The sequence below is a fragment of the Schistocerca piceifrons genome, chromosome 7, assembly GCF_021461385.2.
Source record: "Schistocerca piceifrons isolate TAMUIC-IGC-003096 chromosome 7, iqSchPice1.1, whole genome shotgun sequence".
Classification (NCBI taxonomy): Eukaryota; Metazoa; Arthropoda; class Insecta; order Orthoptera; family Acrididae; genus Schistocerca; species Schistocerca piceifrons.
Window position 1 is genome coordinate 368,294,589 of NC_060144.1, and position 144,179 is coordinate 368,438,767.

The window sequence follows — 144,179 nt, forward strand, 5'->3', positions numbered from 1 at the left end:
GGGTTTCGTACTGTGCTACCCAAACAAAGAGGAAATAGCCCAAATAACATTACTATCTACACGTTCAGTACAATCTCACATTATCAAGACTCGAAGAAGAAGGGAGGACTCATAGTTCTGTTATTTTAATGAAAAAAGACAGCAAAGGTATCTTTTTCTGATATTTAAGATACAAGGATGTACTTGAGATTAAAATAAAATGTTTTGCTGCAGACTGGTGTATGAATCTGGAAAGAACTTCATCAACCTTCAGTTTTATTATGAATATACAATATTCATTCATTCTCTTTCTTCATTAACTCAGTACTGTACACATGTTCTCATCTTCAGCAACTTAGACGTTCCAAGTTTTCAATCCACCATGACTTCTCTTTTGTGCATTACAAAAATGTTTGAAGATGGTGTGTAACTCATCTGGTATTTGTATATTTTTTTACCATGATTTTCTTTTTCACAAAAAAACCTGTTTTGTTCTTGGCAGCAAAGAATTAACGGTACTACCAGAAAGCAGAAAATCAGACTAATTTTCACAAACAAAATATTTTATTTTACACCAACAACTTAAATATCCATTGTGAAAAATATAGAACAATACCGTATAAAACATCACACAAATAACAATATAAAAATGTCAACAAATAATTTTAGAAAGAAATGCAGTTATAACTGCAGAAACCAAACATGTTACAACTTACAAATGATGGATACTATTTACAAACAATTCTTTTAAAAGCATTTATCCTGCATAGCACATTTTTTTCACACAATACTTTTCTTTCAAAGTAATATATATGAGTAGAAAAATTAGTGTTAATACCCACATTTTATAATGAAGGAAGATGAGTATGTATGGCCTTCAGATATGGAAAACTAGTCTACAGAGTTACCAGCAACAGCTATTTCATAACTGCCTTGCAAACATAGTTTCTCAAGGTTAAATATCTTAATTGGGTGATTAACACCAAGACATATGAAGTCATTCATGCCACTCAAAACTGTATGCAAGATCAAATGCAATTCACTGACACAGACAAAAGAACATCAACATTAAAAAGAATGTGTTGAAAGGTTATAAAACTGAACAGGAAATACAGCGTTTGCAGCAGTAACATGCCCAGTCTTTACAGTTGAAAGAATGTGTATAACTTAAATAAGTACAGGGCACAGTGGTAAACATAAGTTATAGAAAGCCCCTTTTGACCAAAACTCAACACTTTTCCATCCACACCAGCCTTTACTTTGAACTATACTTAGGTCATCAACTCCTGTATAATGTGGATCTAGAATCAGAAACTTCAAATTCCCAGTTTCATTGCAATAGTGGACTCCTATGATTGTATGAGCCAAGACACCACCACCTGAAAGAGAAATTAATGTAAGGCATATAACCTCAAAAGAATTTTAAATTTTATAAAACAGAATGATCCTGCCTCTCTCCTGCAAACCTGAACCACCAACGTAGCTCAGTAGTTTATGAATTATTGTTTTTAATGCTCTGCATAAGAATGCTTTCTGCATGAAGGCTGCAGGAACATTTCCAATCAGAAATGGGCTTCAAGTGCTGTGCTTACATCTACACTTTCTGCTCTCTATATGTTAGGCATGTTCCATGGTATGTTGTCTGCAAACACCATTAGCGCGGGAAATGGAAACCAGGATGATGGTGGCCTTTTTAATAACGGCAAATTTCACTAAAAAAGTCTGAGCGAGTTCACCCACGAACTAGAGATTAAATAAACAGATTACAATGTTTCTCTAGCTCATATTCCTGAAGAACTGCATTTATTAATCAACTGCTTCAGTGTGTAATATAAATGATTTTTCACAAAACTGAACATTCAGAAAAACAGTGCTTGCACAACTTGTCCTTGGAACTGATCAATTTCTGATAACATATTCTGATATAAATTACATTTCATAGTTTGAAAGTTCTTCTCTAAACACTGATTACTCAGAAGTATACAAAAAGTTGGAAGCTCTATTGGTTAATCACTTCTGCTGGAATCAGTCTGTTTAAATAAAGGAAGATGAAGCTTAAGAAAGTTGAAAATTGGCAAATTCAAATATGTCCTCTAACTACACTTAAGGACAACAAGTTTTAAGAGTTGATCAATCTCTTATGCCCCCAACAACATCTCTTTCCTCAGTAAGTGTGATCTGACGGCGATTCCTTTTCCCTGCCACGCAGCAGCATTCATACGGAGCCCGAGATATCACGATTGCCATGTAGACACAGTTCCTCATGGTTCTGTTAATAGCACAAGACAAGAGTACAATGGGTGTGCCCTTTAGCAGAATTTTGCACTTAAATATGTGTGCACCTTCGCTTATCATCATTTACCTAGGTTTGCAGCAGTTTCATCAGATACAGTGTTCAACTGCTTGCGTTATGGTTCTCTCTCATTTGTATTTGCTCTGGATTGATCTTACAACAAGAACTTAGTTGTTACTGACTACTTGTAACTGCCATTTTTCCATTTGTCACCTCAACACTTAGTGCTGAGTGATACTGAACAAGATTACCTACACCGAGTACGAATAGGTAACAGGATTTAATGTTATGTCGACTACGAGGTCATTAGGCAGGAAGTACAAGCAAGAATTGGTGCAGTATGGGGAAGAAAATCAACAAAGTCCTTTTCAAAGGAACGATTTTTGACAAACAACTTTGGAGAACCTTGGAAAATTTAAATTTATATTGCCAAATAGTGATTTAAATCAATGAATCCAAAATGCATGTTCAGTATCCTCACTCCATATATATAGCCAACCACCTTAAGAAGTTACACGAGAAAAGTGTGCACTCAGAAATGACCGGTGGTTGCTGACAGCTGAAAGGCACAATAGCAAAATCACAGATTTTGAACAGTCCATTCAACATTGCAGTTTCTTACAAGCATCAACAGCTGACAAATATAAATAATTACACAAAATAATCTATAATGTCACTTTTGAAACTCAATATGACTGTCTTCATTGAGTACCAAACAATAGTGTCAACAAAATCTGAAGACAATGAAAATAAATGTTCCAAAACTTGTTGCAATAATGTAATATATTCAATATTTTACACAACAGACCTGTTTCAGTTTAATTGCCATTACTGAGTGATGTGTGAAAGTAACATCAATAAGATTATCTACACAAAAATCATGGCGGTTTTATGTTTACATTTGGATTGGTACTTATGTTGAGTAGAAAATGACAACCATACTGAATCTATAGTAATGTTTTTTCCTCACAAGTTTAGGTAAGTATGATATTTTGTAGTTAAAAAATGTAAAAAATATATTTTTGACAAATATTTTGACAGTTATTTACTATGATGCTATATGTTTACAAAGTATGTACAGCTTTAGTTTGGGAATGTTCATAATTATTCGTTTTGGTATTCTGTTTAATTTCTAACACAGTTTCAGTTTCCTCAGCTTTGTAGTGTTGAGTTCTCAGATGTACATAGAAGCTTGATGGATTGCTATCACTGTTTCTACGGTGTCTTTAAACATCCATCATTTATGTATAAATAATCTTACCAATGCTATTTTTGCGGGTCACTTGATAATGGCAATTAAACTGAAACAGGTCTGTCTTGTAAAATATTGAATATATTACCTTATTGCAGCTAGTTTTAGTGCTTTCATTTTCATTACGTCAAAGTACACTATGCTGCGGGCCCAACGGAATGTAAGAGCTGAAGAAGTGGCCACAATCAACAAATCATCAATAACTCACGAAAAGTGGCTCTATTAATCAATATCTTCCCTCTATTCATCTTTTGAATCATTTGACTATCATTCTGATGCTGTTAGTTGCTCTTTTCTTTCAACTGACTTTGGCTCTTCCTTTCACTTAAGTTATAGTCTAGAAAACTGATCTCTATCTGTCTTATTACAGTCTTCTTTCTCTGCCCTTTCCCAACATCCCTTTTCCTCTTTTCTACTTCTCAAGTGCTTACACTCTGTAACTGAATCACTTCTCCCCCCTTTCCTGATAAAGCTTGCTCATTATCAGCATTCCTTTTCCTGCAGGATAACTCTGGAGGACAACTCTTAAGAATGCGGTATTCTTGTGACATGACTACAGAAATTTGCACAGACTGAAGGAATACAAGGAGCTAAGCATCCTACTGAAGGCTGTCCTGTTTTCTATGTTACCATCACTTTTACACAGATTTAATCTCTAATGAGTAAAGTCTTTTCACCCATGAAATGTATCCTGTATCATGATATTTTCAGAAGCAATCATACTTTTAAAGTTATGTAGGATTTGGACATATGGTCCTGAATGAAAATCAGACATCTGGGATTTCATGTTTCTCTGTTAGGTTCTTAGACACGGACTTGGCTTTCTTAGCTGAATATGTCATCTTAGAGGCTACTGAGCTTGTGCAAAGTGACTTTTCATCTTTCATCTCCATGGGCTAATAAATGAATTCTTATGAGAATAAGGGCAGAGGTGAACTTACAGCTATACACCTAACACGTTAATATTTACCATTTAAAAATGTGAATCAATTAATTAGATGCATCTAGTAGTTTTGTACTGAGCAGAGGTGAACTTAAGGCTATAAGCCAAACACATTAATATTTACCATGTAAAAATGTGAATCAATTAAATAGATGCATCTAGTTGTTTTGTACTGAGCTAACTAAATTCATACCTATCATTACTGGAGTCCCATGAGTTCTAAAGTGTTCCAGTAACTCCCCTCCTTGATACGCAAGCTCCTCACCAGAGCTCACTGATAAAATTCTTGAAGTCACACCCAGTACTGTTTCCAAGTAAAAGCTGACTTCAGTGGAGCCAATCCACTGCTTTGATCCAATAAATGATGATGGTTTATCACCTATTGAAACAAGGCATTCTTGAATTTCCTTGTGTGTTGGCACTGGTTTGTCAGTATAGCCTTGCCACCTGCAATCAGAAATTTATTTTTTTATTTCATCTCTGCCTCGTAACAGCTAATGTCTTCATGCTCTATAGTTGTGATCACTTTTGCGAAAGAAAGTTTAACTACATAAAATGTGTAATTTACAGTCACAATACTGAATCACAGAATGTTACATAACATACCTGAACCATGACACCACTGTTTGAAGTGATCTATAGGCACATCCCCATCCATCATCATCCATTCGGTCTTGCATGTAGTGATGATAACTGTAAAGCCCCCGAACAACAGCCACTTCTCCACCTTTAACTATAAATTTGTACTGCATTAGACTTCATATAAGAAAAGTGTCAAACAAATCATTGTATGAACTACTGTCAAATAACTACCTATTACCAATATTTGCTAAATGATGTTAAATGGCACACAATATTTTGTCTATATTTACCTCCTGAAGGACTGAGGCCTTCATGTGGATTAATCAGTGGAAATGGTTTTGGTAAATCATCACGGAAAACAAATGCATTTGCCCGCCGGAAGAAAGGCTTATCATCTGGGAGATGAAATTGTTGATGCAAAACCGATCGAATCTGTGCTGAACAGAGACACAGAGTTATTACTGTCATATTACAGCATTCAGAATGCATATAAAGGAACAAAAAGACATACTTTAAGTAATGCACAACTGTCAAAATGCCATGAAATGATGAGTCCCAATCTGGCACAAACCTTTTTTTCCTCCAGGAAGTTTTGTTATAAAGGACACACTGCTGTGATCTGAAAGCTTCATTCTCCATTAATTATGCATTTCAATTTCACACATTATTTGCTCAACAGCTCTGAGTGAATGAGTTAACAACTGAATTCTCAACAGATGTACTAATATTTTATTCTCTCTATAGAAGTCAATTACAGCAGTGCTCTTTCCACAACATCATAACCATTGTTATCATGATGTCTCAATCTTCTGTATCAAAATACTGTACTGTTAGGCAGCAGGGTTCTCTTTGAGGTAGAGAGGAAAGCACGTGGACTTTTAATGTGGGAACCATTCAAAAGCTGAAAGCTGCTCAGTGAAGAATGGAGAGGTGTATGTTCAAAATTATCTTAAGAGACATGGAAAACAAACACATGGACCAGGAGGTGGACAGGAGTCAAAGACTTACACATGACCGTAAATGGCCCCACACACAAGCGATGGATTACTCCCAATTTTGGCAGCAAGATTACCTGCAATACAGCCTTGTTTTCTTTGTAAAATGTTTTGATGGCTTTGATGATTCTGACAAGAGGTTTAGGATACAATATATAGGGTGATTTAACACTGTCATCACCCATTGAAATTCCTAAGTTGCAGCATACAGATAAGCTGTCAGAAAGGGTATTATATATTTGATATATGTAGTGTTACTGATTTGATATTTAAATTAATGAGGGAGAGCATATGAAGATCAGAAGATGTCCTCATAAGCATTCACAGTGTTGTTCGAAAATATTATGCCTTGGAGTAGCATCACAGGAATTGTTGGAGCACTTAAAGAATAATAACTAAAAATAATTTATAACTTTTTCGTGGTATCCTTTGTAGGAGAGCAAACTACACTTACAAAAATCTAAAACTAGTTTGGACATTCGATTGGGTGAAAAATTTAATGTTGCCTTCATTTATTTCACTTAAGTGTCCCAGCTTAATATCAAAACAAGGAAGCAAAAATATTCTGCCTCTATTTAGAAAAATATTGAAGACTTATTGAAACTTGTTTTGGTTCTGCACCTGCCATTTTCTCTGCACTTCAACTTATTAGTTAAGCACTGTTTATGAGACTATTCTAATATGCATTCTAATGAATGCTATTAGTGCTTCGCAGTGATAACTGAGTTTGTCCTCACGTAGCAGAAAGCATAAAACATTTATTGTGTACTACAAAATGCAGTATTTTGGTATCAATACACAATATCTATGGTAATGGAAAGTCATGATAGAATGTAAATATAGGAGAACTTTTGAATTGTCAATAGGCGCATAAGCAAGACAAACTTTGCTAGCTTTCAGAGGAAGTCTTTTATAAGCTACGACATCCCCCCCCCCCCCCCCACCTTGCCTTCAACACCCACACATAGTAGCAGATGGAGTCATTGAGAGCCATGTAAATCAAACTGAAAATTTGCTTTTTTGAGCTAAAGTGCATGCTCCCCCCCCAGGCTGGTGTTTTTTTATACTTTGGTCGCTAGATTGCCTTTTTTGTTGGTTTTATTTAAGGTTTATGATTTTTCTAACACTTTATATTTCCCTTTATTGGTTGATTTTGGTTCTTATTATTTTATATTTTATCTATTTATAATTTTGCCCCCCCCCCCCCCCCCCCCACTCACTGTGCTGGTTGAATATACTGTGCGTGTGTGTGTGTGTGTGTGTGTGTGTGTGTGTGTGGGGGGGGGGGGGGGGGGGGGGGGGGGAGGGGGGATGTGTGCACTTCAGCTTGGAAAAAAAAAAGAGAAGGGGTTTTCAGTTTGATTTATGTGCCTGTCAATGCCTCAACACCTCTAGTATTTCCTTTAATCCTAAATATATACACAATTTTTATACCAAAATGAAGTATTTACTATTGGCTCAGAGTACTCAATGATAAAATATTGAATTTAAATGGCTTTAAGATAAAGAAGTCCTCAAAAATCAACGAAATTTAATTTTAAGAATATTAAAAACTTCAAAGGAAAATGAAAAGTTATGAAAAACTTGATACTTACAAAGGTCATCATCTTTTGAGTTTTTGGGGTACACCAAAGTCACAAAATGGCTAAAGTTTTTGGGCATAAAGTGAAACGGTAATGGCAATGAAAATCTTGAGCTGTCTCCAGAATCATGGGATAGCTGCTTAATTAAAGATTCTTCTGATAACTGGAGACTGGCCTTCACACTCTTCTGCAAGCATTTGTACAGGTCCTGAAGGGAACTCTTGCGGTTTACCATAGACAGACCATCTATGTGGATCCATATCTTCAAACACTCATAATGTTCTGAAAATTAACAAATGTTACAGTGGCGAATAAACAAATTCTATGCAAAACAAAGAAGATATAGGTATTCTTGAGTTGATTGCTGCCTAAAAAGCAACTAAAGTAAAACGAATAATTTTTTTAAACCATTCATCTTTTGTCTTAGGTAAGACACAACAAAATAAAACCAGTGTAATAATTGGTATTAATTTTCATTTGTTCCTTTGTCAAGCTTTGCCTTATTGTCACTGGCAAGCAATCTGCCTCCTGGTGAAGAAAATGTGGCAGCTGCTAATTATAAATCATAGTGCAGAAATTAACGGTTATTAAGTAATTTTTTCCACAAGGAATGGATTTGTATTACTTTCGTAATGACATGACTAAAAAAAACCTGTAGTATTTCTAAGAAAGGACTTGCAGCCACCAGTCACTATTTACGTTCTCATTTTTTTAATTCATTAACCTGTGTTGGTTTCAGCTGCTTTTGCACCTAACCTACGTACAGCAGGTACACATTTAGATTTAGACAATTCAAGGCAAATAAGAGCCCTATGTCTGCTTCCTTTTTATAAGTTTGGCTAAAGAAATCCTGGCAGAATGCAATGCACAGTCTGTACCTCTGAGTCACACGTGACATTATAGCATAAAAATGTACAGAATTAAGCAGGAATCAAAAGTTGGAATCGATTTCGACATTATCAACTGCTGCAAAATTTTTAGCAGTAGATGGTGTTGGTTTTCATACAATATAATATCTCTGGAAATTAATAATGCTACAGATGTTCTTTGCATTAAAAAACATATCTAAAAATAGACATTTCCATATGATTTCTAGTAAAATGTAAGAACTGAGCTTCTTATTTTATCATCGAAGTATAAGATTGTTCCAGAATCAGCGATCTGGTCACAGTTCCAGAAAATGTGGACACCACTCACAAAATGGTTTCTGGTATGCGGAAAAATGCTTAGAAGTAAAACCAGTTACAAAGCCCTAGTTGTCATAGTAATGTCTTGTTTTGTTGTCAAAGAGGTACTTAGGATGTGTAATATAACAACTGTTTTACATACACACATACAAGTGACAAGTGTGCGCGCGTGCCTGCACGCATGCGTGTGCACACACACACACACACACACACACACACACACACACACACACACAGAGAGAGAGAGAGAGAGAGAGAGAGAGAGAGAGAGAGAGAGAGAGAGAGAAGCGGGGAGGGGGGGGAGGGGGAGGAGGAGGAGAAGGAGAAATCATTTACTTAAAGCTAGTTTGAACTCCAAAATGCGTTCTTAGGTATGGTTCTATAAGAGCATTTGTGAACTGGTGCTCACTGCAAAAGTCAGATGTTTGTGCTTCTACAGCCACATGTAGAGCAGTGCCTGGAGTGGAGTGCTGACCTTGGGATGTTCCACTGTTCTCGTATGCAGTACCAGAGTGAGAGAGAGATTACTTCTTTTGTTTAATGCATCATAAAAAATTTTCTGTTTAATACAAATGTTAATGCTGTTGAAATTCATCAGGCCCTCCCTTTGTGACAGGAGGTTGAGAAAGGATGAAAGTGTTGAAAAAAATGGTCCACTTAGATGTCCCCATACCATCATGACAATGCAGGTGACTGGTGATTAACTGTCCTTGAAATCTCTCTGACACTTTAAATCAGTTATAGAAATGTTCAGTCTGTCATTTAGCACAAGTCGGGATTTCAGAAATTGTCATCTCACTGGTTGCAAACTTTTCAAAATAACAAAGAAAGAAAGAGAGCTACTTGAGCTCCTGTTTCTCACACACTTCTCATGAGAAATGAGGGCAACGGTGATGCTTTTTGGCAAAAAATGTCACATGTGACATGTGGTACCACCACTACAACACCCCCAAACTGAAGAATGCCAATACAGAGCAGAAAAGGAGTGTTGAGGGGGCACTGGTGATAGTCAATTCATGGTTGAAGGCTGGCATAGTCATTCCCTTGAACAACAATGTAAGAAAAGATAGACTGCTACTTACCATAAAGAAGACACGTCAAGTTACAGACAGGTATGATTAAAAGGCACTTAGACACAACTTTTGGCCACAGCCTTCGTCAGGACACACACACACACACACACACACACACACACACACACACACACACACACACACACACACACACACAAGAAAAAGCAAGCAAGCACGTAAACCTCTCTCTCTCTCTCTCTCTCTCACACACACACACACACACACACACACACACACACACACACACACACACACGTGAACTCCACCTTCTTGGGCCAGAATGCAACATCACTTGGGATGCAAGCAGCAATCTGGAGGGGGTGGGGAAGGGGAAAAAGGGAGTGTAATGTATGGTGAGGAGAGAGACGAATGCTGTCTGGTGGTGTGTGCAGGAACTAGACTGCCAAAAGGCGCGGCGTCAGGAGGTTGTGGTCAGGGATGCGGGGAAAAAAGGAACAAAAAAGGAGACAAGTGGGGAAAGACGGGAGGATGCATTAACAAAGGCTGCCACTCTCAATCCCAATCCCTTGCTACAAGGATCATATCCCTGTGGAAGACCCACGTGCAAAACCTGCCCACAATACACACCCACCCAGCACTTTCTATTCCAGTCCTGTCACAGGTTTATCCTACCCCATCAGGGGCGGCCATCTGTGAAAGCAGCCATGTCATTTATCTGCTCTGCTGTAATCATTGCACAGCTTTTTCTATTGGTATGACTACCACCCAGTTGTTGATGAGAATGAAAGGCCACCATTCTTGAGAGCAAAGTAGACCACCCTATGGCACAACATGCAGCTGAACGTAACACATTTGATTTGAATGGCTGCTTCACTACCTGAGTCATCTGTATCCTTCCCTCCACCATCACATTTTCGGAACCGTGCAGATGGGAGTTATCCTTACAACACATTCTCCACTCCTGTGATTATACCACCCTCAACCTACAGTAGCATACTGTCCCCACACCCTCCACACAAGTTTCCACCCCCACTGTCCTATCATCACCTCCCATTCTTATGTCCTACCCTGTTTATTTGCAGCCCTCTGCCAATGTGTCCTCCCATCTTTCCCTGCTCCTCTCCTTTTTTGTTACTTTTTCCCCACCTCTCAGACCCATAACCTCCTGACGCTGCATCTGTTGACAGTCTAGTCCCTGCACACTCCACCAGACAGCATTTGTCTCTCTCCCAATCCATACACCGCAATTCGTTCCCCTTCCCCTTCCTCACCCCCTCCAGATAGCTGCTTGCATCCCATGTGATGTTGCATTCTGGCCCGAGATGGGGGAGTTGGCAGTCGTGTGTGCATGAGGTTGCTTGCTTGTGTGTGTGTGTGTGTGTGTGTGTGTGTGTGTGTGTGTGTGTGTGTGTGTGTGTGTGTGTGTGGGCGTGCGCGCATGTGTGCGTGCACCTCTTTATTGATGAAGGCTGTGGGTGAAAGCACTATGTGAGTGCCTTTTAATTGCACCTCTCTGCAACTTGATGTGTCTTCTTTACAGTAAGTAGCAATCTAACTTTTCCTTCATTGTCCTACCTGAAGTTTCCATTGTTTGATCATTCGCTTGAACATCTAGTCTACAGGTCACACTTGTCACTATGTAACTTTCACACAGTTTGCGGCAATGAAGGAAGTTTGTGGTCGACAGAACTTCATGACCAATGCATATGTATAAAAACTTCTGCCCAACTGGCTTAAGTCTAGTTCTAATACTTGATCTGAAAATGGGATTAAAACATTGGTTTGCAGAAAAAAGTGTACCAAAAAGGAGACTATTTATGTAGAAAAATTAAAAAGTGGTACATAAGAATTAATTTTGAAAAATAAAAGTATTAAAAAGATTAATTTATAATTGTTAAATCCTTGCAATTAGCCTTCAACTGTCCTCTGAATGAGTTTCCAGGAAGTAATGGGGGATCTGCAGTTTAACATGGAATCATGATCATCAAGCAAGTTGGCATTTTCCATGTATGATCCAGATAACATAATAACTACAAAAATGAAATTATCTATATGATATAACACTATGGAGTTGTACAACACATGAATCATTAAAATGTGCTTTTTGAAAAGAAGAATCTTTGTTTCATGAGTCACACATAACAATAGAAGATATAAAGCAAATCTGTCTAGAGGCTACAGCACCATCATAAATGTACGGACTGCCTAAAATTCATAAAGAAGGTTTGTTTATCACTGTGGCTAATACGCAACATCATTTATGCACCGACATATGAAGTGGCCAAATATCTGGCCTCACTTTTGATAGTCATGGTGGGACACTGCAGTCACCATGTGCAGAACTGAGCTTCGATGTAATATCTCTTTTTCACATGAGTACCACATCAAGATGCCTTGGTACTCTTAGTAGATCATTTTACGCCCCAAACAGTGAAGCTATTTGAAGATGTGCTCATAACAATGTACTTTAAATGTGATAGGAGTTCTACGAGCAAATTAATGGACTAGCCGTGGGCTTGCCACTTGTGCCTGGGATTGCCAGTCTCTATAAGGAGCACTTTGCAGAGAATGGACTAAAAATGCACAGCTCAAACCTAAATACTTCTTTCATTACCTGGATGACACCTTCATAGGCCATGTGTTCCTGGACCATCTGAAGGGTGTCCATCAAAACATACAGTTCACACCAGACCTAAAACACAATGGATGCCTGCCATTTTTAGACATTCTAATAATAAGAAATGCAGACACTACTCTAGGAAACACAATCTAACAAAGAAGACCAATGCAGATCGTCATGCAAAGAGCTGTCATCATCTAGTGCAGTGGCATACTGTTGTAATGACTCTAGTTCAAAGGGCATGTACCATTAATGGCAAAGGCAGCCTACCAGCTGAGCTGCAACACCTTGAAGTTGTGTTTTGCCAAAAAGGCAGATCAGATTTGCATTAAAGAAAATGAGTGATATAACCACTTACAAAGAAGAGGTAAAGAAAGTGGAAGATACACTTACTTTTATCCCCTGCATTGGACCTCCTTCAGCCAAAACTGCGAGAATCCTTGGAAAACAAAAACATCAAGGAAATCTTCAGACCACCACAAAAAAACAAAAGATATGCTTGGTTCTGGCAACTGGAAATACCCAGTATACATAACATCCGTCAAGAGTGTAGCCTTCAGTACATCAGGCAAACACAGCGCTGCATCCTGCAACACTGCATGGAACAGTTTAGAATCATATGTCTGGGACATGAAGGTGTCAGCAGTGGTAGGAAAGAGCCTCACTGAGGGACTTATGTTTGACTTTGAGAAAACAAAACTGTTGTGCCGTGCTAATGACTGTTGGGAGAGCATTATTAAATAATCTATTTGTCATAACTTTATACAAACACAACATCAGAATTCCCACCAACCAACCTTTATTTCACTTCCATATGAAGGGTAACATAAAGACACTGAATGAAGTACAAATCAGTACAATAACTCTTATCCATAGAATACAATAAAGCACAGTCTAACAGGTGAGTATACAACCATCATGGCTGAGAATCCAGAGCACCGACTTATAAAACGCTGCACTGTCCATGCCAATGTGAGGCGACTTCTTTTGCCTGCCCTTGGAGGCACACACTGTTTGATTATGTGCACTCACTCCGTAGCGTTACAACACTCCTCTTCTCTTGGGGAAAAGTGTTCACTGTGGAGATGTCCATGTCTTCATCAGAAGGGTATGACTGCTGGAGCATGTGTCATGCCATCACAGGGGAATATGGCCTGAAGTGGCATGGGCATGGACAGGTGTGGTGCCCACTCCTCTGCAAGAGGTAATAAGGAGCACTGATGGTGGAAGCACTGTATCCACGTCCACATCCAGGCACGCAATCTGTAATGGAGGAGGCAGAGAAGATGGTGGTGACAGTAGCGGTGGCAGCAACAGGGGCTGCTCTACCCAGTGGTGGCGGCACCCAGAATGACGATGGCACAGAGGCCAGAGGGGGGCATGGACTGCACCGTAGGGGTCAGGGCGGTGCGGAGGGCTCTCTGGCTGTGGGCAGTCAAATGTGGGCAGAACTGGTCATAGTGTCAGGACACCAAGCCACTGGAGGTGCGGCGGTTGTCTCAATAGTGATGAATGACTGCTGGTATCCACTTAGAGCACAGGCCAAACCCTTGGGCCCAGACGGAATCGCTGTGATGTGGGTGCTGGTGGGTGGCCAGGCACCAGCCGGAGTAGATAGAACAGTGTACAGGGCTGGCAGCCGTGAAGCCGCTCTGCTGAGCTATGGTTGACAACAGTAGTGAACCTATTTGAACTCAAGAAAGTGCCCAGGGCTTCCTCAGGAGAAGACTGAGTGACATATTTTTTCATCTGGGTTTTGAATCCACGGACCAGCCGCTCCACCTAATCATTGGACTAGAGGTTACTTAGGTTCTGTGACAAGTATCAACGGAATAGGCCATTAACTCGAGGAGGCAGGTATGATAACACCCCAAGACATAAGGTGACCTTGTTCCAATCTGTTTTGCACTCGTGAAGCTGTTGGGATTGGGTGGACACGAAAAGAACAGGAGTGCATCATCAGTTTCATTGCGATGTGAGCCTTGAAACTCACAGCACACCCTAAACCTTCCAAAAAGAGGGAGGAATATTCCAAGCAGAGCACATCCAGTTGTTGGTACGGAACTTGATCTGATACCAGATGCAGTGTCAGAAATAGAGAATCCAAAAATTTTAATGCATCTAACCCAGACAAATTTTCAGTGTTGGCCTCAGCCACTATTAGGAAGGTCAAAAGCCGAACAACTTCTTTATGCGCTACGGAAGAAGAAAACTGTCTCAGTATGGGTATCTGTTGCTTGTTGTAATTCACCAACTGATGAGAGACAGGAGACAATGCCGGTGATCCAAGATCCATGTAGAGAAGGGAGTAAGTCACCGTTGCATGTCCATTTGCATTTTTAATTTCTTGCCTTGTCTGTAACATGTATTTTAATGTACAGTTAGTTTGGGGCTATCATCACTTGGGAAGCACTGTTCACATCCTTGTTCATGTCTGGTGAAGAAAGCTGACAGTTGCACAAAGATGCGAAATGACCCCTCCCCCCAAAGGTTGTATGCCTCCCAATGCTTTGGGCATATGGCCCACTCACGTTGAATGAAACAATAAGGGCATGACAGGAAAAGAGCACCTGGCTGCTGTTGTGATGCTGGCTGCTGCTGCTTAGCAAGCTGCTGCCTCATGTGACATGGAAACTGCAGTTGCATGGCTGCAAAGTTGTCTTTCCCCCTGGGAGCTAACTGGCAGCAACCCAGGAGGAGAAGAAGAAACAGCAGATACTTTATGCCAAGCTTCCATCTGATTTCCTCAGCCCTAGATACTTAAAAGGACTGGGCAATGTTCAAAATATCTGTGAGAGGGATTTTCACATTGATAAACATGCTCACGAACTTCCTTCTCTGATGCCAGGCATATTATAGCATCATGAATCATTGAATCAGAAATTGAGTTCCGGTCAGCTTCGGTAAAAAAACTGCCAATGGTGGCTAAGCCCGTGAAGTTCTGTTGCACAAGCTCTGTACGATTGTTGCAGCCACTTTTGACAATGGATAATTCAATGCGAGCAGCAATAACATGAGTATGTTTGCAATGATAATTAGACAGCAACTGACACATTTCATCAACAGAAAGACAGGCAGGTTTCTGAAGAGGAGCTGACACAAAACATGATAAACATTAGGAGAAATCCATGACTGAAAGAAAGCTGTACACATGTTGTGGTAGGTGACCTCAAAAGCTAGAAAATATTGACAAATGTATTTTTCACACGATTCCCAAAGTTGCGCAGAATCATTATAGGGTGAAATGGTGGGGGCTTTTCAATGGTGGTCAACCCTGGCACATCAACGATGCTGCTGAATTGTTTAGTGGCTTGGAGAGACCGCTGCTCATTGTGAGAGCTCACTGCTGTTCTACGAGAGACTGAAGAATTTCTTCTACTGACACACTGACCATAGTGGACCAAGAAATGAGACAAGTGTAATAGAATACCTTCTCATTATAAAAAATGTTGTAACATTGTAGAAAAACAATATCAGAATTACACCAACTAAAGTTTACTCCACTTTTGCATGAAGGGATACACCAAGAAAATGGATGAAGTACGAATCGGTACAATAACTCTTAACATGGACTACATTAAAGTACAGTCTTAACAGGTCAGCATACAACCATTACGTAAATTTTAGTCTGGCCAATGACCCGGCGTGCTGGCATAAATAAGGCTGTTTTGTACACGGCACAGCACTTTCTGCGCCATCTGTGCCAATGTGAGGTGACCCCTTTAGGCCGGCCATGCAGGCACATGCTGTTTGATTATGTGCGCTCACTCTAGAGGGTTACAACACTACTGAAATAAGGCTCCACGACAATACTGTCAACAAAGACGAAGGCTACCAGCTAAGTTCGGCATGGTACCCACCACATGGGTTGCCAACCCCTACACAAGGGGAAAGAGTTAGGGAGAGACAGCTGCTGGCAATATACACATACATTTATGTCTGAAAATTTAATGGACCCAGTTTTACTACATTTTGTTTTACTTGTTTCTTTATGTTATATGAAGAAGCTTTAAGTGTATACAGGCAAATGCATGACAGAGGTGCAGCTCTCAAGGAAGTTCTTTTGAAGGTATTACAACAATTCTATCCCTGGAATTGAAGTAACCTCTGCAAGTCTGTCGAATATAACAAGTGGCTAACTGTAAAACCAGTGCATCACAATGCTGCTGACAACGTTTGGGTTGCAGTGGTATCATTGTCCTTAAAGAAATTTCATAACATTCTTTACAATCAACAGTGCTACGATTTCTGCGTTCTTCTACTTGATTTAGGACTGGCACATTCCAACTACATCTCCTGGGACACTGCCTTAGTGAAGCACTGTCCATGAGGGCAGGGAAATTTATGCATTCCAAATGAGGCTGGGTGCTATGTTGGTGGTAGCTGAGATACTGGTAAGGCCAATCCCTGCCAAATAATCCCTGGCTGACGGGCCAGGTAAAGTGTGTCCTGCAATGACCTGTCATTCTCTTTCCTTTCTTTATCTGAAAGTGCCAATGAGTGAACTAAGTAACTTAGAATATCTTGCTATCCTTAGTTACTTCTTTCTTATCTTTATCTTTGCAGTGTAGGAAGATCTCTGAGGCATGAGGAAGCCAGTCTTTCCAAGAGAAGACAATCCTGATGACAAATCCTGGTCTTCCTGCGGCTGTGCGAAGGGCCAGCTCCCCATCCATAGCCAAAGACGTTCAGCTAAAATACCCAGTAATAACCTCAGTTTTCAGATGGTTTTAATGGAATGTGACAATGGAACCAAAATGATTCCAATTGTAATTCAAACATTTTCCAGGCGGAGCAATGCACATAAGAATTTTCTTCCCATTACATCTAAGGCAGAGGTGATTTGTTTTGGCCTCAATGCACAAACAAACAATTTAGGAACACAATCACACAATTTAGGAATCAGATAAACAACACACAAATAACAAGTACATTCAATATTTAAATTAATGTTGTGTTGTCTTAAGGGGTGTTCCGATTTGTAACAATCTGTTGCTGAGTCAAGAATGCTTTATTATCAAGAAAATCATGTATTCTGTGAAGTGATATCTTGGTTAAAAGAATAATGAAAAGTTCAAATAAGTAATCTTATAACGGTCACCGATATTATTCATTACAAATCACTAACTAATATACACTTTTACCATTAATGAAAATAAGTACACTATGTTATCAAAAGTATCCGGACACCCTCAAAAACATGTGTTTTTCATATTAGGCGCATTATGCTGCCACCTACTGCCAGTTACTCCATATCAGTGACCTCAGTAGTCATTAGACATCATAAGAGAGCAGAATGGAGCACTCCGTGGAATAGGGAGCTCCGTGGAACTCATGGACTTTGAACATGGTCTGGTGTTTGGGTGTCGCTTGTGTCACGTGTATGTACGCGAGACTTACACACTCCTAAACATCCCTAGGTCCACTGTTTCTGATGTGATACTGAAGTAGAAATGTGAAGGGACATGTACAGCACAAAAGCGTAAAGGCCGACCTTGTCTTTTGACTGACAGAGACCGCCGACAGTTGAAGAGGGCCGTAATGTGTAACAGGCAGATATCTATCCAGATCATCACACAGGAGTTCCAAACTGCATCAGTATCCACTGCAAGTACTATGAAAGTTAGGCAGGAGGTGAGAAAACTTGGATTTCATGGTCGAGCGGCTGCTCATGAGCCACACGTCATGTCAGTAAATGCCAAATGACCCCTTGCTCGGTCTAAGGAGTGTAAACATTGGACAACTGAACAGTGGAAAAATGTTGTGTGGAGTGCTGAATCATGGTACACAATGTGGCGATCCAATGCCCGGTGAACGTCATCGGCCAGCGTGTAAATTCGGAGGTGGTGGTGTTATGGTGTGGTTGTGTTTTTCATGGAGGGGGCTTGCACTCCTTGTTGTACTGCATGATACTATCACAGCACAGGCCTACATTGATGTTTTAAGCACCTTCTTGCTTCCCACTGTTGAAGAGCAATTTGGGGATGGTGATTGCATCTTTCAACACGATCGAGCACCTGTTCATAAAGCACAGCCTATAATGGAGTGGTTACACGATAACATTCCTGTAATGGACTGGCTTGCACAGAGTCCTGACCTGAATCCTATAGAACACCTTTGGGATGTTTTTGAATGCCGACTTCATGCCAGGCCTCACCAACCGACATCAATACCTCTCCTCAGTGCAGCACTCCGTGAAAAATGGGCTGCCATTCTCCAAGAAACCTTCCAGCACCTGATTGGACGTATGCCTGCAAGAGTGGAAGCTGTCATCAAGGCTAAGGGCAGGCCAACACCATATTGAATTCCAGCATTACCGAGAGAGGGCGCCATGAACTTGTAAGTTATTTTCAGTCAGATGTCTGGATACTTTTGATCACATAGTGTATGTTCCTACTGTTTCCAATAAAAGAAGTGACTTCTTGCTGAAGGAAGATTAAGCCCATCGAGCCACGTAATAAAATCTCACAATCGCTACTACTCCGTGTTGTATACTTGGTGCAGATAACTTGCTTCATTGTTTTTACAATACTGTAATTTATTATTTGATAAATAAGTAGTCTGTGGGAGAAACTGGTGTAAGAAAACTGTTTTACGATGTTAAGTATTTTGATAATATGTCTCTCAAACTTACTTTTTACATACTGTATAATGGGAGCAGTACGGACTTGGGTCTCTGGTTTTACCTCTGCCATGGGGCGCTTCAACATTTCCAGCGTTACTGTTTCCTGAAAAGTTTTAAATAACAATGTATCATCTCTTACAGACACCAAATGGACAGAGCAAAAACTGAACTTACAGGCCATTTCTTGATGTTACTGTGCTTTGCTCCTTTAGCAGTTATTGTTTCACTATTTGCTGAATATATATGCTGAAGATCCCCAACTGTTGAACTGCTTGTCAACTCAGTTGTACCAGTAATAACCTGATCTCCTGACAGATAAAATCTTGCCTTTGAGTGGCTGAAAGCCAACATATCCGATGAGACCTGAAAGACAAAACGTAACGTGAGACCTGAAAGACAAAATGTAATGTAATAATGATCTATTTGCAGAAAAAGCACTGCAATGAACAGTAAGACATGTGAAGACACTTTTCATTTGAAGGTGAGGAGGCACAGCCATATGAACTCATATGGATTCCTCTTTAGCACACATCTGTGTACAATATACATGATTGCCTTTCAGTTCAGTAAAAGTCTAAAACTATTTGCCTAGTTTGGATTCACTGATACCTTCATAATCTGCAATCAGGATATATATATATATATATATATATCCTCCACCAAGTTAAAAATTTCATCCAAATGCATTTCACTTTCTCCTCCTTTGTTCTGCATGTCACTTTCCTCAAAACTGACCTGTGCCTTTCTGGTGATCAACATTAAACAACCAACAACAGACATATCTTCCTTATCAATAAGTGGCACACCAAAATGTTGTTCTTCTGCATGTGTGTGCTAACTGATGCAATTGTGTAGTGACAGGCACACCAGTCCGCTGAAGGTCTCACGAATGCTTTCATGTGTAGCATTAATTATGGCTCTGCCACGAACCTAGGCATAAAACCTGCCTCATGCATCATTTCATCATTAATACTCTATACATCTATGGCTACCAAGTTGTTTTTAACAAAATTCAGAACATTTTCAAAATAACACATAAAAATCCAGGACAAATGAGTAAAATTCAAGTTGCAATATAATAACTGTCAATGCACGCTAAATAATATATTTTCACAATCTACCATTCCACTGACGAGTGTTAACAACAGTACCACATATGCAATTTGGATGTGAATATAAATGCAAATTTCACCGGTACTTGAGTAACAGTTTTTAATGATGTGTATTTGCTGTGGAAGTTTATTTTCATTCAGTTTTAAATTGGAGAAGCCCATACAAGAGAGTATAACAAATGTGGTTTTTATCACTGGTAGAACTTTCACGGTTTCCAACTTGAGTCAGTTGTTTTCATCTGTTCCACAAATCTTTAATTACTAAAAACATTCTTTCGATACATGCATTAGAACCTGGAGTAGCTAGTGAAAATTCAACCAAGCTTCTAACATGTTTTACACACTCGCTGACTGTGAAAATAAGTAAAAATTTCCTGCCATTTATCACTGCCACAAACATTTGATTTCATATTCCAGTCCACAAACTTACATTCACTGTATTTATTTACTTACACAACAGAACTTGCTGGATAGTTCTCTCTCAGCCATAGCATAGTCATGACACTAGATTTTTTGAACTACACATTACATGAACACCGATGTTTTATTCTGAGCAATCTTCCAGAAATAGTTAACATCATTCACTCATGTATCCAATTTTGGTGTCATAGAAATCTATTATGATATCATTAAACTGATAAAGTATCTTTAGCCTCTAACTTTCCAACTCATAACTACTGTTTTACTGGAGATGGCAAAAATCTTTTGGATTTTCTGATTTCTAATTTGTTGAGCAACATATTTACTTTGTCTGCAATGTCAATTGTTGTTACATTTTTTCCTTCAATGCACAGAACACTGTTGGAGAAAATACTTAACTAGTTTGAAAGGAACTTTGAGGGTGATGATGGAGAGCAGATTTTTGAAAAACATTCTTCAGAGTGATAACTTGTCAAGGGACAGATAGTATGATTTTAATGCTTGAAAAATGTCAATGACTCTTTAACAGCTAATAGGGGAGATAATCATCTAGTTTTACTGTAAGCTTACATTTTTTTTGTATTCTGTTTCAGCAACTCACAGAATACTTTTAGTTTTTTAGTATGTGCAGCATAAACATGGAAATGTTGATAGATTTTGCCTTATGCCAGTGTGTAAGATGCCTGCACCAGTTTGGACAGCAATGTACAAAATGAGCAGGACATCCTACATCTATTAAATTATTTTCACTCTTTTCTTGTTACTTAAAATGATAAGGTGTTTACCTTTCCTTTCAGCTGAAATCACTATAACCTCTTTTTTTTTTAAGTTTAACTTTTCTAACTTCTCTAAGACACATGAAATCAAGTTCTCTGCACTGTGAACTCCAAAGTTCAGCAATTCCAAAACCTTCACTACAATGTCTTTATCTGGATGGTAAAACTTAAATAATAAAGAACTTGAAATCTATGTGGCTGGAAGAATCTTTCATCACTGAAATAAACTGCACTTCTTTCACTTCCATCATCGTTTGTTCCACAAAAAACAGTGCAATCACATTTGTGACAGTTAATTTGGCTTTTGTCAGTGAGCACAAGAACTTCTTGTTGAACAGTTTTTTAATTATGTCAGTGGTGCAATCCATGACCTTGTAACTCTGGCTGTACATCACTGTGTGGTTTGTAAATGTGGGTTTTTGTGCCAAAAGTCGCCTACCCACGTCTGAAACTACCTTGAGCGATAAGCAGTTATCAATTTTTCATCTTGAAGAGTTAACATGAGGCATAGTGTTCTGTTTGTTGTGCTTTATATAGGTTATCATGTTGGTGCATCCTCCACGTTCCAATGCCAAATTTAGCATTACAAACTGTACACTCAGCATTCCCACCATGTCCTTTAATAATAATTCTTGGAGTATCTTCCTTTTTAAGAATTTATGTAGTTAACTGGCTACAGCTATGTCATATATTTATAGAAAAGCATTTTTATCTGCCAATCAACCATATAAATAATAAGTATTCGAGTGGATTCAGTTGTTTCAACCATCAACTGGAAGGAAAAAACATTATAACATTCGTTAATTTAAAAATGCATATTTCTTATAGGAGACACTTTCATACACCAAATTTAGCAATGGCAAAATGTAAAATGTAACATAAGCAGATTTTGAGGAACTTCTATAAAAATCTTACTTTTTAGCCTGCACTTATTTTTTCCCACAATCAACATGTGCAATATTAAGATGTTTATCAGAGACACTGCCACAAGCACTAGACATGTCACACTGCCAGATAAACATTGAAATCAGAACACATGAAACTGTTTACAAGATAGTGGTACCATTGAACTTCCAAAAGAATTGCTATATTCTATCAAACTTGATAATTAATACAGTTTGGTTTTTTCATGCGAATGAAGCTTAATGCCAATGTTCCAAAACTTCAGGTGAACAAAGGATTATTTCAGGCATGTGATTAGTTCACTAAGAAAACAAAAGTTGCACTATATGAGACAAAGATCCAAGACATTTCAGCTGTCCCCAAAGAGGTTCACTGGGACATTGTTAAAAATCAGGACTTCCCAAGAAGAATCAGGATGAATGAGCACCCCTTCTATACCTCTCTCATGACATGTATTACACCTTCAAGGACAAATTACTTATGAAAAGGAGCCGTTTTGTCTACCAACTTGTTTTTCTGTCACTTCAGTGACATAAATGCAAATATTTGATATCTGGGCCAAATCTTCAGAATTTAGAACCTGTTGTTGGAAATTCTGCAGCATTTATTGTGCAGCATTCTATGAGGGGATGGCCACCACCAGTTGTTCACTCATACAAAAAGGAACCATCAAACTGCCCCCAATGATGGAATAATGACTGAGGATTTAAGGCACTCTATGTCAAAGCTTAACTAGTGTTCTTGTTAAAACAGGTAAAAAACACAAAATACTAATCAGTACAACAAAAACCCAGTCCAAACTTGTGAATTTTCCTTACTTTTATTCACTCGATCACTAGTTTTGGGCCGAGGCCCATTTTCAAATCATCATAACGTATTCAAAAATAATGGAATTTCTGAAGAAATGGAAACTTTGTTAAAAATTGGCAACAATCAATTACAGTGCATGCATCTTCAAAAATACTGTTTCTGAGTATGTTAGGATGATTTGAAAATGGGTCCTGCAATCTTGTTGAATGAGTAAAAAAAGTGAAATTTTCAACTTTGGCCTGGTTTTTCCTTGTACTGATTAACAGAAGTTGCCCGAAGTTTGTTACAAAATCACAAGTCCATCAAAATCACACTCACTTTTCCCCATTCTCTCCCCCATTGATTCATAGATTTAAATTATCACTCAATCAGTAACCACAGTTATAGTCCTAAAATATTCTCAAAATAGCTGAGTAAATCATGAAAAAGCTAAATAAAAATTCAGCAAACTGTGACTGGGTGAACTATAAGGTGTGATTGGAAAGTTTTAAGACTGGATCCGCTACTGCTTACTGGTTTGGCGGGCAGGTACACAGAGGGTGGGGAGTGAGTCATTGCCTTGTCTTTGAACATCCTCTGACAGGAAACTGCATTTTCTTTATTCAGTTCATTGTGGCAGCTGGTTGAGTGCGAGTCTGTTAGGGCTTGTTGCCGGATTGTCTGTTAGGGCTTGTTGCCGGATTCTGTCTGCATCAAAATGGACGTAAAAACGGAGCAACGAGTTTGTGTGAAATTTTGTTTTAAAACCGGGAAATCAGCTTCTGAGACTTACGAACTATTAAAAACAGCTTTTGGAGGTAATTGTATGAGCCAGTCAAAATGTTTTTGTCTGGTTCAACAGATTTAAAAATGGCTGCGAATCATTTGAATATGAACCACGGTCCGGCCATTCTTCCACCTTAAAAACGAACGAAAATAATGTGAAAGTTCGCAACTTAGTGTGCTCTGATCACAGACTTACAATTAGGGAGATTGCTGATGAACTCAGTTTAAGTTTCTATGCAGTTCAGTCAATTTTAATTGAAGATCTGAACATGTGTCAGTGTCTGCAAAATTCATTCCAAAAGTGTTGTCAAGTGACCAGAGACAAGGCCGACTTGAAGTGTGCCAAGAACTGATTAATTGGACTAAAAATGACTCAGATTTGTTAAATAGGGTAATTACAGATGATGAATCATAGGTACATGGATATGATCCTGAAACCAAAGTGCAGTCTTCGCAGTGGAAGACTCCAGGTTCACCACGACAGAGAAAAGCATGGCAAAGTCGGTTGAAGGTGAAGACAATGTTGGTGACTTTTTTGATTCTAACGGTACTGTGCATCATGAATTACCCCTAAGGAACAGACTATTAACCAGGAATACTACAAATGTGTCCTTGAGCGTCTGTGTGAAAAGGTGCAGAAGAAAAGGCCTGCACTGTAGAAAGACAGGAGTTGGGTGCTACACCATGACAATGCTCCAGCTCATCATGCCTTTTCCATCGTTGAATTTTTGACCAAATTCAAAATTCCTGTGCTTCCACAATCACCATATTCCCCTGATTTGGCCCCTGTGGACCTATACCTGTTTCCTAAACAGAAATTTTCACTGAAAGGGAAGTGATTTGACTCGATTGAAGACATCCAAGAAAATATGGAGAGTGCCCTTAACACACTCCAGGAAAAAAAAATTCCAGTTATGTTTCCAAAAGTGGAAACACTGTTGGAGTTGGTGTGTTCAGTCAGAAGGGGACTATTTTGAAGGAGAGGCATCACAGTAACATGCAAGTTCCACCATTGCATAATTACAAGCCCATTCTTAAAAATTCCAATCACACCTCGTTTATCCATATTCATACCCAAAAGCTGTTAACTAAATAAAGGTAAATCCAGATGGACATGTACCTTACCTGGACAAGACTGATACAACAGGAACACAGCAGGTGTCACAAAGATTGCCCACTAATTATTGACTCATCTCATTAACCATCTTTTCTTTTTTTCCAATCTAGGTGGTTAAGCCAAGAATCTGTGCCTGTGACACACAATATTTAACCACTGCACCTCAGAGAGAGAACTAGTCAGTTTGTGTGTGTGTGTGTGTGTGTGTGTGTGTGTGTGTGTGTGTGTGTGTGTGGGCGCGCGCGAGATACATGTCTGCCTTAGATTTTACATGGTTTATTTACTGTTGACTAAGCCTTATGGCTATGCCATAGCATTTATATGGCTCATTTTACTGTTGATTAAGCTTTATGACTTCATTTCTCTTTTTACACAATATGTGACATTTATTTTATATTTCCATTACATGCAATTTTGATGTTTCTTTTTGCTGCCACATATGATGTCCATTTACTGGTTGTAATGTATCCTACATTTAGGTGTTATTACTTCTTCTGATGAAGACAGATTTATACCTATTGAAACCTACGTAAAAGTTTGAATAAATTTTTGATGTGAAACTGGTTGGCTGTATGACTTCCACTGTACACTCTAGATATTCCTTCCACCTTTCAGCTTTCCCTCTTTTGCTTGGGACTGGTTTTTCATCTAAGCTCTTGATATTCATACAGCTGTTTCTCTTTTCTCCAAAGGCCTCTTTAATTTTCCTGTAGGCAGTGTCTGTCTTTCTCCTAGTGATGTATGCTTCTAAATCCTTTCATTTTTCCTCTTGCCATTCCAGCTTAGCCTTTTTGTACTTCCTGTCACTCATTTTTAAAAACATTTGTAGACCCTTTTGCCAGCTTAGTTTTTATATTTTCTCCTTTCATCAATTAAATTCAATATCTCCTGTGTCATCCAAGGATTTCTGATAGTCCTTGTCTTTTTACCTGTTTGATCCTCTGCTGCCTTCACTATTTCATCTTTCAAAGCTACCCATTTGTCTTTCACTGCATTCATTTCCATGTTCTCATCAATCATTGCCTAATGCCCCCTCTGAAGCTATCAACAACTTTCGGTTCTTTGAACTTATCCTGGTGCCATCATCTTGTTTTCCCACTTTTTTGTGGTTTCTTCAGCTTTACAAGAGTTCATTATCAATACATTGTGATCAAAGTTCGTGTCTGCCCCTGGAAATGGCTTACTATTTGAAGTCTGGTTCCAAAATCTCTTTCTTACCATTACACAATCAATCACAAACCTTTCACGGTCTCTCCCATGAGTTCAACCTCCTTTCATGATTCCTAAACCAAGTGTTAGCAATGATTAAATTATGCTCTGTGCAAAATTCTACCAGATTGCTTCCCCTTTCATTCCTTTCCCCCAATCCAGAATCACCTAATATTTTTCCTTGTCTTGCTTCTCCTACTATTAAATCCAGTCCCTCATCACTATTAAATTTTCGCCTTCCTTAACTACCTGAATAATTTTTTACCTCTTCACATATTTCTTCAATCTCTTCCTCTGTGGAGCTAGTTGGCATACAAACTTGTACTACTGCGGTGGGTGTGGGATTCATATCTATCTTGGCTATAACAACACATTCACTATGCCTCTCATAGAAGCTTACCTGCATTCCTATTTTTTATTCATTACTAAACCTACTCCTCCTGTATTACCCTTCTTTGATTTTGTATTTATAACCCTGTACTCATCTGACCAAAAGTCCTCTTCCTCCTCCCACCAAACTTTACTAATTACCAAGATATCTAACTTTAACCTATCAATTTCCTTTTTAAATTTTCTAACCTACCTACCTGATTAAGGGATCTAACATTCCATGCTCCAATCCACAGAATGCCAGTTTTGTTTCTCCTGATGATAACATCCTCCTGAGTAGTCTCCATGCAGAGATCCAAATAGAGGATTGTTTTAACTCTGGAATATTTTACCCACGAGGATGCCATCACCATTTAACTATACAGTAGAGCTGTTTGCCCTTGGCAAAAGTTATGGCTGTAGTTTCCCTTTGCTTTCAGCCATTCACAGTGCCAAGCACAGCACAGCAAGGCCATTTTGGTTGATGTTACAAGCCAGATCAGTCAATCATCCAGAACATTGCCCCTACAACTACTGAAAACGCTGCTGCCCCTCTTCAGGAACCACACGTTTGCACCATCTCTCAACAAATATCATTCCACTGTGGTTGCACCTATGGTATGGCTATCTATATTGCTGAGGCATGCACACCTCTTCAGCAATGGCAAGGTTCATGGTTCACGGGGGAAAAAGGGGGGGGGGGGGGTTGTACCAGGTGTCTGTCAGTTCTGCACTCATGACTGATATTGCTGATTACTGCCATCACTGTACTATGGACTCCTTTTACTATGGAAAACCCAGGAGAGCTGGCCCAATTTAATCCCTGCACCACTGCAAAGATGAGTTAAATAAGCGTTTATGTCCAAGGCGCAGAGATAAACAGCTGAGGTTATTAAAATTGAACAAAGCTACAAGGTCTGATGGAATCCCTATCAGATTCTACACTGGATCTGTGGCTCATTTAGCCTCTTTGTTAATTATAATCTAGCGCAGATCCCAAGATGGGAAGTAGAAATGATTCACAAAACTACCTTTTCACATGACACACTGAAAGCTTTATTTGATTTCTGAAAAGCATGTGGCTCTGTACCACACTTATTATCAAAAGTATGATCATATGGGATATCAAGTGAATGTGTGATTGGATTCAGAATTTTTTTTTGGTAGGGAGGAGGCAGCAAGTTATCATGGATGGAGTCATCCACAGACACAGAAGTAAATTTGGGTGTCCCCCATGGTAATGTACTGGGACCCTTGCTGTTCACATTGTTTATTAATAACTTTGGGGACAATATTCAAAGTAATGTCAGACTTTTTGAGATGATGCAATTACATATACTGAATTATTGCCTGAAAGAAGCTGCATAAGTAGTCAGTCAAAACTTGATAAAGTTCCAAACTGATGCAAAGATTGGCAACTTGCTTCAAAATTTTCAGAAATATTAAACTGTTAACAACACAAAACAAGAAAACTAATATTATATGACTATGATATCAATGAGTCACAGTTGAAATTGGTTAACTCATCCAAATACGGGGGCTTAACACTTTTAAGGATATGAAATTGAATGAACACATAGCTTCAGTCATGGGTAAAGCAGGCAGTAGACTTCGGTTTATTTGTAGACTATTGGGAAAATGCAATCAGTCTACAAAGGAGGTTGCTTACAAATCACTTGTGCAATCCATTCTAGAATATTGTTCAAGTGAGTGAACCAATACCAAATAGCACAAACAAGGGATACTGAATGGATACAGAGAAGGGCAGCATAAATGGCATGAATGGTCACAGGTTTGTTTGGTTCTTGGGAGAGTGTCACAGAGATCCTGAAGAAACTGAAAGTCAAACTCTTGAATATAGATGACTTATTTTGAGAAAGCCTACTTACAAAGTTTCAAGAACGGGCTTTAACTGATGATTCTAGGAATATACTACTAACCCCTACATATTACTCCTGTAGGAATCATGAGGACAAAATTAGATTAATTACAGCACACATGGAGGCATTTAAATAACCATTCTTCCTGTGCTCCATATGTGAATGGAATGGAAAAAAACCCCTAAAAACTGGTACAATGGGACATAACCTCTGGCATGCAGTTTTCACAGTGATTTGCAGAGTACAGATATAGATGTATATTATTTGATAACAACCTCAATCGGCACTTGTTCTGTCTCTCTGCTTACGATTCAAACTGAATCCTCTTTGCTCTTGGCCTGTTGTGGTGAAGGTTTAAACTTTGTATCTCACTGCTTAGATTGCTTTGGGCTTATCCTTGCTATGTCTGGTCCACCGCCAGTCAGCCTTATTTAGCTCAGCTACCACTTGGTGTAGTGTTCCACCTTGCAGCTTCACCCATTTGTCTCCTGGGTTCTGCCATACGTGCCGATATCCAGTTACTTGAGAATATAGCAGAAATGATCCAATTTATTATACCACAGATTCCATATTATCAGGGCACGGCAAGAATGACTAGTAATATGTCAGACCTGAGTAGTTATTAGATTTCCATCTTCACTGTTCCTTGAGCAATGAAGAATAGTCATACCTCAGGCAATCTTGCACTGTCTCTCTTTCTCCTTTTTCAACTGAGACCATGACTTGCATGTTACACTATGGCACTAGAACATACTTACATACGTACGTACATGTGTGTGTGTGTGTGTGTGTGTGTGTGTGTGTGTGTGTTTTATTTATCTCTGCACATGGTCCGAAGTTAAATGAAATAATGAAACCAATACAATATATATTTAATTTTTATGTGACCGACCATTGGACACTTATCACTAAGTCATCAAAGTATGTGGCGATACATCTCTTTATTCATTATAGTTTCATCCACTACAAGATTTTATAACGTCATCACAGAAAATAGAAACACGTATTGCATGCAAGGATAAGGCAGTACTGATGCAGTGACAAAAACAATTGGGAAACAGTAGCAGCAAAAGCACAAAGTGAATGGCTGTCCTCATCATCTTGTGTGTGTATTTGCTGCTTTCTCTAAAACTCTGTTCTGAAAGTTTTGCCTTCACACTCGTGCTTTCTCTTGAATTTTTTCTTCCTCTTCTTTTATTCTCTTATCACTTTGTTATTTCCTTATTTTTATGTAACTGAGAACAGAGCTAAAACATACTGCCAATATATCATGCAGATCCAATGACTTAACCAGCAGTACAACCAAGAAGAAAATAAACTACAGATTTATGTGGGGAATGCTTTTAATTGCAATCATCAATATCAACTTGCTGCAGTCAGAGAATGATCCACCTGGTGAAATTTTGTGCTTCATTGTGACTTTTCTATTTAAAAAAGTCCAGTCAATTTCATTTATGATGAAATAAATCTCGGATTTTTCAAGGAAGAAGCCTTGGAGTCGGCACATCTAAAACCTACTTGTTTCTCCAGATACCTGGACAACACATTTGTCATTTGGCCACATGTAAGAGACAAGCTGACGGAATATCTTGCACATCTCAACTCAAGGCATGAGAATATCAAGTTCACCATAGAGGTAGAATCGGATGGGATGCTCGCCTTCTTGGATGTTTTCGTCAAAAGATGAGATGATGGCAGATTGGGGCACAGCATGTATAGAAAGAAAACTCACACCAACATATACCTAAATGCGGATAGCTGCCACCACCCAGCTCAGAAGAACGACACGCTAAAAACTCGTTTACACAGAGCTCACGCCCTCTCTAACGAGGACAGTCTCCAACAAGAATTGCCCGTGTTTCTCAGGAAGAACGGTTATAAGGAAAGGGAAATCTGGAATGCTCTACATCCGACACTCTCAACACAACTGGCGAAAACTAATGAAGAACCTGAGGAAAACATGGCCATGGCATTCATTCCGTTTTGTGGGGCCTTATCAGGAAAAGTTGGATACATTTTACGCAAATATCAAGTAAGAACCGTCTTCTGCCCTCCAACTAAAACGAGAGCACTTTTTGGCAGTGTTAAGGACGACCTTGATTTATGTAAATCAGGGATTTACAAAATACCACGCCAATGTGGTAAGGAATGCATAGGTCAGACAATTCGCACCATTGAAGACCGATGTCATGAACACCAACAGCCTAATAAGTATGCAATCACCGAGCATTGCCTGTCAGAATGTCACGGCATGGATCATGACAAAACCGAGGTCCTAACACAGACTTCGAAATATCGGGACTGTATCATCAAACAAGCTATAGAGATCAGAGTAAGAAAACCTGAACTAAATCATGACAGCGGCTATTCCCTTAAGCAAGCCTGGGAACCAGCCATTACCCTGATTAAGGAGAAGACAGAAATATCCCAGAATGTACTGACTTCGAGGGCATGGGAAGGAACCTCTGAATGGCCACCGGCAGGGCGCAGACCTACAAGGGAACACCCAGACGCTGGGCCATAAGCCTGTCGTCGAACTATGGCCAGACGGCCAAGAGAGCACCCGCGGCACGGACGGCGGTGGGACCGGGGGGAGGGGGAGCTGATATATACCTCATGCCTGCCATCCCTTGGTGGTACATCAGCACACCTAATGATGGCAACAAGGTCGATTGCCGAAATATTGTTTCCTTTGTACACTCGCACCGGCGGCGATTCAGAGGTTCCTCCCCCCTTGCGCTCAGAAGTCAGTACATTCTGGGATATTTCTGTCTTCTCCTTAATCTGGGTAATGGCTGGTTCCCAGGCTTGGTTAAGGGAATAGCCGCTGTCACGATTTAGTTCAGGTTTTCTTACTCTGATCTCTATAGTTTTGGTAAGCCGTACAGCCTCAGAGGAAGAGGGGCCCTGGGTCGTATCTTCTTTGTGACCTCTTCAGGGAAGCCAGAATCTATGAGAAGTGCCGCAGTTTTCCTTTTGACCCTCTTGGTAGGATCAGTGTCAATCTTGTGGCATGTAGTGTCATCTAGCAAGTGTAATGCCAGTGGGACAAGATTATCATAGCGTTACCCTTGTCTGCCGGTAAGACCACTATGTCTGGATCTTCTCTTAGCTTCTGGATGTGCGCCCTCCCTTTTTTGGAAATATTCGGTTTCATAGGTCTAGTTCTAGTTATGGGCCTGCAGGTTTCGCGATGCACCTCTTCCACTGCTTCAGGTAGGAGTTGAGCCGCTGTCTGTTCAACTACACTAATGATGTCGGCAATGCTTGCATCTTTAGGTGTCAGAGCAAAGTTCAGTCCTTTCTTGAGAACTGACATCATGTCATTATCCAGTTCTATGTTTGTGAGATTGATAATGGTCTTGCCCCTACCTGCAGAGGGCCTTTTCTCTGATATACATTTGAACTTGGATGTCTGTTGTTGGGTGGACTTCTTTTGAGTACAGTCCACTGTGGCCCATGTGACACCATCAACCCAATCCCAGATGCAGGAATTGAACTGGTTGGCGAGTTGTAGATGTAGCTGGAGGAGTTCTTTATTGGTGGTGTCCAGACACCACCGAGTGTAGCGAACTATCCCTCGTACCAAAGCTAGGCTGGCACATTTCTTGATTTTTTGGACTGTTCATGAGTCAGTGTGGTGCTTTACCTTAGCAAAATTTGGTACCACATGCTCTTCTTGCCACCTTATAAGGAAAGCAAACGAGCTCAGTAGTCGACTTCTTCGTTGACACAATCTTTTCATACTTGATACAATTTCTCATATCTTTTCATACTTGACACAATTTCTCATATCTTTTCATACTGTGGTGCATCTCCTCACTGTAGAGGTATGTGATGTGATTCTTCAATTTCTCCAGGTGTATTTCATGACGAAATAAATCTTGCGTTAACAGCCTGGTGTGAATTGACCTTGCTGCCATCATCAGGTGTGCTGATGTACCACCAAGGGATGGCAGGCTTGAGGTATATATCAGATTCCCCCTCCCGCTCCCTCCACAGTCTGTGCCGCGAGTGCTCTCTTGGCCGTCCGTGCTGGGGTTTGACGTCCGGCTTGTGGTCCAGCGTCTGGATGTTCCCTCGTAGGTCCATGCACAGGGAGGTTTACCGGTGGCATTTTGGAGGTTCCTCCCCCTGCCCTCGAAGTCAGTACCTTCTGGGATATTTCTGTCTTCTCGTTAACCCAGGTAATGGCTGGTTCCCAGACTTGGTTAAGGGAATAACTGCTGTCATGATTTAGTTCAGGTTTTCTTACTCTGATTTCTATAGCTTCTTTGATGATACAGTCCCAATATCTCGAAGTCTGTGTTAGGATCTTGGTCTTGTCATGATCCATGCCATGAAGTTCTGATAGGCAATGCTCGGCGATTGCAGACTTATTAGGCTGTTGCAATCTCGTGTGCTGTTGGTGTTCGCAGCATCGATCTTCAATGATGCGAATTGTCTGACCTATGTACTCCTTACCGCATTGACACGGTATTTTGTAAACCCCTCAATTAGGTAAACCAAGGAACTGCGAAGAAGTGCTCTGGTTTCAGTTGGAGGGCAGAAGACGGTACTTACTTGACACTTGCGTAAAATGCGTCCAACACATCCCGATAAGGCTCCACAAAATGGAATGAATGGCATGGCCATGTTTTCCTCAGGTTCTTCATTAGTTTTCACCATTTGTGTTGCAAGTGTCAGATGTAGAGCATTCCGGATTTGCCTTTCCTTATAACTGTTCCTCAGAAACACAGACTTCAGATGGGCCAATTCTTGTTGGAGACTGCCCTCGTTAGAAAGGGCGTGAGCTCTGTGTAGAAGAGTTTTTAGCACATCGATATTCTAAGCAGGGTGGTGGCAGCTATCCGCGTGCAAGTTAGGGCACCAATATTGCTGACGAGTCGGTGCGAGCTTTCTTCCTATACACGCTGTGCCCCAACCTGCCATCATCTCATCTTCTGAGGAGATCATCCAAGAAGGGAAGCAATTCCATCCGATTCTACCTCTATGGTGAACTTGATATTCTCATGTCTTGAGTTGAGATGTGCGAGAAATTCCATCATCTTGTCTCTTCCATGTGGCCAAATAACAAACGTGTCATCCACACAACTGAAGAAACAGGTAGGTTTTAGATGCTCTGACTCTAAGGCTTCATCCTTGACATGTTCCATGTCCATGTTAGCGACGACGGGAGAGAGAGGACTACCCATAGCAACACTTCGGTTTGCTTGTAGTACTCACTGTCAAATAGAAAATATGTTGAAGTTAGAACATGTCTGAAAAGAGTGGTGGTATTCTCATCAAATTTCTGGCCGATGAGTTCCAGAGATTCAGGTAATGGAACACTAGTAAGCAGGGAAACCGTGTCGAAGCTCACAAGTATGTCAAATTCCTTAATTGTGAGGTGGTTGATGTGTCCCAAGAAATCCGAAGAGTTACGAATATGGTGTGGGCATGTCCCCACGTGGGGGCTGAGCAGCTCATAGCTCAGTCACAGCTCAAGTCACGTGATCTCGCCAGCCAATGACAGTGAATATTCAGAGCATCAGAACACGTGATGTAGTCAGCCAATAGCAACATCACTGTTAAGCAGTGAGAACACACAAACAGGGAAAGTTAATGGTTTAAATTAACATACATAGTGCTGCTACAAGGAAAAAAAAAAGCTTTGACATTTAATATTGGTCTCTATGATCAATAAGCTGCAATAGAAGGTAAGCTTTCACATATAATGTTGATTTTCGGTAAGCTGTACAGCCTCGGAGGAACAGGGGTCCTGGGTTGTAACTTCTTTGTGACCTCTTCAGGGAAGCCGGAATCTTTGAGAAGCGCCCAAGTTTTCCTTTTGACCCTCTTGTTAGGATTGGTGTCAATCTTGTGGTATGCGGTGTCATCTAGACCTGCTAGATGACACTGCACACCACAATCTGTGACTTGGCGTATTCGCTAAATGGTGAGCAGAAACTATCTTTTTCATAATATTGTTACATTCCATCCAGGATTTTCCATTTTAGGACCACCTTCTGTCGATAGAAACTTTTCATGGATGTTACTCTTTGGCCATACATTAGACATTTATTTTCTGTTTGACAGAGACAGTGACAAACAAGCCATTTATCTGCATTATTAATCTTCTATAGAGATGACTGAGTGATAGTGAAGTAGATGTACATGAACTTAAAAGTGAGAAGAATGGCTGGGATCGTGTGAAGATTTTATTAATTCGGATTATTCACAAATTATACATTCGAATTCTAGCTGATGCTAGATTAGTTTTAACTTAAGTTGAAATGTAAGTTAATACGTCATGTATTGGTGTTGTGTGTATCTGAAGTTTATCAGGCTGTATACGCGGACGGACAAGGAAAAAAAATTCCTGGATTTCCCAGTTAAAAATACACCTTCTCCTGGGTGAAAGCACACTTTTTCCATGTTAATTGACAGTATATTTTCCCTCAGAACTGTAAAACTTATCAAAATCCGTGAATGGTTTATGGTTTTATACATGGGTGTAGAATTTCCTGGCACTTTAAAAAAAGAAACTCAGGGGAAAAAACACGTTTTGAAAAGATCTTTAATATGCAGCAACATGTACACTGCATACTTTTGTATACGAAAATATAAATTCGAATTCCACCAAATCGAGACTGCGATGAGCTTTTGTAAGCCAGTCATAGCTCATGTCACGTGATCTCGCCAGCCGATGACAGTGGATATCAGATCATCAGAACACGTGATGTAGTCAGCCAATAGCAATATCACCGTTAAGTAATGAGAACACACAAACAGGAAAAGTTAATGGTTGAAATTAACATACATAGTGCTGCTACAAGAAAAGCAATGCTTTCACATTTAATATTGGTCTCTAAGGTTAATAAATTGCAAGAGAAGCTAAGCTTTCACATATAATGTTTATCTTTTTTGAGCATGTTACACTTTAAGATATATCACACAAATGTGCCAGTACAATTTTTAAAAATTACATAAATGTGTGATCTTCTGGGCTCGAAATTCTTCTAAGTGGTCGTCATCAAAGAGTTGATTTTTTAAAGAGAGTCAAATGCTCTGTGATTTAAGAAATTCATCGTACATTCTCGCGCACAGTTCAACTTGCGTAAAACGAAATTTACTTTGAAAGTAACGCTTTTCAAATCACAATTCGCAATATTTTCCTGTGACCTGTTAGAAATAGGTTCATTTCAGCAACTGCCAGAGCGTGTCAGATAACAGGCGCCACCCTGCTTGCGCAGCTAGGATAAGGTAGGAAGTCCATATGATCGTATATGTAAAACATTAAAAGATCTTACATTATGTCATAAAAGAAACAAGACATCAGAGGATATATTTGAAGTGCATACTTGAAGTGCACATTCGTTATGTCCAGATTCCCACTGAAGTACGCCTTGACCTGATATTAAGCTTTTCAGTGTGGTTTTCGCGATGTAAATTTTCTTGGAGTACCAGTACTGTATGATCTCTTTATAATGGCATAATGCCATATGTGCTAGAAGATGAAAACGTGCACTTGAAACGCAGAGAACAGTTGAAACTAGCCAATAGTGTGGAATTAAACACTTCCTTTCAAATACCTTGACTGCCTCAGAGGACAAGATTAATAAAAGCCAAATTTCTGTAGCAAACCGAGAAAAATAACTTCATTATTCTGCAAGGCAATTAATGCTTGATTGTCAGAAAGGTGGAAATAAAATAAAAACTGAAACTAATAACATGTTTTAGCCTTCTGTAATTATGTGAATGCATTTTAATTCACTTGATAGCTCCCAGCCATAGGACTCCCTTTTGTTTTCTCTACGATATTTACGAACTGGGGCAATACAAGATAGTGGCGACCCCCCCCCCCCAGCATTTTTGACAAGACATCAAAAATGTTAAAGAATCAATTTTCAAAAATATGTTCATTTTGTAGCGCACATCTTCCTGAAGATGTCTGATACATAAAACATATGTGTTTGAGGAAATGTAAGATATGTTATTTGGCCTTAAGTGTGCCAAAATGCAGTGCCACGCCTCTTCACACAGCATTCTTCTACCACAAGTCACTGTATTTCGCTCTGTAGAATTGAAAAGTGTATATTTTGTAATGGATGCCATCAAACTATATTCAGGACAGTGGAAATTAAAATGTCCTGTGGTGCCTTTCCTGCTCCCAGTCGATCGGTTTGACATCCTGCACTTTTTTTTTAACCAAAAAAAGAACTCACAGTTAATACTAGATGTGATTGTTCGTAATCGGGAGAACAAGAACTCTTCAGAAAATTTTGCCTACTGACTAATAACTTGCTCTTTGTGTGACATAAAATTAAATATAGGATACATAATACCAGTAAAGACAAGAGACAAGATTTCTTCAATCCTTAGCTCCTAGCATTTTTTTCTCTCTAAACTTGCTACAGCTTTACATGGCGTGTTCCCTTCTGCAAAAGAATCTATTAGCTCGTCAAAAATTTTGCTATATGAAAAATTGAAATATTGTTGTCCGATGCTGGAAAAGCTGTTAATACAAATAGTACCCAAGACTGGTGTGGTTTCACGATCTGATTACGTCTATTTTATAACAGTCTGCTAGATAAAACAAAATAGGCATTCCAATATCGCAGTAATTGTAACACACACCAAATGAACAAGACTATTTTGGCACAAATGGTCATTTTTATAACACAACAGAATATAATTCACGAAGTACCAACATCAAATGCCTATTAGGCCCACTATAATCAAAATGCTTTATGTTTGGAAAAACTTTCACATTTCATTCATAGGCTCCAGTTTCTCACGCATGAGACTGAAAAGTAGTAGTACGAAATTTTTATACAAATTTTGAATCGTCATATTATTCCATAATTTGTGTGATGTCCCTGTTTCTTCCCCTTCCTTGTTCTAACAAAAAATCTTGTCATCAATAATTCTGTAACTATTCCTGCCATTGTTAAAACTTATTCACTGGTTAACTTCACTAACCCTGCCAGAATCACTGGTTTAGCTGTCCCGCAGTGATTCTCCAGTCTGGCATTGTTACATGTTCATACAACGCATTTTCCGCGCAACTTCAAGAATAGAACATAAGCGGCTGCTAGCTGGGGACTGCACAACTGGCCCTTACTAGTGTAGCGATCTGGCCAAAAATTTTCTGTTAAAATTTCATTTTCTTGGATACATCGAGAAGATAATAGACTACGTAATCTTTCTTACCTGTTATTCCTGTTTTTCGTTTATTTCCACAGACAGCGATTAGCATTCATCCCTTTGGCATTACTCCAGTCAGCTCGTATAGCCCTGTCCCCTTTTACCTGCAGGGAAGTTTATTTCTAGATGCGACGAGGATTCCCCTGACAGAGACATCACGTAAACTATGCACACATTCAAAAATGAACTTATGATTCATTAGGAAATCAACTTACAATGTGTTCAAAAGCCAACAGGGATGCGTTTCAAAATCGTATGAATAATTGATAGACTAATGTGCGCTGGCTGCTAGGCACTTCCTGAAACAAGGTTTTTTTTTCCCTCAATAATATGAATTTGGCGTCCCCATGCCGAAATTGCCACCCGGACCAGAAACTTCAGTTTGCCGCCCCCCCCCCCCCCCCCTCCCGCCCTTCCTGGACACGGGCCTGCTGCACATGCGTGAATGTGGCAGCTTGGGCGCGCCAGTAAAATTTTTTCCTAGTAGCATCTGGCTGCTCGCTGCTACTGCTTACACAGCCAACAGCCACATATATGTCGCCAGAAGCGGGAGAAGGTACTACTCATACATGACTACTGTGCATGCGCATGATCCCGCTCGTAACTGCTAAAAAGAATCTGATGTAAACAGCTGTGGCGTCAAGTGCATCAGAGGCAATTTGTTGTTATGAACATTGCATAGTCTTCCTAAATCCTTTGACACATTTTGCTGTTGGCAGGCACTTGTATGACCACTGAGTTTTGTTGTTGTATATGGCGCACTTCCTTTGCAATTTAAGTTTTATCTTCGTTTTTTCCTCTCATTCATGTTTTATTGCTGCAGCATTATTCTGCAGATTTATACGAAAACTAAAACAATGAAATTTCCCAGAATTCTAAAAAATTCCCACGTTTTTCCCAGTTTTGTCCCAGATGAAAAAATTCCCATGTTTTTCCTGGATCTCCCAGTTGTTTACCCCTGTTTATGGGCACTCAAGAGCTAGGTTATCAGTGCCATTACAGATGATAAAAAAAATTAATGTGGAGAAAATGCCTAAAAATATTGTCACACAGCGAGGAGTAAACCCACAAAATGACACTCACTCACACGCGTTGACCCACACAATCACTATCTCACATACCGTAATTCAACAAAGAAAGGAACTATGCCTGGGATTAAAGCTGGTAAAATGAAAGAGTTAAAAAAATAACTGCACAGGGAAATATGACCGGCCAGTCTGTAAAATACATTAAAGGTGCTAAAACTGAAACTAAAACAAGAAATACAAGAAAAGAGCTAAAATAGCAGCACAGGGAAAGTGATTGTGCTGAACACTTACAAAACAAATGGATGAGCAAGACACCCTGTTAACACATTAAAACCTCTCCATAAAATTTTAGGAAACAAGTTGGACATAACACACCTTACAACTCTAATCACATTCAAACTAATGTCACTTATAATAGAGAGCAGATCTGTTGGCAAATCTGTCGGTGTCCTCTGGTCCAAAAATAAAACAGTCTAGAAAAATGTGGCAGATAGCAGTTCAAAAAATTTTGGAACTTTGTCCACAAAATTTATCTATGCTTATCATTTACTTATTGTGCATGGACTCCTATGAAATATTTCCCTCCATAACTTATACATCACTCCCAATGCCACTTCCACTTCCAGAAGCAGTCTTGGTATGCCTCTTGCTGGATTATGCAAAGCGCCATCTGCGGATTTTCTTTTATCTCATCTATCTCTGCAAATCTTCGTTCTTTCAAGGGGAAACATTGCAAATGAAAAAAGTCCGCAGGGGCCAGGTCTGGAGAGTACAGAGGGAGAGGCAACACAGTGATTTCGTTTTTTGTGCAATAGTCATGCAGTAACAAGGATGAATGTGTGGGTGTGTTATTGTCATGCAAGAGCTATGAATTGTCCCACCACATTTCAGGCAATTTCCTTCTGAAATGTTACATACTTCTGCGATCACTTGGACAGTCAGTCTTCGATTGGCATGCACAATTTTGCTGACGTCCCTGACATGAGCGTCACAAGTAGACATCGAACGGCATCCTGATAGAGGGTCTTCTTTAATTTTCATCAGGCCATTTTTAAACCGTGTAAACCATTCATAATATTGAATGTGGCTTAAGCACTCATCACTGTAGCCTCCCTGCATCATTTGGCGTGTCTCTGTAAAGGTTTTCTTGAGTTTCACGCAAAATTTAATGCAGGCGTGTTCCTCCTCTAACTCTGTCGTCTCGAAATTCGCAAACTGTGCAACACAACATTCTACTCAATGTAACACTGTAACTAACAGATGTACAACAATGAAACTTATGGTAGTTAAACATTTAATGCAGGCATGTGCAAGGATGCCAACCACACTTTGCTCTGACACACAACTGGCAAGACATTACTTATGTTCAGGAATTTTTTGAAAAGGTCTCGAATGCCACATGCACCACACATTTAAGGGTCCTCTTGCCAGAGGAAGAAGCCATGCACCAAAGGGGGGCTGAGCGCTATACAAAGATGAGTGGAAAGAACCTCATCCCGCCTGCATAGCTGGAAGGAAGTATGCTATGGTCAGATTCTGCACTTCACCAGATACAGTTATTGTCTGTCACTCCCAGCCACAGTTCTTCCCTTCTAGGCACCACTCTGTACATCAACAGTGAGGTGCTAGCTTGCAGGGGAATGGCACACTGAACTACTTGAGGATAGTGACATGCTTCCTTGGCTGCTACATGCACCCTTTGATTCCTCGCAATATCCACGTGCCCTGGCATCCAGCAGAAAGAAATCTTCTTCCCTTCCCCATCCTCTATAGTTGTAAAGAGGGTGTCACGGATATTCTGGACTGCTTTATCTGCTGGGTACAAGTGTTGCAGAAACTGAAGGACACTCAAGGAATCCGAATGGACAAGGAATTTAGCACTTGAAACGCGTCTCATCTGCTCCAGTGCAGGCAAAAAAATAACAGAATAACCTCCTGTTAAGACCCATCCTAAATATAGCTACAATGTTGTGATTTTCAGTTAAAATGTTATAAAAGAATTTATTAAAACATATGCAGGTATGCAACCTCTCCTGTACTGCACTAAAACTAATATTATTTTGGCCCTGTGTGGCACGTGGTTAAAACCCTGGATTTGGGGTTCCATGTGATCCACATCAAGGGACTGCAGCAAACACTTTGTGTAGATCCCAAATGATCTCGTTATCCTTCGAAGAATGGTAAAGAGACATTCCACAGTGGACAGAGCAACGATAGAGTAAGCTGGTGAATTGGGAATGGTGAGGAACTTACATGCCTGACACACAATGAGGAGTTGGTACTGGATGGTAAGTGGCAGTTCACTAGTCTCAGCAAAGGGACTAGGTATGGGACTGGTCCTTTAAGTGCCCCTAGGCAACATAACACCCTCATGGTGTACAATGTCAGTGATCTTCAGGTAAGAAGGTCTCACTGACCCGTACATTGTGCAGCCATAATCTAGCTGTGATGGCACGGAGGCCGTATAAACCTGGAGCAAATGTGCCCTGACTACACACACACACACACACACACACACACACACACACACACACACACACACACATTTTCTGCAGAAAATGTAAAACCAGTCTTTTCACCCAACACCTCTTATCTATTCACTGTACGTTGCAACTGGGGGAGAAGCAGAAGAACACAAAATCGCCCACAAATAAGGAGCACTTGACAGGACTCTGTGCTGTGAATCTTGTACTGTCAAAGAGGATGATACTTGAAACACTACCCTACACAACACAATTCTCCTGCACAAAACCATCTGACAGCACATCATCTAAAAAGGCATCTTGAGAGGAAGGACTAAATGAATATGGTGAGGTGACCATGAAAGCCAGATTGGTATACCTGACAGAGAATATTGTGCCTCCACATAGAGTCATACATCTTACTAATGTCAAAAAATACCTCCACAATGCTGTTCGCTTAAGAAAGCCTGCTGGATTTCCACCTCTAGCAGAGTTAGGTTGTCGACATTTGATTGACATGTCCTGAATCTGCACTGAGAGCAGCTAACAAGCTGTCTGATCTCTAATATCCAAACCAGATGATGCTAACCATGCGCTCTGGGGTCTTTCCTACAAGGTTCATTAAGGCGATGCTTCAGTAACTAATGGGACATGTTCAGTGCTTCCTCGTTTGAGGAGGCGTATCAAAATTGCCCCTCACCCCAAGTCGAGAAAGTGGCTTGACAGCCATATCAAATTAAAACATTGCAAGAGGACTTCCTCTGACATTGTTTGCAAGTGCTGCAGCTTGCTGCACTGGATTCTGTTGTGACCGGGCACCATATCATGAGTGTCAAACAGTACAAAATACAGCTCCCACATGGAGAACGGGCAGTTGTAGGACTCCAAATGGGTGGACTGGAAGTCCAACTCGGGCCTCTCCACGGTAGCCTGGTAGTCTGTACAGAATGCTTTGTAGTGGCAGTAGTCTGTGCAGAATACACTGCCATTGCCTGTACAAAGTCTCCAGGTGTCATTTGGAGACATCACTGTTTCAATGACTCTGCCGCACATATCCAACTGCCTTTACCTGTCATTCTCCTTGTGGCTTTGGAGAATTAGTGGAGCAGTTCAGAGCGTCCACGAATGCCTGTCACGACATTCTCTTGCACTCTTTGATGATGTATTGAGCCCTTGCCCTCACTAATCGATAGGCTGCAAGGCTTTCTGCTATTGAGCAGCACTTAAACCGTGGCAGAGCAGCACTCCTGACCCAGATTACTGAACGACACTAAATCAGTCCACCAAGGTACAGAAGATGACCTAAGGAGTTCGGGATGGAGAAGTCAGCGGCAAGGTGGATCACTCAGCTGATGTGGTCCACCAATTCCTGGGCACTGTCATAGCATTCAAACATAGTCAGCTGGCTGAACAGTGTCCAGTTGGTTCTGCTGATCATACATCGTGACTGTCCAACTAGGGACAGCTCCAGCCAGTAAGTGAATGCGATATGGAACACAATCACTCAATGAACGTCATCAATGCCTTCCCACTAAACAGAGACCGCAAGGGCTGGAAAGAAGAAAGAGAGGTTGATGGCTGAGGATGACTCAGTAGCAGCACAGAAATGAGTGGGAGTGTCTGTGTTGAGGATGCACAGCTCTTGAGAGGTCATGTGGTTCTCAAAACCCAACCCCGAGGACAAGTAGAGACACACACCACAAAACATGATGGGCATTGAAGTCAAAGGAAGTTCTAGGAGTTTCAATTCCTTCACCTGTGTCCTGAACCCATTAATGTTTCACTGAAGTATGGGAGCCATTTATCAAGGGGTTTACACTTTCATCCAGTTTCTCTGGCAGGGAGGGGAGCCCACAATTCTCTTGAAGCATGATGAGTATCCCAGGCCAACATCAAGGTCCACTGGTTCAGCAGATAAATATGAGAGATGCCACACAGAAGGACATTGACATCATCTGACTGTTGACTTCCAATCTCTGTCAGCCGTGAATCTTTGGCTTTTGATTTTTCGGCCTGCTGGGCTTTAGAGCTGCAACTGTGGAAGTGGTAGTATCAGAACTGGAGGGTGGACCAGACTGAACCTCTGGAGGGGCAGAGAGCTCTGAAGCGTTGGCAACCAGTCTTTTCTGATGCTCTGGGAAGGGGGGTTCAAAATAACTGCAATAGCACAAATGCACTGACAAATACAGGTACTAGTGTTGATACTAGCAATCTCTGTTTGTGTAGCAGCACTGATTTTCTGAATAGGTTTTTTAAGAGCTGAAGCAAAGAAAGTAGTGAAGTGGGGGGCAGCATGGCCATACATCTTTTTGGCCTTACCACATGGGATGTGTTCCATAGTTTTAAGGTCTTGTACTTTCCATTCTTCAAGATATATGCTGCAGTCTGTACTCCAGACAGAATAATCCGCAGAGCAATTCACACACTTCAAAGGAGATGAATGAATGACTTTTTCGTGGGTGGCCTTATCATATTTGCCACAAGTGGTTTCTCCCTTACATTCAAGAGTAATGTGCCCAAAGCACTGGTATTTAAAACAGCGGACTGGGTTGAAGACATGAGGCCACACATTTAAGCAAGGATAACCTGCCTTGACACACTGGCAGTTTCAAGCTATTGAAAGTGAGGATTAATGAGTCACATTTGAACAGATTGCCATTCACCCTTTTCATGACATACTGCACATCAACAATGCCTTCTTGGGTCCACTCAGCTTTGGGAATGACCATAAGATCCCTGCACGACACACCGTCTTTGCTGTAGCTCAAGGTGGTGTGTAGCTCAATTTCAGAGGCACATGCCAAGAGGCTTTTTGCATTCTGCAAGTTTGTTGCTTGTTAAGAAATAGAGGTTTCAACCAATAGTACCCCATTGCACAAATGCTTGACAGATTTTAATGTACCTGCTGTGTCCTGTAAACCATTTTGAATATAGAAAGAGGAAACTTTCTCAAAGCTTCCCTCTCGTCATTTAACTACTAAAAACACGTTCTGATGCTCAGAATGCATTCTGTTACTAAAGAATGAACCACCCAGAATAAATCTACAATGTGGAGGACTCGTCACACAATGCATCTTGAGAGATGGGTTGTTGATACCTACCAACAGTATATCTATTCACAAGACAAGTGGGATACTGTGCAATGAATGTAAGTGGTGCACAAGGACAAAGGAAAAAGTTCTCAGCTAAATGCACTTAATTTACAATGAAATGCTCTTTTAAGTCAATTATAAATAGCTATCTATACCTACAGGGGCTGTAGCCTCTTCATCATACTTAATGTGCTTTCTAACCATTAATTTCTTCACATGTGGGAATAGGTAGCACCACAGAATGTCGAATCTGATGAATTATCTCAGCACTGAAACATATTTGAGGGCACCTGAATTATCCTAATTAAATATGATTTTTCTTTACATTTTGCAATCCAGGTGTCTGCCTGTAAATTTTTTCAGTCTGTTAATCCAGGAAGCTTGCATAATATATACAGGTTTTTCTTACTGTTTGAAAAGCAGTCAATAAGATAACTGCCTTTTTCATTCTAGGAAACACTGATCATAGCCATTTTGGCAGAAGAAACTGATTTTGCTTATTCTGGTGTAGAGCCACTAGGCTCCAACCACAGCCTTGATTCCTTTATCATTTCAGGCATGAAATTGCAGGCCATTGTCTTATCCACATAATAAACTGCAACATGCAATCAACTGGACTCCTTATCAATGGTTGAAAAATTACTGAAACACTAAGTATCTCATTTTCTTTCAGACACCATTTTACAAGTGCAGTACTCATCTTGCAGAGCTCCTTTCAGATAATTTTTCCACATATGAAGTACTGTGTTCTTTCTTCTGATATGTATATTGCATCAGCTATTTTATATAAATATAATCTCAGATCATCCAATACTATACTGTGGACTCTCTCTTTTCACATTTGGTTGGTACAGGAATGTCCTTCATGTGAAATAACTTTAAAAAAAGAATGGGCACAACAGAAAATGAACGGACATTGGTTGGGACCATACACATATGTATCTACTTTATTTACTGCTATTTTGGATGGGCATTTTACTTGGCAGGCATTTGTTGGTTGGAGATTGGGCATAGTCCGAAACTAGTCACCAACTAAATAAACATCAATTTTAGTTCTACCTCTGGCTGCCTCCTTTTGCATCAAAATACAGCTGTTCATTTCCTAACTTCTGAAAAATGAAGGAACAGATTCCTTACAAAATGTCAACAATTCTGGAAGGGTACGTCTTTACAATAAACTCTTCAAATAAAAAGAATTTTATGATGCCTTGGAATTTTATCTCCTTCCCACAAACGTCAAGGCTACCTTTCAAAAAACAATATTAAAAAACCTAATAATCAACTCCGTCTGATCAGGCCTTGGAAAGTCTCAATGGTTCCGACAAACTCAGTGTCATCCTCAGCCAATAAGGGTCATCGGATGTGGATATAGAGAGGCTTGGGGTCAACACAACAGTCTCCTGGCATTTTTTAGTTGTTGTGACCTGGAGGGGCTGTTACTCAGTCAAGTAGCTCCTCAATTGACATCATGAGGCTGAGTGCATCCCGGTAGGTCAACAGCGCATGGCGGCCTAGATGGTCACCCATCCAAGTGACAACCATGTCTGACGACACTTAAAATGTGCTTCATTTAGACTGTGTATTTACACAAGCTATATGGAGGGAAAAAAGAGGTTTTAGTCATCATTTGACTGTTGTTATTGCTGTTGTAGTGTCTAGTCCAAAGACTGGTATGATGCAGCAGCTTTGCATGTTAGTTTTTCCTGTGTAAGATTCTTCATCTTTGTTTAACTACTGCAAACTTACTATATTTGAGCCTTGACCTCCCTCTACAATTACCCCCTGCCTCACCCCTCCTGCCAGTACCAAACTAACATGTCTTTCATGCATCAAGATGTGCGCTATCAACCAATTCCTTCTTCTAATCAGGCTGTGCATTAAGTGTCTTTCGTCCTTAATACAATTCAGTAAAATCTCATTAGCTTTTGGATCTACCCACCCAATCTTCACCATATCTAATTTTTGAGCAGTTAGCAGCAAACATTACAGTTCTTAAACAGGCTTTTAATACCTTCGTTACATTATTATGATGACTGGAAAATGAGAAAAAGTAATAAATGTTGTGGAAACATTTGTGACAAGCCTCCATTTTCAATTTATTTTAGTACTGTGGTGCACTCCCTTAATGAGACCATTCATGTGGTGTTGGGGGTAACACTCCATCCATGCAATAAATAGATGTAATGGGGCTACAAACTTGGTGCAACCTTTCTATCTGATATTGCTTCAGTAGCCCTGCATGTTTTATCTAGGAGTTTCTTGTGTTTCACGAATGCACACTTTTTCTTATTTTGCAGACTTCATATAACACAAAAGTACACTTACCTTCTTCTGTAATGATCCTATAGCTTCCACAACACTTTCTGCTGACATTTCACAAGTAATTGGTAGTCTGCCCTTAACCCTTATATGTAAATATTCTTTCCAGACTTCACAATCATCCACAACTTGATATGTCTTGCTTACATATTTGTTATTAATGTTCATGTATGCCTTCAGCTCATTTGTTTCATCTCTTACACACACTATTAAAACATGGTGATCCAACTGACTGGTGTTCTGAAAATAAATTTATCAACCATAATTAGACATTCTTTCTTCAGGAATACCTCTGACATATTCTGAAAACACATTTTAACCACTTTTTCAGTGTAGTACAAAACAAATAAATATTTACTTACATTAACTCTTATATATGCTTTAAGTAAAGAACAAACTGGACACCAACAGAAGTTTTGAAAAAAGTGGATTCTGATCCAAAGAAAATTGTGACATAGTATCATCCAATTAAGATTATTAGATGGGATGTGACATTCTCATTGCCCTCTGTAATGTATTCAGTTACTTGTGTTTGTAGCACAGAATATCACTTTGGAACAGTAATGTGTTACCAAACTGAACATCTACCTAGCCGATAAATGATGATTGTGACACATTTTTATTAGATAAATATTTTAGAATTCAAAATGTTTGGACGTTTTTGTGATAGATGAAGATATTTGATTTATGAAGCGCTCAACTGCATGGTTATCAGTACCCGTACAAATTCCCAATCTTTGCACAGTCCAGTCTCGCCACTTTCCTGAATGATGATGAGTCTCCGGATGGAGAAAACCCCGACCCAGCCGCCAGGAATTGAGCCTAAGACCCTGTGATCCAGTGACAGCAAGATAGCCACTAGACCACAAGCCGTAAACATTTTGCTGTGATTGTCTGTGCATTTGAACAGATACAGATACACACTGCATGTCTTCACAGTGGGACGGTGCAATTTTATTTTAGCACAAGTTGCAGTACATATTGGGCATGGTGTCTGTTCTATGCTTCGACATCCTGGTTTGGAGTAGCGAGGTGCACAACTGAGTACAGGACATGTCGTGATAATGCTGGAGAGATCAGAGTGGACAATGGACATTTAGAGTGCTCTGTCAAAAACTGTTTACTCTGTTATTGTGTCTCAAGGTGTCAATTTGACATTTTACATTGAGATTGAGTGAGCCTTGTAATGTTTCTTCTGAAAAAAATATCAATATGAGGAGCTGCTGTATTTAAGAGCAAGAATGTATGTCACATTCATTGGAAAAGTGTTGTATTTATTTATAAAATTGTTTATTATGCTAAGCTTTATACTTTCAGTTATAGATGGACAATATGGAGAAGAAGCCAGAGCTTTTTAGTATTTTCAGTCATGAAGAAATAAAATGGTGAGCTAAATAACATCCTGCAACTGCAGCTCATCAGCAAATTAGTCTTCTACATTGAATGAAACACTTCAGATGAAACAATAACATCCTGTTTTTTACTTTCTTATTATTTTGAAGTGATTGGTTAATGTTAAGTTGGTACCTTGAACAATTGCATTCGGTATTTAGAAACTGTTCTCTTGCCATGACCACAATTTTTCATTAGACCAATGATCCAATCGTGGAAAAAAATCCCTCAAAGCTGAATACCAATCTAAGTTATCCAGCAATAGCTGCTACTGACGGAAACTCATTGATGGAACATGGTGACCAAATTAATTTCAACTGTTAGTGTGTTCTTGGGATTGAATCCACAGCCATCTACATGATTTTCCAAGAGACTTTTCTTAACACAGAGACTTGCAGAGGGTAGGTAACATTTCATGTAATCCAAAAATAAAACCTTTAGTTTTTGTATTTCTGTAAACAGCTACTTGATAAGTTTTATTTCATCTGATGAAAATCCTATTCAGCACTGTGACAAACAACGAAATATGACTGTACCACAGTGTCCCAGGGAACAAGCAGCAGTCATGTTTCTGGATCTCCTTGTATGACACTCATCTGACAAAAGTGGGAGGGTAAGGAACAGATTTAAAATATCGATCAAGACAAGGTGTTAAAACCAAGAAATGAAAAATAATAAAGAGGAAAAAAAGGTGGATAGTGTAGAGACCAGGCCAGGTCACCCAGCAAGGGCCACCAAGCGACCGCTGGGGAAGGTGGGGTTGGGATCCAGAGAGGGGTGGCCACAAACTGCCAAAGATGAACAGAAACTGCCATCACGGGCAAAACATAACACCAGGTCAGCTGAGTTGGTGTCATCTGCTAGCACCAGAGGTAGCATGTTAGGAAGATTAAGATGTTGCCTCAAAGTAGCCAAATTATGGCAGTCTACGAGTACGAGGGCCACCATCGGGTGGACTCTGCATCGGCTGCGAGTGGCATCCTCACACTGGAGAATGTGGCCACGGGTCAGTCAACTGTGGCTAATGCAGAGTCGACAGAGGACAGTGGATTCCCTGTGAGAAGCATGTAGGGAAGAGTGCCACACAGTTGTTGTCTCCTTAACTGGGCTCAGTTTGTTTGGGTAGATCAGAGCACACCATTCTGAGTTTCAGACTGACAGCAATTTATGGTGTATAAATGGCTGAAGGTACAGTTCTGGGACCCCCATTTCCAGAATTGATATCTTGGTGGCCAATGGTCAGCTCATTCATTTCCCAAAATCCCAACACGACTGAGATCCAAGCAAAAACAACTGGCTGCCCAGCATGATGTAGATCAGAGACGAGATCCTGGATAGATGTAACCAATGGGCGAGGAGAGTAGCACTGGTCTATAGCCTGAAGGCTGCTAAGGGAGTCGCCACAGATTAGAATACTCTTGTCCATGCAAGAATGAACATGGCTAATGGTTAATTTAACAGCCATCAATTCAGCAGTGAAGACACTGCAGCCATTTGGCAGAAAGTGGAGTTCACTGCACTGTGTATATGTGTACGCAACGTCTGTTTGTCCGTCGACTGTTGAGCCAACAGTGACTATCACTTCCGAACCCGTATACTTCTTAAGGACAGTCAAGAATAGGCAGCAAAAAATCATGGGGTCAACAGAATCTTTTGGACCAAAGGAGACTTCGAGGCAAATCTGAGGTCGGGGCATGCCATGGGGCAGATGCGATGTCTTCCTGACCAGAGGCAACAATGGAGGAAGTTGCAGTTCCGAACAGACACACTGGATGCATGCAGCCATTGTAAACACAGTTCTGGGTCGCTGCTGTGAGAGTTGGAGCTCCTTTCCAGGGAAAAGGACACAGTGGTTGGGATGTGTTCAGGGAAGCTACAAACCCATATAGCAGAATTCAGCAGCTTTTGTTGGCACCTGATAGGTATTGGGGGAACTCCAGTCTTGACTAGTAGGCAGTGGAGTGGCCCCTGCGAAAACCATTCTGAGTTGTAGCCAAAAAGGCCCTGAGACTCACTGAGCCAATACAGCCACTTGCTCGCCATGCATTCGAGCAACTTATAGAGAATGTCAGCAAGGCTGACTGGGCGATAACTGTCCATCTCAAGAGGGTTCTTACCCGGTTTCAGTATCAGAACTATTGTGTTTTTTTGCCACTGAGCTGGGAACTCACCTTTGTTCCAGATCTGATTAAAGAGTGCAAGAATGTGACACTGACAATTCTCTGAGAGATGCTTCAGCACTTGGTTGTGGATGTGGCCTGGCCCTGGGGCCATATCAGGTCAATGAGCTAGGACACTATAGAGTTCCGATTCACTGAGTGGAGCATTATATGGCTCCAGGTGGCAGGTAGTGACAGATAAATGCATTCACTCCACCTGCTGTTTTATGAGCTGCAAGGCAGGGTGGCAGATGCATGTGTGTAATGCTCAGCAAAATGTTTGGCAATAGTATCTGGATCAGTATAAACAGCAACATCTAAGGAAATACTTGGTACATCTGCACGGGACTGGAAGCTGTAGCTGTGTCTGATCCTTGCCCGTACCTGTTACAGAGATGTACGTGATTCAATGGTGGCAACATACCGTTACCAGGATTCTTGCTTTCGTCATTTTGCGAGGTAGCGAACATGGGCACAGAGCCGTTTAAAGGCAATGAGGCGATCTCTATGGTCCACTGGTGTACTGCCTTCCAATAGGGGGATCCCGAGCAAGAGTGGAAGGCTTCTTTGGTTGCCAAAAAAAGAATGGCTATCTCGTATGCTGAACAGCCACATCTATACTATCTTGTGATGGGGAGAGAAGGACGACTGCAGAGGTGAACTTGTCCTAGTCAGCATTCTGGAGAACCCATCTGGATGGATGTCCAGGGGAACAACACTGAGTGTGGGACAGGAAGATCGGGAAGTGGTCATTACCACACAGGTCATTGTGGACTCTACAGTGGATATATGGTGGAAGATCAGGACTGAAAAAGGAGAGGTAAATGGCCGAATAAGATCTGTGTGCCACACTGAAGAGAGTGTGTGTGTGTGTGTGTGTGTGTGTGTGTGTGTGTGTGTGTGTGTGTGGAGGGGGGGGGGGGGCACACACCAGAGTTCAAGAGTCAAAGATCGAGCTGTGCCAGTAAAATTTTGATGTCCTTACCATGATTAGAGCTCATTGTTCCATCCCACAAACAGTTATGGAGGTTGAAGTTGCCCAAGACTACAAAAGGTGTGGGTGGGGGTGTAATGCAGACAGTACATCCTGGGATACGACATCATCAAGAGGGAGATAAACATTAAAGATGGTACCATCCTGATGTGTCAGTGCCTGAACAGACACAGCCTCCAAGGGTGTATCAAAAGGCACATGGTCACTGTATACAGAGTCCACCACGTATGTACAAACTCCACTTGATATCCTCTCATAGTTGGTATGATTCTTAAAATAATCTCAGTAGGCACGAAGGGCGGGGGTCTAAGTTGCTGGAAACCATGTTTCCTGGATGGTAATCCAGATTGCAGGGTATATGCTTAAAAGCAGTCAGGTGGTGGAAAAATCCGTGACACTTCCACTGGAGGATCAACCTGCCTCAATGCTGTGGGGTCATGAAATGGCCAGGGGGGCAGATTATGACCCAGTGTCAAGTGTTAACATCAGGTGAGATGTCAAGGGGATCCACTGATATAGGTTCTGTGGCACACTGCCTGAGGAGATCTGGTGTCTCACGGGCCACCACAATCTCCATGTTGGGCACAGAAGGAGTACATGCAGAGTCCGGTGATGTACGGGCAACTGGAGTTTACTTCATGGCAGAGGACTTCTTTTTGTCCTCCTCCACCTCAGATGATGAGAACAGAGAAGGTTTTCCTGAATTGGTTTCAGGGCAGAGGAAGAATGAGAAGTCCGACAGCCTGCAGGCTGTGATTCCTTCAGCCACTGGATAGTGTTTGGCTATGGGCCAGCAGGAACCATGGAAGGAAGGGTTGCAAAGCACCTTTTCCTAGCTAAAGAAGATGGAGGAAGATGAAGTGCCTCCAGCTGAGGGATGGGGACTGGTGTTCCCAGCGGGTGGGGAGCCAATGCTCCCGAAGTGGGTGTTGTGGATGCACCAGAAGGGCTCCCAAGCGCCTGGGGGACAGGTACCAGCCGGCAACTCTGAGGGCTCACCATTAGAGATTCTACAGAGGAAGGCACCATTGACAGGGAAGGTGACACAGTTGCAGCTGTAGCATAAAATTGTGACATTTGTCTAGGATTAAAAGCATATAAGTTTTTCTGACCTCTTGATATGTGAGCTTGTCCAGGGTCTTATACTCCTGGATTTTCTTCTCACACTTAAAAACAAAGCAATTTGGTGAGCAGGGAGAGTGGAGCTCGCCACAGTTTACACAGATGGGAGGTTAGGCACAAGGAACATTCACATGCAGCAGATGGATACAATCCCTACAGACAGGGGTAGCAGTGCAATGGGAAGGCATATGTCCAAACTTCATACAACTGAAGCATCTCATACAAAGAGTACTTGTACAGACCAAGTATTGGGGGGGGGAGGAGGAATTTACTCCTTGTCGTCTGGTCCTACATTCCTCCTACAGCACGGCAAGGAAAGGGAACGCATTGGGATCAAAATATGTTGCATCATGGTATATGGTTTCACGTCGCACCAGTAGACCATCACCTTGACCTTCTCAGGCAACATACCACCCTTGAAAGCCAAGATGAAGGCCCCAGCAACAACTCTGTTTTCCCCTTGGTCCCCTATGGACATGGCAGATGAAGCGCAAACCCCATCACTCTATGGTGGCCCGCAGCTAATCATCAGATTGTGGAAGAAGATTACGATGAAAGATGATGCCCTGGACCACAGTAAGATTCTTGTGGGGAGTGACAGTCGCAGGAATGTCACCAAACTTTTCACATGAGTGTAGCACCTGTGATTATGCAAGAGATGATGTTTTAATTAGGAGGGAGCTGCTCTTGTTCTTAGAGAGGCTGTAACTTCCTCGTGTTTGTCTTAAAGTTTTCCACAAAAAAATTAAGGTTTTGTGGTCAAACAGGTGTCCCACTGGTTCTTGTACAGACTAAGTATTGGGGGGGAGGAGGAATTTACTCCTTGTCGTCTGGTCCTACATTCCTCCTACGGCACGGCAAGGAAAGGGAATGCACTGGGATCAAAATATGTTGCATCATATGAGACCTTTCCTTTCCAGCCACAGCAATGGCTACCTGGCCAGTAATCCACTGTCGGTGGTCCTTGTGCCCCAGTCACGATGGGCACATACTCCATGGCATACAGTGCGCAGGCACCCACAGTGCGATCCCTGAGTGGTCAGGGGGCTACCATTACGCAAGTGCTTAATGATCCACGACATCAGGATGCTAACGTGCTGGCATTTGAGTGTATGAAAACACGAAGGAAGGGTGCCAGAGTGGACAAGCACAGAGGTGGAGTGTACACCACAGTGGGTGATCTTCCCTGCATGACACATACTTCTGTAAAATTTGGAAAAGATACCAGGTCAAATCCAATAATGGGGACAGTGTAAATGTTAATGGAAGGTGAAGATAGTGCCGAGAGCGAAACCAGAAATCAAGACCAAAATCGTGAACAAAGTCCAGGCAGAGTCTGCACCAAAAGGACCATCTGACGCAGAGTCACAAGAGGTAAGAGATTGCTGAAGTGTAGATTTGCAGCACAGAAAGGGAAGTAGTGCAGCAAAGGCTGGGGCCCCATGCTAGCCAAGTGCATACTCACCAAAGGGCGGTAAGCCCCCTCGGGTTTCTGCAAGTAGTTGGACTGTAGAGTACAAACAGCAATGTAGATAAATACATACAAATAATTCTGCTATGGCTCAAAGTGCATTAAGCAGGAATTTCAATAGCACCAGAGTTCACAAAAAATCAATGACTGTACGCTTGTTTATTTAGAGATGCTGTTAAAATTTGTGTGAATGTCAATTGTACACCTGTGTTGCCATATCAAATGTCTGCTAATCATATTAAACAAATAACATTACAACCTACTCATCAATAAAATTATTACCATTTGAAAAAGTGTCAGTCTGCAAATGGCTACAGTAGCTCACTACACTTAGAAGATGCTGACCATTTGCGCCAGCAATATGACAAATAAGCTGATGAATACATATTAGCCTAAAAAAGCTTTTTTTTACCAGTGGCAATAATTAATAACAACAATAATAATCAAAAGATGCTTATAGTAGGCAATACTAACCTCACTTTTGTGTTTCTGATTCTGTTCTTCATTGGTATTCACAGATCTCAGGACACCACACAATGTAAGTCCTGCTGGAAGGTTCCTTTCACTGAATGAGGCCTTCTCGTGAAAGTCACCCTCTTGCAAGTTTTTATTAGGATTCAGTTTCTGTTCAATGGAGAATCCCAGCACCAAAACATAATCGTGTTCTTTAATTCCATACAGGCATCCAACATTTGGTACATCCAGTGCTACTGCCCTCTGTAACCAGATGGTAGAATTGGTGACTGCCACCATGGAAACTATAGGATGGGTGCAGTGAACATTCATTCTCTCACATTTCATGTCACATAAAAGACATATTTTAGGTTTTTGGAATGAATCAAACTATAAACCAACTGGCAGGCTACCTCTGTACACTATGCTAATAACCAATTACAACTAACATTAAACTACTCATACTAATAACTGTGGGAATTATTTCTACATCTCTTCAAGCAGCAGCCTTCAAATTAATGGGGAAGGGGCATCTTTCCGCTATCATTAAATAATTTCCATGGCTCATCAAAGAAGAATGCCTTCCCTGCCAGGGAAATATTTTTAATATGTAAATTGAAGGGGGATCAGTGCTATCAGCTGCAGCGGGACATTTTTGTGGAATCAGTGCCAACATGTGAAAATGTCAAAGACTGGGATTCGAACCCAGGGTCTCCTGCTTATTAGGTATGTGCGGTAATCTGGGACACAGCATTATCACAACTGCACTGATAATCTCAGTACGCCTCATGGTTGTTCCATGCTCCCATCGAATGCCACCAATCTGCAGTTCCTGGCCATTATACTCCTGTTCACCACTTAGAGATGCCTACAGGAGGTCAGACATATTTGTGCATTCACATTGAGGAAAGTGGATCCATTGCCCAGGTAGGCTTATCAATTACTTGAATGTGCAGTGTCTGTTCCTTCAAAAGAAGACACTACGCAGATAAATGTCCCGCTGCAGCTGATATGGGAAAATCTACTGTTGATGAGAGCAAGCTCCAATGTCATTTGGCTGGGAAACTAGCCCTACATGTAAGTGTAAATAGTGAACCCAATGGTTACAGCACATGACGTTCATATGCAAAAAAATGTTGCGACTAGGCTACCGTCTGTAGGGGAAATTGTCAAGAAGGGAAATACAGTCACTTTTGACATGCAAGGAGCAAGAGTAATCAATGAAGATGGTGAAGTTATGTCTACAGCAAGTAACGAAGGAGATATTTTTACGTTGGATGCCTCTGACAGTAAACATAGCTACGTTAGTCATTCAGTATACTCAGCGGAATGTTTTTTATGGCAACGTAGACTCGGACACCTAAATAGAAAGGGTGTGTCTTTAATAAGGGATATGGTAAAGAGAATACATAATTATAGTGTATCCAAGGACCCTTGTGAGACATGCATAAAAGGAAAACAAGTACGGCTACCTTTTAAGACTAGTACAGTAAATCTGCAGAGGTCTTACAGTTAATCCATAAAGATGAATGTGGTCTGATGGAGTGCAAATCTATAAGTGGGACTTACTATTTTCTTACGTTTATTGATGATTATTCACGATATACTCATGTTTATTTTCTTAGTTCCAAAGACCAAGTGAGTGACACTTTTGAGAAATATCATAATGTGGTTGAAAGGTGGATGGGAAAGAAGATAAAGGTCATCAGGTCTGATAATGGGAGAGAATATGTTAGCCAGAAATTGAAGACACTTCTGGCAAAAATGGGAATCAGGCATCAAACTACCATAAGGTACAGCCCATCTCAAAATAAGGTTGCTGAGAGGGCTAATAGGACCACTGTCGAAAAAGGAAGGAGCATGATAACTGATCCTGAATTATAAAAAGATTTTTGGGTAGAGGCGGTGTCAACAGTCGTATATTTGAACAATAGATCACCTACAAAAGCGTTAAGGAACAGAACCCCCTATGAGATATGGGCAGGAAGGAAACCTGACCTAAGCAATATTAGGGTTTTTGGGTGTGATGCAATGGCGCACATTCCAAAACAGCTGAGAGGAAAATGTGACCCAAAAGCTAAAAAGTATATTTTTGTAGGCTATAGTGAGAATTCAAAAGTCTACCGATTAATGAATCCATTGTATAAAAGGATAGTTACAAGCAGAGATGTAGTATTCTTTGAAAATAGAAAGGACTCTGAAGAGGACAAGACTACTAACTTAACTGCACCTAGTTCTGAGAGTGGAACCTTATGTGCAGAAAGAGAAAGTGAAGAACAGGAAGAGAACAGTCAAAGGAAAATGGAGACTATTTATTATGACAATGAGTTTGAGGATGAACAAAATGAAGGTAGCAATGTAAGGGGTTCTTCTCGCGTACCAAAACTGTGAGATGTATGCAGTCCAGTCTTTTAATGATGAGCCAGCAATAACAGACGAAGCAATGAGTGGCCACCAAACTCTCAAGAATGGAAGGAAGCGATGGAAAGGGAATTGGAATCTTTAGCTCAGAATGAAACCTTTGAATGTGTAAATATGCTGGCAGATAAGAAACCATTACAGGTAAGATGGGTATTCACTTTGAAGAGCCCCGAAAATTCATCACCAAGATATAAAGCATGACTTTCAATAAAAGAATATTCACAAAAACAAGGCGTAGTTTACAAAGAAACTTTTTCACCCGTAGTCAAGTATGCCTCATTGAGATATCTTTTAGCCTTGGCAGCAAAACAAAATTCAACAATTCATCATATGGATGTAAAAACAGCATAATTAAATGGGATATTGGAGGAGATATATGCCATTCCACTAACAGAAGTCATGAAAACCAGATTGGAAAGAAAAAAGATTTGGCATTTGTGAAAAAGAATTTATGGACTTAAACAGAGTGGACATTGCTGGAATCAATGTCTACATGAAACTCTAATAAATATGAATATGTAGCAATCTAAGGCAGATCCCAGTATATACTACAAAAGGGGAGGAGAAGGGATAATAATAATGGCAATATGGGTGGACGACTTCTTTATCCTTTTTTAAGAAACAGCTGCAAACCAAATTTAAGGCGCATGATTTGGGAGAAGTTAAATGTTATTTAGATACACAGATCACTAAGGATGAAGAGAGACAAGAATTGAGCATAAATCATTCATCATATACAGAAAAAATCTTAAGGAAATTTGGCATGAATGATTGTAAACCCATAACTACTCCAATGGAAGAAGGAGTGAAGGTAAATATAAATGAGATAGATGTGGAATGTCATAAGAATGTTACATATTTAGAAGCAGTAGGGAGTCTGTTATATTTGTCTCATAGGTCACGATCTGACATTGCTTTTGCCACCAAGGCAGTGAGCAGATACTGCAGAGACCCAAAGGCTGTGGAAAGGATATTCCGATATCTAAGAGGAACTTCAAACCACAAATTAAGATACCGTAGAGAAGGTAATGCTAAACTAGAATGCTACAGTAATGCAGACTGGGCGCTGAATTACTCCACTACTGGCTGCTGCTTTAAATTAATGGGGGATCTCATTCATGGTCCTGTCAAAAGCAAAAAACTGTTGCATTGAGTACTGTAGAGGCCGAATATATGGCGCTATATTACACCACACAGGAAGCATTGTAGCTAAGACCATTAATATGTGAAGTAGAACCCAATTTAATCAAGGACCTATAATGATCTTCTGTGACAATAAAGGAGCCATTAACCTAGCTAAAAATGATGTCACTAGTGCTAGGACAAAACATACTGATATAAGCCACCATTTTATTCAGGACCACAGAGTGACAGAACATCGCCATGGTTGGTTGGTTGATTTAAAGGCGGGAGAAGGGACCAAACTACGAGGTCATCGGTCCCTTGTTCCTAATAAAACAATGCCACAAATTTGAGAATAAAACGGATGAAACATATAACACAAAACGGAAAGAAAGGAAAAGCCACAAGAACGAAGGGAAGGCAATGAACACTTAAAAAAAAAGGACAAGAAAACAACTGAGAGACGCTAGAAACAGAAGAGAGTAAAACATGAGAGTAGATTACAGTGGCTGGCCAAGCACGAGAATAAAAAGGGAAAGCCAGCCACTCTGCAACACATTAAGGGGGGTAGGACGTCAAACGGACCGACTTGGAGCAGGAGAGGCACCACAGGATATTTTAATTTCCACTGTCTATACTTTTATAAATAAATTCATAAAACTTTGTCAGCATGACCAGGAAGGATTCACAATTCACACTCATAGCAGTGGAAGTTCGAAAACATAACGAAATGATTTATTTTTTTATTTATTTTTTTTACATGTGAAATTTCATCGTTTTTTTCACTTACTAATGGCAGTATTTGTTGCTGTAGGTACACTTTTCTTCAGAAGTAAGAGAGATTCTTCAATGAATTTTGCACAGCACACAAAACATACTTAAAGGTGTATGAAACTCTAGAATTTTCCAAATCTATTAAAAACTGTGGTAAAAATTGAGGTAATTAACTATAAAATTTGTGTTTTTTTGTAAACATGAAGTTTAAAATATAACAGTTCATTCATTTTTTCATAAATTAAATAAATTCTAGAGTTTTGTACACCTGTAAGTATGGTATGTATGCTGCGCAAAATTCATCAAAGAATCTCTAACATGTGAAGAAAAGTGTACCTATAGCAATAAATGCTGCTTTAGTAAGTGAAAAAAATGATGAAATTTGACATGTAAAAAAAATTACTTCCTTATGTTTTCGTACTTCCATTGCAATGAGTGTGAATCCTGAATCCTTCATCTACATCTACATTTATAATCCGCAAGCCACCCAACGGTGTGTGGCGGAGGGCACTTTACGTGCCACTGTCATTACCTCCCTTTCCTGTTCCAGTCGCGTATGGTTCGTGGGAAGAACGACTGTCTGAAAGCCTCCGTGCGCGCTCTAATCTCTCTAATTTTACATTCGTGATCTCCTCGGGACGTATAAGTATGGGGAAGCAATATATTCGATACCTCATCCTGAAACGCACCCTCTCGAAACATGGTGAGCAAGCTACACCGCGATGCAGAGCGCCTCTCTTCCAGAGTCTGCCACTTGAGTTTGTTAAACATCTCCGTAACGCTATCACGGTTACCAAATAACCCTGTGACGAACGCGCAGCTCTTCTTTGGATCTTCTCTATCTCCTCCGTCAACCCGATCTAGTACGGATCCCACACTGATGAGCAATACTCAAGTATAGGTCGAACGAGTGTTTTGTAAGCCACCTCCTTTGTTGATGGACTAAATTTCCTCTCCCAATGAATCTCAACCTGGTACCCGCCTTACCAACAATTAATTTTATATGATCATTCCACTTCAAATCGTTCCGCACGCATACTCCCAGATATTTTACAGAAGTAATTGCTACCAGTGTTTGTTCCGCTATCATATAATCATACAATAAAGGATCCTTCTTTCTACATATTCGCAATACATTACATTTGTCTATGTTAAGGGTCAGTTGCCACTCCCTGCACCAAGTGCCTATCCGCTGCAGATCTTCTGCATTTCGCTACAATTTTCTAATGCTGCAATTTCTCTGTATACTACAGCATCATCCGCGAAAAGCCGCATGGATCTTTCGACACTATCTACTAGGTCATTTATATATATTGTGAAAAGCAATGGTCCCATAACACTCCCCTGTGGCACGCCCGAGGTTACTTTAACGTCTGTAGACGTCTCTCCATTGATAACAACATGCTGTGTTCTGTTTGCTAAAAACTCTTCAATCCAGCCACACAGCTGGTCTGATATTCCGTAGGCTCTTACTTTGTTTATCAGGCGACAGTGCGGAACTGTATCGAACGTCTTCCGGAAGTCAAGAAAAATAGCATCTACCTGGGAGCCTGTATCTAATATTTTCAGGGTCTCATGAACAAATAAAGCGAGTTGGGTCTCACACGATCGCTGTTTCCAGAATCCATGTTGATTCCTACAGAGTAGATTCTGGGTTTCCAAAAATGACATGATACTCGAGCAAAAAACATGTTCTAAAATTCTACAACAGATCGACGTCAGAGATATAGGTCTATAGTTTTGCGCATCTGCTCGACGACCCTTCTTGAAGACTGGGACTACCTGTGCTTTTTTCCAATCATTTGGAACCTTCCGTTCCTCTAGAGACTTGCGGTACACGGCTGTTAGAAGGGGGGCAAGTTCTTTCGCGTACTCTGTGTAGAATCGAATTGGTATTCCGTCAGGTCCAGTGGACTTTCCTCTGTTGAGTGATTCCAGTTGCTTTTCTATTCCTTGGACACTTATTTCGATGTCAGCCATTTTTTCGTTTGTGCGAGGATTTAGAGAAGGAACTGCAGTGCGGTCTTCCTCTGTGAAACAGATTTGGAAAAAGGTGTTTAGTATTTCAGCTTTACACGTGTCATCCTCTGTTTCAATGCCACCATCATCCCGGAGTGTCTGGATATGCTGTTTCGAGCCACTTACTGATTTAACGTAAGACCAGAACTTCCTAGGATTTTCTGTCAAGTCGGTACATAGAATTTTACTTTCGAATTCACTGAACGCTTCATGCATAGCCCTCCTTATGCAAACTTTGACATCGTTTAGCTTCTGTTTGTCTGAGAGGTTTTGGCTGCGTTTAAACGTGGAGTGAAGCTCTCTTTGCTTTCGCAGTAGTTTCCTAACTTTGTTGTTGTCCCACGGTGGGTTTTTCCGGTCCCTCACAGTTTTACTCGGCACATACCTGTCTAAAACGCATTTTACGATTGCCTTAAACTTTTTCCATAAACACTCAACATTGTCAGTGTCGGAACAGAAATTTTCGTTTTGATCTGTTAGGTAGTCTGAAATCTGCCTTCTATTACTCTTGATAAACAGATAAACCTTCCTCCCTTTTTTTATATTCCTATTAACTTCCATATTCAGAGATGCTACAATGGCCTTATGATCACTGATTCCCTGTTCTGCACTTACAGAGTCGAAAAGTTCGGGTCTGTTTGTTATCAGTAGGCCCAAGATGTTATCTCCACGAGTTGGTTCTCTGTTTAATTGCTCGAGGTAATTTTCGGATAGTGCACTCAGTATAATGTCACTCGATGCTCTGTCCCTACCACCTGTCCTAAACATCTGAGTGTCCCAGACTACATCCGGTAAATTGAAATCTCCACCTAAGACTATAACATGCTGAGAAAATTTATGTGAAATGTATTCCAAATTTTCTCTCAGTTGTTCTGCCACTAATGCTGCTGAGTTGGGAGGTCGGTAAAAGGAGCCAATTATTAACCTAGCTCGGTTGTTGAGTGTAACCTCCACCCATAATAATTCACAGGAACTATCCACTTCTACTTCACTACAGGATAAACTACTACTAACAGCGACGAACACTCCACCACCGGTTGCATGCAATCTATCCTTTCTAAACACTGTCTGTACCTTTGTAAAAATTTCGGCAGAATTTATCTCTGGCTTCAGCCAGCTTTCTGTACCTATAACGATTTCAGCTTCGGTGCTTTCTATCAGCGCTTGAAGTTCCGGTACTTCCTAGTGATGCTGACAAAGTTTTATGAATTTATTTGTAAAAGTATAGACACTCGAAATTAAAATGTCCTGTGATGCCTCTCCTGCTCCAAGTCGCCCATTTGACGTCCTACCCCCCTTAAAACCTCCACCCTAAAAGCACTAGGGTGGAGGACACACAGGCACAAAGGACATGTGCTAAAACCTACATAGAAGTATAAAACAAACTCTCACGGATAAAACGTAAACTTAAAGCTGCTGTGGAGGCACTGTCGCCCAATGCCGAAGGCAGGGTGTCACAGAGCAGCTGAAAGTGGGCAGTCCAGCAAGAGGTGGACAACTGTCTTTTGGGAGCCACAGCTACACTGAGGTGGGTCCTCATGACGGAGTAGGTAACCGTGCGTTAGCAATGTATAGCCAATGCAGAGTCGGCAGAGGACAACTGATGCCCTGCGAGAGGCCTGCATGGAAGACTTCCACACATTCATAGTCTCCTTAATGACACGCAATTTGTTGCGCGTGTTGTTATGCCATTCCGTCTCCCATAGCCGCAAAACCCTGCGGTGTAAGACAGAACGCAGGTCAGCTTCGGAGATGTCTATCTCCAGCAGTGGTTTCTGCGTCGCCTGTTTGGCCAACCTGTTGGCAAGTTCGTTGTCGGGGATTCCAACGTGTCCTGGGGTCCACACAAACACCATGGAACAGCAGGACTGTTCCAGGACATAGATGGACTCCTGAATGGACACTACCAGAGGGTGGCGAGGGTAGCACTGGTTGATAGCTTGTTGCTCAATGAGTCAGTACACAGGAGAAATGAGTCACCAGGGAATGAGCGGATGTACTAAAGAGCACGAGATATGGCCAACAGCTCTGCAGTGAAAACTCTGCAGCCAACTGGCAATGAGTGTTGCTCAATATGTCCTCCATGAACATATGCGAAACCTACGTGACCGTCAGCCATTGAGCCATCGGTGTAAACCACTCCAGAGCCCCAGAACACGTCAGGAATCGAGAGGAAGTGACAGCGGAGAGCGGTGGGATTAACGGAGTCTTTAGGGCCATGCAAAAGGTCCAGACGAAGCTGCGGCCGAGACGTACATCATGGAGGCGTACGTGAACGGAGCACAAGTAGAGGTGGTAAAGGGAAGGACTCCAGTCCGGAGAGAAGGGACCACACGCAAGCTGCGATTGTTAGCCCCGATCTGGGCCGCAGACGCGGGAGATGGACTGCCGCAGGTGGGGAAAAGGAGATGGTAATTCAGATGCTCAGGGAAACTATGAATGTGTGCTGCGTAACTGGTGAGCAGTTGCGCACGTCTGATCTGCAGTGGAAGGACACCAGCCTCCACCAGTACGCTGGTCACTGGACTCGTCCTGAAAGCTCCTGTCGCTAATCGAACCCCACAGTGGTGCACAGGGTCGAGTAAATGCAATGCTGAAGGTGTTTTTTTTTTTTTTTTTTTGTGGTTTTAGGGCGCAAAACTTCTATGGTCATTAGCGCCCAGCCCGTGACTTAGGAAACAGGAAAAAACCGAAATTTAAAACCAGCAGCAATGGGAACAAAGTCATAAAATTTGAGAAACTAAAAGCAGAAGGAATGCTTAAAAATCCACTACAGAAAGGGGTTGGTTGTCCCCAAAATAGCTTCAAATGACTGACGTCATTTCACTGTCACTAATAAACTGGAGAACGCGGTCGGCTGAGCGCGTGTCATCTGCTAAAATCGACAATAGATCAGGCGATAGCTGTAGACGGGAGCGTAACGGATTAAAATAGGGGCATTCAATTAAAAGGTGTCTGATCGTCCACAGCCGAGAGCAGTGGGGACAGAGTGGGGGAGGATCGCCGCTTAAAAGATGTCTATGGCTAAAAAGACAGTGCCCTATCCGGAGTCTAGCTAAAATTACCTCCTCCCGACGACGCGTTCGGGAGGAAGGGGTCCAAGCGCAAGGAAGGGCTTTCACTTCCCGCAATTTGTTATGAGGAAGTGTTGACCAATGCGCATGCCATAAATGAGTAACTTGGCGACATAAACCGCTCCGTACATCGGTGAAGGGAAGCAACTGAATAGCTGGCCGAGGAAGAGAGACTGCAGCCTTGGCCGCTATATCGGCCGCCTCATTCCCACAGATACCAGCGTGTCCTGGGAGCCAGAGGAACGCCACCGAGACGCCCCCCAGGTGGAGCAAGCGCAGACAGTCCTGAATCCGGTGGACCAGAGGGTGCACAGGGTAAAGAGCTTGGAGACTGAGGAGAGAGCTGAGAGAATCTGAGCAGATTACGTACTGTATCCGCTGATGGCGGCGGATGTAGTGGACAGCCTGGAGAACAGCGTAAAGCCGGTTTCGATGCTCCATGAGTGGAGGCGATTGAGACATCCTTGAAGACGTCTTTCAAGAAGGCTGGTCCGTTGAGAGCTGTAGTAGATCGCAAAATCGTCCACAAAGAGGGAGCCCGAGACATCAGGAAGGAGACAATCCATAATTGGATTTATGGCGATCGCAAACAGTACAACACTCAGCACGGAGCCCTGGGGTACCCCGTTTTCTTGGGAGAAAATACGGGAGAGAGTAGTGTTCACCCGCACCCTAAATGTGCGCTCTGCCATAAATTCGCGAAGAAAAAGGGGCAGCCGGCCCCGAAAGCCCCAAGAGGACAGTGTGCGGAGGATGCCTGTCCTCCAACAGGTATCGTATGCTCTCTCCAGATCAAAAAATATTGCTACTGTTTGGCGTTTCCGGAGAAAATTGTTCATGATATAAGTGGAGAGAGCAACAAGATGGTCAACTGCAGAACGATGCTTTCGGAATCCGCATTGGGCTGGTGTTAAAAGACTGCGGGATTCCAGCCACCAAGCTAAACGGTAATTCACCATACGCTCCAAAACCTTACAGACACTACTCGTGAGAGAAATGGGACGATAGCTAGAGGGGAGATGTTTGTCCTTTCCAGGTTTCGGAACGGGAACGACAATAGCTTCCCGCCATCGTCTGGGAAAGGTACTGTCGGTCCAAATTCGATTATAAAGGCGAAGAAGGTAACGCAGACTATGGGTTGATAAATGCAGCAACATTTGGACATGGATACCATCCGGTCCTGGGGCGGAGGAGCGAGAAGAAGAGAGGGCATGTTGGAGTTCCCGCATGGAGAAAACAGTATTGTAGCTTTCGTGATTTTGAGAGGAGAAAGCAAGAAGTCGCACTTCCGCTGCACGTTTCTTCGGGAGAAAAGCTGGCGGGTAATTTGAAGAGCTCGAAATCTCAGCAAAGTGCTGACCCAATGAATTAGAAATTGCGACGGGGTCCACTAAGGTATCATGCGCGACAGTGAGCCCAGAAACCGGGGAGAAACTAGGCGCGCCTGAGAACCGTCGAAGCCGACTCCAAACTTCCGAGGAGGGAGTGAAGGTGTTAAATGAGCTAATAAAGAATTTCCAGCTTGCCTTCTTGCTATCGCGGATGACGCGACGGCATCGCGCACGGAGCTGCTTATATCGGATACAGTTGGCCAAAGTTGGATGGTGACGGAAAATGCGAAGAGCACGTCGCCGCTCACGTATTGCGTCACGGCATGCCTCGTTCCACCAAGGAACTGGGGGGCGCCGGGGCAATTCGGAGGTGCGTGGTATTGAACGTTCCGCAGCTGTAAGAATAACGTCGGTAATATGTGTGACCTCCTCGTCGACGCTGGGAAAGCGACGGTCATCGAATGTCGCTAGAGACGAAAATAGTGTCCAATCGGCTTGGGCAAATTTCCAGCGTCGCGAGCGCATATATGGCAGTTGAGGCTGCAGTCTAAGAACACATGGAAAGTGGTCACTCGAGTGTGTATCATCAAGGGCGAACCATTCGAAGCGCCGAGCTAGCGGAACAGTACCGACCGCAAGGTCCAAATGAGATAAATTTGTCGTGGAGGCAGGCAAAAATGTGGGGACCCCAGTGTTGAGGCAAACTAGACCCGCTTGGTGGAAGACGTCTAGCAAGGATGTGGAGATCCCCAAAGTGGGTGGTGGGCATTTAAGTCCCCAACCAGCAAATAGGGGGGTGGAAGCTGACCAAGAAGATGAAGGAGATCAGCTCGTGCCATTGGTGTGGACGATGGAATGTATACCGTACAAAGAGAGAACGTGTATCCAGAAAGGGAAAGACGGACGGCGACAGCTTGGAAGGAACTGTTTAAGGGGCTTGGGTGATAATGGATAGTATCATGGAGAAGAATCATGAGTCCTCCATGGGCTGGAGTGCCTTCAACAGAGGGGAGGTCATATCGGATGGACTGAAAATGAGGGAGAACAAAGCGGTCATGGGGACGCAGCTTTGTTTCCTGAAGACAGAAAATGACCGGAGAGTAGGATCGTAAGAGGATCGACAATTCATCCCGATTGGCTCGAATGCCGCAGATATTCCAGTGAACAGAAAATGGAGGAATGTGACCAAGGGTGCTGTCAACTCAACGACTGCTCAGAGCTTGCGACCGACAGCATGGAATGGCATTCAGTCGAAGGCAGAAGATCCTGATCCATAGGTTGGTCAGAAGCAGCTCCTGCCACCAGCGATCGGCCCCTTGACCGGCCACCATCAGTGCGCCTCGGCGACACAGAAGATGGCCGAGGGCGATTTCCGGCAGGTGGTGCTGTAGATGGGACACGCCTTGGCGGAGAAGGAGAGGAACTGTGTTTCTTCGTAGCCTTCTTGCAAGTATGATGTTTAGATGAAGGAGGAACCGATGATTGTGAAGTTGCGGTACGTAAAAACTCTTCACGAGTATGCTCTTTTTTCGAAGACTTGGCGTCTGACTTTTGGGCTCGAGATTTAGCAGAACCCGACGAAGGGTGAGCCATAGGGTGGGCAGGCGAAAGTGGTGAGGTTGAACGGGCGATCTTTGCGCTGGCCGATCTGACAACCGTGGTACTAAAGGTGAGGTCGCAAGTCTGCGTGGCCGCCTCCTTTGTTGGCCGAGGAGAAGCAAGGACAGTGCTGTATTTTCCTGTCTGAGGCACGGTGGGCTGTCGACTGGCGAATAATTTTCGAGCAGCAAAGGTCGACACCTTTTCCTTCACTCTTATTTCCTGGATGAGCTTTTCGTCCTTAAAAACGGGGCAATCTCGAGAGGAAGCAGCGTGGTCACCCATACAGTTGATGCAGCGAGGGGATGGAGGGGGACAAGCACCCTCATGGGCATCCTTGCCACACGTAACACAATTGGCCGGATTGGAACAGGACTGGCTGGTGTGATTGAACCGCTGACATCGATAGCAATGCGTAAGGTTTGGGACGTAAGGGCGAACGGAAATTATCTCATAGCCTGCTTTGATTTTCGATGGGAGTTGAACTTTGTCAAATGTCAAGAAGACAGTGCGGGTTGGAATGATGTTCGTGTCAACCCTTTTCATAACCCGATGGACAGCCGTTACGCCCTGGTCAGACAGGTAGTGCTGAATTTCTTCGTCAGACAATCCATCGAGGGAGCGTGTATAGACGACTCCACGCGAGGAATTTAAGGTACGGTGCGGTTCCACCCGGACAGGGAAGGTGTGGAGCAGAGAAGTACGCAGCAATTTTTGAGCCTGGAGGGCACTGTGTGTTTCTAACAACAGGGTGCCATTCCGTAATCTGGAACAAGACTTTACAGGACCTGCAATTGCGTCGACACCTTTCTGAATAATGAAAGGGTTGACCGTGGAGAAGTCGTGACCTTCGTCAGACCGAGAAACAACAAGGAACTGTGGCAACGATGGAAGAACCGTCTGTGGCTGAGACTCAGTGAACTTACGTTTGTGAGCAGACATAGTGGAAGGTGAGGAAACCATTGCGGAAGAATCCCCCATGATTACCGGCGTCTCCGATGGCGCGCTCCTCCCTTGTGGGGGCCCTCACCGAGGGCACACCCGCCTTAGGTGATTGTTCACACCTCAGGTCACACCTCCCGACAAACGGACGGAGGGACCAATCGGCACTTGCGGAAGGTATCAGCTCGGGTAATCACCCCTCCCTAGGCCTGGCCGTTACCAGGGGGTACGTACGTGTCCTACCTGTCTACCCGGGGCGGGGAATTACGCGTTACCCCGTCACCGGCTACGCATGGAAGTGCGTGGGTCGGCCTTCAGACACGCACAGGGAGGAAAAAAGAGAAAGGGAAAGGAAAGAAGAGGGGGTCTCAAACGTCGCAGCGGAGAAAAGGGCAAGGAGAAGAGGGAAGGAAAAGAGAAGGACAGAGGAAGGACGAGGACTTGCAAGTGTAGAAAGCAAGGAAATTGGAACTGTTTCGGGCGTCCGTCTCCGGACGTAGGCACAAACCATACTCCCAGAGGGGGAGAAAGGGAAGGAAAGAGCCAGAGGTGAGGGGGGGTGGGCGAAGATGGGGGACGGGGAAGGATGCGGAAAGGGAAGGGAAGGTATGCAGCCCGGAAAGGAAGGAGGGCCACATAAGCTCGGGGTCCCGTGCTCGCTACGCACGTGTCCACAAAAGAGATGTGGACCCCATGGGGGGGCTGAAGGTGGTGCGAACCATAAACCACACTTCCATAATCAATTTGGGATTGGACAAGGGCTCTGCAGAGCTGCAGCAGCATACAGCGATCTGCACCTCACTTGGTGTTGCTCAGGCAACGGAGGGCATTGAGGTGCTGCCAGCACTTCTGCTTAAGCTGATGAAGATGAGGGAGCCAAGTCAATCAAGCGTCGAAAACCAGTCCTAGGAATTGGTAAGTCTCCACTACAGTGAGTGGATTATCATTAAGGTAAAGTGTGGGTTCCAGATGAACAGTACGACGCCGACAGAAGTGCATGACACACGACTGCGGCTGAAAACCGTGGGCTAGAGCCCATGACTGCGCCTTGTGGGTGGCTCCCTGGAGAAACCACTCAGCAACAACAGTACTGGAGCAGCAGCACGAAATGCAGAAGTCGTCTGCATACAGAGAAGGTGAGACACGAGGGCCCTGTGACTCCATTCTCCTGGATATGGATGGAACTATGGGAGTCACCAACTTGGACACAGAAAGTACAGAGCAACAGGAAGTTTTGGATAAAAATCGGGAGTGCTCCCCGGAGACCCCACTCATACAATGTGACAAGGATATGATGTCGCCAAGTCGTGTTGTATGCTTTACGTAAATAAAAAAAGACGGCAATCAGGTGTTGCCGTCTGGAAAAGGCTGTTCGGATGGCAGACTTGATGGACACAAGATTATCAATGGTAGAGGGACCCTGGCAGAAGCCGTCCTGACATGGAGCCAGCAAGCCACATGACTCCAGAACCCAACCCAACCATCGACATACCATATGTTCCAGCAGCTTACAAAGAATGTTGGTGAGGCTGATGGCTATCCACATCAAGCAGGTTTTTACCGGGTCTGACACTGGAATGATGGTGCTCTCCCGCCATTGTGATGGAAAGACGCCATAGCTCCAGATCCAGTCGAAGAAGACGAGAAGATGTTGCTTGTAGTCAGATGAGAGATGTTTAATCATCTGGCTGTGGATGCCATCAGGCCCAGGAGCAGTGTCGGGGCAATGTGCAAAGGCACTGAGGAGCTACCACTCTGTAAATGGGGAGTTATAGGATTCACAGCAGCGTGTAATGAATGAGAGGATGTTCCCTTCCAGCCACTGTTTGAGTGTGCGAAAGGCTGGGGGTAATTTTCCGATGCAGAGGCTCGAGCAAAGTGCTTGGCAATCATGTTTGCGTCGGTACATAACTCGCCATTTATGGTAACACCAGGGACAGCTGTTGGGGCCTGGTATCCAAAAAGACGTTTAAACTTTGACCAGACTTGGGAAGGTGACGTGTGGCACCCAATGGTGGAGACATATATCTCCCAACACTCCTTCTGTTGTTTAATAAGGTAGCGGACACGCACAAGGAGCCGTTTAAAGGCTATAAGGTGCTCCAGGGAAGGAAGCTGCTTATCCCGCTGTAGAGCTCGCTGACGATCCTGAATTGCTACAACGACTTCTGGCGACCACCAAGGGACTGCCTTACACCTCGGGAACCCTAAAGAGTGAGGCATCGCGTTTTCTGCCGCAGAAACAATTGTGCTAGTCACCTGTTCAACCATCACATCGATGTTACCAAGTGGGGGAGATTCAGTGATAACAGCATAGGTGCAAGTTCCCCAGTCCGCCTTGTTCAAAGCCCATCTGGGCAGGTGTCCGTGCACCTGACAGGAAGATAGGGAAGTGATCACTACCACACAGGTCGTCATGTGCTCTCCAGTGGATAGATGGGAGAAGTCCTGGGCTGCAAATTGATAAATCAATGGCCGACTAACTACCATGAGCCACACTGAAATGTGTGGCGGCCCCAGCATTTAAGAGGCAGAGGTCGAGTTGCGACAGTAATGGTACCACCTCACAAGGGGTTATGGGCATAAAAAATTCCCAGAAGTAGGAAAGGTTTAGGGAGTTGGTCAATCAGTGCAGCTAATACAGTCAGGGGTACTGCACCATCTGGAGGATGATATACATTGCAGACAGTTATTTTCTGTGTCACCATTCTGACAGCTACAGCTTCAAGAGGGGTTTGAAGGGGCACATGTTCACCACAGACTGAGTTTAGGACATAAACACAAACTCCACCTGACACTCACTTATAGTCGCTACGGTTCCTGTAATATCCCTTATAGCTGCGGAGGGCAGGGGTCCGCATTGCTGGGAACCAAGTTTCCTGGAGGGCAATGCAGATAGCAGGTGTAAAGCTTAACAGTTGCCGTAGCTCAGCCAGGCGGTGGAAAAAACCGCCACAATTCCACTGGAGTATGACTTCATGAGACTGGGAAGGCAAGGAACATTCAATGAGGCAGTTTATGCCTCAGAGTCACTTACTGCCACCTATTTATTGCCTGAGCAGTCTATATCAATTTGTGTCTGAGGGTCTGGCGAGATCTAGGACCTCAGCGGACACCAAAATCTTCATCCCATCCTCAGCCATAGAGCTTGTAGGTAGCGGTGGTGTGGGTGCCACCGCAGTTTCCTTAGTCTTAGGGGTTTTCTTCTTGGATTTCTTTCGCTGCTCCTTGGGTTTACCTGGCTAGGAGGACTTCACTGGCTCAGTCTCCGGGACTGAGGATGAGTGTGAAGCCCTACGACCAGCTGCTTTTGGGCTCTTCAGCCACTAGTGGGTGTCGTCTTTCGCACTAGAAGAAACCTGGGAACGAGTGACCCAAGGGATGCCTTCCTAGCGAGAGAAGCTGAAGAAGTGAAGAAGACTTACGCTTCTCCAGCCTAGGAGTGAGGATGAATGTCCCCGATGGTTGGGGGGGGGGGGGGGGGGGGGGTGTTGCTCCTGAAGTAGGTGGTGCAGGAGCAACAGGGAGGGAAATGCCCCCCCACCATCAAGGAGGCAGGTGTAGTCTTCTGGCTATGAGAAGTAACCTCGGTTGGTGGAGCTGATTGTGCCACAACTGTTGTAGCAGTGGCGTAAGACGATGTCATATGTACAGGATGCAAGTGTTCACATTTTCTCTTAGCCTCAACGTAGGTCAGTCTGTCCAGGGTCTTGTACTCCACGATTTTCCTTTCTTTCTGGAGAATCCTGCAGTCGGGCGAGCAAGACGAATGGTGCTTTCCGCAGTTGACACAGATGGGAGGTGGGGTACATGGAGTATTGGGATGTGATGGATGTCCACAATCTCGGCATGTGATGCTGGAAGTACAGCAAGAAGACATATGGCCGAACTACCAGCACTTAAAACACTGCATCACGGGACGGATATATGGCTTTACATCACACCGGTAGACCACCACCTTTACCTCCTCAGGCAATGTATCACCCTCAAAGGTCAAGATGAGGGCACCGGTGGCGACCTGATTATCCTTTGGATCCCGGTGGACATGCCAGACAAAATGTACACCTCGCCGCTTTAAATTGGCACGCAGCTCATCGTCCGACTGCAGAAGGAGATCTCTGTGAAATATGATACCCTGGATCATATTTAAGCTCTTATGGGGCATGATGGTTATAGAAATATCCCCCAGCTTGTCACAACCGAGTAACTCCCATGACTGGGTAGAGGATGCTGTTTTGATCAAAACTGACCCAGATCTCATGTTGGACAAACCCTCCACCTCCCCGAACTTGTCCTCTAAATGCTTAACAAAAAATTGAGGCTTCATCGTCACGAAAGATTCCCCATCAACTCTCGAACATACAAGGTACCGGGGCAAATAAGATCCGCTGCCATCCTTAGCCTGACGTTCCCCCCATGGTGTGGCCAGGGAGGGGAACGATTTGGGGTCATACTTCTGTGCGTTGAATTGAGCTCATGATCGCTTAGAGACTGCTGGTGTTTCACCACCAGTAAGAGATGATGGACTACACTTCATCACATGTCATCCGCCCTGTTGCCACCCACTGGCCCACACCTGGCAGGATGGCCATTGCCGGGAGTCCCGAAGCTCCAGGGGGATGGGCATCTACCCCTTGGCATACGTGGGGAGTTAACGGTGCAGGAATCAGCAGAGTGATCCCTGTGTGGTCACAGGCTACAACCAACAGGATACATGGCAGCCCTACCACAACGGACTGGCTACTATGCTGGATATCAGGTGCAAAGAAATCCATGGTCATCACTGACGCAGAAATCAACACGGCACAGTGCATGGTGGAAAACGCATCCAGGAACCAGGAAGGTGTCCTCGCCCAAGAGATGGAGAATGGGCAGGACTGCAATGCGACGACGATAAAGTGAGCTAAAGATCTCAATGCACAATGGACATGATGCACCTTGTAAGGTGCCCTTCCCCCGTTGGCTCGCTCTTTGGGAAAATTTTGAAGAATGGAGGTCAAACCCTACAGGGGATCATCACATAAAGGTCGAAATGCGTGAAACTCCTTTTAGTTGCCTCGTACGACAGGCAGGAATACCTCGGGCCTGTTCTAACCCCCGGACCTGCAGGGGGCAAGTGAACATCGCCATTGACTACCTGCGCACAGAAGACATGTTGGCTGACCTTCTGATAAAACCCTTGGACAAAGAGAAGTTTGAAAAGATTGTGGGGCTATCTGGTTTATCTTGTGAAGGCAAACCACTAAATAAAAGTTCAAACGGGGAGGGGGGGTGTTGGAATTGTGTGAACAATATATTTCGGGTGTATTTTACCTGGAACTGCAAATATGGTTAACGGCACTAATTGTCTTTTACTGACTATTACTTATTCAACTGTGTCAACTCTAATAATCGTGACTTGGTTGTTTTCAACTCTTTCAGCTGCTTTTGAATGCCGAAGATGCCCATTTCTATGTCCTCCTTGTGGTGGTCAAACAGAGGTATGTTCCTACATCTACACGAGTGACTTTTTTAATGTGACATTCAGCTTTACTTTTCTATCTTCTACTGCCACACCAGACTAGGCTATAAGTGGTTAAATAGAAGCTTTCAACCCAGTTAGTGATCAGAATTTACTAGGATTCCCGGCACAATCGTTTGCTAGTGTATGATGGTGAAAGTAATATGCTTCACGCATCAATTTTTGTATAGATGTATGAATTTGTACTTATTTTTGCCTGTTGATGAAACTGAAGTTTTTTAAATTTTTATATATTTATTTTTAAACGAAGAGTGCACGATCTGGGTTCTCTCTGCATTTTCTACCTTTTGTTATTAAACCATGGCAGGTCTTTTCCAGCTGCAAACCCAGAATCTTTGCCTTTTGAAGACAAATGTTGTACTGACTAAGATATCTATGCATGACTCACAATGTCAGCACATATTCAGTTTAAACTTTGCCCATAACTACTCTATGTCCATCATCTTGGAAGCAAATGAAGTCCACTGATTGTCTAAGCAGGATGCTAACAACTGCTTATCTCCTCTTTCCAGTAGAAAACTCTGCTAGCCATTTGATGGATTAATTAACTTTAGTACCCATTGTTATGATGACATTGTGATCATTAACTACATACGGGTTGTAAAGAGAGCTTTCAGGGACAACATTCAGGATTACTTTGCAGGAATATCTGTCCATACCGAATACAACAAATTCATAGACATCCCAGTCTATAATCAGTGGGTTAGTCTTCTCTGCCTAATATCGCATGATCAGAACTGAACATAGACTTTCTTTAAATATATCTACAACTGCTATAGTGGAATTGGGTGGCCCATAAAAACATTCAATACTTAATTTGAATTCACCTAGCTCAGTTACTCGTGTGTAGATAACTTCTCAGCCAGATTCAATTTCAACCTTGAAAAACATAATATTTTTGTTGATCACAATGAACAACACTCCCTCTTCCATGGTATCTAACCTGTCTTTCTAACATATATTCCAGGCCTCGCTAAATATTTCTGACCTTTCTAATTCAGGTTTCATCTAGCACTCAATTCCAAGAAAAATTTGAGTGAGACAGCTTTCTGAGAGGGTGGTAAATTCAGGTGCTCTGGCAATTTACTGTTAAAATATTGACATTCAAAATGTTTCTACTTTGTAGATTGCTATATCCGCAAGTAGCCGGATATCAGTGTGCATGACAGAGCTCTGTAAAGAAATGCACCAAGTCGCCAGGTGGGAGAGCCGCCTGGGGAAGAATAACCCAAGTTAACGGTAGGTATGCGAAACGCGACAGGCGGACTGTGGACAAAACAATAGACCAAGACATGGACAAACAAATTAGATGACATCAAGGCGCTAAGCAAAGTCTTTGCCACAACAATGATGACAAGACCCAGAACAGCGGCAAGAATAATCCAAGAGGCTATCAAAGAGAATAACTAGGTGACAAGCAAGGTAGATGTGAAGCAGCACTAGTACGTTTAAGATAGATCTGACAATATCAAGCACAAGCAGTGAGCTGACCAGCTACATGCTGGACGGCTACCTATATACCGGTCATGTGGAACACAATAGCCTTTTGTATTCATGTGGCACGAGATGGAGGCAGTCTTGGCATGTGAGTGGCCACAGTGCCCCATATCGCTCATCTAAGTCCATTTCCTCAAGCGGGATTTTAGCCTCCGCAGTGCCTGATACACTACAAGATTTTGCTCTCAGCATATCGGCTGGCATGTGTTCATCATAGAATCTGTAATAACTATGGCCCAGCCTAAAAATCTCCCATGCGCACTCACCCCCCACCCCCTCCCGCTCCAATACTATTAGGATGAGAGTGCAATCCAGTCAACATCATTAACATGACATATGTTATTTAAAATGATTGCTTAATGTTCACTGCAAACAATCCTACCACCTATTCTTGCCTGTATGATAAATTATTAAATACAATGTAGGCTTTCATGATCAGTACTCACATGCTGTGATTGTAGTTGAACAGAGATTGGGCCATGGCCTAAGGTATGTTTCTGTACCCAGCATTCTGTCTTCTAATGCTAGGCACATCCTCAGAGGTTATAGAGACTTTGTTGCTTGCAAATCATGCAGTGGGACCAAGGAACCAACAATTTTGATTCTCTGATATTGCAGTTTTATCAAAGTCCAATCATCATCACCACATTAGGACATACAGACAAGCCATAGAAATTCCGGCACTTATGCAGGTACGGAAAAAATTTTTCATTTTTTTTCAAAATTTGATCGATTATAGTCAAATTTCATACGCTGATTACGAATACGATATTTATTTTCGCCCCAGTCAATTATTTACATCAGTATTTTCAAATCATAGGCGGCCGCTGCCGCGGCCGCATTCCAAAAATAAAAACTCCCAACCTAACCTCAAGTGGGCTACGCTACAGATCAATTTATGCAGTTTAGCAGGTACGGAAAAAATTTTTCATTCCAAATGTATCTGGCTTGGAGAGCTTTGTGGGTGAATATGTACTTTGTATTTTCATAAATAAAGTGATCTGTAGCGTAGCCCACTTGAGGTTAGGTTGGGAGTTTTTTTTTTGGAATGCGGCCGCGGCAGCGGCCGCCTATGATTTGAAAATACTGATTAGTTAGATGAAAATGGATGTTATATTGGAAATCAGCGCATCAGAATTCACTATATCGAAAAATATTGAAAAATAAAAAAATTAAAAAAAAATTTAAAACAATTTTTTTGATGTAAATAATTGACTGGGGCGAAAATAAATATCGTATTCGTAATCAGCGTATCAAATTTGACTATAATCGATCAAATTTTGAAAAAAATTGATAAATTTTTTCCGTACCTGCTAAACTGCATAAGTGCCGAAATTCCAAACCACAGAAACTACTTCAACAAAAAAGGAGAATGACTAAAACTAGTGAAGGGGTGAGCCTTGAGCTGAATAAAGAAAACAGCACCAACTGCTCGGCAATACAAGCTCCATAACACACCTCAATGCGACTGTGTTCTTAAGCAGCGGTTGAATGACATCACAACCTAACCATTGCACAGTTGCATACAAACAGTTTGGCCTTCCATGCTTGTCTGTGTTTGAGTAACAACTAACAAAGTCTTTATAGTCTCTGCAGCTGTTTCCAGCATTAGGAGATGCAACATTATGTGCAGAAACATGGCTTAGACCTCGGCCTAAAGCCTATATATATCTGAAACCAACAAAAAAGTAAATAATCGTCATGAATATCTACATTGTATGTTTTGAGGTTTGTGACCCTCATACTCATGTAGATAGAGTGGTTTACAACTTTTTTTGTGCTGCAGATGTGCTGAGTAGTATAGGGAAAGCTACAAAAAGCGAGGCCTGGTGCTAATAAATGGTTCAACCATTCTATTATGCCCCTACTCTAATGTGGAAATGTGTGTGACTATTAGATATGAAGTGCATATGACACAGTCAATTGTGTAAAACTGGTGATAGTGATGAGAAAATCTCTGCTTGTTATGTGTGCAAGGAAAAGGGTGCAAGTTTGAGGAGATTAGTGGCACAGAAGAAGCAATGTAAAAGCTGCGCACAATAATATTAATAGTATCATTCTGTATCCATCCATAGCTCATATTTTGTTATCCACTCTTGGTTTTCTAGAGAAGACTGTCAATGCAACATGATCAAAACTTTATTAGTGTTTTGAAAAACATAATTAATTCCAGATGGTGTGTAGTCCATGAAATGGTCCTACTGATTGTTCTGGAATGTATCTGTTTACTTGCGTTTAACATTAAATGCTCGTATTAAGTTTTTATGTTGTTGCTGTATGTGGCTTGAGGGTTCTCAATAGCGCTTTTACAGTGTTCAGTTCCTACTTATATTCATCTCTGCTTGTTATCTACCTGCATGACATATAGAAGAATTATTGCTATACTTGGTTTATTAATTTCACATAACGGTCATTCTTATAAAATAAACGACCAACACACTAAAAAAGCAAACATACAAGAATGGTCCAAACTCTGGCACTGCTGTCCTCGTCAAGTACTGCTACTTACAGAACTGGGAAAAAAAACCACGTAAAGGTATATATATCGGTGTGGCCCGAGGGTTAAACAAATGGAATTTCCAAAGTAAAGGTCCATTTTTACTGTAATGCTCTTTCTGCTGACGCTGTATGCGTGTCAATGATTATGACTGATATAAAAGCCTTCTTTGAATAATAGGATACACCAAAGTCAATGTAAAAGCAAGTACAACGTGAGAATTTGGCTCCTGCTGTAGCAAGTATCCATTAACTTAATTCCGGCTAAAAAATACATCATCTGTAACGAGCAGTGTCAGTCACATAATCACATTACATTGTCACCGAATACCTACAGTAACTATTCTTCCTTTGTACCCTGCTCAACATATCACACCGTACTTATTTCAATAACAAATATCACGGGATAAAAACAATAGGTTTCCTGTTCACACTTTGACAGATCATTAACATGGCAGTAAACACGTCTTCCATTAGCATATGGTTCTAGTAAAGCATCTATTCCACTCCGCTTTAGAAAATGAAATTTAATTTCAGCACAATGACGCTTTGTAGGAAAAGGGGGCACCTTACCTCCAAAAATTTTTTTGTTACTCTAATTTCAGGACTAATTCCCTTATTCATTTTCTCTAAATCTCAGTCTTTAAACGTTTCAAATCAAAACACTACCACAACACTGTCTCTGGAATCACCAATGATATCAATAATCTCTGGCAGCAATTTAGTGCTAGATCTTTGTACAAAGTTTGCAACAGAATTCATCGACTTCGGCGGCAACTTCTATATTTTATACTATCAAGCTCGATAATATCTTTACAGCGCATCAGCAAGTTCTACATCTTAGAAGAATGCGGACTGCCTGTTTTTTTTCAGTTCTAACGAGCTATGATGTAGTGTTTCACTTGTCATTTAGTAACCCATTGTGTTTCGTCGATCACGTTAAAGGGCATTTCACACAGACCGTCACGACACATCAAGCCATTCCGAGTCACATACAAAACATTCCATAATGGATTTCAAATGCCGGCATTCAAACTGTCCGAGAACGGACCATCGTAACAGGCCTGTGTTGATCGGGAAGAAAGTTTTGAGGGTGTCATCGTCTGCTAACATCGGAAGTTACAGTTTTGCCGCGGTCACTCTTCTAGTAATGGATTTTCTGCTTTTGTTTCTTCGTAACATTTATTTCATACTTATGCGTTGTTATCGTGGCAAACAGCAAATATTCCATGAAGGCCTATTCACACTGGCCGCCACGTCACGACATGGCACCATCACGTCGAGGTGTATTCACGTTGTCCGTCACCTCACGTCAGTTCACTTCACTCAGTACCAAAGGGTAAAAATGATATTATAAGTTACCATCCCTGATACAAAAAGTCAGAGTACAGCATCAGATATGAGGAGATAACAACGATAAACTTCGTTAATGGCCAAACAAACTTCATAACGTATGTTTTTGCTCAACTTTATGTGGTAAATTGTTGAGTAGTGTAACATCAGTTCCAAACATCGACATATAATTGGTGTCGAAAATAGATACCTAAAATTACATCAAGCAACATTTTTAAGGGACTAAATAGCGTCAGTTTTCGTTATCCATTAAGTTTTTTCTTATGTAAGTAATACAATACTATCAGAAACAGTTGTATTTTTCTCCTTCGTTACAGCTGACATTTTCACTTAAAAAGTTATTTGATGAAAATTGCTTCCTCAACTTGCGTTCTTATTTGTTTACAGTGTATAGTTCTAAAGGTTAAGGGTGATGAAGATGGCGAATAATCACAGAACTCAGAATGTAGGACACTTTTATTATCACACAAAGTGTGCACAAGGCAAGAATCCAAACTTAGCAAAACCATACGCCAGACTGTCAGAGAGTTTCTGCCTGGCGTTCTGGTCGACCCCCAGCGATGCTATTTGTCAATTTCATCTTCCCACAGAGCACCCTCCCAACCCCTTAGTGTGGAGCACTGTTAGGATCGCTGTGTGGAGTGACATGGTGGTGGGACTGCAAGAAGACAGATTGGTCTTCCAGGTGGATTGCCATCTGCAGTGGTGAGGTCATCGAATGGTGGTCTATCCAGATGGCATACAGGTGGTAATCATGAAGGTGGTGGGCTTGTGGTGGGGCACCTGTACTGCGAGTGTGTGGTAGCGTCTGGGGATGTCAGCACAGACAGTGTGCCATCAGGGCTGTTTGGCGCCAGCTACGTTGAGAGACTTGTGAAGGTATCTTTGCTACAAATGTTGGATGTGAGGGTGGGCAGTATCAATGTCATGTGGCAATTTGATGGACAACATGCAATGGAGCTTTCTGCAATCTGGCAATCGGTGTGCTGACTGTCGATGAGGAGGTCGTTGTCTATGAGTTGCTCTGATGTTCCTCGAGAAGGAAGTCACAGATGTACAGCAGTAAGTAGGAGTTTGTGGATAAATTGCTGATGGGAGGGTTGTCACATGTCAGAGCTGGAGGTACTTGGCATGTGTTGTCATCCGATGAAACATCTTCTAGTGTCCACACTGGTTTGAGTTAGCTGACAGACATGGTTGTAGATTTTCCATTTAATAATATGTGGGAAGTTCGATAAACTTTTCGGACCACTTTTTGGGGGTCTGAGTAGGGGATGTAGGGCAGCTCATACTGTGTTATCTTATAATGTATCATCTAACTGTGTGACGCCTGTTGTAGGCTCATGCTTAAAATTGTGAAATTCGCTGAACAAGAGCTAAAAGAAAACCAGATTAGACTGTTTTAACTTATAGTTTTATAAAATGTAAAATTTGCTTTGTATCTCCATAAAAGTTCCACAACAAAGCATAATTATTCTGAGACGATATGTTACATTGTAGACAGTTGCACGTTAGGGCATGTTATTACATGAAGTCTTCTGATCTCTAAATTGAATTATTTGAGCTTTTTTTCCATGAAAACTAATGAAGTTATTACACCAAAAGTAATTTCTCAATAATATACAAAAGTTATTGTGTCATGGAGGTGATAAATGGATCAACTGCATTGTATCACAGCTGTACTTATAGCTGTAAGAATACAGTTGAAAATAAAACAAAAATTAAGTTTTGTCCTTCTAATTAAGCATTGCTGAAAAGAACAGTTCATTACTTTAAAATCTAGGTGACATGGTCAAGATATAACGTTGTGGCTATGAAAAGAAGTCAGAAGAATTTCCCTTTCACGCGAAGTAGACTCACTGTGCAAGAGCTTGGTGAGATAATATAAGAAACATTACACAACTTTCCGAAATACACAGATTCCAAAATGTCTCAAGGGTCAATTGTAATGATTTTTGTAACATACATCTAGCTTTTCGAGTCCAGTGACACCACTGTGTCATTACCTATACTGATAATACAGTCCAGTGGTGAACATGACAGGATCTGCATGAAATTCTAATTATTTTCTTTTTATTCGAATCACAAAAGAAATTTTACTTCACAAGCACATACATTTTGTGAATATAATTTTTCGCAAAGGGTTAAATGTACATTTGCATTTGCCATTTATTCTCCATTTCATGAAAAAACTTTCATATATACATGTCACAATAAGAACTGGAATATAAATAATTGAAGAACATAACAAGACATGTACAGGCAATGATTATTTGTGAACGCATTTGTCTTTGGAACACTTGAGTAAAAATTTAGTAAATAATATCTGAATAGGGGAAGGATAGGATCCACCTTGGATCAACAAACACATTAGGAAGTTGCTGAGAAAGCAGAGAATTTTGCACAGTCGTTTTAAACGTAGTCACTGCCCTGCTGACAAACAGAAATTATGCGAAATGAAAGCAGCTGTCAAATGCCAATGAGAGATTCTTTTAACGAATTTGAAATCAATATTTAATCTGCAGATTCTAAAAAGAACCCAAAAATGTTTTGGTCATACGTAAAATCTATGAATGCTACAAATAATTCAATAGCTTCACTTGCTGACAGTATGGATAATGTAATGGATGATGAACAGAAGGCCAAAATTCTAAACCTAGCTTTCAAAAACCTGAGCTTGTCACGGTGGCCGTGCGGTTCTAGGCGCTTCAGTTCGGAACAGCAGGACTGCTACGGTCGCAGGTTCGAATCCTGCCTCTGGCATGGATGTATGTGATGTCCTTAGGTTAGTTAGGTTTAAGTAGTTCTAAGTTCTAGGGGACTGATGACCTAAGATGTTAAGTCCCATAGTGCTCAGAGCCATTTGAACCATTTTTCACCGAGCGAGATGGCGTAGTGGTTAGACACTGGACTCGCATTCAGGAGGACGACGATTCAATCCCGCACTCGGCCATCCTGATTTAGGTTTTCCGTGATTTCCCTAAATCGCTCCAGGCAAATGCCGGGATGGTTTCTTTCAAAGGACATGGCCGACTTCCTTCCCCATCCTTCCCTAATCCGGTGAGACTGATGACCTCTCTGTCTGGTCTCCTTCCCCAAAACAACCCAACCCAACCCCAACCACTTTTCAAAAACTTGTTTATGGTAGAGGACTGCAGCACCATTACCCCTTTCAATTATTGAACAAACACAAGGATCGCTGACATAGTGTTTAGTGTATCTGGGACTGTAAATCAGTTAAGATCCTTAGACACCAGGAAGGCATCTGGTCCAGACGGTATCCCCACAAGACTTCATGTTGACTATGCTACAAATAGCACCATTCTTATCCATCATCTATCAGAGATCATTGGAACAGTGGAAAGTTCCACGGGACTGGAAGAAGGTCCAGGACATAGCAATCTACAAAAAAGGTAGAAAATCGGATGTACATAATTACCAGCCAATTTCACTGACATCGATTTGTTGTAGACTCACAGAACATATTTTGTGTTCAGACGTAATGACCTTTCTAGACCCTGAGAAGCTCATCTGCAGAAACCAGCACAGTTTTAGAAAACAGCGGTCATGCGAGACACAGCTGGCTCTCTTTGTGCATGATATACAACAGGCTCTAGATACCAGCTCCCAGGTTGATGCCATATTCCTCAACTTTCGAAAGGTGTTCGATTCAGCTCTGCACTGTCGCTTGCTTCAAAAGGTGCGCGCTTATGGTCTATCCGATGACATACACGGTTGGATAGAAAGTTTTCTAACACATAGAGAGCAGTATGTCGTCCTGAATGGTGAGACTTCAAGAGAAACAAGCGTAACATCAAGTGTGCCCTGGGAATGTAACATCGTAGATTAAGGGTCGACCTGCGACAGCAATCGCACAACTTGAGTATGGGCCGCTGGATCGACGCCACGAGCGCTAATAGTGCATTGCGATCGCAGGCGCGCGTGTTGCGTACGGGCCGCGAGGCGCCGCCACGAGCGCAACCGTATATAAGTGCCGACGGAGTTCGGCCAGCACTCATTTTGTTGGCATCTCATTTTTGCCTATTCTCTTATTTGCTTAGTTGCTTAGCTCTTATTAGTTTATGGTTCATGTTATTTTGCTCTTTCATCCACTCTGATTGTTTTGATTTACTCCCAACTGTGAAGGGCTCATTTTGGCATTTCACTTTTGCAAATTTCTCATTTTGCTAATACTACGCTCCTTAGCTTTTTACAGTTGACTTGATTAACGTAGTCTCATGTACTGTTAGTTCATTTCAGCCTGTTTATATTTTGATATTCTTTAAATACTGTAATAATTATCGGAAGCGTTTCTTGCCTTAAACTTGCGTAAAGTATTCTCGATGTAGGATTTGTTCTGTGACACAGGTGTAAGGTTTTGAATATAAATTACATACGAAACTGTGCTTTAAAAGGAATTCATTTTTTTCAGTTTGTACTACATCAGATGACAATTTGGTGATATGAGAAATTTGAGGGGCGAACTCATGGAAATAGTCTTAAGTGACCCCTTTAAAAATAAAAAAATTGTGTGACACTGAAAGACTTGACACTGTAGGCACAAAAAATTTAATATATATACATCACACTGGAGGCACCAGAGATATTTCACTTAAGCCTATTTCTAAAGTAAGTTCACAATTTATTCACCAAAATAGGAGTTATATGTACCTCTATTTTTCTGGTGAAAAATGGCATTCTGCTAATCTATGTCTGTTTTCTTTTTCATGTAAACGAGTGTATGAGCAATTGTAATTATAAATAGATTCTTCAAAATCGATGGTTCAGCTGGTTAAACGAGGTATTTGGTGAGCAACATAATTTATTTTGTCCTAGTGGTTTATCTACCTGTAGAACACCCAAGTGTAGTGAATAGTTTCCAACCGATACTTAGTGAACAATTTTCCTTTCCTACAGTACGTAGTGTAGCGGGTAGTGCTGTAGATAAGTGGAACCATGGCCAACTGTAATCAAAACAGGCCGCCGTGTAAGCATGAGGGACATGCGTCCCTGAACATTTATCCATATTAAGTGTGACGACTAGCCTAAGATTTGAAATTGACGTGTGTAATCATGGATTTAAAGGAAGTAGGTGAAGTACAATTGGAGACTAGTGAGACTGAGGAATTAGAAGTTGCTGAAAATCTTCCCAGTATACAAAAGCAATTACGAATCATGACGAGTACCATCTCTGCTATATTTTTTCAAGTAACTGAGATGAATAAAAAACAGGAAGCCATGTCGATACGAGTAGGTGACATTCATAAAAATCAGGAAGCCGTGTCGCTACGAGTAGGTGACATACATAAGTCAGGAATCAGTGTTGCACAATTGGTGAAATGTCTCGTAAGATAGCGCAAATTTCTAAAAATCAAACACAAATGGCTCATGAAATAATAAATCTTAGACGCAAACATGAGGACGCGGTCAGAGACTTAAATTCGGATGTAAAACAGTTAAAGGAAATCAAGGCGCTCTCGAGGTCATAGTAAATCAATTGTCTACGACACTCGACGAATTGTCATTAAAACATACGGAAATATCTGTAGAAATAGATTCTCGGGTAAAGGAAGCTGTAAATTCCATTTTAAAAGAACAGGAAAGACAATTGATAGATCCAACTGCTCAGATTTCTGAAGTAAAAATGTAAGTTACTCAGGAATTATCTCAATGGTGAAGGGGAATAAATGAGCAATTAAACAAATTTAGTAATGAACTTACCGATATTAAAGAGGCAGTCAAGAGTGATGTTTCCACGCCGACACGTGGAGTAGATACTAGTACACAAAAGCGGGGGCAAGCCACCAAAGTAAATTCTGAGGTAAGTTGGGAACAGGAAGCATATTCATTACTGGGGGCTACGACACCTTATGTAAATGTCATTATGGAGGAAAACATTATCAAACACAGGAGGGGTCAGTCATTCTCACCTGACATGAGTGGGGTGCATCCAGTAGTATTTATTCGTTCTTTTCGTGGCATGTTACCAACAAAATGGACGAAATTACAAAAGATGCTTTACGTAAGTGGATTCATGTTAAATGATGCGGCCTTGTGAGCCACTGAAGTCACTGAAAAATGTTCCACATATGACGAGTTTGAAATCAGGTTTCTCGCGAAATATTGGTCTTTAGGGGTACAGCAACGACGTCGTGAGGCTGTATTGAACCCCGAGCAGTTTAGGTACAGCAAAGGAACGCTCCAAAAGTATTGCGAGAAGTATCTGAGTAAAACGAAATACTGAGACGAGCCAATTTCGCATAAAGATTTGTTGTGCATTCTTAAGAGTAAGATGCCTATTGATATACGCGAAAAATTCATTCACGCCCCAGACGCCCATCCTAGATGCAATTGATTTGATGCAGGAGGATGTGCGGGCAAGATCTCTAAATCAGTCAGTCGTGGAGGAACGGAAATATTCAGCGTCGCGAGCCGACTGGCAGAGAACCCAGCCCGGCGTACCAAAGCCAAGACAATAACAACGCGTACGGCTATGGTAGAACAGGCCGGTGGGAATGAGGTACTGCGGATAGGAGGCAGGAACGTAGGTTCACTCCAGGATACTACAATAACGAAACGACACAAAACAGAAATCAAGGGAGACAGAATACCCATACACAAAACCCGATAAATCAAAACTGGTGACAGCATCCGCCACAAATAGTAATCGATGAAGTAAATGATACCAACATGCGGCCGATTTCTCAGCCAGCGGAAAACATTACTGCCGCATTAAGTCCCGAAGTGCAGGCGGGTGGGCGAGATAGGGATGGTTCTGATTTAAGATTAAAAATGTTAAGGTACAATGATGGCACTGGTATGAGAAATGAATTGTATAACGAGGACACTAAATACAACACCGATCATCCGGCAGTTATAAAACCTGCCGTTAAATATAAACGAAGGTATTTCAGTGAATGCAATATTTGATACTGGGTCTGATATTGTGGTTAGCAATTGCATGGTTTTGGGAGCGATTGGAGGGAGAAGTAGAAGCGTGAAAATAAAAGCCCAATTAGAAATAGAATTTGGAAATGTAGCGACTGAATGCACGTTCCTCATAATTGATGTGCTGATAAGACTGTATTTTATGGTTTTATTTTTTGCAAGAAAAGGACGCAAAGATAGACTTTTCTAACGGGATATGTGAGTTGAAGGTCAAACAGAAAATCGTCTCTCTAAAATTACTGAGGATAACCGACACACGTGGAATGTTTTGCCCAGGTATACAAATGAAGTTAATTTAAAAAAATAAAACTACAAGTTCAGGGAATCACGTTCAAGAAATAAAATCTGACCGACATGAACAAATGTTAAAAATCTCTGAATCTGCTCAGCTGTCCTCAGAGGAGCGTTCTGAATTGTTTAAGGTGGTGGTGGTGGTGGTGGTTAGTGTTTAACGTCCCATCGACAACGAGGTCATTAGAGACGGAGCGCAAGCACGGGTTAGGGAAGGATTGGGAAGGAAATCGGCCGTGCCCTTTCAAAGGAACCATCCCGGCATTTGCCTGAAACGATTTTGGGAAACCACGGAAAACCTAAATCAGGATGGCCGGAGACGGGATTGAACTGTCGTCCTCCCGAATGCGAGTCCAGTGTGCTAATCACTGCGCCACCTCGCTCGGTAATTGTTTAAAGTTCTCGTGAAATACGAACGAGTATTCGAAGAAAAACCTGGTGTGATTAGGGGATATGAATATAAGATGAATCTCATACCACATAAAACCTTCTGTCATAGTTCCTACCAAGTACCATGGACAAAAAGAAACGCAGTTAGTAATGAAATTCAAAAGATGCTTGCATGGAACATAATAGAACCATCTGACAGTCCCTATTCGAGCCCCTTCCTTGCTGTAAACAAACCAAATGGACAAGTACGACTAGTTCTCGATGCAAGAGAAATCAATAAAATTATAATACCGGTGAGAACAAGGCCCGAGAGTATAGACGAATTGATAGAGATATCATGGCGTAAAATATTTTTCTAGCCTCTATCTCAGAGGATCCTCCTGGCAAATTCCTATTGCAGCACAATCTGGGAAATATACAGCCTTCATTCATGCAGGAAGAAGTTATCAGTTCAGTTATACCATTCGGTTTAAATATAAGCTCAGGTGTCTTTATTGTGGCACTTGCTGAAGCATTGGGTCCCGAACTTGTAAGATATCACTGTTTGTAGACATTTTAATCGCCACAAATAGTTGGGAGGAACATATGGAAATACTGGAGAATGTATTAAATAAGTTTTTGCATACTAGTATTACAGCTAATTTGTGTAAATCGAAGTTTTCACTAGAGAAAATTAAATTTTTGGGCCATATGATTGATTTGTATGGTATCTTCCCAGATAGTGAAACATTGAATGCCATTGCGAAATTTCCAGTGCCCAGAACAAAACGGCAATTAAAGGCTTTTCTGGAACTGGCGTCATTCTATCGCCGATATGTTCTGTTCTGTTGGCAGAAGAGCCAACACCGTGTTACTAGAGGAGGCCGAAATGCACGCGTTTTAGCTCACACAGGCTGGCGTGAGGAGGGAAGAACTATACTGTCGTGAGGTCTGGAACATGACAAAGAATTAGAATTCAGAAAGCGGACGTAATTGGTTTGATACTTAACTTCAATCCATTAATGATGAACGGTGCTCTTGACAGTACATGATTCATAATATTGTCTGTTCAGAATTCATTCTAATTGCTGAATATGGCGCCTTGCTAGGTCGTAGCAAATGACGTAGCTGAAGTCTATGCTAAACAGTCTTCTCTGGAAATGAGAGCGTATGTAGACAGTGAACCATCGCTAGCAAAGTCGGCTGTACAACTGGGAGAGTGCTAGGGAGTCTCTCTAGACTAGACCTGCCGTGTGGCGGCGCTCGGTCTGCAATCGCTGATAGTGGCGACACGAGGGTCCGACGTATACTACCGGACCGCGGCCGATTTAAAGGCTACCACCTAGCAAGTGTGGTGTCTGACGGTGACACTACATGTTCCAAATCAAATACTAAATGCAGAGCCGTTGTTACATCTTCTCAAAAAAATACTTACTGGAATTGGTCTTCGGAATGCCAGTCGGATTTTGAAAAAATCAAAGAGGCTTTATTAAATGCAAAATTACTCTATCATCCTGATATGAGCATTGAATTTTGTTTGTATGCAGGCACATCCAATGTGGGATCAGGATAATGTCTGTTCAAAGTTCAAAATATTGATGGCCAACCCATCTTTTGCACAATTGCATTCGCGAGTAGGACTTTAACCTCATGTGAACGATCTTACTATACTATAGAATTGGAACTACTTGCCATTATTATTTAGCTGGTGCACATAGCAAAGCCTATTGCGATCATAAGAGGCTAAGCTTTTTGAATAGTTTTTGCAAACTCCTACATGCACGACTTGCAAGGTGGTCTCTTGCTTTGCAAGAATGCAGTTAAGAGATGGTGTGTATATAAGTGGTAAGGACAACATTGTTGCTGACACCCTATCTCGGATGCCCCAAGGACTAAACGAATATTCCCCATCCTCAGATCTAACATTGGAATTTAACGCGTTTCTAATGAAAGATGAGGCAAATTGTATTTTGTTGACTTAGGTAAAAATACAGCAGCATTGCAAGATGCCGACCCTCGGTGGAACTTGGTTAAACAGGAGCTATTGACAGGTCGTAATCCAAAAATCAGCAACCATTACAGACTTCAAAAACAGGTGCTATTTAATAGGAAGAATCCTGCATCTGAAAAGTGGTGCGTATGTATTCTGGTTGATTGTCTAGACCGATTAATATGGTATACCCATAACACCTGGGGGCACTTTGAGGTTATTAAGTGTGCTAATAAAATTGGGACATGTTGTTCTTAGAAAGAAAGTCCAGAACTTGATTCGCACTTTTGTAATTTGTCAAAAGGCAAAACGCATATATATATGTAGAAAAGGTGAACTACACCCATTTTTACCAGACTCTTCACTGTAGATTTTAGCGGTCAATGTTTGCGGGTCATTCCCAGTAGCCAGGGGAGGTGCAAAATTCTTAGTGGCATTTTTTATGATTTTACGAAGTATCTCAGAATTTATGTTTTTAAGTTGGCAAAAAGCTCTTCCACACTTCGAAAATTAATTGCTGATTTTATACTGCACATGGGAAAACTGCAAGCGATATTGTCAGACAATGCGACCACATTTACCTCATCCACGTGGAAAATATGTTTGGCCACTCTAGAAATTAGGCAAATACTTGCGTCCAAATATCATCTGGAAGCGAACCCCCTAGTAAGGGTATTTCGTGAGTTTAATAGATTTGTAAGGACGTATTGCCATAACAACCATACTGCTTAGGTCAGTTATGTGAAACCCTTTCAGGAAATTGTAAATAATCTTACGCATTTGACGACAAACCACACTCCAGAAGAGCTCATGTTTAAAAAGCCTGAACAAAATGAGTGGACAGAAATTTGGCCGAAATTTGCAAATCAAAGCATCTCTTTTGACGAAAACATCAGGCAGGTAACCATTTTTCTACATCACCAAGCGCAATTGATGAAGAAATATTTTGATAGTAGACTAACTAGGAAAAGAAAATTCTTAGTCGGTGATAAAGCCCTGATTAGAAGTCATGTGAAATCGTCAGTATTGTCAAAAAAAGAATAAAAAGTGGCAGCTATTATATACTGGACCTTTTTTAATAGAGAATACACCCCATCCCGGCGTGTATCTATTAGTGTATCCCAGTACCCTTAAACAAAAGGGACTATATCCTCATCAAGACATTAAAAATATACAGATCTAAAAAAAATGACTGTACAGAAAAACCATCTTGGACTGAACATCGTATGTTGCTACTAATTTGCTTTTTCACTGTTTTATTCAAAATTTTCAGCTAAACACGTTAACTGTCTAAAGATGTTTCCTACACTCATGAGAAAACAAATTTTTTTTGAAGTACAACACCTAAAAATTGATTATATTATGTGATATGTGAAAGTACAGGAAGTTATAACGAAACAATGTAGTATCGAGGTAGCGCATTTTCTACATAAAATTTTAGTGTGTCAAGTAGAATTTTGCAAAGATGTTTTTGGTAAAATGTTGATAAACAAAATATTTCTAATGCAAACGAATGAGGATAATGTAGTGTAAGGAATAACATAAAATGTTTTTTCTTTAAAATAAGTACTAAATAAATATAAGACCAACTATAAAATTGTCCCTAATATAACAGGACAATTAGGTCACAAATAGTGGAAACATAGCATGAGACAAAATCTTACGAGAGTTATGGTTCTCTATATGCACATTAATACAAGAAAAGACTCAGAAGAGTCAAGTCCTTTCAACTTGTAATTCATGAAAGATATGTTACTTGCACTCATTCAGGAATACTTTTGTCTCTTAATAGATATGAATATGTATGTATATATATATATATATATATATTTATATATTTATATATATAATCTAGTTTGAGACTAGATATGAGATGCAAAAAAAAAAAACTGAGTCGTGTGAATATAAACTTGACTACAAGAACTATGTTGACTATAGCTAATAGTCGCACGAAATTTGTAGTGCCTATAATTGGTAGTACTTACATTCTGAGTAGTGATAAGTCCAAAAAAGGGCAAAGAAACAAGGAAATATGTATAATGTACATAAAATGCAAAAATTGTTTTTATGTCTAAACAAAAGAAAATACCTTAGTCATAGACAGGTAAATGATGTACCCTGTCAACAATGAGTGATACACCGTTGCTTGACCTGAGGACCTTAACAAAAAGAGCAATATTCAAAATTTCTAGGTGCTATTGGACTACCTCTTTAACCACACTCAAACTATGTCAATAGCCAGTAAATTGGAAAGGATAAGGTTATACAAATGTTACCTTATATATTTGAAATGTATGTCTGTCTGAACATAATTACTCGAAGGACTCGGATAATTTGGGGTCTTTCGAGCCAACCTGACATATATTCTTTTTGAAAAATAACTTCTCGATGCAAAAGGTTGGAGAGATATGTGTGTGTGCTATATATTTCTATACACATTTTTAAAGTAGTACCTCCAGAGTTAACGAAGTACACTACAGAAAAATTTCATCTACATAAACGATTTGCAGACGTTTCCATGTACAATAGATGTCACAATGTATATACAATGAATTTTCAAACAGTGTAAATGCCTGTTAATCATTACAGCTTTTGTAGTTAAATAAAACCAGTAAAATAATTAAATATTTACACCAAAGCATCAACTGAAATATTGTACAATACCTTCTATTCAATAGATGTAGAAGAATATATAATAAAATGTTTTGTATTACTGTCGTCACACTTTTGAAATATGACTAAAATGTTTTGTATTTATATCATTATATGTGATAATCAATGATTATTTTGTGAACCACTGAATGTAAAGGTGGTAGAAAAAAGGACAGTAATTTGAAAATTTAAAGTAAAATTTTGCGATCGGAGTAAACTGACAGAATGTGTGGGGCATTTAATAAATTAACCGCCTTCCACATTGGGGGCCATGTAACGTCATAGATTAAGGGTCGACCTGCGACAGCAATCGCATAACTTGCGTACGGGCCGCTAGACGACGCCGCGAGCGCTAAGAGTGCATTGCGATCACAGGCGTGCGTGTTGCATACAGGATGTGAGGTGCCGCCTTGAGCGCAACCGTATATAAGTGCTGACGGAGTTCTGCCAGCCCTCATTTTGTTGGCATCTCATTTTTGCCTATTCTCTTATTTGCTTATTTGCTTAGTTGCTTGGCTCTTATTAGTTTATGGCTCATGTTATTGTGCTCTCATTCAGCCATTCTGATTGTTTTGATTTACTCCCAACTGAGAAGGGCTCATTTTGGCATTTCACTTTTGCAAATTTCTCATTTTGCTAATAATACGCTCCTTAGCTTTTTACAGTTGAATTGATTAACATAGTCTCGTGTACTGTTAGTTCATTTCAGCCTGTTCATATTTTGATGTTCTTTAAGTACTGTAATAATTATCGGAAGCATTTCTTGCCTTAAACTTGTGTAAAGTATTCTCGATGTACGATTTGTTCTGTGACACAGGTGTAAGGTTTTGAATATAAATTATATACAAAACTGTGCTTTAATAGGAATTTATTTTTTTTCAGTTTGTACTACATCAGACGACAATTTTGTGATAAGAGGGAGAAATTTGAGGGGCGAACTCATGGAAATAGTCTTAAGTGACCCCTTTAAAAATAAAAATTTGTGTGACACTGAAAGACGTGACACTGTAGGCACCGAAAATATACATCAAATTATACGTCACAGGCAGCGTAATAGGTCTGCTGCTTTTTACGATTTATATAAACGATCTGGTTGATGGTACTGACGGCAGCATTAGACTGTTTGCCGATGATGCTGTAGTCTACAGGTAAGTAATATCACACAAAAGTTATGAGCAGATCAATGAGGATTTGCGGAAAATAAATGCTTGGGGTAATGACCGGCAGTTATCTCTCAATATTAGTAAGTGTAACCTACTGCGTATAACTAAGCGTAAATCCCCATTAATGTACAGGTAGAAAATAAATTCCCTGTATTTGGAAACAGTAACATCCGTCAAGTAAATAGATGTGACTATTCGAAATGATCTCAAACGTAGCCATCAGATTACACAAGCAACAGGTAAGGCGAAATCTAGATTGCAGTTTATTGGTAGAATCCTGAAGCGATGCAGTTCTTCAACAAAGGAAATTGCTCACAATACGTTAGTTTGTCCAGTCTTAGAGTATTGTTCGTCTGTATGGGACCCTTACCAGCTGGATCTGATTAAAGAGATTGAGAGGGTCCAAAGAAGGGCAAGATTCGTGACTGGTACAGTTAGCCATCGTTAGAGCATTACAAATCCCATAGAAAGTTTGAAGTGGGACACACTTGCAGATAGATGACGTGTCAAAAGGAAGGGGCTGCTCACTAAATCGCAAAAAAACAGTTATTAGGGTTTCTTCCTGTTCCTTTAACATATGGATTGCGGGAATGATTGTTTCAATGCCTCTGTGCATGCTGTAATTATTTTAATTTTATCCTCATGATCCCTATGTGAGCGATATGTATGGGGTTGTAATATATTCTTACAGTCATCATTTAAAGCCTGTTCTTGAAACTTTGGTGGTAGACTTTCTCGGGATAGCTTATGCCTATTTTTGAGTCTGCCAGTTCAGTTTCTCTGTTACCATTCATACTGTCCTCTGTATGCGTTCAATATACCTTAGTCCAATTTGGTATGGGTCTCATACACTTGAGCAATATTCTAAGATGAGTTGCATGAGTCATTTGTAAGCAATCTCCATTCTAGACGTACTGCACTTCGCCATTATTCTACCAATAAACTGAAGTCTGCCACCTACTTTACCAACAACTGGACCTATGTGATCATTCCATTTCATATCCCTACAAAGCGCTACACCCATGTATTTATATGAGTTGGCCGATTCCAACAATGATATTATAATCATAGGATACTACGATTTTTCGTTTTGAGACGTTCACAATTTTACATTTTTCGACATTCAAAACGAATTACCGATCTTTGCACCACTTTGAAATATTATCCAGATCTGACAGAATAATTATGCAGTTTATTTCAGACAGCACTTCATTGTAGGTAATTGCATGACGTGCAAGAAGTCTGAGTTTACTATTAATATTGTCATCAGCATACCACATGAATAATAAGGGTCCTAACACATTTCCCTGGGGCGCCCCCAAAGTTATTTCTACGTCTGACAATGACTCTCCATCCAAGATAACATGCTGCGTCTTCTCTAACAAAAAAGCCCTCAATCCAGTCACACATTTCGCTTGATACCCCATATGATCCCACTTTTGACAATAAATGCAGATGTGGTAGTGAGTCAAATCATTTTCTGGAATCAAGAAATACTGCATCTACCTGACTGTCTTGATCCAAAGCTATTAGTTTGTCTTGTGAGAAAAGTGCGAGGAGGGCTTCACATGTTCAGTGTTTTTGGTATGCATGCAGGTTGGCATGGAAGAGGTCATTCTCTTTATGTTTAAGCTCAGAATATGCTCTTAGATTCTAAAACAAATTGATGTCAAGGATATTGGATGGTAGTTTTGTGGATCATTTGTACTACTCTTCGTGCAGATAGGTATGACATGTGCCATTTTTGAAGAACTGGGCACAGTTTTTTTGTTTGAGAGATCTACGTCAAATTATTGTTAGAAGAGGGGTATCTCAGCTGCAAATTCAATATAGAATCTGTCAGGGATTCCATCAGGGCCTGAATCTTTCTTCAGTTTTAACTATTTCAGCTGTTTATCAACTCCACTGACACTAATACTTAGTTTATTCATCTTTTCAGTGGTATGAGGATTTAATTAGGGCTATTCTCCTGGGTTTCCTTTGTATAGGAACATTTGAAAATGGAGTTAGGCATTTCGGTTTTGCTTTGGTACCCTCAATTTCAGTTCCTGTCTCATTCGCTAGAGACTAGACACTACCAGCCTTTACATATTACCAGAATGTCTTAGGGTTTTGTGAAAGATAATTTGACAATATTCTATTACAGTAGTCATTGAAAGCTACTCGCACTGCTCTCTTGACAGCCAAAAGCATTTCTTTTAGTATCTCTCTGTCTATAGCCCTGTGCTTTGTTTTGTTGAGGACAAACAATACAGTAAAACATACAATAATAGCCTATGTTAAGTGGCTATCTGGATCTATGGCCATAGGCATATTCTTGCGTGATAGCTTTCATTGTAATGACTTACATAAATGACATATCTTTCCTTATCCACAAATCGTGGAACAGGAAATACCAACTGAAAAGGAACAGCAACAAATTGCAGAAAATCCAGTCTTCTTGGCATGTGGGGATGAGTCTTGTCCTACAATATCTTTGGCAAATGTCTAAACAGTTTGAAAAAAATATTTTCTAATCAGTTGGAAGAAATGACAAGTTTGAGCAAAAGTTTTCGTGTTTAAAAACAGAATTATCGAGTGTCGAGCAGAAGTTAGATCACAAGTTTGACGATAAATTTTCCGAACTTGCAGATGAGCAGAAGAAAACCGCTCATGGGTTAGATAAGCTTACCCTAAATAAAATAGTATATAGACAGAACATGATAGGTTAGCAGTATCTGTGGTGCAAGCTAGCATGTCAGGTTTACACAATACATACGGTGAGTTACTGGATCACGTGCAAAACATATCAGAGGATATGGGATTCTTTAATTAGAACAGAAATGCATCAGTAATAGCTACACTCACAGGAAAGGGGATAGAAATACACTGCAATCACCTTGCAGAAGTGGAAAGAATAGTAATTGGAAGAGATCAGATTGTTAACAAATTCGATACCGGAATGAGATTTTCACTATACAGTGGAGTGTGTGCTCATATGAAACTTCGTGGCAGATTAAAACTGTGTGCCGGACCGAGACTCGAACTCGTGACCTTTGCCTTTTGCGGACAAGTGCTCTAGTAACTGATCTACCCAAGCACGACTCACACCCCGTTCTCACAGCTTTACTTCTGCCAGTACCTCGTCTCCTACCTTCCAAACTTTACAGCGTCCTTTCGCCTCGCAGTTCAGGGAGCAATTAAAGGCACATTTGTAGGGTGGGCTTGAATATATAGCAACAACGTAGATATAACTTCAGAATATAAATACAGAATTGCATAAGATATTCAATAGTGGAAGTGGTTGTATCGACTGTGGCGTGCAACGGCTGAAGCATTAAAATAATTACGCAGTCCAGTTGTCTTGCCGAGAAGATGGCACCTTTTTTGTTCTGAAAGCAGTCCTGGCTGGTAGCATTTCTGCCATCGCTGCAGATAATTATTAGGCACATCGCCATTTATACACTCCTGGAAATTGAAATAAGAACAGCGTGAATTCATTGTCCCAGGAAGGGGAAACTTTATTGACACATTCCTGGGGTCAGATACATCACATGATCACACTGACAGAACCACAGGCACATAGACACAGGCAACAGAGCATGCACAATGTCGGCACTAGTACAGTGTATATCCACCTTTCGCAGCAATGCAGGCTGCTATTCTCCCATGGAGACGATCGTAGAGATGCTGGATGTAGTCCTGTGGAACGGCTTGCCATGCCATTTCCACCTGGCGCCTCAGTTGGACCAGCGTTCGTGCTGGACGTGCAGACCGCGTGAGACGACGCTTCATCCAGTCCCAAACATGCTCAATGGGGGACAGATCCGGAGATCTTGCTGGCCAGGGTAGTTGACTTACACCTTCTAGAGCACGTTTGGTGGCACGGGATACATGCGGACGTGCATTGTCCTGTTGGAACAGCAAGTTCCCTTGCCGGTCTAGGAATGGTAGAACGATGGGATCGATGACGGTTTGGATGTACCGTGCACTATTCAGTGTCCCCTCGACGATCACCAGTGGTGTACAGCCAGTGTAGGAGATTGCTCCCCACACCATGATGCCGGGTGTTGGCCTTGTGTGCCTCGGTCGTATGCAGTCCTGATTGTGGCGCTCACCTGCACGGCGCCAAACACGCATACGACCATCATTGGCACCAAGGCAGAAGCGACTCTCATCGCTGAAGACGACACGTCTCCATTCGTCCCTCCATTCACGCCTGTCGCGACACCACTGGAGGTGGGCTGCACGATGTTGGGGCGTGAGCGGAAGACGGCCTAACGGTGTGCGGGACCGTAGCCCAGCTTCATGGAGACGGTTGCGAATGGTCCTCGCCGATACCCCAGGAGCAACAGTGTCCCTAATTTGCTGGGAAGTGGCGGTGCGGTCCCCTACGGCACTGCGTAGGATCCTACGGTCTTGGCGTGCATCCGTGCTTCGCTGCGGTCCGGTCCCAGGTCGACGGGCACGTGCATCTTCCGACGCCCACTGGCGACAACATCGATGTACTGTGGAGACCTCACGCCCCACGTGTTGAGCAATTCGGCGGTACGTCCACCCGGCCTCCCGCATGCCCACTATACGCCCTCGCTCAAAGTCCGTCAACTGCACATACGGTTCACGTCCACGCTGTCGCGGCATGCTACCAGTGTTAAAGACTGCGATGGAGCTCCGTATGCCACGGCAAACTGGCTGACACTGACGGCGGCGGTGCACAAATGCTGCGCAGCTAGCGCCATTCGACGGCCAACACCGCGGTTCCTGGTGTGTCCGCTGTGCCGCGCGTGTGATCATTGCTTGTACAGCCCTCTCGCAGTGTCCGGAGCAAGTATGGTGGGTCTGACACACCGGTGTCAATGTGTTCTTTTTTCCATTTCCACGAGTGTATATGTGTATATGTATAGTTCCATTTAAACAGCGTCTTGGCAAGGCTAAAGATTCTGTGTTACAATTTATATCAAAGGTCCAGTACAGACCATAGCTTGGGAATTATTCAAGGAAAAAAGTCCAATAAGGAATCACACATGGTCAAACTTACAATGAACGGACAATACGCAAAAAGCCATTGTCAAGCGCACAAAGTTTGTATAAACTGATCACTACTATTATTAATAATTATTATTATTTATCTGTTGTCTGATATTCACAAACTAGACAGTAAAAGCCATGGCGAGAAGAATAAAAACCGTAATTTCAGAAACAACTGAAGAAACGGTAACAGTGGCCATAACAGCAGGGTTACAATCAACGAAATCGCGGTTCTCAACACCGTAATAACCAGAATGGATGGAATAATGTCTATGATCCGAGCAGCAATGCACAACAAAATTTTGGTAATAGTAATAATCAGCCACCGAGTAACTGCAATAATAACACCAGCTATGGGAGCAGGAGAAACCCAGAACAGTGTCATGCCGCCCCCAGTCAAATACAAGGCCATACATGGGACAATTCTCAACCCATGGTACATATAACCGATGTGACAGATGGAGGGATTAACCCCCTCACCTCCGCAACAGGGAAACAGCCATCAATTGGGCCAAGCCTCCTGCCAACGACCGGGAACGGAAGTGGGCATAAGGATTTTGAATAGCTATTTTATAAGAAATGATCAGATATATACCTATAAAGAAACGAAGAGAAAAGCTGAAAGACGCACAGAATGGAGACAAGCTGCCATTGTAGCTGTTGCAAACCAATCCTTGGATTGACCACTACAGAAGAAGAAGAAGAAGAAGAAGAAGAAGATCAGATAAATGACATGAGGGATGATCTTTATACAGCTGAAGACATGAGTAATGTTAAGGAATTAGAGGACGAGCTACAAGCTATTGTAAATGCCAAAATTGGCAACACAGGTGTACAGGTTGTGCTAGACACTGGGGTAGCACCGCATTTAATTTCACAAAGATTGTTTGACGAGCAGCAGAACAAACTCAGTTTGTCTACATTGCCAGTACAAAGTCTCACATTGCCATTGCACTGGGTAGTAAATCAAAAGTTGTCAGGTTGCAAACTTGTTTCCCTATTAACAGAAATGAAACCATATTTACATGCACATTTTTAGTAGTCTAAAAATTAATAGTTAACTGTTTGTTAAGAATGGAATCTTTCAGGAAATATCAGGTAAAATTGATCTAGACAAAGCTATGTACCATTTGTATGTTGACAAAAACAAGGTTAATATTCAGTTCATATATCCTGAAATCCAAAAGGTGTTAGACCTGATTCCAACAAGCCAGACGCAATTAAACATTTCCCCAGACCACAGACAAAGAAACATTGAAGGCATTTCCAAGGTTAGCATAATTTTTTAAAAATATCCATGCCAAAACAGCTGTCAAATAGCGATTCTCTTCTGAATTTATTGGCAAAAGCAGTCATTGTTGTGGATACCCAAGTGCCAACAGTATATTGAAGCAGTTAAATAGGCTTTATAAACTCAGACATTTTAGCATACCCAGACATGGCAAAAGCATTCTGTCTTAATAATTATGCTTTGTCACAAGGACTGGGGGCAGTACTATTTCAAATCAAAACAGAACAGGGGCATCAAAATATAAAAATGATCAGTTTTGGAAGTCATACAATTAAAGAAAGTGAACGAGCTTATTCAGATACTTAAACTGAGCCATTGGCAATAATGTGAGCTTTTCGAAAATTTCAGTATTTTATATAGGGAAATCACACAAAGGTATACTGTAATCATCGAATGCTTTCATTCCTACTGACATGCAAATTACTACACAAACAGTTAGCCAGATGGTGCTTGCTCTTTCATGAATTCGATTTTGAAATCATTTATGTCAAAGGTGTATAGAATATTTTGGCTTCTGCAATGACTAAGAGAGTATGTGGAACTCACAGAGCAGACATCAAGTTTCAGAGAACTCAGTATGCACGACGGTTCTTTTAGACCTTATTACCTTAAAATCTGTAGGAACATGTCCCAGTTACAAGAAAGGATGAACGATGGCATAAGGTAAGGCAACAGCTTGTGGACAACAACAACTCTGAACTAGGGAAACAATCCAAATTGCACAATGGAGTATTATTTTACCAAAAAAACCTGATTCTCATAACTGGTGTCTGTTTGCCAGAAAAATGAATCGACTACTTTATATAGTATACACATAATGTTTGGGGACATTATGGCATTACAAAGTGCACTAGCAAAATCGCATCTAACTGTTATTCCCCAAAAATTAGTAAAAGAGTGTTGCAAATAATCAGGAGATGCATTATATGTCAAAAGTCTAAACACCCAATTAAATCACATCTTGATGAACTTCACTCAATCATACTAACAAAACCCAGAGATCACGGTCTATTGACATAGCTGGACCGTTTTCAACTGCCAGAGGAGGTGTCAAATACGTAATTGCCTTATATGACGTATTTTCAAAACAATTAAAAATTTATGCTACCGTATGTCTTGCAGTGGGAGGCATAATAAAGAGAATAGAAGGAGATTATTTTATTTGAGTCGGCAAGCCAAAAGCCATACTCTCTGACAATGCTACCAATTTTACAGGCTCCAAATGGAATGAATTTGTTAAATCTCGTGGTATTGAAGCAGTATATGTACAGACCCAGGTAATTTTATGTAAATGTAAGGTCGCAAAAACTATAGAAAGCACAAAAATGCACACTAATCTATTTTTTAACTGTAAATAACTTCACATCTAAATAAGTTATGTACATTAATTTTGTGAAATGTAGTTATAATTTCATAAATAATATTTCAAAGATATGGCGATAGGCAGTCTACGATCGATTACAATAAGTTTTTTGGTTTTAGGAAGTAAGTGAAGAGACTTCCTGCTCATATCTCTCTCTCTCTCTTGTCTCTTAACATTTGTACTAATTCATAATTCCAACTTACTGTCGCATTTTTCATTCATGCAAAACTTTCAATGTCTTGTTTAGCTCACCCTTTCGAAACCATGTTAGTATTTAACATAACACTGCCCCAAAAACCTGCTGCCCTGTCTTGTGGCACCTCTCCATACCTTAGAACTGGCCCTGAGGCTTTCTTTACATTAGGCCATATGAAACTGTTTGTCAATATATGGGTGTACTGATAGGACGTTCTATAGCTGTGTTTCTTGTGTATCAGTAACTAATCTTTTCCAGATCCCCCCTCCACCCCACCCCGTTACTATTGACACTGTACTTAACGTGGCATCGGCGAAACCCATCAGGCACGTGGTGAGGTGGGAGGTACCTTTCCAGTTGTATACTGGTGTATCTTCTTCTCTGATCAATATGTGATGCTGGGCTCTTCTCCACTGTCCCCATTTCAAGACAAGGTCAAGGAAGGAAGAAAGATTAAGTTTAACGTCCCAACGCCATAGAGATCATTAGAGGTGGAACACAAGATTAAATTGTGTCAAGGATGGCAAACGAAATCAGCTGTGCCCTTTCAAAGGAACCATCCTGGCATTTGGCTGGAGCGATTTAGGGAAATCACAGAGAACCTAAATCTGGATGATTGGATGTGGGTTTGAATTGGCGTCCTGGGTGCTTACCACGGTGCTACCTCGCTTGATCAGAGGAAGGTCACAGCTTGTGGCAGTCATGAAGTTTCGGTGGGGCGGGGAGTGGAGGGCTGACAGAGCGTGTCTTCGATGGGGAACTCATATAAAACTGTTTTCTTCCTCACTTTCAATTTTGGTGGTTGCTCCTGACAGAGCAGGAAACGTTTTTGCTTTAGATGCCTTCAAACCATTTACGTTTTTCACTTCTTGGAACGTGCATTTGGTATCCCTGGATAATAGTTTGAAAACATTGAAAATTTGACGACCTACTTTTTGGAACTGTTCGCTCCAGGTTTGGACTGGGTAGCATCTTACCAGGTACACCTTCACTTGAACCCAGGTTTGGCCCCACACTTGGCATGAGTGCCTTCAATTCCTCACATCCTCTGGGATGTGATGAAGTCAGAACTGGACAGGTTGGTCACCCTCGCTGTGATCATCCCTGTTTCTTCCAGTCAGTGGGCTTCTTCCACCTTTGTTATCAAAAAACTGGATGACTGTCTCAGACTTTGCAGAGATTTTGGGCTATGCATGATGATCATAGATTCTTTTCTAATTCAACGACTAGAAGAATTGTTCTCCAGGCTACAGAACAGAGACTGTTATATGAAGACTGATCTGTCAAATGCATATTTAAGCTCAGTAACAGCAACTTTTTCCAGCCCATGGTGGATTATCTTGGTTTCCTTCTCTGCAAATGTCACATCCATCCAAGACCATGTGTGGGCCACTGACAACATTAACCAACCCCAAACTCGGAAAGAAATACTGTCATTCCTGGGAAAGATGGCTATTATGGTCGTTTCATCCTGGAGGATGGCAAGCTGACCACCCCATCAACGCCCTGCATAGGAAAGGGGCTCACTTCGTATGGTCACCTGTGTATAAGGCGGCCCTCGGTGGAGTATATTGGTTTCCTCCTCTGTAAACAAGGGATTCATCTGACCACAGACCACATTTGGGCCATTGATAACGTGCCCCGCTCCCAAACTCTGACTAAGCTACACTTCTTCCTGTGGAAAATTAACTATTATGGTCGTTTTATCCCCGAGGCTGCCAAACTGACCACCACATTCAACGGCCTGTGCAAGAAAGGGGCTTGCTTCCTGTGGTCACCTGTGTGTGAGGCGGCGTTTCTTGCACTAAAGCAGGCTCTGTGGGAGGCGCCATGCCTCATTCCATACTTCCTGGGAAAGCCCCTTCTCCTCACCACTGACACCTCCCAGCATGGAGTCAGTCAGTGTGGTGCTCTCCCACTGGGACCTCGATTTCCCCAAACATCCAATTGCTTTCATTTCCAAAACTCTCACCCAGACTCAGACAGAGAAAGAGATGTTAGCTGTTGTCTGTGCTGTGAAGAAGTTCCTTAGCTATCTGTACAATGGAAGATTCAGCTGATTATGGACCACAAGTCATTACTCGCATTGTTTGGCCCTTGGTCTGAACTCCCAAACAAAATGGCACAAAGGCTTCAGAGATTGGCATTGTTTCTGTTTGCCTATACATGTCACATACTTTACAAACCTTCCAGTCACCATCCAAATGTCGACAGTCTGTCTCGTCTCTGGCTGGCCCAGATTGTGAATTTGATGCTTAGGAAGTCGTTTTTCAACTAGGCTGTGACTCATTGTTGACCCTCCAAAAGATGCCACTCAATGCATCAGCAGTCATGGCTCAGACAAGGGCCGACAACAGTGTATTCGGTATGGTTGGCTGCAGAGATACCCACTGACACCCACAGTCCTCTGAAGACATATTTCACTCTCTGGTCACAATTCCCCCTCCATGACGGAATTCGCTCCTCTAGGCGGAACAATAACAGCTTTGGTTCATTATTTCACTAGCTCTGGAACCCAGGTTCCTTGATTTCCTACATGTCGGTCACCAGGGTGTTTTGCTTATGAAGCAACTGGCCCATTGACACTCCTAATGACCGACCATCGAAAGGGACACCGAGGCAGTGGTTCAGTTTGGTGTCACAGGCACCTGCCAGCAGCGAGCTGCCCCCAAGGTTTTTATGCCCAGTCCCCACGCAGGCTCCTGGGATCATCTTCAATTAACTTTTCTGGCACCTTTTTTCAGTGGATGTGGCTCATTATGGTCGACTACTTCTCTAAGTTTCCTTATGTCCACCCACTCCCGTCTTCCATGTCGGAAGATGTCATTCAGGCCTTGTTTCACATCTTCATTATTGAGAGTCTCCCATCGACCATCGTCTCAAACAATGGCCCCCAATGTCCCATAGCACATTTCGCCCATTTTTTGTGAGCCTCAATTGACCGCACACCTGTTCAGCACCCTATTCCACCTGCCCACCTGCAATTCAATGAGGAGGTGGAACACATTGTGTGGACTTTGAAAGAGAAGATGTCAGCCATGGTGCACTCTGCTTCCACAGATAAGGGCATCACGCTGTTTGAGCCACCTATTGGGTCCCTCCCACCTCTAGGAAGAGACCTGCTGAGTTAATATGTGGGCAGCTACCACACATTCTGCTCACACTGCCATCTCGACCAAGACCATAACTCCCCCGCCTCGGACCCGTCACCAATTCCAACTTGGCGCCCTGAAGTGGACGCAATCGTTCACTCTCTGTCCATCCTGCGTTCCTGCTACAGTCCATGGCTTTCACAGTTGTCAGATGTATGAAAGGCCTCCACTGGGGGCCATTTTTGATGGCACCAACAGAACCAGCAACTGCACTCAGTGTCCCAGCCCTAGATGCATTGCCACCTCATCTTTCCTGCCTCTTCAACTGCTATCTGCACTTCACCCTCACTGTGCCTTCAGTGTCCCAGGAATCATGGAGTGGACCATGGTACCCCATCCATCTGTTCCAGTTCCAATAGAGATCGCCTCATCCCCATTGGTTGCTCCATCCACAGCGGTGCCTGCTCTGGACAGTCCTAGGATTATCAACATAGAGATGCAGACTGTCCTGTACTTGAACATGCTGAGGCTTCCCGGCCCCAATGCTGATAGCTGTCCCACCACTATGTCACCACAGATGCTAGTGTTGGGTCGATTCTGCTCCTATGTACTGTCATTGGGGAAATTGGTGTAAATGGCTCAGACAGTAAGACTGAGTCAGCACAACTGCCTGAAATCGATCAATATTTCCCACCCACACTGTCGATATTGATGCTAGTGGCTGCCACAAAATAAATGCCAGAATGAAGCCACACCCTTGAGGTGATTGACACATCACCAGTGGGATTCGATGGCTGACCTACCTGACATAAGCAGGCGCTTCTCCAGGAGCAGTAGTTCTTGTTGATGCTCCACATAATCCACATATTGTGCTGGCTGCCTTCTAATGACAACTACTACCTACTGAGTAAGGAATAAAAGCGTAAGTAATCGTAAAACTCAAAAGTTACTTTTTCTAGTAGGTCAGGTCCTAAGGCTGTGTCCAAGGCAATAATGAAAACAACTAAATGGGAATACACAAATTTGATAACACCTTCCTCCAAATATGAAAGTAGTGTATTTACTGGATTCTTTTGACAGGCTCGCCTGCCAACCTGAAGTTCTAAATTGATGCTGGTAAGGTACTTAATGCCATAAAACTTCTGCAACTGTTCATCTAAATTCTCGGGTTAACCTTTGGCAGTGTTTACCATGCTCAGTTTTTGTTTTTACTAGGTCAACAGCAATATTTTTGACATCGATATTCAGAAAGCATTGCCTTTGCTTTTCTCCTTTAAGAATTCTATGCCAAGTATGCATTCTACAATCAGTTCACTTCTCCCTTGGGCATGGGTATGTGTTTTGTTCTTAGTATAAGTTAGATTAAGTTACTTTAAATTATATGTAAGTCTAGGGACCGATGACCTCAGCAGTTTGGTCCCTTAGGAATTCACACACATTTGAACATTTGAATGAGTCCACATACAATTATCAGAAACGGGAAGACTATGGCTCCATTTCCTATTACAACTTCAATCTGTGTCTGTGTTTTGACATTTTGTGACCTGACACTGCTCCAATAATCTCGCAAATCTGTGGGAGGTTACATTAATCTCGTTGTGATCTCACAAACCTTAGTAAATAAATTGTCTGAGACAACATTCGCCATAGCACCTGTGTCCAGAACAATTGTAGCCTGTACTTTCCCCGTGATAGCATATAGAGTAACTTGAACTATTTCGTTGCTATGATCATGTCTTTGATAGTGGTCTGCAGTTAATTTATCTCTAACATCTGTGTCATTGTTATATCACAATAGGTTTACTGAATTCCTTATTCTGCCTCCATTCCATCTCATGACTGTCATTAGAGGGTGTAATGTGATCGAATTTACATTGTTGAACTCGTCGCTGTGGGGCAAGGCCCTTCCACCATCTCAGTGATGTTTGCAGCAGGATTTTGTGTTCACCAGCTTGTGTCAGTTGTATGGTTTCATACAGGACCTTCTTGCAAGTGACTGTTGCTCATATTTGGCAAATTACCATTTTAGATTTGGGAATTCCACCAGTTGTTAATGTTATTATTCTGCTACTGCCCTGTCCCATTACCATAGTGACCAAGCTAATATCGCCTTTTCATGTTAAAATTTAGTGGACTACGTTCAGGATGCTGAGCATTGCTTTGTTCCTAACAAACAACGAAGTAGGGACAATAATCAGACACAGACAACAAAACAAAACCATTTACACTATCAGGGGATAAAAAAAAATACAATGTGGCGAACCCGAAAATTTCTACATGGGGCAAATTGGTAAATGTTTCTCCACCACATTCAGAGAGAACACAGAAATTAGTGCGAAATGTAAATCTTCATTTAGTGTACATCTACAAAACTAAGTCATAACACCAACAGCATGAAGGAATCTTTAATGATATTACATAGGGTAGAGAAAGGAATATTAAAGACCAATTCCCATGTGTCATCACAGCACCATAACATCACAGAAAGATCATGTCAACGTGTATTCACACTGTCTGTCACATCACGGCATGCCAAGTCAGTTTAAGTCACTTGATCTCAACTCGCATTTTCGTGGGAACTGCGATCTTTAGTAGATGGTTGTCAACTGTTTCTATGCACAGAGTTCACATACACCCTTAGTAACCTTGACATACACAATGTGGTAGCTTATGTAAATGTATACTGGAGTGCTCATTAGTATGAATATGACATCTTTTGGACTCAAAATGGTATGCAGCTTGCTTGGATAGCTTGTATATTAGAGAAGGAAGACAGAAGCGCAAAACAACACCAAAAAAGAGTATAGGTCCAAAAAATGTCATTACATAGTACAAAGGGGAATTTCACACAATACACAATCAGCTTGAGAAAGTGGAATCTGCACTTTATATTTTAGAAAGTCGAAGCATCTTTTTTTCATTTGTTGCATCAAATTGTATTCAGAATTACTGAAAAGAACTCAGTGTTATGAGCTGCCATCACATCCCATGAAAAATTGGTTTGTTCAAGGTTAAGTTTAGTTCCTAATCCAGTGCAAATTTTTATACAGTAGTCATACCCTTCCCTTTAAGATTTATAGATTTTTTTACGTCTTGTATTTGCCTTTTAATAGTTCAAATGCCTTATTTATACTGGGGTTAGGGTTAGTTAGCGAAACTACATAAATATTGACCACCAATGCTTGCACAACTGCTTCACACACAATCCAGAGAGCTACTTAGCAATTAATAAGCCTGCCACAAAAACATATTTAAACAAACAGGTCGGATTGTCTGAAGATTTGAAGCTACTGCTTTACAAAACACAACGAATGCCTGACAGCATTAAAATAAATCGCACCTACTAATCAATGTACTTTTTCCACTTCAAGTTGCAGATATACTGCAATCCATTTCATTGTGAAATATTAATTGCAGTAATGGTATGTACAAAAATCCACTTCATTAACGAAGTTGGGGGCAAATAATTTAGCATGTTCATGTCATTCAATTTAGACTGCTATTCCTCACTGCTTCAATTAATCTTTCATCATTTATTATAAATGTTAACAAAAGAAATAACGAAACGAAACAATTTATAACAAATAACTAACAACAAACAACTCATATCCACCATGAAAACCATGACAAATGAAATATGCAGACCTGCACATGGCCATGTATCGGTAGGAAATGAGCTTGGGAGCGTAACGTGATCAACAATGGACAAATGACATCAAGACCAATTCATAGTGGTCGTCACATCATGTTGTGAAACCTTCTGTTCTGTCAAAAAGTTCTGGAATACATTTCAAATGGCAGTGTCCACATTTGCCACCCTGTCACATCATGTCACAGCACTGTCAAGGTTTCTTGGGAAGAAAGTTTTGCTGGCCGGTGTGGCCGAGCGGTTCTAGGCGCTTCAGCCTGGAACAGCATGACCGCTACGGTCGCAGGTTCGAATCCTGCCTTGGGAATGGATATGTGTGATGTCCTTAGGTTAGATAGGTTTAAGTAGTTCTAAGTTCTAGGGGACTGATGACCTCAGATGTAAAGTCCCATAGTGCTCAGAGCCATTTGAACCATTTTTGAAGAAAGTTTTGATGGTTGATGTCATCCATCTGTTGTTGATCACATGACCCCAAGCACACTGGATTGTGTGTGAAACAGTTTTTCAAGCACTGGTGGTCAATATTTACGTAGTTTCACTAGCTAACCCTGACCCCAGTAGAAATAAGGCACTTGAACGATTAAAAGGAAAATAAAAGATATAGAGGAAATCTATAAATTTTGAAGGTATTGAGGGAGATAAGGCTACTACACAAAAATTTGCACTGGTTTAGGAACTAAACTTAACCTCCAACAAACCAATTTTTCATGGGATGTGATGGCAGCTCATAAAATTGAGTTCTTTTTAGTATTTCTGAATGCAATTTGATGTAACAAATGAAAAAAATTATGCTTCGACTTTCTAAAATATAAAGTGCAGATTCCTCTTTCTTGAGTTGATTGTGTAGTGTGTGAAATTCCCCTTCTGTACCATGCAATGGCATTTTTGGACCTACACTCTTTTTCGTGTTGTTTTGCGCTTTTGTCTCCCTTCTCTAATATACAAGCTATCCGTGTAAGCTGCATACAGTTTGAGACCAATAAATGTCATTTTCATACAAATGTACCCTCTAGCATCCACGTATATAAAGCCTAGTTTACACGACAACACTGTGTTGCACCAACTGCGCTACCAGCCACTGTGTATGCGTGACGCGCATTTGCGCAACTTTTTGGCGAAACTAAACATTTTCGGTTCGTTACAATTCCGTCGACACTAGTTAAGTGCGCGTCATATATCTTGGCGGCCGAGTTTAGGTTCGTTCTGCGCATCTGACGTCACAAAACACAGTCAGCCAATGAACAGAGAACGACGTTGCCAGATCTCGACAGCAGTGCAGAGCACCGACGAGTGTCTTCAGTTTTACAAACGTTCAGTCATAAATAAAGTAATAGAACAAAAGCAATGTCTTGATAGCAGACTTTCTTTTACAGAAAGTTTGGAAAAAGCATTCTTTATACCAATTGCTTCATATTCTATTAATTAATTAAACCAAACAAGCAATAAGACTCCTAATTCAGGCGATAGCAAGGAAAGGTGTTTGTTTCAATGTCACGAACTGCTTTTTCGCAATAAAGAACAGCGGTAATTGTTTATTTTCTATTGTACTTCGACGAAGCGTGAGTAATTCATAATCACACCAACAGTGTTTATAAGTAGTTGCGTGAGGTGTTAGAGTCTTTATGGAGTTACATTGTTCGATGAGCCGAGGTAGCGGAACGGTTAAGGTGTTGTGCTGCCAAGTGAAAGGTTATGAGTTCAAGCCTTGTGTGGTGCTTAATGTTTTCTTTATTTAAAAACAATATTGGAGTGCCTTACTTCACGAATTTTATTCGTTTAAATGAAATTTCTAGTGCTTTGCCTCTTCATTAACTTTTTTGCTGCTGCAGACACGTGCTCCCCGCATTCCGCGCTGTGCGCGATTTTGTCATCACAGCACTTCTCGCCTGTGCAGACACATGGTGTTCCCACTGCTTTGACACACTTATCATTCGATTTCACAAAAACTATTTGGCCAAAAAATTTGATTTTTACACGTCTTCTTGCCTGATACCTTCCCCCCATAAATGACTTAATTTTGTTTTGATGTGCAGCATTAAATGTAGTAAACCATTGCACGAAATTTTGAAGAGTTTGCACAGGTAAAAGTCCATAGCGTATACTTTCCGTATGGTCGATTTTAGTTGCCACAATGTTGAGAATGAAATGTGGAGAAGATACCTAAATTTCATGTAATATTTACTGTATAACAATATCTCATTTAATTTAAGTACCACATAGGTGTCATATGTAATATTGAGAAATATTCCGTCTTTCGCGACTGTAATAAAAGTTTTATATACACACGGCGCATTTGGCTTTATTTTAAAGCACTTCCATCGGTGAAAGGCATGGCACATACATAATGGTATTCATGTTCTATTTCTTGTTTTTGTTCCACAGTCGCAGCTTTACCAATGGTATTGAAATATATCCCTCTTCTGCAAGTGTAATAAGCGACTTATTTAGACCAGACGCGTTTCTCTCTTTTGAAGCATCATAAGAGGACTGTATTTTGTGTCCTCCATTGCCAAGTCACGTTTTGTAGTTTTGTGCTGCGGTAGCACAATACTCAACGTTTGTGTTGGCTCATCAGTGTTTTAGCAAATAAATGCTGTTTGTGTGTGCCACACACAAAATTATATTTGACATAGCTCTGAGCACTTCACTGACAGACGGTATATTCAAGTCCTAATGTTTTTGTAAGTCCACAGTTTTGTTTAATGTATTTTGTCTACTTCCTTTTGATTGATTGAAGTGCTTTAAAATAAAGCCAAACGTGCCCAGTGTAAGTAAAACTTTTGTTACAGTCGCGAAAGGTGGAATATTTCTCAATATTACATACAACACTTATGTGGTACTTAAATTAAATGAAATATATAGGTATTTTGTCCACATTTCATTCTCAACATTGTGGCAACTAAAATCGACCATACGGAAAGTATACTCTATGGACTTTTACCTCTGCAAACTCTTCAAAATTTCGTGCAAAGGTTTACTATATTTAATGCTGCATAATAACTGCGTTGAACATCGAAACAAAATTAAGTCATTTATGGGGGGAAGGTATCAGTCAAGAAGATAGGTAAAAATCTAATTTTTGAGCCAAATAGTTTTTGTGGAATCGAATGATAAAGAGTGTCAAAGCAGTCAGAACACCGTGTGTCTGCACAGGCGAGCAGTGCAGTGACAAAATCGCCCACAGCGCGGAATGCAGGGAGCACGTCTTTGTAGCAGCGAAAGGGTTAATGCGGCCGTGGTGGCTTTACTTCATGAACTGCGCGCTCCCCCCTACACGTAAGCTTGCGAACTATGCTATACTATGGCGCTGCTTCTATTGGCGCGTGCGTCGTGTGCAACTGGCAACGCAGCAATCTCCAGCGTCTGGGCGGGCATGCGCGAGCCGCCAAGATAAAAGAATTCAACTATAGTTACGTGAGTATTGATGTTAGGTGTGTAGGTAGAGAGGAAACAAACTGAAATATGAAGTGAGAAACGGAGGAAATTGTTCGTTCTATGGGTATCAGTGCTATACATAGGTGTTTAGTGGGATTTTAGTGATGCTGACTACCAAAACAAGCGGCGGCTTTTTGCTGCACTTGAGACTGTCACGCGCGATTTCTATATGGATTGGGAGACAATATCTGAGTAGAGCAAAATCCGTTCAATTAAAATTGTAGACGTACATACACAAATGAACTAAGAAAAATACACACAAGCAAAACATCTGGCTGCAGAACAGCTCATGTCTACAAGACTATAATCGAGTTGATCAATTCTTTTTTGACAGGAGAAAAGGCTACAGGAATCTGGACATGCTGAATTCTTTATTCAATATCAATTTATTTAAAATGTCACAGCAGTGCTTCCCATTCACAAATTGTAGAACAGAAATTAAAATAACTTGTATGGTCTTCCAGTACAATTTCTTTCAGCAAGGTCCCTAAGCAACCGAGCTGACGTCTTTTCTTTATCCAGTCAGGAGCCCAAACATGTTCGTTTTCTTTTTTCATGTTTTGCCTCAAGCAAACAAGCATAACTCCGCCACAACTCGTACAAACTGCCAAAACTTTCTTTTTACACACGATTACGGCAGTCACAAAATGACAAAGCTGAAGCGCACACTGGTGGTGCCTCGTCTGCGGACATATACGAAACCACCGGGATGCGACGAGTGAAGCAAGTATGTCGTCGTGTAAACTCATAGAGTAGAAATATCTTTGGAATGAGGATTGTGTTCCCCGCATGATGTCAGTAGGTTCATTTGAGCAGTTGCCAGTGGGCTCGTGTGCATGCGCAGAGGTGATTTTGCGCATGAACAGTGCAGTCTCCTGCTTCTGGATACTTGAAATGTGGCTATTTACCGTACGAGCAGTAGGAGCAAGTAGTCAGATGCTACCTGGAAAAATTTTTCTGGCGTGTCCAAGATTCCAGATTCGCGCATGTGCAGTGCAACCTGAGTTATAGTGGGGGGTTATTCTCCACGTGACTTGTGCACATATTTCACTCTTCGATTATAGCTCCAACGTCAAATACCGGCCGAAGTGGCCGAGCGATTCTAGGCGCTTCAGTCTGGAACCGCGCGACCGCTACTGTCGCAGGTTCGAATCCTGCCTTGGGCATGGATGTGTGTGACGTCCTTAGGTTAGTTAGGTTTAAGTAGTTCTAAGTTCTAGGGGACTGATGACCTCAGTAGTTAAGTGCCATAGTGCTCAGAGCCATTTGAACCATTTTTGAACCCACATCAAATGAAACCAGAACACATTTCTGTGACTGGGAGTCATCAAGTGAACCAATATACATTCTCATAGTCATGGAAGACTAAAATAAATTAGTGGTTTCAATTTTCCGATTTTATATTATTTCCACATTATTAGCAATCAACTATTAATCATCTTAATGAAACTATTTTTGTCGGTTTCCTGGAGAAATTTGGTATTATTAATCTTTTCCACCAAGACAGTCAATTCATTCGAAATGAAGTGTTTCATTCTACACTATTGGCTAGTTTCAACTTCGTTCAGTTTCAAGTGCACATTTTCTTATTCTGGCATTAATGGCATTAAACGATAATAAAGAACCAAACATGAGATAATAGAATACTAGTGCCCCAAGAAAACTGGTATTGCGAAAACCACATAGAAAAGCTGCATATCAGGTACTTCAGTGTGAATATGAACATACAAATGTGGCCAGGCGGTGTGGCCGAGTGGTTCTAGGCGCTACAGTCTGGAACCGTGCGACCGCTATGGTCGCAGGTTCGCATCCTGCCTTTGGCATGGGTGTGTGTGATATCCTTAGGTTAGTTAGGTTTAAGTAGTTCTAAGTTCTAGGGGACTGATGACCTCAGAAGTTAAGTCCCATAGTGCTCAGAGCCATTTGAACCATACAAATGTGCACTTTAAGCATTAATAAGAATTTTAGTATGGTTTATGAACTTGCAATGTGTTTGGAGTAGTCTCTGATGTCCTGTTTCTTTTATGACACTGTTAAGATCTCTTAACACCATATAAGTACGAACATACGTAAATATTCACTTGAAGCTGACTAAGCAGGCAAATTTGGTCAGTAGTTTTGAGTTAAATACTTTGTTTCAAATATATTGACGACTTTAGCAGAAAATTACAGATCTGCTTTCTGTGAAACACAATTTTTTTCTATCACAAGACACTTCCTCCAGGCTTTACGTTATTTCTTCATTTCTGTTCTTTGCATCTTAAATTTATGGAATGACATTCCATGCTCAATTGTAGACTGACAGCATGCGGTGTTTTATCATTTTAACTCTCCACATGGTTTTGTATTTATTCCTAGTGTAGAATATAACCTGTCACTTGTACAGTTTCTTTGCCCCACAGACAACCTTGTTAATTTTTTACACATTTTGAAATAGTCATAAAATAATTTATTGTCCTTTATTCTGGTGTAAGCTACTCAAGGAACTGTTTATTTTTGCAAGAAAATTTCTTGCTGCTACCTTCTTGCAGTGCTGTGTAGACGTAAACCTGATTGGAAATGCTACATAACAATATTGCATATATGAATAAAAAAATTTGATAAAGTTTCCAGATAGGAAAAGGTTAGGGTACTTTGAGTTGTAGAGCCTAGTTTTAAATGAGTATTGCGTCAAGACCTGCTTCCTTATTTGGATTCCTTAACTGGGTAGGATATGATAAAACAATTGCTTCAGCTCCGAGTCCATTTGTCCACTCAACAACGCGCCGGTAGGGCTGCACATGGCCATGTGATGCCCCACCACGCACGAAATTCCAAACAGAAATGCGACGAAAAGCGTATGAGCAGAGTGAACACCATGCATGGGCTGTCTTAATCATCATAGCTGTGCATGCTCAGTAAGGTCTGTTTTCTGGCGCTCTCTGGCAAACTGCTCAAATGAACCTAAGGCCGGTATTACACTATCAAATTTCTTTATAAAAAATTTGATCAAAGATGTGATCAAATATTCGTCAAATGTATTTGACGAAGATCTTTGATGTGGCGCTAAAAAGGGGTATTACACTGTCATAATATTTTTCGTCAAAGTTCAAGATGGCTGACAACAACAACTTTTTGTCAACAGCAGTTGCATGTACCACAATTGTACTGTGTGCACATGCAGAAGAGAAGCGGGGAAAAAAAGGAAATGTGAAGCCATGGGTTTTACGACGACATGATAAAAGCATTCAACAAAACTTGTTATGTGAGCTTATAGTGGAGGACGTCAAGTCATACATCTATTACATGGATGAGCATACATTTCTGTAGGTGCTCAGTGAAGTGTATCCTAATATCACAAAGCACAATACTCACTTAAGAGCTGCTACAACTGCTGAAGACAAGTTCACTGTAACATTGCGATTCCTTGCTACACGAGAAGTTTCAGGTTAGGTTAGGTTAGGTCTCCATTCTTCTTAATCAGTTTTTGTATTCGGGCTGCCTCACGTTGTAAAGTGCCTCATCAGCTTTATACATCTCTATTAATTTTGTAGTTGTCAGTACACACCAATTGTATTTACTTGCAATGTTTATAAAAACACTACAGATGACAGAACACTGCAGAGATGCTAGCATTCCACGTGGTAACATGTCACATTGCAGTGAACAGAAGACAAGTGACTTATTTGATCAATGCCCTAGATTTGATCAAATATTTGACGACTTTTGACAAAGTTCCCTATTACACCATCAAATTTCTTTGACAATGATATTTGGCAAAGATATTGGACAAAGAAATTTGATAGTGTAATACTGGCCTAATATCAACGTGGGATTGTCACGAGGCCCCAGGATATCGCCGTTTGTTTATGCCTCCTGCAGAGTTCGTAACTTATAATATTACACGTATAGGTCGAATCACACTTAACAGAACGTCTCTGTCACGTCACGGAACGTCAATTGCCACAAGATCGTCCGAGCATTTGCACTACCCTGAACGTCAAATTAACGTCCTGTGACGTCACAGAAGGTACTCACCAGTGTGGCTTTGTTTATTTGCAGTTTGTGTGACGACTTACGAAGGAACTCTCGGAAGTGTGAAGATACCTAAATTTAATTTAAGAAGTTTGGCAGTGATTGCGATAGTACTTGACAAAGAAGAAGAAATGCAGCAGAGGAGGATGTGGGGTAGAAATATATTGAAACGTAGAGACAGTGACGGAGAGTTCCATACACTATACAAGGAGCTGGAAGACGAGGAACAGTCCTTCAAGTATTTTAGAATGTCGAAACAGCAGTTTATTTTCTTGCTAAATAAGATCCAGTCCACGATTACAAAAAAGGCCTCGAGGTTTAGACAACCAACATCACCACGGCAGAAGTTGATGAAGTGTTTAAGGTAAATTCAGTTGGACATTTCCATGAAAGTGTTTTTGCTGTCACTTCTGTTACACGCAGTGATTCCATGGTGATTCTTTTCTAAGGGAATCACTGTATCTAAGATCGCTCATGTTGTACAGCTCTGAGTGTGAACAATCTAATTCTGTTAAATACTCGTCGAAGCCAATTGTCTACACAAAAAACGAAATAAAATAAAATAACAAGCACAGGTAGATACATGTAATTAGAATAAATAACAAAGTGAAACTTTGAGCAATAAAAAATTGATACTTACATAACCAAATCGTCTGTACTTCTCCTCTCTATAAACTCACTCTTTCCAAATATTTACATGGCTCAAGCAAACATGAGGCAGTCCTTTACAAGAACCAGAGATGCACATCTCGTCGACTCGCCGTCATGAATGGGCAACATTCTCCAAAAGAATGCATGACAGTGATGTTACGGAGACGTTCCGGGCCGGTGACGTTGAGTGTGGACAGCGCCATTAGAAACGCAGGGGAGAATGTTTTGACGTGACGGAGACGTTCTGTTAAGTGTGAATCGATCTTATTTGTTGCGTTTGCACCATTTGTTTATTCGTAATAGCAATGTGAATTACTTTATGTGAAGGTAGTATCTGTTCCCAAAAGAACAGTTACCGTTGATGACCATGCAGCTTCGCTAGAATGAAATGATAATTAAATGGACACCCTAGCTGCAAACAGGCGTTGATACACTTTATTGGGGATATGTTAAAAATGTGTGCCCTAACCAGGACTAGAACCCGGGATCTCCTTCTCCTGACGGGCAAACATCTATTAGGCGCAATACGAATGTAGTGGTGTGGACATTTTGGGAATGTGGGTCTCACAGGGAGTGCGCAAGGGATAAGTCCCTGCAGGCGGACTATCCTCTGTGCCCTCGGTGGCTCAGATGGGTAGACTCTCTACCATGTCAGCAGGAGGCCGGGTTCGAGTCCCGGTCGGGGAACACATTTTCAACATGTCGCCAATGAAGTATATCAACGCCTGTTTGCAGCTAGGGTGTCCATTTAATTATCATTTCAATGTGAATTACTGTTGTTCCTACAGCTGCAAAGAGGAATACGTGGAAGCAGACGTATTGTGCTGTTCTGGTGGCATTTGGAATAAATGTTTTAAATCTGTTAAAGTCTGTGCAAAATATGTGTCATTTCGTGTTAGTGATACACATAAAAGGCTATTTAAATCCATAGCTCGAGAAATGAGCATTTCTTTTGACAGTTGTGAACCTCAGAAAAAACGTAGAAGTTACGCTTTTTTCCTCTTTATACATTTCTGTTAGCTCACACCAGCGTAATTTGTGGCCGCTTTATTTTAAACTGAAGTACACTTCTCATGTGGTACTATGTAACAAGAAGAAGCAGTTGCATGTTTTATTCCCAAGCAAAATGTTCATGAAATATTCCACTCTTGGTAGGATGAATATTTTACAAAACAAAGAAGAAAAACTGAATTTGTTTATGTGCATATATGAGTGATTGAGAGAGAGAGAGAGAGAGAGAGAGCACCAAATTTTTAGAGTATAGAAAATTTAAAGTAAACTTAAATATATGCTAACAGGAATATACAAATGTAAAATAAAGATGTGTGAAATAAACGACAGCTGGAAAATACTTTGCACTGAGTGAAATTTCAGCTTTTATCTTAAATACATCGTCTGCACAAGTCTGAAATGGAACAATTTTTTTGTTTATTTTTATCACAACACTGGCAGTCTCACGTAATTCTGCTTTGGAAGTAAGTCAATAAGAAAACAACAGACTGAATGTGAATCATAATAATGAGAAACAAAAATCAGACAAAAAAAAGACACACACACACACACACACACAGTATAACCAAATTACAAAAAAAGCTGCTTTGTTGAATTTTACTTGCAGTTTATTTTCTTAACCATTTGATTAACAATCATGATAAAAGCATAATACATAAGACGTCATCCATGTGTGATGCTCACTTCCCCTGATGCTGTTAAATGCTCCAACACTGAAGAGCTAAAATCAATCTTACAGGTTCAATGCAATTATAAGCTCACACAATATACAGTATGTTGAGGGGGGGGGAGGGAGTATTGGCGAGAGGGGAGTGCAGTGTGTCATATAGATTTATAATATGTGAGATACCTCGGGATTTTTAGTGCATTTAACCATCGATCTGATTTTTTTATTCTCTTCTTACTTAGACTGTAATGTAGTGGGAAGCAAATGCGCTGAATATATATGTCAAACTGTAACCAGTAAGCAAAAATTGGCGGTAGCCTACAAAGAAGAGGAAAATTAACCACAAAAACAGAAAAATCGACAAAACATGTAGTATAATCGCTAATATGTGGCAAATTCGGTGTTTTCAGACAGTTTCAAAGGCACTGGCTTGCTATCAAATCGTTTTGCAATATTATCACGGCCCAATTTTACGTCACACATGGTAATGCTATTAAGTGCTGTATAGTACCGAAAATTTACAGTGGCTAACACAGATACTAAAAAAGGGTGCATCTGAGCTGTGACACTTGACACAAAGAAGCTTTCACAATTTCAACTTCTTGGTTTCCTTCATTTCGATTCAAACCAGTTTATCCCATGCTTCTTTTCTTTTCTTTTTTGAGTCATCAGTCTTCTGACAGGTTTGATGCAGGCCACCACGAATTCCTCTCATGTACCAACCTCTTCATCTCAGAGTAGCACATGCAACTTACATCCTCAATTATTTGCTGTATGTATTCCAACCTCTGCCTTCCTCTGGTGTTTGTGCTGTCTAGTACCACAGAAGTCATTTCACAATGTCTTAAGACATGTCCTATCATTCTGTACCTTCTCCTTGTCAGTGGTTCCTATATATTCCTTTCCTCTCCGATTCTGTTCAGGACCTCTTCATTCCTTACCTTATCAGTCCACCTAATTTTCAACATTTGTCTGAAGCACCACATCTCAAATGCTTCAATTCTCTTCTGGTTTTCCAACGGTTCATTTTTGACTACTATATAATGCCGTGCTTCAAACATACATTCTCGGAATTTGTTCCTCAAATTAAGGCCTAAGTTTGATGTTAGTAGACTTCACTTGGCTAGGAACGCCTTTTTTGCCAGTGTTAGTCTGCTTTTGATGTTCTCCTTGCTCCATCTATCATTGGTTACTTTGCTGCCTAGATAGGAGAATTCCAAAACTTCATCTACTCCATGACCATCAATCCTGATATTACGTTTCTCACTGTTCTCGTTTCTGCTACTTCTTATTCCTTTCTCCTTTCCTTGATTTTCTCTCAATCCATATTCTTTACTTATTCGACTGTTCATTCCATTCAGCATATCATATAATTTTTCTTCACTTTCATTCAGGATAGTAATGTCATCAGCAAATCATATCATTGATATCCTATAACCTTAAATTTGAATCCCATCCTGACCCTTTCTTTTATTCCAATCATTGCTTCTTTGATGTATAGATTGAACAGTAGGGGTGAAAGACTTACCCTGATTTTTCTTTAGTCTTGCTTCCATTATCCAAAGCGAAAGTGATCGTCATCCACTAAATCCTCAGTTTTCTTTTCAATTCTTCTGTACATTATTCTTATCAGCAATTTTGATGCGTGAGCTGTTAAGCCGATTGTGCGATAATTCTCACTCTTGTCGGCTCTCGCAGTCTTCGAAATTGTGTGGATGATATTTGTCCAAGAGTCAGATGGTATGTCGCCAGACTCATATATTCTACACACCAACTTGAATAGTCGTTTTATTGCCACATCTCCCAATGATTTTAGAAACTCTGATGCAATTTATCCATCCCTTCTGCCTTCGAATTTCTTTTAAATTCTGATTCTAATACTGGATCACCTATCTCTTCTAAGTCAACTCGTGTTTCTTCTTCTGTCACATCAGACAAATCTTACCCCTCATAGAGGCCTTCAGTGTACTCTTTTCACTTAACTGCTCTCTTTTCTGCATTTAACCGTGGAATTCCCATTGCACTCTTAATTTTACCACGGCTGCTTTTAATTTCACCGAAGGTCCTTTTAACTTTCCTAAATGTTGAATCAGTTCTTCTGACAACGATTTCTTTACATTTTTCCTGCAGCCATTTCATCTTAGATTCTGTGCATTTCCTATTTATTTCATTTCGCAGCGACTTGTATTTCTGTATTCCTGAATTTCTCTTAACATTTTTGTACTTCCTTTTTGCATCGGTCAACTGAAGTATTTCTTCTGTTACCTGTGGTTTCTTTGCAGTTATCTTCTTTGTACTTACGTTTCTCTTTCATCTTTTTGCTCCTTTTAGATATGTCCATTCCTGCTCATCTGTATTGCCTACTGTGTTATTCCTTATTGCTGTATCTATAGCCATAGACAACTTCAAATGTATCTCTTCATTCCTTAGATTACATGATGAAATCCAACTGAAATCTTCCTGTATCACCTGGCCTTTTCCAAGTACACCTTCTTCTCTTATGATTCTTGAACAGAGTATTTGCTATTATTAACTGAAATTTATTGCAGAACTCAATTAATCTTTCTCCTCTCTCATTCCTTGTCCCAAGCTTGTCTTCCCCTGTAACCGTTTCTTCTTCACCTACAACTGCATTCCAGTCTCCCATGACAGATGTTCATATCACTTTACATACGGTATTACCCTTTCAGTATTCTCATATATTTTCTCTATCTCTTCATCTTCAGCTTGCAACATCGGCATGTGTGCCTAAACTATTATTGTCGGTGTTGGTTTGCTGTTGATTCTGATAAGAACAATCCCATCACCAAGCTGTTCACAGCAACACACTCTCTACTCTGCTTTCCTGTTCATAATGAATCCTTTTCCTGTTATACCATTTTTTACTGTTGTTGATATTACACTATTCTCATCTGACCAGAGATCCTTATCTTCCTTCCATTTCACTTACTGGCCCCTACTGTGTGTACACTGAGTCTTTGAACTTCTTTTTTCAGATTTCATAGCTTCCCTACCACGTTCAAGCTTCTGAAATTCTACACTCCGAGTCGTAGGACGTCATCCTTTCTTTGTTTATTCAATCTTTTTCTCTTGGTTACCTCCTCCTTGGTGTCCATTCCTGCCTCTGGATCATGGGTCCTGGGTTTGATTCCTGGCCATGTTGGGGATTTTCTCAGCCTGGTGACTGACTGTGTTATCATCATCATCATCATCATCATCATCATCATTGGTGACAGTGGCTAGATTGGACTGTAAAAAAATTGGACTGTGTAAAAATAGGACTTCGTACAGGCACTGATGACCATGCAGTTGAACGCCCCACAAACCGATCATCATCATCATCCTTATCCCCCTTGGCAGTCCCTTCTCAGAGATCCAAATGAAGGACTATTCCGGAACCTTTTGCAAATGGAGTGATCATCATTACACTTTTTCAGTTACAGGCCAGGTCACGTGCCCTGTGGGTAAACGTTGTGTCTTTAATACAGTGGTTTCCATTGCCTTCTGCACCCTCATGCTATTGATCGTTGCTGATTCTTCTGCTTTTAGGATACTAAATACAAATTATTATCAAGTTTATGAAACATCTGTGCAAATCCATGGCACTTACGAAGAAAATCTATCTGTTCTAGTGATACAAATGTCATGACATTCTAAATGTACAGGGCGCTTTATGGAGAAACCAAGCCTTTAAATGCCCTTACACACGCTACTGCATGCTTGACAATGACGCTTGTGCAAGCGTGCTTGCGCAAGCTTGCTTGACGGTGTGTAGGGTAAACTAGCGCAAGCATCAGGCTTGCACAAGCAGCTTGACGCTTGACCGAATTTCGATTATGCGTGCTTGTGCAAGCCTCCAAGCGTGTCCATGCTTGCCCGTCTGTGCCTAGAGTAGGGAGGCTTGAACAAGCACACTTCTGCCATTCGGACTCAGACTGTGGAGAGGGCTCGTTTACTTAGTTTTTGTGTCGTTTCCTTCTTTGTTCTGATGTAGGACCGGGAAGTGTTGGAGGAATTTATTAGGTGCTACGAAAGACATTCACGTTTATGGAATATTAAAAATAAGAATATAATGATAAAATGAAAAGAGACGCGGCATATGAGGTGCTTCTCACAAAGTACAAAGAAATAGAGCCATCAGCAACTAAAGATACTGTTATTAAGAAAATTAATACATTACGAACGAATTACAGACGAGAAAAAAGGAAACATGACAGCACTTACAAATCAGGGGCTGCAGCAGACGACGTTTACAGACCTGTTCTGTGGTACTTTGATCTTTTCAGTTTTTTAAATGAAGAGGAGACACCAAGATGCTCTTCGAGTAATTTACAAGGAAGTGAAATAGGTTGGTAGTGGTATTTAGTAACAGTAGCACTGTTACAATTAAGACAAATGCCTATGCTTTTATTTGTTTATACTATATTGCAATACACATTGTTCTCTTATACATTTCTCTTTACTGCTAATGCACAAAATAATGTTGCCAAGGAACCCGTCCTTCATTCACAAAATAGTTCATAAATTCCTCTCTCACATGTTTAGCATCAAGTGGATTGTTTCCTGCAGTAGACCTTTGCAATGGTAGCATATTAGAATGCTCTGTTGTTGAGCCACAAGGCGTCACGAGGGACAAAAGATTCAAATACGTTTCCTCATTCATCTTGAGGTAATTATGCCAATCACGAGGATATATCTTCAATTCACTCCGTAAATTTGTTTGAGAATACGATTTTCATTTCTTAAGCCACTCTTTACTACACATAGCGCGTTTCCTCTTCTGTTTTTTCCGTAAAACAAGCAAAAAGGCTGCAACAGCAAACACATCGTCATCTGAGCTCGACATTTTCCAATGTAAACAAACTGATGCTTGTACCCACGTGATTGAGTCGTTTGGTGGCGCGAGGAATTTGTGCACGCTTGAGCAAGCACGCTTGCGCAAGCATGATTGTCAAGCATGCAGTAGCATGACGCTGACGCTGCCTATCTTTGGCTCGAGATGGTGTAGTTTGGACAAAATTTGTCATTCCTGCGGTTCCTGTAACAGAGAGAAAAATATATTACCACACTTGTTGACTGGTCCTTGCTGGTGTAACTTGAAACAGAGAAAGACGCTCTCTGATGGGGATTAGTAAAACTTAATCCCTCAACAGGTCAGGCCAACGCGTGGTTGGCCTGTGATGAGGTTGTTGGCCCAGTCCACAGATGAGCTGGTTGCGGGAGTATCCCACTTTCTCGTAGCACTTCCTGGCGATGGTGTGAAACCTGTCTCGGAGAGGCAGGATCCCTTGTTTCCAGTGCCCTCATCCCCTGTTCTACCACACGCAGGAGCTGGTGGGAAGTGGCATGTTCTTCTCGAAACCCGAACTGCTCGTCCGGGATGATGCCCTCCTGGGTGATGTGTCGCATCAGTCTTCTCGCATACAGCCTCTCGAAAACTTTCGAGAGGGACGGGAGCAGGCTGATGGGTCGGTAGCTCGATGCCTGGCGTGGGTCCTTGCCGGATTTCAGAATGGCCACGACCTCCGCTTGTTTCCATGCAGAGGGGTAGACACCTGATCGGAGGATCCCATTGAAAACATCAGCAAGTTGCTGGTCTAGTCCTGGCGGAAGGTTCTTCAGCAGGAGGTTTGTGACGCCATCGCTGCCTCCAGCCTTCTTGGGGTTCAGCGAGCGAAGTTGCACAGCAACTTCCTCCTCCCTTATCGGCTCGATAACGTCGCCTTCCTCCCTTGCGGGGGGGAACGTTGGTAGTTGCTCGTGGACCCACCGTATGTGGTCATCGTCGATGACGTCGGCCACCGGTGTGAAGTTCGCTGCAAATGCGTCAGTCAGAACGCTGGCTTTCGTGTCGGGGTCGCTGGCGAACTCGTTCCCGACTTGTAAGGACGGTATTCGCTGTCGCCGGCGTAGGAAGGATTTTACCATCCTCCATGCACTGCCATCCTCAGGATTGAGGGTAGACACAAGGTCTTCCCATTCCTGGTTCCGGTGTTGCTCGACTGCTGCCTTAATTTACCGTCTCATGCGGTCTAAGCGGCGCTTCGTGGCTGGTTTGCGTGTGAGCTGCCATTCAGAAACAGTAAGTTCTTCTCGGTGATCGCCTCCAGGATAGGGGGGCGGTAGCTGTCGCGAGAAGTATTGTGGCCCTTGGCGATGTCTCGGCGTGGCTTCCTCTGCTACTCGGAGTATTCTTCAGGTGAAGAATGCTAGGGCGGCGTCTGCCCCTACCTCAGCGGGGTTTGGCGCGACCTCGAGCAGTTCGAGGGCTTTCGTCTGAAAGCGCTCGGTGTCGAGCCTGCGATAGCTCGGACGGCTCTCTGGAAGAGAAGCTCCGACCACGTCGAGGCCAAAAATGACCGGTACGTGGTCGGAGGACAGGACGTTACGCGTCTCGGCGGTCGCGAAATGCCCGATGCCCTTCAGAAGAGCAATATCGAGCACGTCCGGTTGTCCCTGCACAGGAAGATCGTGGGGTCAAACGGCCCCACGGTGATCGCGCCGTTGCGGTGAACAACACGGGAGAGGCGGCGCCTGCTGCGGCTGACAGTTCGCGAGTTCCATTCGGTGTGTTTCGCATTGAAATCCCCGGCAATGAAAGCTCACCCCTACAGCGACAGCAGGACGTCGAAGTCGGCTTCGTCTAGCGGTCTGCCAGGCTGCCGGTACACTGACACGAAAACAATCTTTCCGGTGGTGGTGTTGACGGCCACTCCTGTGGCCTCCAGCGCATTGAACGCCAGTAGTTGAACGCGGTGGTGGCGCAGTGACTTCTTCACATAAATGGTAGTGCCACCCCTGTGGGTGCCTCTGTCATCTATTTAGCAGCAAAAATTTGCTGCTCGCACGTCGACCCTGGGTTTGAGGAAGGTCTCCTGCACAAGGCAGATGTCGACCGCCTCGTCCTGCAGGAATTGGCGAAACTCACCCTGCTGCGGGTGGAGACTCCGAGCGTCGAATATGCAAATGGTTAACCCACAAATAAGGCCGTTATCCAATTTAAGGCTGGCTTCTCCCGGCGGTGGCCTGGAGGGCCGTCGTCACAGCTCCCACGTGCACCGGTAGCTGAGTCATCAGCTGGTTGAGCGACCGCAGAAGCGCGGCCAGCTCGGTGGTGTCTTCCTTCGCTGTTTCGGGAAGGTTTGACTCCATCGCGACGTTTCCCATAGCCGGCAGCGGAGCGGCGTGCTGGGGATACAGCCACGGTCGCCGGCAAGGCGGCCTCCCCGACTGCAGGCAGCGCCGCAGGCGAAGGCAACTGCGACGGCTGCGGTGCCGGTGCGGCACCCCTGCGAGCGGCTCTGGCCTCTCGGAGGGGGCGGCCGGCTTCCCCTTAGCGACGTCTGCCAAGCTGCGGCTCGGGTTTACGCGGCTGGCGCGCTTCCCGCGTTCGAATGCGGCGCATCATCGATAGTAGGCGACGTGGTCCACGTTGCAGTTGCATCACGTCGGTCGGTCTTCTTTCTACTTGGGGCAGTCCCGCGACGCGTGGTCCTCAGTGCACTTGCAGCAGCGCACAGGCATCCTACAAAACGTTGCCATGTGGTCCATGCGCTGGCAGTTGAAGCACTGGGTTCGTCTCCCTTTGGCGCGGAGTGGCTCGACTTTCACGTCGAAGTCGGCAATGTTTTCAACCTGAAAAATTTTCCGGTTGTCAACTAATACCACAAGGAACAAGGGCATGTCCTGTGGGTCTTGGGCGACCTCATCAGGCCGACGTGGCTGGTCTGGAAACCGAGTTCCTCCAGCTGCCGCTGTAGGAACGCCGGTTCCATCTTCAGTGGCAGGTGGCGAAAAACGATCTTCAGCTGCTTCAGCTGTTCCGTTCTCTGCGTGAAGCAGTTCCACTTCTCGGTCTCAGAGCTGCATGAGTTTTTCGTGGTCCTCTATGCACACTGCTCTGACCTTGTAATTGTCGGTCCCTGCGATCATCTTTCGCGGTTTTACGACGGAGTAGAGCTTCTCTCTCAGCTCACTATCGCCCTCAAGCCACTGGATGGTAATCAGCGGCGGGCGGCGGAGTGGTTTCGTCGTCGTAGTCGGCGAGGTCCCGTCTCCGTCGGTCTCGTCTACTTCCGGCAGATCTGCAAACCGGTTTGCAGCCTTGACCTGCTCCGGCGTCACCAGTTTGAACGACCTGGCTCTCGCCGTGTGGCGCCAGGAGAGCGCGATGAAGCCTTCTTCGTCAGGTTTCCTCGGCGATGCGGTCGTCCTGCGACGTACCCTCCTCTTCTTCCGGCTGGTGCGACTGGAACTTCCCTGGTGGGAGGGAGTGTCCTCTACGGCCGCGGATGGGCGCTTCCGCGAGGTTTGCTCGACATCTGCAGGCTTGTCGGGTGTTGCCAGTCTGGATGTTGGCGAGGGCGTGGCGGCTTCTGTAACCGGCATGGCTTGTGCGACTGCTGGCGCGGCAGCTGTCGTGGCGACTGCGACATGCAAATCTCTTAAGTACCTCTTACCTGTCCGCTTCGGTGCCCATGGCCAAGCGTTGCATGCAGATGCAACTCTCCTCGGGGGTCAGCCTGGCGATAGCGGCGACAATTTCCTCCTTTGTCAGGGGGATCGGCGGCTCGATGCGTCGTCTCCGTGCTGAGAGTGTGTGGGCGCGGCGCCGTCCGTTCGCGGAAATTTCCGCGTCCATACGGCGGCCGCGAGCAACATTCTCATTCGTCGTCTTCGTCGGTGGTGGGGGGCCAGACGCTGCCGTCGTCCGGGAAACCTGCCTTGGACCGCTATCTGCCACACCCTGCGTCTCGCAGGAGCGATCGTCTCGTTTCGGCTCCTCCTCCATGTCGTAACCCCCAACACCACAACTTTGCTTCTTTAGAAAGCCACGACAGTTCTTGCCTTCTTAGACGGGGGGGGGGGGGGGGGCGGTCACGGCACGTCGATTTTGCCACACGAGTCCCTAAAAGCCCTTGCAGGCTGTTGTCTAATCTGAATAGAGAAAACGCTGGTGAGCGAGAACACGCAAGGCGAGTAGCCAAATGCGTGAACCCGCGCAACCGGTCGCTACAAGATCACGAGCGAGAGTTTAGCCCCGGCAGCGTCAGCACAGAGCGTCTGCACACTTCGGCAGCCACAGCGCAAGTGCGTCGCATCGCGTCGTGTGCAGTAGCGTGTGGGGGGACCTTAAGAGAACCATAATTGAGAGCATAAGTGCGCAAAAGATTGCATTTTCAGTAGTTGCTGTACGATATAGGTGTGTAATACGCATCTATATACTCATCAGAGCCTCATCCATTATCTGTTTATTGAAAATACCCTGCGGTTTTAGCGTTTGTGATGGAAAGTGTGTTTAAATATGTCACTAAAATTGCAAGCTTCACAGTAGGTCTATCTATAAGCACGATCTTTATTCGGAATTCATATTCTTCGGTTACACCAATTCTCAACTGATTATAAAATTTTTCTCAGAGTAAATTAGCTTCTTGGTTCATTTCTTCGACCATAAGTGTGGAATACATCCATATCATGAGACACAAGGTTCTTACAACGAAGAATGAACGTAGGTCAACAGACGGAATACGTCATCTAATATTAACTGCGTTTTTCCGTTTGCTACTTGGGACTTCCAGTTTCGACTTGTCACAGAAATCGCTGTCAGACTCAGTAGCGTGTCGTAAAGAAAACTAATAATGTTAAATGCTACTTGCGACTCCTAGTTGTGACTGATTCTGTAAAGTTTTTATTGTAATATCTGTGACTCCTCATTCACTGTGATTTGTAACAGATACGCGATTTCTTGATCAACCCGTCACTGAATTGGCCACAGAAATTGTAATCTATATAGCGCCTTCAAAGAACGATCACAATCATGCTTAATGGACAAACAGATCTCAGCAACAAAAATGTTCTCGATTGAAATGGAATATTGACCAGTGTCGCTGACTAATTGTTCTTTGATGTGCATATAACATTGTTATCTCAGCGTAACGTAAAGATATGTCAAAATCTTATAAGTACGGTGTAATAATGTCAACAAACTACAAAACTGGTTGTACCTTCTGTTAATCCCAGTATAGATTGTTGTCATTACGTTGTATTATGTTTCGATTGATTGACAATGGCGCAATACCGAAAAAATTCTAAGAGCCAAAAGCCAGATGACAACATTTCAAAAGAAGTCTCTTGATATTCCATGATGATAAAATCGCACGTGTGGTTGGAGGATTAAACTGAACTGCGGCACTGTTGTTATTGTTTGACACATGATTGTGAATACTTGAATTTGTGTGTTTTTGAATAATGATTCGTTTAATAAAACCTTTCATAATGCAGGACTAATATTTTCACCACTTATTCTAACAACAGAAGTCTAGGACATCGGCACAAAATGTTGTATTTCTTAATTGTGTGGTATTTTATTTGTGACATGCTGGTATCCGCTGCCAGTTTTTATCAGAATTTGATGCAACATCACTATGTAACTTTCAGTGTTATAAAAAGCATGTACATATAATAATATCACAAGATCCAATGATGACAGCATAGATTTGTCAAAACCGGTAATAGTAATAAAAAGAATTACTAGCGATCCTGGCAAACTTGGTTCTTCAAGAACAATATAATCTTCATATTGCCCCCAACGAATGAGCAATGCCAAACATATATAATTATTTAGTGGTTCTCTGAAAATTGACTCTCCCTTATTAAAAAAAAAATACCACTATGTTCACTTTTATAGAAAAGACAGAGACTTGCCAACAACTGATGTAACACATGGGAGTCAGTAAATCGCGTAGAATGCTCCAAATTTTTTGGTGTACGCATTGATAAAAACTTGAACTGAAAGGCGCATATTACCACAGTCTAACATCACAGTCGCGACACTTCGCCTCGATTTTGTTGCCTACCGCGCCAGCAGCGCCCCAAGCGGCCAGTAACTTAAACTGAGTTCGGCGCGATCGTGAAAGCGAATAGTAGTTGATTGTTTTGATTTCTACAATGGTTTTTGCAAGCGTGAGCGTTTGTAGCGCAATAAATTGCAGCAACAACAGGAAGAAGACACCACAGCTGTCTTCTTTATGTTTCCTAAGTATCCTGAGAAGTATATACCATCATTTTACTAAACTGTATCGTCAGGATTCACTTGCAAACTACATGTGTATTAATGATAAATGTTTCGTTTTGTTCGCTACATTTCGAACAAAACCAGTTCATGAACGCAGACAATAATAAACTCGTGTGGAATGCAGTACCCAAACTGTTTGACATCCCAAATAAACTACCTCAACTGACGATGAAGAGGAAACTGCTACTAAGATTCGACAATTCATCTAAAGTTGTAGAACAGTCCTATGACACAGAAGCAGTCAGTTCAACTCTCCGTGTATCAGTGCCAGGTTCGTGTGAATTGTCAACACAGACCTGCTTTGACGATGAAGTGGTTAGATTAAGTGTAGTTTTTCGTGTCTTACAGAAGCGTAATGTTTGGTATGTATTTCATACACTTCTGTTGTTAGTCACTTATTTTCCTTGCTTCCTTCGTGTGATGACATCATTTTGTTAGCACCTTGTTCACTGACAGACTGCTTGAAAATTATTCAAATATTTGGTTTTGGGTGAAATGTAATGTCATCAGCTCATTATAACGTTTCAACAAATTTTTCCCACTATTTGGTAGTTGCTTGCCCCACTTAGAATAATATAAAGCTGAAGGTCGTATTGTGGCAACAGGCGAAGACAATCACAAACACATTAGGTCTACAGAACGATCAATAAGCTGTCGATGGCTTTTCCTTGTAAAGGTACATGTCTGTGCTTCTTACGTGTGAATCCGTGTGTTTCTATTCTTTTGATTCACCGTGGTAAGCTGCAATTCTATCCAACGTCCGAAGTGTTTCTTCACGAATGTGTTGTAGCTTGCCACTCGATTCATGGTTTTTGTCCATACTTGCGCTTATTTTAGAATCATTCCCAGAAACATATTTGCCTTCTGATAATATATAAACCCTTGGCGGCAAGAAAATATCTCAAATATTTCGTAAATTACGTAGGAAATGGATGCAAAACAAACATTATGCTTACGGCACGTCTGACGTTGACCATAAGCCCGGTTCACACGCAACGATCTGTCTGCGCAGACATTGGCGCAGATGTCTGTACATGCAAAAGATCGCTGCAAATGTGGTGTGTTCACACGACACAAACCCCAATCTACTACTCGCCCGCCATCTGTCGGTGTAGAAAAGAAAAATGCGTGGCAAGCGACTACGCTCCCCGTAAACGTCAAAAATTTAATTCAGTTATTTTGAAATATAGAAATGGAGGAAGTTCTGTTGTGGTCTGTGTTCGCAACTTGTGTTGCAAAAAACATTCAGACCAACCGCAGGAAACAGAGAAGGCGGTCAAAATGGTGTAGACAGTGGTTGCTAAAGCGAAAGCAGTTTTCTCACGTACATTTACTGCGAGAGTTGCAGGGCGAACCTGTTTTGTTTTACATTACCTCGTGTTCCATTTCCTGGCACATTGACACTCCAATTTCATCTTCAATTGTACTCCTGCTTGGTCTCGGCGTTTCTTGATTACTAAGAAAGCCAAGCAGATCAAAATACCATAACGTTGGCTGGTATACTTGATCTACTCTTACACCAGATCTTCTAGATTTCTGAACTTTGGATAACTCTTTTCGGTAAACAGTTCGCTGACAGACGTAATTTACTTAGCTTTCCTTCATGAACTCATCCTTCAGGACAGCGTAAATAGCTTCACATGTGTTGGGTATTATTTTACTCAACGCTTGTTTCGATATTGCAGTTGAAAATTCCAAATCCTTGTAGCTCCTTCCTGTTGCTAGGAATCTTAATGTTACCGCCAGCCGTTCATGAGGAGAAATTGCCCTTCTCATACAAGTATTTTTTCTCATAATATGAGGGGTTACAAGCTTTAAGAGATAATTATAAGTTTCGACATCCATCCGCAAATAATTTCGCCAGTTCGCAACGAATTTATTCATTTATTTTTTTATTACCGTTTCTCTGTTTGCCGAGGCGTCAACTGCCCGCAATTTTTCAATTAGAGCATTGTATGCTGCTGCCTTTTTGTCTCTGTCACTATATTCTTTACTTTTAATCTTCCACAAACATGGGTGGTTTCTATATATTTCAATGAATTCACTTACAAACTCTCGAGAACACTGACGAGTATCAGCCATTTTAATGCCCTATGCGCACAAATACAAACACTAGACTGAGCAAACAGCTGTTTCGTGCCAGATTTGCGGCGATCTCCTGTCCACACGCTCCAACTTGTCTGCGCAGATGTGGTTTGAACACACAGATTTGAGAGGTTTCGCTCAAACCTCCAACTCCAACTTCCAGGTTTGCACACACCTCAGGTTGGTGCAAAATTCTGTCCACACGCAACGATCTGTCTGCGCAGATGTGATGTGCGCAGACAGATCGTTGCGTGTGGACGGGCCTATACTCGTCGCTTGGAGCGCTAGTGTCGCTCAATCTGTCAAACGGTAACTGCGTTTACAGCAGGGAGGTCCGCGACTGTTATGTTAGACTGTGACATTACTGAGCTACTCAAACAATTAATTTCAGCTACTTTTGCTCTTTGTATAATTGCTAATATTGGAAACAAATTAACCTCCTGACATATTTTGCATATCCCTGCTCAAAAATGTCTTTTGGAATAATTTTGTGGGATAACTCACCACTTAAAGACGAAGTATTGTTTGCCCAAAAGCAAGAAGTAAAAATAATTGGTGGCTTCCACCCACAGTCATCATGTAGGACATTTAAGGAGTTAGGTATTCTATATGCACTGTTGCAGTACATATAGATATAACACTCAAGGAAAAAAATGACCTTTGTTACTTATTATTAAAGTTATCAGTGGCTCAGAAAGGAGTTCAAAAGATGCCCAATAACATAAAATGTCTGACACTTAGCAAAGCAAGTTTAAAATTTAAACTAAAATCAGTTCTTCTGGACAACTCCCTGTATTCCAAGTTGCATAAATAAGACTAAAAAAACGTGTTCAGTAATGTAAACAGTAATCACGTATACATACCTTCTTAACTGACTTGTTCCACATCACTTCAAATGATCTTTGGAACACATAACTAACTAACTACTGAAAACCTGACTTGTCTGAATCACACATTAGACCTGATCCTGCTCAGCTTCCAAGATCAAATGTTAGCTGTGCAAAATGGCCACCTGTCAATAGAGCACCTTTCAAATCATGTAAAAAGATATCGTACACAACATTGTCGACAACTCATAACTATATGAACCTTGACCTCAGTTGCCATGATGAATTTGAGCATAACAGCTGTTGTTAAATACCAGCTGAAGTGGAATATTGCCTAAATTCCATCACTGCTAACCTTCAACCTATGGGTTCAAACGAGAAATACAATACCAATGAGACACTATCTGACAAAGGACAGAATCAACTGTGAACGAAAACTCCATGTGTAAGCCCAACATTAGTGGGGTTGTAAAGAAGCATAAATAGTGTAAAGGACCAAGTGAGTGAAGTAGAGGGCACAAAGTGTAAATATTTACAAATGAATTATTGCTTATGTTACAGCCAGTTTTCAAAGGAAATCCAGAGACCATATTTTTCTTAGGATGGAGGAATCGTTATGGGATAAACTATACCAGTACTTGGTGTGGAAGAATGAGCAACAGGATGCTGGACATTGGCGGCTGCTGGTTGTGAACCTGCATGATCAGCGTCCCAGTAGCAGCAAGACACTTCAGTGACACCACATTCTGCCCTGGGACTGGCCCTCTAAAAGCCTGGTGGATATTTAGTTTACCGTTAACAGTTGAAAAGCTGTTTTCAAATGCTCAGCAAATTTTTACTTTAGAAAAAAATGGATCAAAAAACCTGCATTAAATTTTGCTTGAAAAGTAGAATAAAGTGCAGCACCATATTCGAAATGTTGACTGTGGCTTTTCGTGACTCTACTGTGAGTAACACAAGAGTTTACGAGTGGTATAAATGTTTCAAAGAGGCTCGAGAAGATGTTGAAGATGACGACCGCCCCAGATGCCTTAACACATCAATTTCTGTCAACAATATGGAAGAAATAAAGAAACTGGTTCTGAAAAATTGCTGATTCATCATCAGAGAAGACGCTGATGATGTCAGTATATCCTTTGGCTAATGCGAAACAATTGTTGTGAATGTTTTGGGCATGAAAGTTGTAGCAGCAAAGTTTGTTCTGAAATTGTTGAATTTTGACCAAGAACAATGTCACTTAAGACATTGCTGAGAATTCCTAAATGAAGTCAGCAATGATCCATAAATTCTAAGGAAGATTGTAGCAGGTGATGAACATGAGCATACAGGTAAGTCGTTGAAACCAAGACCTAATAATCCTAGTGGAAACTGTCTGAAGAGCCAAGACCGAAAAAATGACATGTGAAGGTTCTTCTCACTGTTTTCTTCAATTACAGTGGGACGGTGCATTATCAGTTCCTTCCTTGTCAATAATGAATACTGCCTGGAAGTTATGCACCGTTTGTGTGAAGCAATCTGAAGAAAATGACAAGAATCGTGGCGAAACCACTTCTGGAAATTGCATCACAATAAAGTTCCTGCCTACAGTTCAATGCCTATTATTATGCAAAAAAACAAAACCATTATGTTGCCTCAGCCACCATATTCATTGGTCACAGCTCCCTGTGACTTCTTTCTATTCCTGGGTCTGAAGAGAACCATGAAAGGGTGTTGTTTTGCCAGCACTGATGAGATAAAAACAGAGCTGATGAAGGAGCTGAGTACCCTAACAAAAAGTGAGTTCCAGAAGTGCTTCCAAGATTGGAAAAAGCACTGGCACAAGTGTATTATACCTGAGGGGGTTTACTTCGAAGGGGACAAATCTGATGTTGATGAATAAATATTCTTTAAGAAAAACAAAAATTCCCATTACTTTTGATCACACCTCATATCCCATACTATCAGAATACAGGAACATGATTTTAAATCCTTCTTTTACTTCTAAAAACAGCTTCCTCTGGACGCTCAGCTGTGAAAATCCTGACATGACCCACAGACAGTTGTGTATTCAGGATGCACTGTGTAAAGTTCATCATAGACAACATAGAACCTTCAGCATCCAACAGGTGGTGAAAACTGCAAGTGGCTCTTTACATGAAAATGTGTCACGCAGTTGAGGAGTCAAGCATCTTGAATCAGAGTAGCTGCTCAGTATTGGCAGACAGCAATGTTTGCTCTTTGCCTGTCATTTTAACTATGAGTGCAATATTAGCAGCTTACTTTTCTGAGACCACAACTCATACATTTAGTGGGCTGAATATGCGGCTCCTCACCATGAGTGATATTACAGATCTGGACAGACCTGCAGAAACACTGTGATGAGGCATACGTCAAATAGTTTATTAAAAAAATGACACTTGTGTTAATGAAAAAAGGCTAAAGGCTGACTAATTACCAGGCCTTGGATATTTTGGTCCACAAATGTGATTTAAAAAAATGCCAATTCTAAATGGAAACATTTATCATGGGGTGCATATATAAATCATTACACCATGAACCTCCCAAAAAATTTAGTGTGCACTAAAAAACTTCTGAAACACATCTCTGGACACTTTGACTACTATATTCACTCATTTAGAAAACTCTTGAAACAAATATCATTCAACATTTCATTTGTTCCATTTTTGTTTTAGTGGGACTGCATGTGCAGCCATTCATCAAATATTTGTAAATGGAACAGGAATGTTATAAATCAACAGATGCAATAGATGTGTATTTTGTTTTTAAACAGTAATCAATATATTTGTTCACTGCCTCACCTACATTGGGGTTTTTGGCTAAATATTACTCAATATTCTGTTTTCCAGTTCCTTCAAGTACATCCATCACGTCTGTGAAATGGTTCACTCTCACGTTTTGTGTAGCTGTCATAAGAAAGAGATATTCATGTCCAATAAAGATCGTACTTGCTCAGTTTGTGGTATATTGATTTTCTCTCTGTTTATATTAGTGTTTCACCAATTTTATCTTGCATATTCTTTTTTTAAAAACTTCTGGTTTGTTATTCACAATGAAGTGACATAGTGTCTTGTATTACCAAATTTAGTTTCTCTCTTCACCATACATCAAATGTCAAAATACATCCGCAATAAGTATTATGATACTTTTTCTACCTCTGTAGGATCAACTCCTGATTTATAACCAGTAAGTTTTCCAATGGAAATAAATTACTAGTAAGATAAGAACATCACTACATACACAGAGTCTGCCAGAAAAATGTATACATACTTTAAGGAACAAAAAGTATTACTTATGTGTTTATTTTACATTTGATAATTGATCAAACATGTTGTTTAGCATACGGTTACTTTAAATGTTCAGTTCACTGTTGGCGGCTGTACACATAACAGAATGACGAATGGTCGCCCCAGCTACGTCAGTCAACGTTACAGTGGACATCGCTGCAAATGTCGCTGTAATATTCTGGCAAAGTTCCTCCAGGGTATTTGGCTTACATCGATAGACGTTGTCTTTCACAGTTGCCCAAAAGTAAAAGTCCATAGGTGTTAGATCTGGCGACTGTGGAGGGAACTCAATGGGCTGTCTTTGTCCAATTCAATGCCCCAGAAAATTGTCATCCCGAAAAGCTTGTACGGCTAGGTGGTACTATGGTGGCGGCCCCCGCCCTGTTGGTAGAAGACCCCTTCATGAGGTCAATAAAGTGCACATATACCTGGCAAAATTAATGTGCGTAATATTCCCAGGTACACTTCTCCAGTGACAGTAGCATCAAAGAAAAAGCCCCTAGATGATAGTCTGTATCGCACATTAACCTTTGGTAGACTGACCACTTTATCCACATAAACATGTGGATTTTCGGGTGCCCAGTGCACACTGTTATGCCGATTCACGGTTCCTTCAAGTTTAAATTGTGCCTAGTCACTCCACACTACCTTTGTCACAAATTGTTCGTCATCAGTTGCCATTTGCTGATACCATTCGCAAAATTGCATTGGGTGAACAGGATCGCCATCCTTAATCGTGTGCAGTAATTGTGAAATGTAAACTTTCGACTTTGCAGCTTTCAGAATTCTACGTACACTTGTACTGCTAACCCCCACTTCATGTGCACATTATGTAGCAAACTTCTGTGGAGAATTAACAAACATTTCCAACACAAGACCTGACAAAGCAGGACTTGTAGCTGTACGCTGTCTTCCTGATCTTCCTTTGTGAATATCACAAATCGTTCCATGCAATTAAAACTTGTCAATTATGCATTTAATTGTTAGACGGGTTGGCGGTTATGATTAAAACTCCCACCTCCACTGACGTTGCACTTCAACAGCATTATCAAACTTGAAAAACCATTTCACAATACATTTTCATTGCTTGAATGTCAAGCATGCTCCAGCCATCTTGTTTTCTCAACACTGAGATGAAAGTACTAACATCTGTTGAGCCAAAGACCATACTACAACACACTCGTAACTCAAATCAAATGACAGTATTGATATTTCGATAGAGTCTGACAAAGAGTGTACACATTTTTCTGGCAAACGCTGTATTTCCTTTTTTCTGTGACTGAACATGAGTTATCAGAGGAGGAGTGCGATGAGGAGACAGCAGATGAGCTTTTAGTTTTACAAGTCCCAAACAGGACTTCTGATAGGACTTAATGTCTTTGGTAAGGTAGTATGAGTGTTTCAAGTGAAGACACTAAGAGGTACGTGTAAATTCAATGGCATGAAAAGTTCTTCGAAGTGCCTGGAGGCATGCTGTCATTTACTTTGAGGAAATAATCAAGAAGAGAAGTACTAAATTGGAAAGCAACTTCTGACAACAGTGAGTGCTTTAAATTACCTACTCAGAAAGGACAGACAAAACATGAAAGTCCATCAGCAAAATAATGTTGATATTTGCACTCCATTGATCATTAAAGATATTTACTTTTGGAGGTACATTTAGTAGTGGCAATGTTGTTGTTGTTGTTGTTGTTGTTGCTGTGGGCTTCACTCCTGAGACTGGTTTGATGCAGCTCTCCATGCTACTCTATCCTGTGCAAGCTTCATCATCTCCCAGTACTTACTGCAACCTACATCCTTCTGAATCTGCTTAGTGTATTCATCTCTTGGTCTCCCTCTACGATTTTTACCCTCCACGCTGCCCTCCAATGCTAAATTTGTGATCCCTTGATGCCTCAGAACATGTCCTACCAACCGGTCCCTTCTTCTTGTCAAGTTGTGCCACAAACTCCTCTTCTCCCCAATTCTATTCAGTACCTCCTCATTAGTTACGTGATCTACCCATCTAATCTTCAGCATTCTTCTGTAGCACCACATTTCGAAAGCTTCTATTCTCTTCTTTTCCAAACTATTTATCGTCCATGTTTCACTTCCATACATGGCTACATACAAATACTTTCAGAAACGACTTCCTGACACTTAAATCTATACTCGATGTTAACAAATTTATCTTCTTCAGAAACGCTTTCCTCGCCATTGCCAGTCTACATTTTAATCTTCTCTACTTCAAGCATCACCAGTTATTTTGCTCCCCAAATAGCAAAACTCCTTTACTACTTTAAGCGTCTCATCTCCTAATCTAATTCCCTCAGCATTACCCGACTTAATTTGACTACATTCCATTATCCTCATTTTGCTTTTGTTGATGTTCATCTTATATCCTCCTTTCAAGACACTGTCCATTCTGTTTAACTGTTCGTCCAAGTCCTTTGCTGTCTCTGACAGAATTACAATGTCATCGGCGAACCTCAAAGTTTTTATTTCTTCTCCATGGACTTTAATACCTACTCCGAATTTTTCTTTTGTTTCCTTTACTGCTTGCTCAATATACAGATTGAATAACATCGGGGAGAGGCTACAACCCTGTCTCACTCCCTTCCCAACCACTGCTTCCCTTTCATGCCCCTCGACTCTTATAACTGCCATCTAGTTTCTGTACAAATTGTAAATAGCCTTTCACTCCCTGTATTTTACCCCTGCCATCTTTAGAATTTGAAAGAGAGTATTCCAGTCAACATTGTCAAAAGCTTTCTCTAAGTCCACAAATGCTAGAAATGTAGGTTTGCTTTTCCTTAATCTATTTTCTAAGATAAGTCGTAGGGTCAGTATTGCCTCACGTGTTCCAACATTTCTGCGGAATCCAAACTGATCTTCACCGAGGTCGGCTTCTACCAGTTTTTCCATTCGTCTGTAAAGAATTCGCATTAGTATTTTGCAGCCGTGACTTATTAAACTGATAGTTTGGTAATTTTCACATCTGTCAACACCTGCTTTCTTTGGGATTGGAATTATTATATTCTTCTTGAAGTCTGAGGGTATTTCGCCTGTCTCATACATCTTGCTCACAAGATGGTAGAGGTTTGTCAGGACTGGCTCTCCCAAGGCCGTCAGTAGTTCCAATGGAATGTTGTCTACTCCCGGGGCCTTGTTTCGACTCACGTCTTTCAGTGCTCTGTCAAACTCTTCACGCAGTATCGTATCTCCCATTTCATCTTCATCTACAACCTCTTCCATTTCCATAATATTGTCCTCAAGTACATCGCCCTTGTATAGACCCTCTATATACTCCTTCCACCTTTCTGCTTTCCCTTCTTTGCTTAGAACTGGGTTTCCATCTGAGCTCTTGATATTCATACAAGTGGCTCTCTTTTCTCCAAAGGTCTCTTTAATTTTCCTGTAGGCAGTATCTACCTTACCCCTAGTGAGATAAGCCTCTACATCCTTATATTTGTCCTCTAGCCATCCCTGCTTAGCCCTTTTGCACTTCCTGTCGATCTCATTTTTGAGACTTTTGTATTCCGGTTTGCCTGCTTCATTTACTGCATTTTTATATTTTCTCCTTTCATCAGTTAAATTCAATATTTCTTCTGTTACCCAAGGATTTCTACTAGCCCTCGTCTTTTTACCTACTTGATCCTCTGCTGCCTTCACTACTTCATCTCTCAAAGCTACCCATTCTTCTTCTACTGTATTTATTTCCCCCATTTCTGTCAATTGTTCCCTTAAGTTCTCCCTGAAACACTGTACAACCTCCGGTTTAGTCAGTTTATCCAGGTCCCATCTCCTTAAATTCCCACCTTTTTGCAGTTTCTTCAGTTTTAATTTACAGTTCATAACCAATAGATTGTGGTCAGAGTCCACATCTGCCCCTGGAAATGTCTTACAATTTAAAACCTGGTTCCTAAATCTCTGTCTTACCTTTATATAATCTATCTGATACCTTCTAGTATCTCCAGGATTCTTCCATGATTCTTGAACCAGGTGTTAGCTATGATTAAGTTATGCTCTGTGCAAAATTATACCAGACAGCTTCCTCTTTCATTTCTCTCCCCCAATCCATATTCACCCACTATGTTTCCTTCTCTCCCTTTCCCTACTCTCGAATTCCAGTCTCCCATGACTATTAAATTTTCGTCTACATAACCAACACGGATTCAGAAAATATTGTTCTTGTGCAACACAGCTAGCTCTTTATTTCCATGAAGTAATGAGTGCTATCGTCAAGGGATCTCAGATCGATTTCATATTCCTAGATTTCCAGAAGGCTTTTGGAACCGTTCCTCACAAGCAACTATCAATCAAATTGTGTGCATATGGAGTATCGTCTCAGTTATGTGACTGGATTCGTGATTTCCTATCGGAGAGGTCATAGTTCATAGTGATAGATGGTAAATCATCGAGTAGAACAGAAGTGATATCTGGCGTTCCGCAAGGTAATGTCATAGGCCCTCTGCTGTTCCTCATTTACATGAATGATCCAGGTGATAATCTGAGCAGCCCCCTTAGATTGTTTGTAGATGACGCTGTATTTTGCTGTCTAGTAAAATCATCAGACGATCAATTCCAATCACAAAATGATCTAGAGAGAATTTCTATATAGTGCAAAAAGTGGCAACTGGCATAAAAACAAAGACTGCGTTTTGTTGGCAGAACACTTAGAAGATGCGACAAACCCACTAAAGAGACAGTCTAAATTACACTTGTCCGTCCTCTGCTGGAATATTGCTGCGTGATGTGAGATCATTATCAGGTAGGACTGACGGAGGACATCAAAAAAGTGCAAAGAAGGGCAGCTTGTTTCGTGTTATCACGCAATAGGGGTGAGAGTGTCACTGATATGACGCGAGTTGGGGTGGCAGTCACTGAAAGAAAGGCAGTTTCTTCGCGGCGAGATCTATTTACGAAATTTCAATCTTCTGAATGCGAAAATATTTTGTTCACACCCACCTACATAGGGAGAAATAAAATAGAGAAATCAGAGCTCGAACGGAAAGGTTTAGTTGTTCCTTTTTCCCATGCGCCATTCAAGAGTGGAATGGTAGAGAAGTAGTATGAACATGGTTCAATGAACCCCCTGCCATGCACTTAAGTGTGAATTGCAGAGTAACCATGTAGATGTAGGGACGAGTTAAATGAATAGGTCAATTAAAAATTGGGGGAAAAAATGAGTCTACATATTGGTCAAGTTCCAATTTTTGGAGAAAGGGGCAACTAGTATCAGGTGGGAGGATCCCAATAGCCCTTGTGATGTAGTAAGCAATCAGGTCCCTTGAGTCATGCTGTAGGGTACATTCAGTAACTGGGTACTGGGTGTCCCCTAGGTGGATAGTAGTTCTGTGTTCATTTATGCACGCAAGCCAATTTAGTGGTGGTCATGTCTACCCGCCGCCCTACCTTCAGCACTTCACTGTCCGCCATCCCCACCATACTATCCCCCCCCCCCCCCCCCTCCCCAGCCTCCTCCTTTCCCCCACCCAGTAGCCACTCCCGTCATGCACTGGTGCTGCTGCTCACAGTGTGGTTTCAGTTGCCCGAGACTGCATTTGTGTGTGTGTGTGTGTGTGTGTTTTTATTGTTGACAAAGGCCATTGGCCGAGAGTTTAAAGTGCGAAAATCTTTGTATTGTGCCTATCTGCGACTCAGCATCTCCGCTATATGGTGAGTAGCAACTTTCCTTCTCCTAATATTGTTATATTCCATCCTGGATTTTCCATTGTTTAACACACTGTAGTGGTCACAAAACAACATACATAGTTTCATAAGCTGCTCTGTCTTTGATACTGTAGAATTTACCATTGGTGGGGCTGAAGTGGGTGGATACATGGGGCAGGTTTTATAATGGGGACGACTGCACAGGTAGGAGCCATGGAGTAGGGATAATGGTTTGAGGATGTGATAATGTTTAACCAGGATGTTACTCGGGTTAGGAGAGCAACAATGGGTGGAGTCGAGACAGGATTAATTTCAAGGCTCGAACTGAGAAAGTCCTAATCTTGGAACAGTAAAGTATTAGATGTGAGGAGAATATTGCCTGGCATATTTAATTATGAATAAAATCCGTAGGGTTGTTGTGTCACAGGAAAGCCTAGTAGAGTCTGTTGGGATAGGTGTTGAGGGATTCAGCGGAGGAGCGGATATCATTGCTGCAGATGCCTAGGCTGCAGGGATGGGAGTGCTTTCATGTGGAAGAAGCGACAGCTGTCAAAATTTAGGTACTGTTGGTAATTGGTTGGCTTTATAAGGGTGAGGTTCGGTTGTGAGCTTCATTGAGGTGGAGGTCAACATCAAGGAAAGTGGATTTGGATTTCGAAAATGACTAGGTGAATTTGAGTTGAGAAGCACATGTTTCCTTCTTCAAAATAAGTCCAGACCAAAAAGATACCATTGCTAAATCTGTACCAAACCGTGTGATGGGGGTGGGGGGCACCTCCTCTGGGTCAAGAAATTCTGCTCCTATGCAGCCCATAATCCTTGGCCCCTCTCAAGCACTCACAACTGTGTCTGGACAAGTCCTCACCCATCCTGATCCACACATCCTCACTTTCTGCCTACTTCCAAAATACACAAATACAACCATCCAGACTGACCTATAGTAGCTGGCTTTAAAGCCACTATTGGAAGCATCTCTACCATCATTCACCAGTAACTCCAACCCATCATATAAAGCCTCCTATCCTACATAAAGAAAATCAGGAACATCACAAATCCATTTCTGTTCCTTATAACATCCACGATATATATATATATATATATATATATATATATATATATTATTACGAGTGGAATATGAACGTGTGGATAATATTCATTCAATTATGTAATTATTTCTTAAAAAGATCATAATTATGTAAAACAGAGACAATATCTGTCTCACATTCTTTGTTAATCTATGTCAGTCTTTTCTTTTGTTTTGTACCCTTTTGTCATCTTCTGATGTACATTGCCGACGCAAGACGTGAATCAATTTGAGGTCTGTTAAATGAAAAACATTTAATGTAAAATTATTGTACTCGTATGTTCATTTGCTGGTAAAACAAATAGAGCCAAATGCGTTAAAACTATTTATGATTAATTATTGAAAATTCACTTCCTCTTTTAATTATAATTTTGTATTAATTGTTTTATTATAGCTGCAAACGATTATATAGCAACTTCATCTGTACTTCTAGTTGAAAATAGCATGGGTTTGTGTTAAACTAATTTGAAAAACAATTTAATAATTTTTTATTGGTGGCATCAATTTAAATGATTTATTGGGAAAAGGAAAATCTTAATTAAAAAAGAAATCCTCTATCTTTTGTTGGCCGCTATCTTAACTAACTTTTATTACAATGGCAAATTTAAATTACTTGAAACTGCAAACTTTCAACATTCCGATGAGTAAGAAATAAATGTGCACCGGTGGTACTGAACTCTATTTATAAAAGAAAAAATTAATCGAATCAGAGAGTGCATTTTCTAAGAACAGTGCTGATGGTATTTATTGTTGAACAAGATTTCATTGCTGATGTATGTGGCCAAAATTAAACTATGCACGAATCACGAAGAAAAATATTTCTGGTAGCATACGTCAGTGTTGTGTGCAGGTGGTATTCTGTGGTTCCTTTTCATGATCAATTTGCTAAGAATAATTAAATCCATCAAAGACAAAAAAAATTTATAAAAGTTCTGATGTACAATCTGTAATTTTAGTGATATGAATACAGCTTACAGTCAACATTATTACACTACGTCAGGTGGAATTCTTGTGCAATTTGAACAAAATAATTATCCGGGAGAAGCTGTAGTTTGAATAATGCATTATACATGTGTATAATATTGTCAGTGTCATTTACAAAATCAAATCAATGCAACTGCTAAAAAACAGAGTGAATTCAAACCGCAGAATACCATAGAGTATCGTATCATCCATATTCATTACTCTTGTCGATGTTGATGACACTACAAAAACAGCCACATCCTCTCCCACCTGGAATCCTCGTTATGATTAATGCGATCTTGCTTCATACAAACATACCACACACACTTGCGTCACAGCCCAAGAAGACATCATCTCTCAACAGACACTTGAAAGTCTTCTTAAAATAACCATTATTGTCATCAAAGCCAACTTCAACCTTATGCATAATTTCATTTTTGAGGGCTGGAAATACAAACAAATTAGGGGAATACTAAGGGAAACAGGATTGCTCTGTCCAATGTCAGTCTCTTCATGAGCTGCATAGAAGAGACATTCCTGAAGATCTACTTGGTGCAGTTCAGAGCTGTTGATGATGTCTTGGTTTGCTAGACCCATGGTGAAGAACTTCTCTGCTTCATGCAAAACTTAATTCCTTTTCTCCCAACTCAAATTCACCTGGTAATTTTTGAAATTCAAAGCCATTTTCCTTGATGTTGACTTCCACCACACTGAAACCCACATCCAAACCTTAGTCTACATAAAACCAACCAATAAGCAACAATATTTAAATTTTATGAGCTGTCACTCCATCACGAAAACTCCCTTTACACCCTAGGCATTCCTGGCACCACGAAATTCCTCAACACCTACACCAAAAACTTGTTCCAGGCTTTCCTCTATCACAAGCACCCCATGGATATTATTTAACAAAAATCTCCCAGGCGATATCATCCTCTTGGCATCCGAATAATACAGCTCGCACTACCAAAAGAACTCCGAAGGACCCACTTGTCAATTAGTGCCACATAGGCCTTGAAAGCCTTAACATTTTATTTCACCAAGGCAATGACTTTCTCAAATCTTACCCTGAAATGAGATCCTCTCTCGCTGATATCCTGCTCGCACCACCTGCTGTCACCCTTCTGACCTCCCTATATACTAGCCAACCTTATGACATTCCCAAACCACTATCCCTACCCCAACATTCCTACTTTTTCAATTGTCCCCACTATAGAAATTGCCCCCACACATCCATACACCACCACCTACTGCCTGGTCACCATTGGTAAATCCATTAATATCAAAAGCATCATACGAAACCAGGCATGTTGCATAAAAACTAATTTATGCCAACTGCACAGTATTTTATATATGTGTGGGTGACTGCCAATAAAATGGTCAAGCTTATGAATAGGCATAGAATTGTTCATCTTGTGGATACCTGGCACACAGTTGCTGAGCGTACTCTATAGCATAACTCAAGGAACCTGAGTGCATGCTATACTACATGAACTATTTGGACCCTCCCATCCAATACCAGTTTCCCCTGACCTCTGGAAACGGGAACTTAATCTCCAACATATTCTTACATCCTGCTGGACTTAATTTATGTTACCAGATCATCCCCCTCTCCTTCTTGTTTCATTGTACTTTTTATTATTTAAACTCATTAAATGGATACACACATACAGGGGGGGGAGGGAGGGAGGGAGGGAGGGAGGGAGGGAGGGAGGGAGGGAGGGAGAGAGGAAGGGAGGGGGCAGAGAGAGAGAGAGAGAGAGAGAGAGAGAGAGAGAGAGAGAGAGAGGAGAAGGATGTATTACAGAACTCCAACTCTCCTAAGGAGTGTAAGTTTTATTTTCTGCATTGTATTTATAAATGTTACTTTTGTTCCTTTAATTAGACCAATTGAAGGGTTGAAAACAGAACAGCACTTGTTGGAAATAAACAGTTTTCATGAGATTGGAAGATCTTCTAAATGGTCTGTCATCAATTAAATTTTTGTATGTTGCTTCCTAGGTGAACTTGAAACATTTCTATGACATCCAAGCTACACATATTGCAGCCTGCCAACAAGGAATACTTTTAGTCCTCACTGTCGAAGGCCATTTTTGTCAGGAAACTGACCTGGGAACAGGAAAGAACTTCACAACAGGATCTTCAACTATAATTCATTACTCTTATGATATACCACTATTTGCCAGAAAAAAGATAAAATGAAATTAGTTATACAGAGAACTATACAGGTCAAACTTTCATGTATCCTCCAACTACCGTAGTTGGTTTCAATCTCATTCAAGATTAATCTCTCTTCTTTGTCTCCCAAATATATTGAAAAGTTTTGTCTCTCACTTATGAAGAAAGGAAAAAGAATCATGAAGTTTTAGAGCTTTTAGTTCATAATCATGATTGCCTCACTGTCATTTTGCTTAAGCCAACTCTAGCGGAAGCTCTCATTTTTCCCAAACAAAAACATTAGTTACGGCACGTACATGTGTACTACCTTCCACAAAAATTTAGTTGCTGTGTGCCTCAATTTTACTTGTAATTAGTGTCAGTTTTCTTTGTAGAAGGTCTTAAGTACCAACCTACAACTTTCTTCCTAGTCTATGTTGTAAGTGATGAAAGGTGCTGGATGTTGTTCATAGAAGTTTTAATTCAACCGGTACTTCCACAGCTTGTTTCTTCTTCTTAATTTAAGTGAAAAACAAATTCTGATGGGTAGGAAAAAAAGAAGGGCCTCTCATATGATAATGATATGTTGCCCAGTCGAACATTTTCAAGCTGTGAATCAGAATACATAGAAAGTACATAATGACAAAATTTCTATTCTGACCATCGTTTTCATTTGAAATCAAAACTAAGTCTCTTTTTAAATGTTGCTTTTTTCCAAATGGCAGTGAAAAAATAATGAAATCATTTCATTCTGTCCCCACTTGGAAACTCCTCCAAGATTACATTTTTTCAGTTTTCAGACCAAGTCATTCGGAAAAAGATCCTCAAGCTCGTAACCACTGTTTTTGCTATTGTCAACAGACGCTGCACAGTATTCTGCTTATGTGGATGAAGACACAAACCCTTCCTGAGAGAGGTGTGAATGAAGTGCACATCTGAAAGTGGGTTGAGCAGCTAGAAGCTACCAAGGGACTACACAA

The 144,179-nt window shown here is 41.5% G+C and overlaps 1 protein-coding gene across 1 annotated transcript; it reads right to left on the reverse strand.

Moving 5' to 3' along the window:
* Window positions 1-587: 587 nt before the first annotated feature.
* LOC124804759 (ufm1-specific protease 2) lies at window positions 588-77,618 on the reverse strand. The gene is made up of 10 exons (XM_047265067.1): window positions 77,505-77,618; window positions 54,157-54,399; window positions 46,551-46,784; window positions 19,268-19,456; window positions 19,103-19,196; window positions 7,640-7,909; window positions 5,340-5,486; window positions 5,074-5,200; window positions 4,661-4,914; window positions 588-1,358 (listed from the first exon to the last, which is right to left on the reverse strand). Exons 1-10 carry the CDS (start codon window positions 77,553-77,555, stop codon window positions 1,147-1,149), a joined length of 1,821 nt encoding a protein of 606 aa, XP_047121023.1. The 5' UTR covers window positions 77,556-77,618; the 3' UTR covers window positions 588-1,146.
* Between the last annotated feature and the right edge of the window lie 66,561 nt (window positions 77,619-144,179).

Bases quoted from the DNA above. Each gene is read 5' to 3' on its own strand.
- LOC124804759 (XM_047265067.1), bottom strand. From the start codon at position 77,555: ATGAATAAGGGAATTAGTCCTGAAATTAGAGTAACAAAAAAATTTTTG. The intron at 5,487-7,639 runs GTAAGTATCAAG...GTCTCTGTTCAG, and splicing joins CTCAAAAGATGATGACCTTT to CACAGATTCGATCGGTTTTG. The intron at 5,201-5,339 runs GTAAATATAGAC...ACAAATTTATAG, and splicing joins AGGCCTCAGTCCTTCAGGAG to TTAAAGGTGGAGAAGTGGCT.